This window comes from Thunnus maccoyii, chromosome 13 (genome assembly GCF_910596095.1).
Source record: "Thunnus maccoyii chromosome 13, fThuMac1.1, whole genome shotgun sequence".
Lineage (NCBI taxonomy): Eukaryota > Metazoa > Chordata > Actinopteri > Scombriformes > Scombridae > Thunnus > Thunnus maccoyii.
Genome location: NC_056545.1, coordinates 16,147,951 through 16,292,129, shown reverse-complemented (window position 1 = coordinate 16,292,129; position 144,179 = coordinate 16,147,951). Strand labels below are relative to the sequence as shown.

The window sequence follows — 144,179 nt, the reverse complement described above, 5'->3', positions numbered from 1 at the left end:
TTTTCTCCCTCTTGGGAACTTTATCAAGTCATATTGCAGCATATTATCTGTAGGGCTTTTATCATTCATGATAACAAATCTGTTACAGAAATGACTCCTCTCTCTTATGTTATTGGCAAAGAGAAAAATTTATTTCGGGCACCCTTGGTTCCAGAAGTAAAAATCCCATTCATTTTTCCAATAGATTATGTTACGTTACCCATGGTTGATGCATGTCTACGGCTTGAATTGGCATGAAACCCTCCCAGTTAAGTCATCGGTTCAAAAAATAAAATGACTGCGTTAGAAAACAGCTGGTTCTTTGATAAACAGTTGAAGATACAAGACTGTGTACATAAACACTTGGGGGTAGAAGTTTGCTACTATTCCCTAGGTGCATGTTGGCAAGAATTAGCTAATCACCAAGCTTAAAATTCAATTATGTGTGCCTCTAACAGCGGGCGGAAGCTAAAAATTACGGTGTTGAGAAAACTAATTTTACAATCTACAGAGTAAATCAGTTCACTTATAATGTCTGGGTCACTTTTGAGTAAATTCAGCAACAATGGTGCGAAGTCTTGTTTACAGGTGCAACAATGAAGCATATTGAAATCATTATGCTCTGATTTGCACCTCTAAGTGGCTACCTCATAGCAACAGTGGCCAAGGCTCATGGTTACTGTAGTATTTTTAGCCATCAGCCATGCCAACATGACCGATAAAACATGATCTCTCAGAAACAAAGTTCAAATAATTGAAACTGGTGGTCACAACATAACCGTATAGGACCGTCACATTATGCTGGAGAGTCCTGTGTTTCTATGTTCAATAATATTAAAGAAATTTTGAAATGGAAATACAGGATGGAGAAAAACATTTCCAGAACCAGCAGCCCCTACCACTTCACAGCTCTATTGCAGTTGTAACCACACCTATACTAGTGATAATGTCACAGTGTATTGACACACCCTGGAGTACACTAATACGTCACTGCAATAAGGTTAGTTAAACTACTTTTCAACTTGTGGTAAGTTGCTCTTTAAATGTACAGACGGGAGAGAAATGAAAAGGAAAAACTGGAATAAATGACTGGAGAAACATAATAAATGCAAACCAGGCACAAGAGGTCACTGAATGGTTTGAACGGCTATGTGAGATTTTGGTCTGACGTGTCATAACCACCACAATAACACCAAATGAAGCCATGTGTTTTGACAGAATGACGTTTATTCCTCCTGTAGACTTCAGTGACTTGTAGAACGCTGAGCAGCATTGAAGCCGTTCTGGTGGTTGAGTGTTAGTTTTTTCTTCTGTATGTTCATGCATAAATTACTTGGTAAAACTACAAAATTGGCACAGAACAAAACCATATGTTGTGCCATTTACCTTCGGTGTGTGGTGGGTGGGTGGCATAAGCATAAATACCTTTTAATGCAGTAATACATGGTATCCAAATTGCCTTGCTACTGCCACAGAGATTCATCCACCTCTCCCTACTTAATGTACAGTCAGTAACTCAACAAAATATCAGTGGGAGGGAAAACAACCTGTGAACGAAATGTCACTTTACTGGCTCAAAGTACACTGTCTTCTCTTTGATGGATGTTTCCCTCTTTAACTGTTGAAAGTATACATGCAGAATGGCAATTCCTCAAAGCTGCTCCTCACTCTTTTGATTCAGAGGAAGTGAAACCAAAATGCGCTGTTTACATTGTTTCTGGGGACAAATGTTGGTCTTTAATTTTTTTAATGTATTTTTTTCAAAGCTATGAGCTCCACAAATAATAATAATAACCTCTATTTAATCAAGTATGTCACATTGAGATTTAGATCTATTTATAAGGGTGACCTGAGTACATGTAAACAAGAATAAACCATTAACAGCTCTGTGATGCTGTATTTAGGCACAGGGTGGTGCTTTGAGCCAATTGCTAACATCAGCATGGTATTTCTCACAATGACAACACCAACATGCTGCTGTTAATAGCAGGTATAATGTTTACCATGTTCACCATCTTAGTAAGTATGCTAACATTAGCCAATAAGCCTGATGATGGCACTAGATGAAAAGTTAAGGGTTCACTAAAGTTTTTACAATTTATCCTCAGGAGGACATTGATGAAAAAATTCATGGCAATCTCTCCAATAGTTGTTGAAACATTTCGCTTAAAACCACAATGGTGTTGCTACAGAGAGAGTCAGGATAATCAAAGTCATTAGGATCGATCTTTGTGGGATGATGAAAGTCTGGACAAAACTTCATGTCAATCCATCAAACAGTTGTTTAGATATTATATACATTATAATACTGAAATAATAAACAAAAAATAAAGAAAAATAGACATCACACAGATTTAAAAAAACACATTTAAAGACTAAGAATTCAAAGCATGTTCCTAAAATGTCCTACCAGGTCAAGCTTTAGATGAATTTGTGTCAATGTTGCAGCTGAATTTGTGATAGATTATATCCTCATAGTCTACTACAGAAAGTAAGAAAGTGACAATCCATTCACCTTCACTGTATTCAAGTGGAGGAAAAAATCTAAGAGATCTCAAAACCAAACAGACAACAGCTATCTGCATGGCTAGATACTATTAGAGTAAATGAGAAGATATGGATTGTTTTTCCAATTATTTATGGGAAACATCACTGACTGAAGGTCAGTGTCATTCCTCACCTATCCACCAGGCTCCCTCAGCGTGTTCCCACCTCTGCACACCTGTCGCGGATTCCCTCATCAGCCCTTGTGACCTGCTGCCTGCCTCACCACCTGCAACTCATTTCCCTATTACTGTCTCTGTATATATATATATATATATATATGTAGCTGAGATTTTGCCTGCTGGCTTTTGTCAGATTGTCTGTCTTTTGGCCACCTATCTGGCCATCTGTCACAACTAATCTACCTACCTGACTCCTGCATATACAGTATGTCTCTACTTTCTGTTTTCCTGTTGTGCTGAAGGCTGCTATGGTACCTCAGTCTCCAACCTGGTTACTGCATTTGGGTCCTACTAGCCTAATCCAAAATGTAAAAAAAACACACACAATCCTCAGAGTGGTGGGATCATGACAACTGTGCAAATGTTGATATGAAGGAATATTTAAAAATGTAATTTGAGGATTTTTATTAATTCTTCATGCTGTACAACTTCAGTTATTCAATGTTTTTTTTTTTTTTTTTCAGTCAGTCCATGTGATGTCATCTCTGTGTGCACCTGTAGTGTCTTCAGTATGAACCAATAGATAACTATCTTAAGCTTCTATCTTCATAACCTCTAATCTGATCACAGAGAGATGGCTGTGATAATTCCCCCTTGTTTGTTTTGCTTATCTGCAGGATTAGATACACCTACTGGGATGATTTCACTTATTCTACTTTCCCATTACCACGTAGAGAGAGGAAGAGAGATCTGCACTATTCAATAAAGTCTGTACAGATGGGAAATTTCATTCTATAGCTCACTCTTTATCTATTCATACATACATTCATGAGTTAACTGGCTTGTTTCCACCTTCATATTGCCTTCCAAGTTGAGATTTAAACTCATCCAGTCCTCATTTGATGTTACAGTCACATGTTGCATGTGCAGCTTGCAAAAACAAAATGAAATATAAAGACATAGTTTTTCTGCACTTTTTTTGCTTTTTTAAAAAGCGTAATGTAATTTAATATCTGCTTGACATCTGTATCATTCAAGTCAGGAACAAAGTAACATAAAATATAAATCATACACAACAGCAGCAGTGTGCAATCCAAAGCAACATTCCCTAAAAATCTCCCAAAAATATGGAACAAGGATCAGACAATGGTAACGACAAAGCTAAAACAGGGATTAACAATATTTCCAAAATCATAAATACTTAATTAAAACCATCTTAATGACTCTCAGAGCAGCCCAAGGCCATTTGTTCTTATTAGAAATAATAAATACTGAGACACTGCCTTAAGTGTAACTTACTTATTTTCCATGTATGTTAGGGTTTTAAAATCATTTACAAAATCAATCATAAAGTAAATGGATTCGGTGTGACAGGTCTTTATATATCTTTGGAAAAAGAGCCACTTTCAACCCTTCCTCACAGTCTCAACTCTTAGTCAGCGGACAGAGTTTTCTACCGTGAGATGCAATTGAAAGCTCGATGTGTGATTATGTTTCAGTATTTGTCTGTAATTCTGATCCGATTACCAAATCAGATAAATTAGATGAAAGATTGTCCAAAAAGAACCTAATATGGGAGAATTCAGTGTGCAGACACATAATCACTGTGTAGTTCAGTTGTTTTCTCATTGAGGGGGCTTCAGCAGGGAAGGGGTAAACATAAAAGGGAATACTGATGGTGACTGTGTATGCAGCATATGGTTAATTTCTCATTTTGCTAGCATGTGTTTTGTAATGATTTGTGTAGGAATTGTACTAGCCTGCTATGGAATCAAAGTCAGCAGATGTGGTGATGTTTCTGTCTGCTGCCTCACTCGCTCCTCTCCATGTTTCCAGCTGAGAGCTAAGTGGAGACACGGCTAATTACCCAGTTTACACCACAAACGTAATTACACCCCTATGGGAAGTTACACGTTGAGTGTGCAGTACATACTGAATGTGAGGAAGTGAGGGCGGAGGGTGTAGAGGAGCTCCCCTTTGTGTATGCGTGTGCACGTGCAGATTCATCACAGGTACATCGGTAAAATATTAATGGTAGGCTCTTCTTTCTTGAAGCTTACAGGGCAGTTTAATATTTAATCGAGCATTCAAACACCCTTTAAATGTTATGTTCGAGCAGGATTAGTAGAAGAAAATAAAAAAGGCTAACATAATAGAACATGTATGTCTTGCTATTGAGCTTTCAATACCTGGTATCTGACTTAGAATAAAAGGATGCAGCTTGAAGCTCATAAATCTCTCTCCCAGAGGGACGTGGCTAATCACAGACAAACCACATGTCTGAAGCTCAGTTATTTAGCCAGATTATCAGTGCAGGAGGTAGCAAGCAACAATGCTGCAAACCACATTCCTAAACACACAACCTTGGGAGGCGGTGATTGCTGAAAATGTTGCCACTTTGTATTAAATTCAATTTTAAAGAGGAAAAAAAGGAGAGAACTTATATTAAATGGGGGATTGGAGAGTAAAGGCTGTCAGTGTGGAGTTAATGTGTAAAAATGGTCTTTTCTTCCTTGTGCTATTATATCAACTCACTCAGATGTTCTTTGTCATGACTTTTACCCACATTCGCATGGAGCATATGGAGATCACATATTTAATCACACACACAAAACCATCCACCAATCAATCACACTCTCAAAATGCTGCAGTTAGTTTCAGCTCAATTATTCTTTTTTCGCTTTTAACAGTCATAGCCTCAAGTCTCCTTTTTTTCCTGCTGGATTGCTCATGAATTTCACACACAGGAAAAACACAGAAATAGAAACAGGAACAACAATAATAGCCCAAATCAAAAACCTATCACCATTGCACATAACGTGTAAAATCATCCCTTTGTGTTTGAGAGTGCTGAACTGCAGCGGCACCTTTTTTAAATCACGTTAGAGAGGAATGGAGAGTGATATTGAATTGTCCCTATAGGGAAATTTGCCTTGGGCTCCATGTCGCTGCATCCCTTCAAAAACAGTTACAGCACTCATGTGACAGAAGTAACCAACACAACAGTTTACACTAACACTAGCACAGTAGGGAGAGAAAGCAAAAGACAGATGGGGTATGTCATGTCACAGTACAAATGTCTGCACTACCTTCCTCTTTTCTTTGTTACCAAAAAAATTGATGTTTGCCCCTCCATCCTGCTGCCTGTTCTAGTGTTGTCAGAGATGAAAAAGGCAGCTTTTTTAGAGGACACACTAAATATTCTTTTAGAAAGTAATTTTGCTAAATGGCAACCACATATGGTTCAGTGTAAAGGCACTTTAAAGGTAGGTAGTATCAAGGCTAAGTAACCTGTGTATGTTTTTCACCAATAATGGTGTTCAGCAATGATTTTATGAGCAGTTTCACTGCATTGTTATCTCACATTCAACCTTCACATATGAGGATGCAAAAGCATGTCTTGCCATAATATGCATTTCTGCAGACTGCACAAGGTGGAAATGCATGTTGGTGGCTTTAATACATTTGTTTTTGGAGAGGTATGTACATGTTGAAAACCATGTGACCCCAAAATTCCCAGAACTGTCAAAAAAATGTCATTACAAATCTTTCAATTGTACCTTTCTAATCCCCTTCAAAGTACTTACCTTGAGATGTAAGACACTTGTTTCAGCACTTCTTCCACTGCTAGAAACATTTCCTGTAGTAATTTTTTGTCACTGTGCCCAGAGCCTCCTGCGTTTCTTCCTGGATTTCTTCCATGGTGGTGAATCTTCTCCCTTTCAGTCCTAATATCAGTTTCAAGCTATAGGCACATGCTACCTAGCTGCAAATCCAATAACTATACCCTACTGCCATGCTATCAATGGTCTTTGGGAATTTTTGGGTCCCCCCTTGTACAATGAACTCCACACAGCAATTTACCTGTCTGATTCCAAAAAGGAGATGTTTTAGCGGTAAGTTTCACCTCTGTGTGATTGTAGCTATTTTGAAAAATACTGATCAAATAGAAGTTAAGTTTTGTGTCCTACTTTGCATGCTAGACTGATGTCTCAGGCTTTGACACTCAGCCATGGTGGTTGCTGATTCTTTAGCAAACTTTGCCATGCAAACATTGATTTTTCTGGCTTATTAGAAGGCAATGAGCAGTAAAGCCAAACCATAAACTTCAATATGCCCATTTGGAAACCAGATGAGTTCACCAGCCTGCCTGCAGACTTCTCCATCAAACTCCATTTTAAGATGACATCAGCAACAATGAGAGAGATTGGGGTTATATGCTTACATATATGTAATTTGGTATTACTGATTACAGAATACACAATATATCTGATACATTTTAGGGATGTGGCTTTAAAACAGTACATACTTGTAGGCTTCCTAAACTCCATGACATTTATGTAGCCTGTAGAGTAGATTATACCTAAAAAATCCTTATGTTGAATGCATATTTAGTGATAGCACATTAATTAATTGTAATAACACAATGAAACAGTAGGCTCTTTAATCTATCTATGATTCTATTCTGTGGCTAATAAACAGTCCTCCATCCTTGCCACATAAGCTTAATGGCAGTGAGTTGAAGACTACTTGCTGGTTAAATGCACTTGTGATTTTTTTTATTTAAAAGCATCTTTTGTGAGCATCATGGTTGCCAGTGCCTCTAAGTGGCACTGGTTGCCAGGGCCACTTAAAGGTGAAGGAAGAACATGACCGTTGGTGAGTGAGTTGTGTGAGTACGGGAGGACTAACAGTATACTTCCCGTCTGAAGTTATGTTTTTACTGCAACATTTTCAGTCACCACTTTACCTCCATTAAACTCTGAGCACTCTGCAGCTCTTCTCTTCTTCCATGGATCACAGTGTGCTGAAATAAAAATAAAAAATACAGCATGTCTCATATACTGTATTTATCCCTAAACTGCAGTGTGACAAGCTTGTATCTAACAAGTTTTCAGTCTTTTGGGCTTCTTGTAAAATCTAAATGCACCCTGACTCCCGTGTTTAGCCCAAGAGCAAGACACCTCCACAGTTTGGAGACATATTGAAATCTGTATCAGTTTTCTCACATACAGTGATGGTTGTGAGGCTAAACTCAAGCAAAAAAAAAGGTTTGACAGAGACAGAAATGCAACCTTTGTTGGAAAGTGAATCAATTTAAACACAATTTGGGAGTTTTTTTTTAATGAACAAATTTATGTGAAGCGCTATTTATGGCACATGTTTAAAGAAGAGCTTGAAAATGTGGCTGAACAGACTGGCGCGTATATAAACAAGCTGTGTGACTGTGATATCCCCTCTAAGAAAAAACAGCTTTGCTTTCTGTACTTCTCAGCTGCACCCTTCACTGAAACACACTTGAAGTGCAGTGGTAATGAGCTTTTCCCACAGAATCATCTATGTTAATGATTTCTCAGATATCTTAATGCGTGAAATCTTACAAAGATGTCATATCATAAAGGCTCAAATATGTCCAAAATTTGCAAATTCTGAGAAGCATACTGTAAACATGACCAGAGAGAAAGGTATGTCGAAGTAAACGTATGCACCGCTCGCACACTGCAGGGCCCCAATGTCCACTTATGATTTATTGCACCAAGGTGACGTTTTGAGCAATACTGCTCTTCATCAGACTCAAGTGACAAAGCACAACGCCATCTTATATATATATATATATATATATATATATATATATATATATATATATATATATATATATATACACACACACATGATACAACACAGAAGGCAAACACAGAACACAGATGACAAGTCTACAGAGGATATAACTGACAGACGGTGGGTTTCAGGAGTCACAGAAGGGGCAAATGTCCATTACCTCATTGAGGCCTTTGGGTGATATAGTGTCTAGAATTTAAATCCAGAATAGTTTGTGTTTCAGAAGAAGAGTGTTGATGTCTCCCCCCTCCGTGGGAGTTGGACATGTTCAATTCCAATGTAACTGAGAGGGGCAACAGTATGGTTCATTACATTGAAGTGATTGGCCACAGGGCTTTTATGGTCATGGTTTCTGACAGCACTTTTATGTTCTGAGGTTCTGTTTTTGAGAGGTCTAGACTTTTTTCCTATGTATGCCACAGGGACATTTTAGCATATATATCAAATTGTTGTTTTTTGCATGAGATGATTCCTTTAATAGCGAACACTTTCCCTGTGTGTGGGTGGTAGAATGTCTTGGTTTTGCGAGTGAAATTACACTGACAGTTCCCACATTTGTAATTGCCAGGTGCCACAGGACTCAAAAAGGTGGGTGGGGTTGGTGGGGGGTCAAATGGATAATCCGCCCTCACCAACATGTTTCTAAGGTTTGGGGGTCTTTTAAAAAGGATCTGCGGTGGGTTGTCCAGATGTCCTTTGAGGGCAAGGTCAGTAGCTACGATATGCCAATGTTTCCTGGTGACAGTGGACATTTCTTTGGCCAGAGGTAAGTATTGAATAGCCCAGGTTGTTCTGTTGTCTTTGGTTTTAGTCCTGGTAGTATTCAAGCACTGCGATTGTGTTAAGTTGGAGAAACGGTTGGAGGCTTGTGTCACCCATTCACTTTTGTACCTTCTTTGTAGGAATCTGTGTTTTAAGTCTGTCATTTGTTTTTTAAAATCAGTGTCCGAGCTGCATATGCGGCATATGTCGTTAAACTGAGAAATAGGGAGGCTTTTCTTTAAAGATGTAGGGTGATATGACTGTGTAAATTAGTTTGTCAGTCTGTATAGGCTTGTGCTAAGGTTGTCTTTGTTATTCATAATCATTATGTCCAGAAAGTTCATTTTAAAAGGGTCATAGGCCAAAGTGAATCTCAGATGTGCATTCTGTATGTTATTGAAGTTGTGGAAGTCTCTGTGGAGGTCCATATGAAAACGATGTCATCTATGTACCTTCTGTGTACAGAAATGTATTGCAGGAATGGGTTCTTAGAAGGTTTCAGTACGATCTCCTGCTCGAAGAGTCCAACATACAATGAAGTGAAACTGGGGGACATCTTGGAGCCCATGCTGACTCTGGACACCTGCAGAAAGAAATCCTTGTCAAACATGAAGTAGTTTGTAGTTGGCACAGTCTCAATAAGCTCTAAAATAGCTGATGTGCTCGGTGAACATTGCTCAGCAAAGTTTTGTTGTTGCATGTTGAGAAAAAATTCTGCTGCCCTCAGCCCCCCTGAACATTGGTGTATAAAGACTCACTATCCATAGTTACCAGCAGAGTATGGTAGCTGCTGGGTTGGACAGCTTGTATAGTTTTAATGAAATCCATAGAGTCTTTTGAGATGCAATGAAGGGCTCTGGCTAGAATTGAGCCAGGGATATTATGGTGACATGGTATGCACCTTAACCACTAGGCTACCAGGTGCCCAACACACAAATTTCTTATTTTCTGTTTCATAAAATATTTACAGACACCCAACATTCCCCCATGAGCATGAACTTGGCGACAATGGCAGGGAAAAACTCCCTTTAATGGGAAGAAACCTCTAACAGAACCAGGCTCTGGGTGGGCGGCCATCTGCCTTGATCGGTTGGGTTGTGAGAGAAAGAGAGAGGGGGAGAGGGGACAGAGAAAGAATGTGTGTGTGATAGAGAGAGAGAGAGAGATGGGGGTGGGAGAGACAGAGAGCAGGAAGAAATAACAATAATTGTAGCAGTGGGTGTTGAGCAGGATCACGGGGGCAGTGGGTGGCTTGCAATCTCAGATCCAGATTCTACAGCTCCGGAGGCAGAAATACCTGCAGAAAAGTAAGGAGAGAGGAGAGAGATGAGAAAGCACAAAACTATGGGAGGGAGAAGATGCAGGGTTAGTAACATGCATGGATGGGACATGAATACATACAGATGGAGAGGTAGAGGAGGAGAGAGGAACTCAGTGCATCATGGGAAGTCCCCCGGCAGTCTAGGCACAGAACTAGGTGCTGGTCCAAGGCGAGCCTGAGCCGGCCCTAACTGTAAGCTTTATCAAAAAGGAAAGTTTTAAGCCTACTCTTAAACATAGAGAGGATGTCTGCCTCCTGAACCCAAACTGGAAGATGGTTCCACAGGAGAGGAGCCTGATAGCTGAAGGCTCTGCCTCCCATTCTACTTTTTGAGACTCTAACGGCCAAAATACATTGGGCATTGATACGGCGCGACACATCTGTTGCAGCATGGCCGCAGTAGAGCACATCCATTATCATCAGCTGAAGCTGCACTGACCACAGAAGCTTTGCACACCCTTGTGGGCTTCGTGCGGCTCATCTTTATTTTTGCGTGACTGGTCTATTTTTTTCCCCAAGCCCTCCAACAGGTAAAAACTACATAGAACTGTGTACAAACTCTTAAATTATTAAAATAAATACCTCATTGTACCAGAAGCACTGTGAGGCATTAGTGCAACTTTATGGTTTTTTTTTTTTACATTGCACATTAAAATAAATCAATATGTATACATGATCCTGTAGTTCAAACAATCTACTTAATTAATTCAGTACCAGTTAATATAGCCTATGCTTCCAAACCCTGCATAACCAACTGCATTATCACTTGACAAAACTCAATATGAATGCACTGACAGAGACGGAGTTGGTGTAGCAGGTAGAAAACTCCAATACGCCTCACCTACATGACGTGTCGCATCTGTCCCTGGTGTATTTCAAGGGTAGGAACCACAAGTAAGCCTACATTCTGGGAGCACACTGTTGTAGTGGGGTAATAGGGTACTATGAGGTATTAAAGTAGGTTTTTAAAAACATCTGAGTTTAGATTTGGATGTGCTTTAATAGGGGCATTTACCCTTTAACTGTAGCAGCCTTCTTACTCTTCTGAAGTGAGCATCTTTTTTTCTTTATTTAAATTCAGTTTTTTTTGTAATATCATAACAGAGATTCTCTCTGGTCGTTTTGTCTTCAGCCTAATTAGAATCACTCTCTCCTCAGCTCTTTGCCTTCCCATTTATCCTGCACCTTCTGCTAATGAGTTGGGCTTAATCAGGCATTCCATTTCACTTAGAAACTAATGAAATGTTGAGATCATTCATGAGGAGTTTTCATTTAAAAAAAATTTCTTGCTCCATGTCTTCTTTTAAATACAGCCGTTCTCTTTGCGCCCGTTCAAGAGTCACAGTAGATTACTTTAACACAAAGAACTCTCTTCTCGCAGCGTGTTTCTGGAGCAGCGGCATAATTGGAGGAAAGGTTATCACACTGTGGAAAGCAAGTTGAAAGAAGTGTTTCTCAGGGGAATAATAGCATATTTCATTACCAATGGTCTTATAGTGAGGGTGTTCGGGGGAATAGTGATGTATTGTTTTTGTCTTAAGACTTTGGGGGGATATTGTTCATAAATGATATTGTTTTTTCCTCCAGTCCCTTAGACCACGATTCTTAGGACAAGAGAGCTAAAGCAGAGGAAAAACATGCTGTATGTGGTGTGGTGCATTCAGGGGGCAGGCTCATAAGTGTAAGGTAATAATTGATCAGTGTGGCTGCGAACTGATGGGCTAATTTATGGTTCTGCTATATTTTCAAATGCACTGACTCAGGCGATAACATGTTGTGAGTAGGCTGCTCTGATCAGTGACACACCACCTTCTGCTAAGTGTGTATTTGTAAGATATAGAGAGGTAAGGAATGAGAAACACACAGCAGTAGCTTATACTGTGTTAGCAGTCAGAGGCAGAAGTACAATACTGCACAGGTTGGATGATGATTGGTTCATGATTGCAAAGACATATACGTTGTACAGTTACCTTTTTTATCTATTTTCAGAATATGTTAAACTTCCACTGGAATGATAATTTAAGTCTAAAATTGGACCGATTTTTGATCTTAACAGCAGTCAGAAATTGAATGTGAATCCTCTGTAGAATTGGAAGTTGGAAAGCATTTGGGCATTTTTGGAGAGTCCAGTGCTGATACTCCACTTAACATCGTGTGATTATGGTAAGTCCACTGAGCTGCAGGTGAAAAGCAGACAAGATTTTATGTGTCTGAGTTACAATAGATCTTAAGGTTGAGTGTGCCATTAGAGTATGTGTTAAGACTACAATAAAAAGTGAAGTCAGGTTCATAGTTTTATATCTATAAATGTGCTGTGTGTTAATATTTGATTATCTAAATAAAACACTAAGGAGAGGGGACTGACTGAAGGAGCCACAGCTTCCCATGGTATCACTGATGGAGAAGAATGTTCTTAAATAAGACTATATATATTACAATATGCCGTAATACTGTATGCTTTCAAGTTACCTTAGCATGTAGTTTAACTGTAGTGGGTATATATATATTTATGTAAGTGTGGTCTGTCTCTGGTTTGTTATTGTAGAACTTATTGTGAACTCCACAGTAAAAACTCATAAGATATAGTTAAGCAATCGTAAGATAATCAAGAAATAAAAAGAGAATAGTTAGTAACCACTCAGTATGTTGCACCACTTTACTTGAGGGTGCACAAAAGAGAGTACCTAGTGTTTAAGTAATTAGTAATGAATGAGTTGTTACTGTTTTGTGCCACTAAATCAGATCGACTGCTGCAGCAGTTTGATGAGCTCAGAGAAACTTTCCCTCCTCAGCAAATGAATGTAAAAACAGTCCTCTTGTGTCAAACTGCACATACCTACATCATTCTGCACAGTGAAGCTCAAACATCCAACTGAAGTAACAATATGTAAAACAAATTTTTGAGTGCATGGAGATTTTACAGCTTTAATACATTTCATAACTTATTACATAATATTAATTCTTGATATATTCTTAAGGTCATAGCAGGCTGTTTTAATTGTCGTAATGTGGAGTCCAACAGAGTGAGTTGTTTTTCATCTGTGAAATGTGATGCTACATTGTGTGTGTGTGTGTGTGTGTGTGTGTATCTGTTCACATTCATGAGATAGTAGGGTTAGGCAGATCACCAGGCAGAACTAGGACGCACATACAATCTAGGTTAGCATTTATAAGGAAGCAGAGCTATCTGTCTGGGACAACTCACCAGAGACAAAGTGTGTGTGTGTGTGTGTATGTGTGTACGAGCATGTGTGTATGTGTATATACAGTGTGTGGGCATGTGTGTGTATATCCTTAAGAGTAATACCTGAGAGGCATGTTTGTATGTGTGTGTGTGTTTGTTTGTGTGTGGGTGGGTGCCTACTACCAAGAAGTCCTGTGAGAGAACACGAGCAAAAGTTCTTTGGCCCGTGGAATAAGTTAGTTGTCATCAGTAAATATCTGCCTGTGTGGTACTGGGCCACTGGGCAGGCAGAAATAATGAGGATGGGGCCAGATGGAGCGTCACTTCACACAGTGTGCCCCTGCTCGACTTTCTAATGGACAACGTTTTGGTATGTGAAAGAAAAAATAAGGGCTTGGGTCAGTTGCCTTTTATGCCAGAAATAGAGGAATCTTTATTAGTGCTGAAAATGCTGATCTGGAAATACTGAAGAGGATGTTATAAAACACAGGTCAGCAGTCAGCATATGGGAACAGTCTGGATACTTATCAGATCAGCACTATTTTAATCTCAGCAGCTGAAATAATATTATAGTTAAAATAGTTCATTAAAATCATAAAAGCAAAAAGGCAAAATGACCAATGATCAATTACAACAGACTACAGCTTTCTGTCCTGTACTATTTTAATAGTTATTTACACAAAAAAATATTTTTAAAAAAAAAATATTGTAATTCAATTGAGATATGTTACATAACTGACCATTTTTTGACAGAACACGTTGCTAAGTGAACATCTTCACGCGCATGTGGGCATTTGTGAATGTGCGTGTTTGTTTTTTATGTCTGAGCATTGAAATATGTGTTTACAGAACAAATGGTTTAGTGGAGTGTACAAGCATGGCCAGCTGTATTTGTCTGCTGTAAACCCCAATCTGCATCACCACAACACATTGTCTGAGTCACCCAAGTGTGTGTTTGCATGCGTGTGTATGTGTGTGTGTATATGTGAGTGCTCATTTGTGTGAACTCATTGTGAGTTATAGGAAATTGTATGAAAAGCAAATGCGCTCTGTTTCTCTGAGCTCTCTTTTAAAATTTGAACAGCAGCCACACAGCATCACATAGCATGAAGTAACTGGGGGGAAGCTGGATGTGGCTATTGGATGCTGTAATACGTTGCCTGCAGTGAGGCCCAATATTACATCAGGTTGAAGTGCTTAAACAACAAAGACTGTTAGTGAGAACAACAATGTGACTTGGCTGGGCAGACAAAGCACAGGAAGTTATATTTAAAGCCAGCATTAGTCAGGCATAATGGTTTAAAATTCAGACCGGTTTCTACCTCACAGGGTCTTCATCAGAGTGGAGATAATTATACACACTGATTACACCTGGACAAAACACTACAAGCAAGTATTATTCCATCACATTTTATTTTATTTTATCTTAATATCGTGAAAATAAAATGAAAAAACACCTAAGTCCTAGTCAGCGACTCTTGAAAATAAGGCCACACTGAATATAGGAACACAAATATAGAGCGCAGCAGCATACTCAACATCTGTTCATATGCTCCTGCAGAGGTAATAAATCAAAGGAGTTTTCAAGAGACTCAAGACAAGTTAGAGCACAAACGTGAGCACAAATCATTGAAGACGGCTCCATCCCGGTGTTGACTGTTCTCCCCACTGCAGTTCTGAGACATTTTAAAACACACATTTGTGAAAAGACATAAAAAAGAAGAGAGAATATTAATCTGTGTATACATTGGTCACTTGTACATCAACACACATGATCAATATGATACGCAGTCCCTGTGGGCTTGTATATGTTGGGAAAACCATCAGAAAACTTAAACAAATGGTCAGTGAACGACAAAGCTCAATACATAGAAACGATCAGGATCATCCCATAGCTATGCATTTCAATGACGCTCACCATGACATCTCTTCATTACGTTTCTGTGGTATTGAACAGGTCACCCTACCACCTAGGTATGGTGACTATAACAAACTACTCAAACAGCTAGAGGCCTGCTGGATTTATACTCTTCAAACATTGGCTCCTAAGGGACTGAATGATGAATTACTTCTTAACATCCTCCTGTGATTCCTTATACTGAATATTTTCTGTATAATTTCTGTAGATTGTTTTCTGCAGGCTATACAGTAGTGTCTCCTTTTTTTGTGCTAAGAATTAATTCGAGGGGTTCCTTGTCCAGCTCCAGGCAGTCCTGGATACGTATGAATATGTACATATATTATCAGGTTCATTTACCAATGTGACCTGTTGACTATCTGTCCATTTATATATGTATGCTGAGTGAATTTTTTGTGGCCTTGATGTCTATCGTATGTGTATATATTATTATTATTATTATATATATTATTATTGGTGTTGACTTTTTCTATATGCTATGTTAGGTTCATCCATAAATGTAACCTGCTAAATATGTGTATTTTTTGACTGCAAATTACCTCTTGGGATCTGTAGGATCTATTTATAGGGACGTACTTAATTTAAGTATGCAGTCTTGAAAGAGTAGAGGTAAATTTGATTGTTACTTAACATATATATATATTGATGTAGTGTTTGCCCATTGAACCATTGTGAGGCCTTGTTGTGTCTATTATGGTTTAATTAAGGTTTTATTTATTTATTGATACTGTTTAGTCACACTCTATATAAATGTATCCCTACAGGTTCATCTACAACTGTAATCTGCAATATTTGGGAATGTATCTTTTTGAGAATGCAATTTAGCCTTTGATGCTTTAAGCATTTATTTTATGGTAATCAATCCATTTAATGTAAGCATTTTTTAGGTACATTTATGATTGTTACTGTACAGAGTGTTTTACCCTTCTAGCTTCCTGTATGATATTAGAGACTGTCATGTAATAAATTGATAGTTAGTATCTATGCCTTCCTATTGCACATGGGTAATGTAATTGGTTGCAGGCTTACAGCCACTCCCTATTTTAGGCTTCTCATTGTCACAAACTATTTGCCTGATGAAGGTCTAGCACTGAAATGCTGCAAATAAACGTGTCATTGCAAGTTAGACAGTGTGTGAGAGTTTGCAATTTTTGATCCGCTCATCCCTCTCCTACGCACCTGTCTCATGAAATAGATGTGTGAAGTGTTCTCCTGCTTTAACATGTTCTGAAAATAGATTAATGGCAACTGTATATGCCTTTGGCATTATGAGCCAATCATCATCCATCGCCCTCAATTGGAACTCTTTGGGGCCAACTGGGAGCATGTCACCCAAATACAATGGTGTGGCCCATTGACGTGGACAACAATGAAGGTCTACGGTTTTGGATACATACACAATACCTGTAAGTGGGATCAGTTCATTGTTGGTTTGTCACTGCATGTGAGATTGTTGACAATAAGAAAAATATAGAAAATGATCATTCTACTTTATGTTTATTATTGAGGTTGTAGTGGGTGGTGGTGGTGTACTGGGGTACATTATGTTGAATGGTGTTTCTAATATTTTGTCCACTCTATTAACATACATGACAGGGGCAAATTATTAGGAACACTTCAACATAATGCACTCCAGTACACCATCACTACCCACTACGATGATCTCAATAATAAACATGAAGTAGAATTAGCACCTTTCTGACAATGTCAACAAAAACTAAAAATGTATAAGCTTCATAAATGTAGAATCTATGGCAGAGCTGTTGTATTGGATTGCACAGGTGTACCTAATGAAGCGGCTGGTGAGTGTATATGTATTATGTAGCTCTACAGAAACAATTTGAGTGCCTTCAGTTGAGGCAATCATGAGAAGACGTTGAAGCAACTTTGTCACAGTGCAACATAGAAAAAGTCTCTGAGCAAGAAGGAAGGGAGGAGGTGATTTACTTGACAAGGATGGAGTAAGTGATGGATCTCAGAGAGCCGGAGAAAACATGGGAGGAATCCACAAAGAGGGATGAAGAGGGAGTGACAGAGTGACATGGATGGGTGTTGCACCCTCCTCCGTTCTTATTGGTCTTATAGTGATGAAAGTGGCAGCAGTGAAGACAGTTATCTAAGAGGCACAGAAGGTGGGAGAAAAACAGTAGGAGAAGAAGAAGAAGAAGAAGAAGAAGAAATCAGGAGGGGAATGCAATGAGGGAAAGATGGAAAAGAACAGAACTGAAAGAGAAGGAGAAACTGTGAGGATGAGGTAAGAGTGTGAGGGTGGGAGGAAAGAAGGGGAGCAGCAGGAGGTATAAACACTTCAAATGTGAATCATAGGCATCTGGCAGGAACAGAGAGGGAGGGGACTGAGATGTGAGACATAAGGAGAGGTGACAGAGTTAGAGAGTGGGTGAGTGAGACAAAAGTAGACAGAATGATGGAAAAAATGAGAAGCAGAGAGAGTTTGATAGAGGGAACAAAACAACAGCGAGTAAGTCAGGGACTATGATCAGACAAAAAGTGGCAAATAGAGTGTAATACATGTAAATCATCATGTTTATCTTCATGTCTTTCTTCATGGCTTTCTTATTTATTTGGTTAGAGCTTGTATGGGTGATGGGCCTCTCTTTACTCAGATGTGTCTGAGTGAGTGTGTGTGTGTGTGTGTGTGTGTGTGTGTGTGTGTGTGTGTGTGTGTGTGTGTGTGAGAGAGAGAGAGAGAGAGCAGGAGGGAGGGAGGATGAGAATGAAAACTGACAAATCTTGTCAACTCGCTGTCCTCCTACATAATCTGCTGACAGCTTTTCTGTCCAGTAAAAAAAAAGAAAGAAAGATTTCAATTGCATCGCTTTTCTTCAGATATTATTGGGTTCTTAGATGGGAAGCTGGGAAAGGCTTTACAGAAAAACAATGAGTGACAATGAGTGTAGAATCACTTTTTTGGGGGGAGTTTTTAGCAGAGAGTATAAGCAATTCATCGCTTCCTTGTGTTTGTCATGAACCAGTAAGTTATGGATAGATTCCATCCGTTTCTGGAGAATTCATTCTTTATAATTCAATTAGTCTTTTGCGTGCAATAAAGAAAGCTGAGGCATGTCATAACAGTTGTGTGTGAGTCACTTTCAAACTCATATAAACACTATTGCCTATATGGAGCAATAAGACAAGGAGTTCCTTGCAGGGTCTGCCTGTATGAGCCTTTTTGAATTCAATATGAAATACTAGTAGGAAATGGGATGTTAGCAGTGGCCACATGTCAAAGTTAAGCACTTTGTTGACGAGATTTTGCAGCAGTGTAACACTGCTGCGCTGCTCCAGCCTTTTCTCCTGATAGACGAGTTTCATAATTTGCACATCCATAAGGTGTTCTCAGGCAAAAGTAAACACACATCATTTTAGGCATTTGAACATACAGTTTTTAAGGCTGGACAAATCCTTTTCCACACTGTCTGACAATATCACATAGTCCATACTGTAAGTGTTTTGACAGTTACACACTTTTTGTTAATCAGGCTCTGTGCTTCATCACATTCAATATGAAATAATGTAATGGATACTATATTAAAGTACCAAGTCTCAGATTTAATTTGAGGAGGTTTACATCAATGCTGGACACTTGGTTACTAAATGTTTCTTGGGCAGCTGTGTGTCGTTTAATCGTCACTTCATGCACAAAAGAGCTCACACATGGCTCAGAGTTGATTGAGAGTTGCCGTTTTTTTTTAAACAATGTGAGATTTCAATCATAATACCAAAAGAAACACATCAGTATACAAACATGTGCCCCTCCATACACAATCACACATTCACACAGACATTTCACAAGTCAATAATAATGATAATAATAATAATAATAATAACAAATAAAACATAATTAAAAATTAATTATATGATAAAATACATATTAAAATAAAAGGCAGAATCCATACCCCCATACATTACATGCATTTTCTTTTCAGTCCATAATACATGTTTCATTTTCCAAGAAGGACATACATGAGTACCAAATATAAACAAACTCTTTCTGCTTACCTGTAACAATATACATCAACTTCTCCGGCCCAAGACATGTCCCCATTTCCACATTTGGAGTGATGGTTCTATTTTCCAATATAATCCAATCATTAAATATAATATTCAATATATCCAATACAATGCAGTCCAAAGTTGATCATTTTTGCTTGTTTTCTTGTTCTTACAAAGTCTTTGGGGTATATTCCAAGTACAAATAATTTTGCCCTTAATTGGTTATTACTTTTAATTATCTGTGATAAATATTTAACAACATTTTCCCAAACTATTTGTATCTTTGGGCACTCCCATAAGCACTGAAACAACGTTTCTTTCTCATTCAGGCACTTAACACAGATATCTGGAATGTTAGGGGAAATAATTAACAGAGGTTATATACATTCTCATTAGCCACTTATATTAAAGTAATTTTAAGCTTGTAATAGTTGTATTAATTAAACTGTTTTTGTGCCTTTTAAACAGGCCATTTCCTCAGCCCTCCCCAGTAATATCTTCTTGTGTGTCTGTTCTCCAAACATTTAATCTATCTGGTGATGACTCTGAATGCATTGCCAACAGGTTATGAAATCTAGATATCTGTGCCTTACCATCCAAATTATTAAGTGTAATTTCCTCAGTAACTGGTGGTGGGGGTATGGCCATCATTTTCTTATATTTTGATGTTATGAAACTTCTTAATTTCTGGGAATTTGATAACTCTGACACACCTGATCGAATGAAAGAAAGTTGCCCTCCAAATAAAGATCTGAAATCATCTTTCTTCTGCCCATTATTTGAATCCCCTAATTACTTTACCAGGTTGAAATGGACCATTTCCCCAGATAGGAGTAAATTGTGACAAAGTTACAGTTTCACCGGCATGTTTATGCACTGTATACCATACTGATATTGTGTTTTTTACAAAACACTGCTTTTTCAGCATCCTAATATCTGAGGAATATAAAAATAGGTCTATCAGTAGATCTGAAACTGATTTTTCTTCAATGTTTACCCAGGCCGGTGTTGTGGATGAAGTTAAGCTGGAGTCTGGCTTTTCTGTTACTCCCAAATAAACTTGGTAGTGGAAATGGGTGTGACTGAAAAAGATATATGAATTTGGGTAAAATAGACATTTTAATAAATGTATGCGTCCAATCATTGATATGATAACAACAACAACAACAACAATAATAATAATAATAATAATAATTTTAATAATAAATACATTAATAACTTTATTTTATAGCACCTTTCAAAAACAAAGTTACAAAGTGTTTTAAAATAAAAACAGATAATGCAAGTAAACAAGACCCAAAACAAAGATATAGACAAGATACAGTGAATCAAACAGTACAATTACCATCCGTTAAGAAAAAGCCATATGATAAAAGTGAGTCTTAAGAAGAGATTTAAAAAATGACACTGACTTTGCCTGCCTGAGATCTCCAGGCAGGTAGTTCCATAGCTGAGGGGCCCGAACAGTAAAGGCCTGGTCCCCTCTAGTGACAAGTCAAGATTTTGGAAATATTAGTAGGGCCCTGCTGGAGGATCTCAAGCAGCGATCAGACTCATAAGGAGTTAGCAGATCACAGATATAGGCAGGAGCCTTCAAGGCTTTAAAAACAAGCAGTAAAATCTTAAAATCAATTCTAAAACTCACAGGTAACAAGTGAAGGGCAGCAAGGATTGGTGCAAAGTGGTCGCTTCTCTTATTACATGTAAAAAGCCTGGCAGCAGCATTTTTTACCAACTGCAGTCTTTGGATGTTATGCCTGCTGATACCAGAATAAAGTGCATTGCAATAATCAAGTCTGGAGGAGATAAAAGCATGGATGACCTTTTCTAAGTCTGCAGACGAAAGTAATGACCTGATTTTGGTTAGCTGTCTCAATGGGGCAAAGCAGGATTACAGCACTTTGGTCACCTGAGCATCAAAAGACAAATCAGAGTCAAAAATAACCCTTATGTTGCAGGCCTCTTTTCAAACATTAGATAAGGCACCCAGACCAGAGGAGGAGAGATGGTTAATGCTGCTAGTGCTGGGGCCAGAGGTTTTAATTATAATGACTTCTGTTTTGGAGTCATTCAACTGCAGGAAGTTTTTGGACATCTAGTTTTTAATTTCAGTGAGGCAGGACATAATACACGAAACATCAGCAGTACCAGGCTTTAACGGGACATACAACTGGGTGTCAACTGCGTAGCAATGGAAATCGATGCTATGTCTATGCATGATTTGCCCCAGGGGCAATATGTAAATGGTGAATAAGAGGGGACCCAAAATAGAACCCTGGGGGACCCCACAGAAGAGAGGCGCACAGGAGGAGACATCTCCAAGCATTACAGAGAAGGACCTGTTCAACAGACAGGAGATGAACCAATCCAGTGCCAAATCACTGACGCCAACATAATATATCAGACAATTGATTAAGACATTATGGTCCACTGTGTCAAATGCTGAGCTGAGGTCAAGGAGAATTAAAATGGAATAAAGGCCATTGCTCAAAATTCTCGGTGCATCTGTGGGGCTATTCTTCAAGTTTGGGTTCGGTTGTGTGGAGCTTTTAGGTTAAGCTGCCATCTTGGCCAAGGTCAGTTGTGACCAAGTAAATGGCCACAAGATGGAGAGTTGCCATTTACTGTAGAATGAGATGTAGTTTTCTGTCAATATGAAGAGTAAAGAGGTGACCATGCAAGTGAAGAAGATAATAATGGGCTAAGAAAAAAGCAAAAATCTATCAGAGAGATATCAGAGGTAGTTGGTTTGCCAAAATCAACAATTGGGTGCACACTAAAAAAAGCAGAATGTCTAGAAAATGGTGAACGACCTGGCAAGTCTTGTGGATGAGTGGAAAATCATTTGCATGATGAAGAAAAACCCCTTTATGACTGTGTAGCAAGTCAAGAATTCTCTCTGGGATGTAGGCGTACATACTTCCTTGTCAATGACCAAGACTTCATGACTACCACCTCAGAGAATAACAGAACTGAAGAGAATCACAAAAAATATATACCTGTCCAAATACTTATGGTCTGAACTGTATATATTCTGTATCAGCTCGTTCCAGCTCTTCATTGAGGCTCTATAATGTTTTTTACCTCAAATGGCTGCACCATCTAGAATATTCCTATCAAATGTAAATGACCTAGATGTGCAGCTTGTCATGCAAATTTCCCCCATATTTATATTTGGATCTCTAGTAGCATTTGAAATAAAACTCTGTGCAGATCAGTGAGGTTTAAGGGGTTAAATACAAACCAGGAACAGAGCATTGAGGGACCTGAAATTGTCAGAGGTGATTACTCCTGATGAATCCAAGTCCGTTTTTCTTTAATTCGCCCAATGGTCTCAGTCAAAGCTTTTAGTTTCTAACTCACTTGGATGGTCACTTGAAAATTCAAATACTGTATCTACACCTGAACTGTTTATTTTGTCTGCATTGTATATGTTGTAACACTCATAGCTTAAATATCAGTTAAACCTTTACCTACTTCAAGAAGACGAAGAAGAGGAGAAACATCACTGATTAATTCTGTTATGCTTGCTTACAGTACATCCACCATCTCTAAACCACTTTTTGCTGGTCTACAAGTAAGCAGTCCATCAAACAAAATTATTATCTGTAAGGATGATAAATACCGTGGCAACCATCCCTTCAAAGGCTTTGTCAATAAATACCATGGCAACATGTTGTCAGTAGTATTCTTGCCTTGAGGATTTACATGAATGCTACATCCACCGCAGTCTCTAAGGACAGTCTGGGTAGTCTTGTGACTCTGAATTGACGATAACTAAATAAACACTGAATTCTTTATTGAAACCAGCCCCCCTGCTACACACACACAGACACACACACCAACAGACATGCACAGTTTAAGGTGTTTGGGATACACACGGCTTAGGGAGGCTCATAAAAACAGATTAAACCATGATGGAGCAGGGAATCTGCAGAAGTCAGATAAACAGGGTGAGGTTATGAAGAGTAGAGGAAGATAAGGACGAGAATGACAAGAAGCTCTTTTGTTTCTCCTTTATTTTCTGAGTCCTGCTCCCACCCTGCTTTCTCCCTCCTCCTGACTGTTTTGCCTGCTATTATGTGAACACTAAAAACGTGCACTCTCACACACAAAAAAGCTCAAGGCGTAAGCCACCTACACTTAAGTCATTGTTCTCTCCCTCTCTCTCTCCTGCGCTCTTCTCTCTCTCTATCCCTCTCTGTGGTTTTAATTTTCCAAATGTTAAGGCTTTAATTAATAAGGGAAACAGAGAAGCACTTAATTGAAAGCATTCCTGAGAATATCAACTACTACTCCTGAGGACTGCTCCATTTTCTCCTTCTCAGCAACACAATGCCCAACCAAAGCCTCACACTCCTCGTGCTACAACACCACACTCCATTTTATACCAGAGTTAAATTGCACAGGATAATGTTGGAAATCCTAAAAAACTATTTCTTAATATTTCTAAAATAATGCATCTTTGGGACTTAAATTGTTGAATGATTTCATTTAAAATGAACACTCGCTCAGATGTATGTGCATGCACACAGGTATTGAAGTTGTCACTTATGTTTGAAAGGACTGTGGTTATTGAGCTCTCCTAATGGCCTCAGACTGTCCTCTGACACTCTATGGACTGACATGTTATTTAATCTATTTTCAATCTGTCATACACTAGATTACAGACTACAAATGATAGGATGAAATCTCTACATTAAAAGCTTTGAAATGTTGGCTCAGAAAAGACACTGAAGAAAAAATGATGCATGAAGATATGATTTTGCCCAGAATTCCCTCTTGACCACAGGTGATTTGTGTAAGGCACAATAAGTAGTTGATCAAGAGGAGAGAAGCTATGTAAGTAACTCACATCCACTTTCTCAGGCAGCCGATCAAAATGGAGCGGTGCAGTGCTGAAACCTGCACTCCAAGCTAAGAGGATTACAGCTGAACATCATCCAGCGTCCGCGGCCAGACGAAAGTCATTCTTGACTTTAAGAAGGACAGTCTCATTATTGTGTGCTCCGAGGCCTGATTGGCCCTATTGTACATTGGCCTACTGCACTTTGAGATACTCACAATTCTCCAATGTTAACAGCTGTGCCAGAGCTGCGACACTGGAGCATTTCACTTGTATTGTGATTCTGTTTATTCCACTAACATGCAATTTATTTTCTATGCAAATTTCTGTTACCATGTGTAGATTTAATTTATGTATCAAATGTGAAATATTAGTGAGATCTGCCAAGTTCAAGACAGAGTTGATCACCGTGGTTTGGTACAGTATTGAACCTTGTGCTAAGGACTAAGAGGATTAAAACTGAGCATCTGCTGACTCAAGATTCACAGTTATTCATAACTTTTGGAGGAGCAGTGCTATGTTCTCTTGTTGGCCATATGATGCATTTGCCTTCTGCTACTAGATGATCACAACCCCCCTGTCCACCATTCTCAATGAAGCTGCTGCACTTGCACACACATTGCTTGAAATAGAGTGAAGTCTGCCTGCTAGTTTATGTAAGACTGAACAGTTCTGGGGAAAAATAAATGTGATTTACCTGACCCACATTGCAATGACGATTTAAACTGCAGCTGTTTTCCATAAAATGAAAGGGGAAACATTGTATTTTACATACATTTGTCCTAAGCATAAAATGAAAATAATCCATATAATGCAGTTGCATGTTGTTAAGTAAAGTCAACTTCTGAGAAATGTTAGCTAGTTTTCTATTGAAAAAAAGATTAGCCAATTTAGCTCATATTTAGTGAGATATTAAATTTAAATGGTTACGTGTAACTAAATACATTTACTCAGGTGCTGTACCTAAGCACAATTTTGTGATACTTGTACTTGAGTATTTCTATTTTCTGCTACTTTATACTTACAGAAATTTTCTATTTTTCTTTTTACTCCATTTTATCTAACAGTTATAGTTGCTATTTACATTGCACATGGAAAACTATGAGGAGTATATCAAATATAATCTTATTGTTTTTGTAGTTAAATACTGCTTACATGGTAATGCATCACTAATCATATCCAGTAATATAGGGCCTGCATATATGATAATGCAACACTGAAAGGGGGAATTTTACTGAATGAGTGTGTTTAGTTTTGATACTTCACGTACATTTGGTTGCTGATACTTTTACGAAATATTCTTAGATTTTCTAAAAATGGAACCCTAATTCTTATTTCATAATGGAGTATTTTTAACCACAGTAACTTGCAGTAACTGATTTTACCACTTGGAGGCGCAGCGTAAATGAGTTGTGAACACCGCATTGAGATGTCATCACTTTTAAAATTGACATGGCTTGTTGGCATACAGTTGTTTATTTACATATCCAGTCGTTATGCAGCAACATTATTATTCATTTGCAGTCGTGTTTTTGTGCACTTGGTGAATGTAAGTCCAATATTCACTCTCTTTTACCAATTCCCCGGGGGAAATATCCTAAGTAGTTTAGTTTTAAGTCTTCTTCAATACAGCATGATGTTCATTTGGTAAATTATGGTCCCATTTACTTTAAATTTGACGATAAAGCAGGGTATGCTTTAGGGCGCGACGTTGGTCAGGGAACGTAAACATGGCGTAACCCCAGGTTCACAGAGTACAGGCGTAGCTGTTGCTATTTTACAGTGTGTTTTCAGTTCATGAAAGTTAATTGTAACATTTTGGTCACCTTAAAAAAGTCTTGTTCAGCATTTGGTTGTACGAAAAGACCCTTTAAAGTGTTGGATGTTCATTTTTTCCGGTAAACACATTTTCATGGTTTAAGTCCGTTTTTTGCTATTTAAAATTAGTATTAGTATCATCACAGTGAATCATAGTCTGTACATCAGTGGAGGCTGATCCATAGAGGCAGAGGAGGCTGCTCCTCCTCTATTTTTTAAGAGGCAAGAGGGAGATCAAAATATAAAAAAAGAATATTTGGTCGAAATAAAACATTACCAAATCTCAGTATTATTTATAAAATATTTTTTCTCTCTTCTTTGGAAAAATCCATTATTGAAATTCTGCTTCAACAGCGACAACTGCAGGGCAGGAGGAGGAAGAGCAATATAGACATTGCGTTGGTCCAATGACAGTTTCCAGATTTCATCTTCAGTTCTTTCCACTGTAAGGCAGAGTAGCAGCAGTACTGCTCTTTATAGGCCTACATCTGATTCAGAATCGATTCAGAAATTCCAAGAATCGATTCACATTTTTCAGTTATGCCACGACGCAGTTTTCCATTTTTTCCTGACATGAATTAGCTCGCTAAATCCCATCGATGGCGCAATGACGCCGCCCCGGACCCAAATCCGGGGGCAAGAAGCAGGTGAAGTGTGTGTCATGGAGAGGCAGCGAGCAATGGAGTACCTGCCAGAAAAACAAATTCAACCTGGTCCATCGGTTATGAAGGCGATCATTTGGATATATTTTGGATTTTCTTATCTCGAAAGAAATAAGGAACGCACTTCCGCAGGTTTGTGCCATTGTGGGCTTATTTATTTGTAACCACTGTGAAACAGTCAGAAAATAAGTTTTATTGATCTCATTCACCAGCTGCCTCACTAGCGTTACCAGCGCTCCCTCTCCTCATTCACTCTCTAGCTCGCTCGACCAGTGCTTCTCTCTCTCGTCTTTTTGAAATGAGTCAGGAAGCCGTCATCAAAGCCTAACTTTACTTTTAACGTTATCAAACGAAGAGAAATGTCCTCCCCTCTTCCTAGCAATGTTTTTGTCATATGGCAGGGTTGTACAGCGTTACAGGTTGCGTTTCTCCAAAAGTTGACTCTGGTTCAACTTTCTCGCTGCGGACCCTGCACCCCCATAGCATAAACGCACAACGCACAGCAAGTCTGCTGCCGGCGGGCAAAACGTCTCCTTGAAGCTTATGACAAACCGCCAAAAACGAGCCAACAAGATGCAGCAGCGAAACAAGCGTTTAAACAGCTGTTCTGTATTTTGAAACAGTCAATAAAATTCAGTAAATAGCGAAACTGCCCGATTCATTACTTTATATTCATGTTGTAAATATACAAATATCAATTGGATGTCAATCTGCATGAGAAATTAACAAAATTGGTTAGCCTGTAATAATCACTTGCTAATAGTGATTAATTTTCTTGTATGCACTTTGCAGCTAAATGTAGCAGGCAGCTACTGTTTGTTTGATTTTGTGAATTGAAGGAGGAATTTAAGTTATTTGAGGTTTTACACTTAGCAGTTTATCTTAGCAATCATTTTTATTTTTGTATTAAGTATTCATTTGACCCTTTGTCTCAGGGTTGCTTTGGTTTCCTATTGACTAAAGGAACATAAATCTTACTCAGGTTGACATTGAGTAGCAAATGTTTACATTTGATTCAGTGTGATCTTTTTTATTTGAGACCTATAAAAGTGTCTACTGCAGTCAAATGGAAAGAGTAACTCAAAACATCAATCTAGAATCAAATCTATGAATGTATTGAATCGAGAACTGATTTCGAATCGCAAATCGAATCGTTTTGAATCACGAATCGATTGTGAATCAAATCGTGACCCCAAGAAATCGAATCGAATCGTGAGATTTCCTGAATCGGCCACCCCAAGGAAACACATGTAAGTCATGTGATATGTTGTCTGCTTTTTGATGAGAACATAAATCTGTTGTATAGAACAATAGAACAATACAATAAATTTGAATTTCACTTTGTTGGTAAAATGACACATCCTGAACCAGTCCATGGCTAAAATGAGCACTTCTATGTTTAGAAACAATATGTATATGCTAAATGTATTTAAAGAAGCAGCCTTTTCACCCCTTGGGTTTTTGTTTTTGAAAGCAAATTGTTTTATTGGCATATACAATTGCCCCCCACCCCTCCAATTTCATCAGGTGGGGGACAGTGATATAGTATGATTTGGTTTGTTGTAAGATTCCATGTTGGTTTTCCTCCTGTCCTCCTCAATTTTTTGAGTCACCAGCCGCCACTGCTGTACATGCACCGTGCTAACCAAGCTAGCAGCTAGCGTTAGGGTCAGTATCACTATCTCATCCAAATATGGTCACTTGTCATCACTTCTGGCTCCAAAAATCCAAGATGGCGACGATCAAAATGCCACACTGAAGCTACAAAATGCAAGTTCACAAACCAGTGGGTGGCGTAACGGTGGCCACGTCCATTATTTTATACAGTCTATGCTCTTGGCACTAGTGCTTCAGCCTCAAGATGAAAGTTTCCTGTTCTGCAGTCTGTCTGTCACCAGTTCAGAGATTATTCCCAAAGTGTTTGCTCTCTGCTGAGGTCCTGGGGATCCCTGCTTTAGTTTAAAAAGGTAAATATCTTCTGCTTTATGCTAACATGCAATTCTGTTCAGTACAGTTTGTGTTTGTGTGCTTGACAATATGGTTGCCAACGCTGCTGGCAATTTTATTGTTGTAGCAGAGCTGTGTTTGGGTGATGATATAGAGATACCAAGATTTAATTGAGGTTATTTAGAAACAGTGTTGTCATTACATACTTTGTCCACCAGAGAGTACTGACAAGTTTAATAACAAGTACTCCTTTGTGCTGGTCTTAGTCACAATTCATTAATAAGAAAATTTAAGGGACCCTTTCACAATTGTTCATGACATGTGTTTATGTTAAAAAAAATATCAAATATCAATAGTGGTGTTGATTTGTTGTAGGTGGTAACTTGGTGTCTCTGCTTGCTGCTAGTTTCTGCTCATTCTGCTACCATTCTTGTATTATTTGCATTGGTATTCATTATGGATTACTTTCTTGTTGTGGCTGTACTTATTTTAATTTCAATATTATTAGTGACTGGTGTGTGCACTATGATGCTTTCATGCAGTTCATTTACTAGTCATGAATTTGACATTTGATTATTATGTGTGTTCTGGACTAAATTGGTTTTGCAACATATTTTGCAAAATAGGTAATTGCTGTTGTTTGGCTTACTACAACCTTTACCATATATATGTATGTATTGGCTTAGGGGATGTAAAGATGAATGTTGTCTTGGCTTCATGGGAAACTCTAGATGTTTTTTGGTCACACACTTTTATAACATTTTCTCCACACACTTCATAATCAGCTCTACTACTCTTCATGACATAATTACATCTTCATTGCTCCTGTTTTCCGGCACTCATTCTTAACCTCAAGTTTATTTTGATCTGCTGCTTATCAACAGCACATTTCGTAAGAAAAAAATGATCCTGATGCGAGCTATGTAATGTTTAATATTCTCATGGACTATTAGATATAGGGGGGCTCAGCTATGGAACATATTCAAATTGCATTTCAGTCTACTTCTCTCAAGAATTTCAAACATCTGATGAACCAAACTTAACTATTTGAACTGATCATATCTGACTATAATTAGCCTCCCTCTCTCTTTTGTAAGGACTTGACATAACACAAGTGTTCTTCAGTGCGCATGCGTGCACACTCGTATGCATGCTCTCACTCTCATGTATACACACACACTCACACATACACCAAAACACACATTTATTTTATGTCTTTGCTTGATTTATGCTGCCTACTTCACATTTGCTTTTTGATCCTATGGCTGCTTGTTTGCTTATTTTTGTGGATTACATGACTTTTGTATTTGCTTATAATGTATATTGAGGTGAGATACCTTCCATAAACCTCTAGGGATGTTTTTAAATCTCACCTGTGCAATTTGCCTCTTCTTTTTTGCTGTTGTGTTGTGCTGCTGCTTTGTTTTACTGTGCAAATAAATAAATAAAAAATAAATAAAATAAGTAAGTGAATAATTACTTACTGTATGTGCTGCATAGCGGACGTGTGTTAGCCTGCTGCTGTATGTTACGTGAATTGCTGGGTTTAGATGGTGGTGACAAGGTCAGAGCGTAGACACTAAATATAAACTCAGTACATATTCTGTATTTACATAATGCATCTTTTCTGTGTGAGTTGTCTGAAAGTGTATTGTGTGTTGCATGTATGATACCAATGTGTGTCCATGTCTGTCTAATGTGTTAAGCACCAGTTTGAATAAGATATTGCTCTAATTGTTCTACTGTACCTGTCCACAGTCACACAAACTTATGGATGCCTTTCTGTTTCATTTCATACAGCTTTATGGTAAAATAACATTTCTGTCCATGTGATCAATTAGCTCGTCTCAAAAATACACCTTTTAACTTATCTCCAGATGAATAGCTTTTCTGGCAAAATGTACTCAAAATTTTTATTATCTTGCTACACAGCTGTTCTTTAAGTAAAAAAAAAAAAAGAAATAAGTTTGACAGCTATAATTGTCACCAAAAACTTTAAATGAACAAAATTGCTCTCTCACATAGCACTTCTAAAACAAGTTCAGTTGGAATTTGAATGTGGATTAGTCAAATTTACTGTTTCATATCTGGCTTAAAGGACTGTGCCATGCAACGGGAATTCCTTTTGTGGATAACTTCCCTGTTTTCTGGAGGTGACCTGATCTCTTTGCACGGGATGAACTTCATCCCAACAGAGAAGGTAAACAACTATATGGCCTGCAATATTGAACTCACACTGAAGTCCTGTAAACCGTCAAAAGACTGACATCCACATCATGTAGGAATTAGTCGTACTTCAGTCATTTTGCAATGTCAATACATAAAAATACCCGCCTGTTCTTGCTGTACCCATAACACAAAGAAATACCACAAAAGCTTAGTCTAGCGCATTAAGGTCCCTCCAATCCCTCATTATGGCAGAAACACATACTACCTAGTGAAAATTGAAAATCAGTCAGTGTCAGTGAGGCCCAGACCTGATCCGATAAAGTTAGCACTTTTGAATATTAGATCCCTCTTTAGTAAGGCATTAATGATTTTATTTCTGAACATGGTCTTAGCTTTTTATTTTGAACTGAAGCCTGGCTTACTTCAACTGCTTCAGTTACTTTGTTAGTCTTCTCCTCCTAATTTCCCATTTTTATGCTCCAGTAGACAAAATAAAAGGGGGTGGGATCGCCACCATTTTCTCTGGTAGTTTTACCTGCACTTGATGTTCTTTTGGCAGTTTTCTAAAATTTGAATACTTAGCAATGATTATCAAAGCACATCAGCCTGTACTTACTGTGACTGTCTATCAGTCCCCAAAACATGACAGCAACTTCTTATCTGAGTTTTATGATTTTATCTTCATTGTTCCTACCAGTCATGATAAAATCATTTTACTTGATGATTTTAATTTTCATGTCAACAACTACACTGATTCGAGGGCTTTGGATTTCTTGGATCTTGTTGCTTGTCTCAGTCTTGTTCAGCATGTAAAGATTGCCACCCACGTTCATGGAAATACACTGGACTTGGTTATTACTAGGGCTGATGTTGATGTTGATATTTTATCCATTGCCAAAGTCCCTGTTTCTGATCATTTTTGTGTCTTTTTTAACATCACTCTTTCTACATTGAATGACTTTCCAGAGACTGTTGTTGTGAGGCGTAACATTAAATTTATTATTTACAAATTTTCAAATCTGGTGAATACCTTTCCTCCATCCACCACTGGCTTAGTCGATGACCTTGTTGATGATTTTAATGATAAATTAAGATTCTCATTAGATACAGTTGCTCCTGCACAAATAAAAAAAATCAATTAATTTGCAAATCACCATGGAAAACTGCTGCAATTTGTCAGCTGAAAAGAAATTGTCAAAAAGCTCAGAGACAATGGAGAGAAAGCAAACTACATGTTCAAACTGATATTTTTAAAGATCCAGTTATAATCTACAGTACAATAATGCAGCCAGGAAAGAGAGACAAGCCCATTTCTCAAAGATTATTTCAGACAACCAAAATAATCCCAAAGTGCCTTTTTCCACAATTGACAGTCTTACTCTCTCGTGCTCTCAGTTTTCATAAAAACTCAACTCTTAAATGCAAAGAATTTGCTTCATTTTGTAAAGAAAAAATAGTTCTATTAGAGCCAGCACTGTAAATACGGACACTTCCTGGGATCTCCGTGCCCATGGGCCTCCATCTATTTTATCGTCCTTTGATATGATGTAAGAAGATGCCATCTGTAAAGTGATTAGCAGGATGAAGTCTTCCACTTGTGTTCTAGACCGCATCCCAACCAAGCTGTTTAAATCCTATTTCCAAAGCCTCTCCCAAGTAACGACAAATATAATAAACTCCGCTTTTAATCTAGGCATCTTCCCCACAGCTTTCAAGACTTCAGTGGTGAAACCTCTCCTCAAGAAATCCAATCTAGATTACTCGGAGCTAAACAATTACAGACCCATTTCTAATCTACCTTTCCTTGGTAAACTTTTAGAGAAAATTGTTTTTAATCAACTACTTGTTCATGGTTCTGTCCCAGTCTGGCTCTGTATCCCTCCACCAGATGCCCTCAGACTTTTTCCCTGTTTATTGATCTGGACTGAGTGGGGTTAGGCCCTTGAAGTTGAAATTAAAGTTTGCTCTCACACTAGTTGTAAAATGTGACTGAGGAGTTTGACACACCTAGTTAGATGTCTAAGATGCAGTAATTTATACACCATGCACTTCATTTCACATATCCTCTGTATTTACATTCAGGGCATTTAGCAGACATTCTTATCTAGAGACTGACAGGTGTTTTTGCAATGGCTGGACTCTCTGTAACTCATCCCCAACACATTATGAAAAAACAAGTTTGTTAACATTTGTTTTTGTAGATTTGAATAATTTACATTTACAGCCTCTGTGTGCCATATGAGAAGAACAGCATCATTATGAAGTTGTAAAAAAGAATTTGCAGGTTATAGTGTACTTGTGTATTTAAGTTTATTCATGTAGATTCAAGATCCTTTTATTATCATTCAGCAAAACATCAGTGATGCAAAGCAGATGGGCTTTTTGGATATATAAGCGGATCGTGTTTTTGGTTTTCTGTTTTGTTTCTGTTTTCCCTGAGTTTTTCCTCGTGTCCAGCCTGCTTTTCTCTCCACACTTCCTTCCACACCTGAGGGGTGTAATATGAAGCAAGTTTAATATAACCAGGCTTTCTTTGTGTGAGCTGGCTTGACAAACTCTAAACTTGCAATCAGAGATAAGTGTTGTCACGACGGTGGTTATCAACTTTCTTTGTTAACCCAGGCGTTCTGCTTCGGGCTCTGTGCGTGTTCTCATAAAGGGGGCATTTGGTGCATCATTTGACTTTTCTTCCACACTAAATGGACTGATTGCATGCTGCATACTTCAGTCAGGAGGAACAGGTCATTATAACGGAGAGCTATGAAGAATATATGACATTATCACAGCAAAAATCAACACTGTTGCTGCAAATAAGATGAGAGAGGAATGATGGTAGAAAATTGCTGATTGTGTAAATTTGTAAGTATATATATTTATTTTACCACTCAGTGCTCTCTCAATGCCTCCAACATTTGGAGTTCTTAAACTTTAAACTTAATGCAGCAGATTTAAACATTATAGTCAAGAAGTGCATTTAGGTCTGACTCTGTCCCATAATGAAGGATACATGGAAATCACTTTAGTTTTTGGCCAAATCAATGTGAAATTAAATGTATAGATTGAATATGATCTGTGATAAATACCAATAGACTATCAGCAATGTTAAACGGACTTGGCAGCAAATGAGGTAGTTTGTGAAAGGGCTGCACTTTTAGCTGATTTAAGCCGAAACTGGGAACGTAACCTGCTCTGGACCAGATTAAGTTTGCAGCATCAGTTACCATGGTGATCTAGCCAGGTTAAAAGAGAGCTACCTTTGTGTCATTGAAAAAACCTGGCTTTAGGCGCAACATACCTCGCTAACCCACTAATCTTGCTTCGTAGTACACCCCTCTGCCCTGCATCAGTCTCGTTAGCTCTGCCCTGCTTCCTGTGTCTTCCCCAGCCAATCAGCTCCCAGCCTGCCCTTGTGTCTTGCCACCTGTTCCTTGTTGTTTCATCAGTTCAGTTTGTATTTAAGTCATGGTTTTCAGTTCAGTTTTGTTGGATCCTCTGCTCTGTTTGTTCAGTTCAGTTTTACTTTGCCTACACCTGCTCCACTCCACATATCAACAGCAGCATTTTAGGAAAAACTCCAATCTGGTTATCAAGCAAATAACAGTACAGAGACAGCCCTACTGAAAGTAGTAAATGGCCTGAGAATTATTGTGGATGCAAAGAACATGGCTGTCCTTCTTCTCTTAGACCTCAGCGCAGCATTCGATACAATCGACCACAAAATTTTAATTGACAGACCTGAGAATTGGGTGGGTCTCTCTGACCATGTTTTAGCTTGGTTTCAGTCTTATTTAACTGGTAGACAGTTTTTGTCAGCCTGGGTGCTTATGTATTAGAGACTCATGGTATTGAATATGGTATTCCTCAGGGAAGCATTCTTGGCCCAATTTTGTTTTTGTTATATATGCTCCCACTTGGAAACATTATTAACCATCACCATGTCAATTACCATTTTTATGTTGATGATAGACAATTGTACATCTGTGTATCACCAAATGACACCAATGCACTGCATGCTCTCTCTTGACTGTCTCATTGGAAACTTTTTAAAATTAAATGAGAAAAAAATTAAATTCTTTTAATAGGACCCAAAGCTGCAGAGAGAAAAACAGTCACAAACTTGGGAGTGATTTTGGACTCAGTTTTAAATTTTAATTCTTAATTTTATTTTCATTTTAACATTCTTTTTCATCTACGAAATATTGCCAGTCAGACCTCTTTTTTAAATTCAGAGAGATGCTGAAATGCACAGTCACACTTTTATTACTAGCCGTTTAGACTATTGTAATTCCCTTTTTAGTGGATTACACAAGCGGGTACCACCAGGTCTGAAAGTGAAGCCAATGCATGAAATGCCTTAAACCTCCATTCTCTCTAATGGCCATCAGGGGGCAACTCCACTAGCTCCAAATAGAAGTCCATTTGTATAGAAGTCTATGAGAAAATGACCCTTCTTCTCACTTGATTTATTACCTCAGTAAACTGTTTCCTAATGGGTTTATGATCTCAATCATTAGTTTCAAATTTTCCTCAGTACAGCATGATGTTCATTTTGTAAATTATGGTCCCATTTAGAGTAAAACAGATGATAAAGAAGGGTATGCTTCAGGGTGTGGCTACCTTGTGATTGACAAGTCAGTACCATGGTGGTGTGTGGGGTGCTGTAGTTGGACCCTGGGAAGCTCCTCCCCCCCTCCACACCCTCATCCAAATATGGTCATTTCTCATCACTTCTGGCTCCAAAAAACAAGGTGGTGACAGTCAAAATGCCAAACTTGAGGCTTCAAAATGGGAGTCCACAAACCAATGGGTGACGTCAAGGTGGCTACATTCATTATTTTTATACAGTCTATGGGATAACCTAAAAAGTCTATAAGAAAACTACAGCTAGTTCAGAATACTGCGGCCAAAGTCTTGACTAAAACAAAGATGGATCACATTAGCCCGCTGCTTGAGACACTGCACTGACCTGACCTTCTTTCATTTTATGTTCCCGCCAGATCACTAAGGTCCTCCACCGCTTTTCTTTTAAATATTCCTTATGCGTCCCAAAAAAGTAGAGATGAGGCAGCCTTCTGTTTTTATGCCCCAGTTGAGTTTCATATATTCAATAAATATATAATCTATACAAATATTCACCCCTAAACTTGCCGTTTAACAGTTTTGATGTTGGCATTCATTACCTGTTCTACTTTATTGTTATGTTTGCCTACCTTTGTCTTTGATTGAGCTGTGCAAAGAGGTCTGTGAAGTTTCTTGAACCTTGAAACTTGGATCTTAAATGCTGTGAACTTGAGCATCGTAAAAACTAAAAGAGAATGAATCACTGCCATAGACTGTATATAAAAATGGACGTAGCGAGGTGTCACTCATCTTTTCTGTTTGGAAGCAGGATCTTCCAAATAAGGAGTGTGGGATGTTGCCTTTCAAGCTCTGGAAACACGCCCCACTAACTCAGTCCAAAGCTAATGCTACCTTACTGGGAATACTGGGAAAGAATGATTGAGTTAGTAATTTTAGAGAAAAGTTGACACTTTTTAAACTTGGAGCCAGGGATTTTTTTTTTTCTTTGGAACCAGCATCTAGCAGCATTGTACTTCAAGGTACTTCCGCACTGGCTTGGGAGCCCCAACTTAATTGGGACAACGTCTAGATGACAGGTAGAGAAGTTAAAGTGAGATGCTGTCTCCTCTAGGAATGTTTTAAATCACCCAGCACAGTGGAGCACTCAGAAATAATAGATAGGACCCCATTAGCAGGGGAGCTGTGGGTGATGTTCCCAACTCTCTTTTTGGATAAAAGTAGGAAGAAAAATGAAAAAGTCGTTTTCATGCTTCCCAGGGAAGTTTTTTTTAGTGGGAGGAGCTTGGAGTATATGGCATCACGCTGAGTAGCAAACTAGCACTGTGGTGAGTAGCTCATGTTGATAGGGTGATACTCATTTCACTTTTCACACACCGATATTGAACTGGGTCGTCTACTCAGGTCACTGAAGTTTTACTGGTGTCAGTCAAGCATTTCTGTAGAGCCCTCATCAGCCAGAACAACTGAAAACACCTTTGCTGTGATATTTAACTGGATGTTCACGTGCAGCAGCCTCCATTATATGAGCCAAAAGACGTTCACACAATTTACAACCATTTATACTTTTTTAATGGTATCTTTAGTACATTTTTGGCCAATTCTTTCTTTGTCCATTCTCTACATTATTTATTATTTACCATTACAAATACTTTCCAAACTCCACCTCTGTTTAGCCTTGGTTTGTCAGCAGTATTCAGCTCTCAAATGAGAGCCAGCATGGTGACAGTAAGAATGTCTGAGTGCTGTCACTTCCTTTCAGATGTCTGTGTTTGAATAAATTCAGACATCTGTTTCAAGATTGTTTAGTTGAAGGAACATTAATAATGTAGTTAGAAACACAAATATTGTCTCTAAGACAACGCAGATCTCACTTATTTAAAACATTAATCCAGGATGATGAAACATTTAATAAAGCTGCAGCAAGACTCTATAACTGATGAAAACACGTGTTTGATTCAGCATGCGCACACAACAGATTATGAAGATGTCAGCCGTGCAGTCAAATGTCATTTCTTGGATTTCCTTGTGTAAGACTCGGCTGCTTAAAGGTTGAAAATGTCTCCAACTGTGGCTGACTGTTCTCCGTTGTATGTACATGCACTTTCGTTGCCCTTTTTAAAACTGTGATATTTGGATTTGACAATTGACAATAATTTGTACTGAATAAAGGAACTACTCAGCATGGCCGGTTTAGACGAAGATGGAGTAAGAGGGGCCATTAACAAATGTAAAATTGGGAAGGAATGCGATGAAAGTTTTGACTTGAAATCGAAGGGCTTTAAATTTTTCCGACAGATCAAGTCAGATCTCACTATACGCTTGTGGTTTCATGGCTGCACGTCCCCTTTGGCTCCATTACGGTTCCACACTTTGACCCTTGTCCTAATTAGAATCAGATATCTGCCTATAATGAGTGTAATGCAGCCTGATGAGGTTACGGCAGCAAAAAGGAAGGCTGATGTTTAATGGTGCTTACAGTAAGGCGTGTGAGCTGGTGCGTGATGGATGCCATGCGCTTGGATGGCGATGGGAACGAAAGTCAAATCATGTGTTGGGAATATTCTACTCAAGAAAGTGGATGCGAGACAAAAGTTGCATGTATCAGTTTGGTGGATTTACATTTCACCGAAGGTGTCTCCCATTTCTTAGTTTTCCGCTTGTTTCACAAAATCTCCCAATGTTCTTTCTGGCGCTGCTTTTATTTCTTTCTTTTCACTCTCCTTTGCTCTTTTCAGCTTTTCTTTTGCTGAGTCTCAACTCTTCGGGGATTCACACGGAGAAATCAATTTTGCCTGGCCTCTTTGCCTTTGGAAGGGAACATAGGCATATATAAATATTCACATGCGGCTATTTCAGATCCTCAGCTTAGGGACTGAACTAGTGGATGAGCTGTTCTTCTGTTTGATCATGAAGCCTGTATACACACGTCTCTATGGATGATTTCTTTCTTTCCCTGCGCGTCACTTTCTCCACAACTCTTTCCTCACTACCTTGTTCTCTTTCTTAATTTCCTCTCTCCAAAACTTTGTTAAAATTGTCCTCAACAGCATCTTTATATCTTTTAATTTCCTTTTCTTTTTGCCTTCCATGCAGGGACTGCATCCCTCTTTCCTTCTGTCATTTATCATACTTGTCTTGTTTCTTAGTTCTCTTCATCCTTCCCTCCTGTCTCTCTATTCCCCTTTCTTGTTCCTTAGCTCCTTGAGTACTCTTTTATCTTATTCCTCATATCTGTCACCATCCTATTGTTTTTCTTCCTTCGTTCTAACCTTTCTACCATCTTGCTCCATCTTTTTAACTTTTCCTTTCCTCATTACTTTGCACCTTTTGTTTGTTCCTTTCATTCATTCATCTTTCTCCCTCATCGGTCATTCTTTACTGTTCTTAAATATAAGATAACACTGAGTCCCTGTTTATAATTAATGTGTCTTTACCCATGTGACCTGAGTTTTAGAAGCGGATTCATATTTCATAAACTGCCTTGAACTCATTGAGACAGAGGCTCTGCGCTCTAATTTAAACGCTGCTCTTCATCACGCCTCTACATGGATGAACACTTGTATACAAGCTTCATTTGGGACACATGCAGCGACAAACCAAACACAACTCAGAGCAGTGTATCCATTTGGAGAGATGCTGCAGCCACCCATATTATCCCCACTTCCTCTCCCCTGGCTGCTGGTCTGTTTGGTGCTGATAACTACTTCATGGATTTCTTTCACAGATACCCCTCTGCCTTTAAATCCTTGTGCCTTACTCATCCTCTCTCTCTCTCTCTGTCTCTCTCTCTCTCTGTCTCTCTCTCTCTCTCTCTCTTTCTCCCCCCCAATTGTCAGCTTTGTTTTACAAACAGAGCAGTGATACTTTCTCTCAGAGGCTTACCTCTTCCCCTGCCCTTGCCGGCTGTCAGGCTGGATCTGCCGTGACAGTGGGCATACTTGGAAACACCAGTGGACACGCGCACACACACACACACACACACACACACACACACACACACACACACACACACATAGAGCGATTCAGCACTACACGCAAACACACATGCATAAATATGAACACCATGCAAAACAATCAAAGTAGACGTTGCACATGCTTGTGCTCTATTCAACCTCACCTTGACCTGACACAAGACACCTCGCTCGCTCCCCCATGCTGCTAATGCAGCTCGACAGGTGTGTGTATATGTGTGTATTAGTGAGTTTTTGCATGTGTGTGCATGTGCTTACAGTCATTCTGATGCATATTTCATACCAGGCTGCTGAGTGTGTGAGTGAAACTAGGACATGAAGGAGGCTAAAATGTATCCTGTTTAAAAGTGGTTGGGTTTCTCTTCCCAGCAGCAGATGAATGTGCGTACTTATTACCTTTTTCACTTTTTAACCATTTTTCTTTCCTTTCATTGCCTTATCATTCAGCCTCAGGGCTCATTTTGGAAGTCTGTCTATTAGCCACACACACACGCACAGACGGATGTGCATACGCACTAACAAAAGGGAGGCATACAAACACAGACCACCTCAGCCGTTTGAGGACACTTTCTGTTTAATGTTATTTATAAACAGCTTTTGAGTCTGGCATTGTTTGATAACCACATACAAAACATTTGGGTTGCACAAAGAAAGAGAGGAGAGGAAAAGAATAAGGAGATAGAGGGGAGGGAGGGAGCAACGAGGGTGTAAGAGGAAGGAGTGGAGAAGGTGGAAAGGGAGGACGAGAGAGAGCAGACGGACAGAGAGGGAGGAAGGGAGGGCAAAGACAGAGGAATGAGTAGAAGGATAGAAAAGAAAAGAGGAGCAGTGCAGTGTACCGTTTATCTTGAATGAGTCAGCAAAACAAAAAAACGACAAATGAAGAAAAAAAAAAGAAATAATAATAATAATCATGTTAAATAAAAAATAAAGTTCCAGCCCCTAGCTCCCTTTTAATTTTTTCAGGGAACCTGTGAGACACAACAGAGAGTCAGTTTCTCTTTTTTTCTTTTCTTTTTTTTTTTTTTTCATACAAAAGTCATCCTCATGGGAATAAACAGACACAATTTACATCACCTCTGGGTTCACAGCAGCACAAACAAGTTCACCAGTAGGGGTCTACTAATCCTACATGTCAGGAGAATGACACCAGTGACAGGCCTCTGTTCGTCCCCAACATTTAGATAGATAGACACGGAGAAGGCCGGGCTCAGAGGGAAACACACACAAGCAGGATACAAATGTGGCCCCTGCTCATCCAAATCATGTGTTTTTAAGTTGTCAGCAAACCAAACCTAATCATTTTTTTGTGCTTTTGTCAGCATGTCATGATTTTAGCTGTTTAGCTACCTTTGCATACAAGGGCAGCTCCTTTCTAAAATAGTATTTATATCTCTGTAATGCTATAAGAAATGAAGAGTCTTAGTCTAGCATTACTGGCTAGTAAAGGTACCCGGATGGCCCGTGTGTGTCTGTACAGGTTTCACCTATTGTAATCGAGCACTTTAGACTTTGGGTTAATGACTCTGAAAGGTCTAAAGTCAAAGCCTGGACAGCATCTGTGGTGCCCTGCTCTGGCATTTGAAAGCCCTGGACTGATAGCGGTTAGTACTTTGCAGGAGGACAGGAAGGCTGAGAAGGGGATTGATCGGGCTTTGTTAGGGGTTGTGTGTGTGTGTGTGTGTGTGTGTGTGTGTGCTTCAACCGCTCCAGTTCATACAGGGCGCCGTGTCCCACAGTTCTCTCTGTCCTTTTATTTCCTGAAGAAGAATCCAGAGCCACAGAAAGGGGTTCCAGGAATTGCTCTCCTCAGACGTAGCAGCATTAGTATCCAACTGTCCAATCAGGGCTTCACAGAAGTCCATCTGTTTGGGAAAGCACTGAACACACCAGAGAGGACGAGAGAGGAATTCTGAAGCAGTTTCTTAGTCCTCACATATTCTGAACTGCTTTTGTTTTCCGTCTTCAGCGATTGATAAGACCATTGCCAGGCATGTATTGCAGTGTTGTGGTTGGTCATCACTGATTGAAGGGCTGATTTTTCCAGCATAAGAAAACATCCTTTGACTATTTGGATTGAATCATCTCTGTGTGAAGGATTAATTAACCTCCACAGCATTACAGAGGAAAGTGCATAACAGTTCCTGGGAATCAGAAGTTTTGTGAGCCAGGTTCAGGCCTCAGCCTTTCCTTGGCCTGCTCGTGTTGACCTCTCAGGCTCGTTGAGGCCTCTTGTTTTGTAATCAGTGAGGTTGAAGAGCAAATGAAACCATCTCCTCCCTCCGTAGTTTGTCCTCATTGGCTACTGGCTCTCATTAGGCACTCTTGCTATCTAGCTTCTTTCTACTCGCATGGCTTTAGTGATTTCTTTAGTGGACACGCACTCATACAAACAGTAACACAGTAATCGCTCGCTCACTCACTCACTCACTCACTCACTCACTCACTCACTCACTCATTTAAACTTACTGTGACCAGTTGGCTTTCATAATGATTAGGTTAATTTCGGATGGCTTTCAAGTTGTTGGGATGCAAGAGGAAGGGAAATGGACACCTTTTAACATGGCTAGAAATATTGTCAGTTATATTGATGTTTCACAACTCCAGTGGTGTTGAGTTTAGACTGAAAGCCAAGGATACAGATGTGCATTAAAGTGGCTTCACCCTGCTGTGAGACATGCGAGTAAAACCACTTTAGTAGTCAATATATAGTGATTACAGTTATTACTGCTAAAACTCTTCACAGTGACTCATTTTACTGCCACAGTATTTTGTTTTTGGACCTTACGGTGCTGTAGAGTGAGCAGTATGACAGTAATGAATGACTGTCTTTGTCTCAGCGTGAGTGACAGATGGAGGGTGCGCTGTTGTGTCAAGAGGGCTAAACATAGAGACTGAGCCTTGAACTGTTTTGAACCTTATTGTTCTTCTCGCCATTATTTGAAAGAATCATTGGCTTGTTATTTTATGTGGCTGTACAGTTTTTAAGAGAACATAAATTCCATAAAGCAATTGATGCCACAGAGAAAAAAAAATTCCTGTTGTTCCCCTTGGTGACATCATCAAAGCAATGGGCTAAATTGTTTTCCCTGACTTCCGTGTTTTCAGTATGACTCATAAACATCCCTGCCTTAATACCGAAGGGATAATTGGACAGTAGATATTTGATAATTTTCTTTATACAGTCATGTACACAAACAGTTATGCACACACGCCTCATTTAAAGAGCCAGGGCAGGGTGGTTCAGAAGAATGAATCATAAGGTTGCATCACCAGCACAAAAGTGTCCATTTCCTGGATCAGCGTAGGATCACAGAGATGAGTGACAGCAGCAGAGCTGATACGAAGCAGAAAATAGAATCTGCAAAGCGTGACCCTGCTTTATTATTAGCTCTCTGGACCCCACTCGGTGGGCCGACCGAAGTTCTAGGGATGCACTTGTTCTTCCTTCTTGAAGTCACAGACAGGTCATATTTACCTCCATCTGGAGAATAGTCTTTCTCAACCCCCTCCCGTAGTACCTGCACCTCATTGAGCCCCCCTTTTGCCTTGCGGCCCCGGCGGGTACAGTTTCTACGGCCTCCTTTGGGTGGCCGCGGCAGGGGTGAGGGGGAGGGCAAGTTGTACTGATCCCCGTGGGGCAAGTACGGCCGCTGATGGTGGTTGTGATGGCTTCGGTGGCGATTCAGGTGGTTTAAAGACTCCCCGTGATCCGTCTCCTCACCTGGGGCACCTCGTGCATGACCCTCACCTGATAAGCAACTGGGAAGCTCCTCTTTCTTCACTGCTTTGAGGTCCTTCCCCGCCAGCTCTGGTGGTGAAACACATATAAGTGAAGAGGTGGAGCCTCTGAACCTCCGCAGCCAATCCCAAAGTGACAGGGCCTTGCAGTCACACTCCCAGGGGTTGTCATTAAGTCGAAGGTACTCCAGAGCCGACAGCAGGGTGAGGCTGGCGCCAGATAGCTCAGTCAGGGAGTTATTGAACAGGTACAGGGTGGTGAGGCGCCGCAGGTCATGGAAAGCCTGGCGGTCAATCCACTGGATTCGGTTCTGGTGGAGAAGCAGGCGGTCTAAGACCCCCAGACCACGAAAAGTGTTCTGGCGAAGACTCCACAGTCGGTTGCCATGCAGGAAGAGATGACTGAGGTTCAGCAGGTCAATGAACAGATCGTCCTCCAGGAACTCTAACTGGTTGTCCTGCCAGAATGTAGGGGAAGGAGAAAAGGTAAAATAAGAAGTTTAAAATGTGGTCAATATCTATCATTACTTTGTGTGTAATTTAGTACACATATACTATCATGTCATTGATTAATATCAGGAAAACATTCTTCTTGATTTTGTGACATTGATTTCAACAGTGGCATACCATAGTGTAGCTTTTAGCTAGGTTTCAGCATCACACAGGTAGAGCTGAAGGAATTAGTCGATCAACTAATTGTTTTGATCATCGAATAATTGTTGCTTTTATGAATATCTTTGGGTTTATACTGTTATTCAGATACAATAAGACATCTAAAGATGTAAAATTTGACTCTGGGAAATTATAATGGCCATTTTCACTATTTAGTGACATTCTATAAACAAAACGATTAATTGAGAAAATAATCAGCAGATTAATCGATACTGAAAATCATTAGTTGCAGCCCTACACACAATAAACCAATAACATCATAACAGAAAAAGCACACATATTTTACAACATCAACACAAATCATAGTTTTTTTTTTTTCACAGAAGACATAATCAAAGGACAGTGCAAGTGCAGGATATCGCTGGACTCTGCAGGGAGTTCAAAGTCTGCTTTATTTTTTGATGCAAGACGGTCGGATGGTCAGAGATCTGTACAGCTTCCAGAGTGCAGTGGCTAGAAAAAGTGGTGAGCAGTGTAAGAGGGGAGAGAGAAAATGATTTTTTTTTTTTACCCTTTTGAGTGATACATTTGAGAAGTCGTGACTCTGTTAGAGGAAAAGGAAAGGCTAGTGATTGAGGGTGATCTTCTCACAACTACTGTAGGTGTAGTTTTCTGTATGCTTGACAAGCTGCTGTAACAAACTGTTATAGATGACGTAAGAATGCTGTCAAACATTCAAGCTGTAACCTTTACCCCTCTCACTCACAGTGTCAATATCAATTGATTTCCCATCAATAATATGCATATGAGAACCTTTTCAGAAGCTTAGAAGCTTTTCTTGTCATGAACCACCATGTAATTAAACCGCATCCTCAATCCTGGATCCCTATACTGTTTACCTACAGTGGCTGACCACAGAAGCCATACTGTAGGTTACCTTAGTGCACTATATGTGAGGGAAGCTGCACTCAGGATAACAGCTAGCATTTGATCAGCATCCAATTCATAAACAGTAAGTGCTGAGCCAGGATGATAGACAGATTACACTGTAATGCGATTGTGGCTGCAGATGCAATACACAGAAGAGATAAAAGAAGGCTGTTATCCATTTACCTGTAGGTAGAGATACTGGAGATTATGGAGACCTGCAAAGATCCCTGGAGGCAGGCTGATCAGGCCACAGTGATATAGGTGCAGGGCATGTAGCCGGCCCAGGCCCTGGAAGGTATCTGAAGCGATGGCCTTCAGGTGCTTGTTGTCCCCGAGGTCAAGCTCCTCCAGGCGGTCAAAGCCGTGGAAGGTGGATGGCTGTATGTAGGAGATGTTGTTGGAGTAAAGCCACAACATGGTGGTGGTGGGCGAGAAGTGGCCGCGAAGCAGCCGCTGGATCTTGTTGTTCTGCAGGAAGACGCGCTCGCTCTGGGCGGGGATGCCCTCGGGCACGGCATGGAAGTTGTGGGCTTGGCAGGAGACGGTGCTAGGTGAAGTGTAGCAGATGCAGTGGCGAGGGCAAGGCAGAGAGAGATCCAGGCCACACAGCACCAACAGTAACTCCACCCCACCATAACCTGAGAGACGAGAGGATAGAGGGATGGATATGAAAGGAAGAGATGGAGGGAAAGAAGGATAGACAGAGACAAGCAGAATTAATTGAATTCATACAGCAGAGCTTCTGTTATCAGACTCATCTTGAATGAAACACTCATTGCTCCCAGTTTACAAGGGCAACAATAGGCTTGGTTCAGTGCAGACAAATTACAAGCGCTGTCACAAATCTCTTACACACACGTACGCACACAAACATCCAAGTATTGTTTTGTGAGCCCATCCTTTTTCATATTTTTCAATCAATTCCAAACTGGTTAGCCTTAACCTTAACTTTGCTTATACTCTTCACTGCTGTCTTCATCTAAAACTGTGTCAAACCCCCCCAAATCTAAACTCAGGGGACCATTTTTTCACGTTTTGCAAAAATCTTGAAAATTCTAAATACCAAGAGGCCCCCTCACCACCACACACACACACAAAGACATAAAAAGACTGCTCAGGTATACAACAATTTTTGGATGCAGAGCGTGTGTGGTCTTGTGTTTTTCTTATTGTGCGGTGAGATGATTGTCACAGAGGAATGCACATTTTTATTTATGTGTTCCTTTAGACCAATCTCGATGATACGGCACACACACAGACACACACATACACACACACACAGACACACACAGCATCCTATCACAAACCGCACAGTGTTATATCCTTTGGTTATCCTCTAAAGGCGACAGAAAATCGATGTTTCTCCTGCTTACAAGTGAACACGCACCACACCTGTAATACATTCCCACAATAAGGGAAACAGAGAAAGAGGAATAGAAGGAGAGAGAGAGAGAGAGACGGTGCAGGATGAAGCAGGAATCATCTGCGGCATGCCTGTGAAGTGGATATTACTTTTTGTTTTCAGATTCCCCTCGTCTCATTTATTTATTTGATTTTTTTTTTTTTTTTTCTTGGATCATTGTTTGATGTATTCTGGGGCCGGAGAGAAAAAAAGGGAGTAAAAAGAAAAAGAGATGAGGGTAGAAACATGCTGATCCGGTGAGGATTTTCCAAACGGTGAGAGATAGATACAATACAATATGAACAATATGTGCTTACATGTGTCCAACCTCTGTGTGTGTCAGTGACATGGACAGATGTGACGGACAGATGTCAGGGTTGATCAGGACACTGCTGCTCTGTAAAGAACAGCGTGTTCTGAAATGTCAGCAGAGGACAGAGCAGTATTATCCCATGTGGTACATGTGGTGTCTGTATAGCTGTTGTGTAACCATGTACACACAGGTAATGCAATATGTGTGTGTGTGTGTGTGTGTGTGTCAGGATGTCTCTCTCTATATACGTAACATTTTATCTGAAACATATTGTGAAAGTGGTGTCTGTTATATTTGACAAGGCTGACCTTTTCATAAAAATAAAAAACAAACAAAAAACAACAACAAAAAAACAAGACACGAAACAACCGGTGTTGTCATGGCAGCCCATCTTCTGTCCTGGTGTACCAAATCAATACTCTTCAATCCTCTTAAATATTGTGAACAAATATGAATATAAATGGTTAAGCAACAACTACTCAATAGTTTGTTGATTTTATGCATCTTTTTACTATTTAATGGTAAATAATAATAAATATAATTTATCATTAATTCATGAAATATTCAAATTTTATTCTGTAGTTTAAACAATAAAACACTAAACTAGAGCTGAAACAATTACAGATTAGTCAATCATCAGAAAAATAATCAACAATTATTTAGATAACTGAATAATTGTTTCAATCATTTTTCCAGCAAAAATACCAAAATTTCACCGTCAAATGTGACTATTTGATGCTCTTGTTTGTCATATGTAAATATATGTTTGTAAATAAATTGAAAACTTTTGGGATTGGGACTTTTGGTTGTATGAAACAACACTTTTGAATCCAGGTTTTGGGAAATATTGACAACTTTTTTTCACTTTTATCTGACATTTTATAGACTTTTTATCAATTAATCGAGAAAATAATTGGTAGATTAATCAATGACAAAAATAAGTGTTCATTGCAGCCCTACACTAAACCTGATTATAAACATCAGTGATTATAATGATCGTTCATTATTTTTAAATACTTACTTATCTGGATAATGATGAATTAGTAACAAAAGAAAATCAAAGTAATTTTTAAAAATTATTAGATCATTTATTAATTATTGCAGGTGTATCATACTTATACTGTATCATACTTATACTGCGTGAAATATATTATTTTTATACATTTTAACACATATTTCCTCTTAATTCACCCTCCCCCCAATCCCCCTCCTGTCATCTCTTTCACACTTTCTCTTTTTTTTTTCTCACAGTCTGCCTATCAGTTTTTATTTGGTCAAATGTTGTTGTTATAAGCTGTAACATACAGTGTGTATTCATTCCCTCTGGGAATTTTAAATGATCTTATCTCTCTGTTCTTTCCTCCTCTTCACGACTCCTCTGCATTATCTGTCCATCTGTGTTGCCCTTTGCTTCATGCTTCTCTGCCTCCTTTCTCCACATCGTTTACACTTCCCCCTCATCCACAGCTTTATCTTCATGCACTGCTCTGCCCCGCCTGCTGTGTCTGTTAATTAGGTATAATGCTGCTCTTTTCTACTTTGTGTAGTATGTAGTAGTGACTGTGTGAAAATGTGTACAGTGTACGCATGTCTATATGTAACTTTGGATAATGTATAAACTGTTAACAATGACATCATTTTGAAAATGTGTTGTTCTCAGCACCAGTGAGGGGGAAGCCTCCAATCCTGCATCAACAACAAATTCTTGTTAGCTTGTTTTCAAATGTTAAGAACATGCTTTCAAACATCTTCTCTCCGAGTCAGCACATGCTTGGACTCTACATCTGTGGATTTTCAATCACATTAAGCACTAGTGCAGCCTGGAATACATAAATAGACAAATAATTGCAAATCAGCAATTAGCCAAAGTATCAAGCTGGCATTGAGCCAACCTTCAAACCTCTAACAACTCAAGGTACATAAAAATCTGTTTCACCTGTAATTATTTGTGACGCATTTCCCCATGTACTGTAGTGCAGCTCAATATGAAAATTAATCAGGATGAGTTTCCATGGAAGTGATTTGTAGGTGTGGATCTCTGGTGCAGAGGAGTAATGCTTTGAGGCTCATTTGATACCCAACACCTTTTTATGACTGAAATATTATTAGTGATTTTTAGGAATGTTCCAAGCTGATTATTTCTTCCCTTTCTGTGTTTTGTCTCTTTTTTGCCTGCTAGTGTTGCAACAGTGCTCTACTTTACAACAGCCTGCAGTGCATTTTGCTCTTATATGCGAGTGAAAATTAGTGAATGTGTGTGAATGTAAAAAAGTATGTGTCCACACTGGTAACAAACTCTGACTCTTAACTTTCTTTTCTTATTAGCAAAGAGCAATGTACAAAACATTCAAGTAGCAGCTTTTTAGGCAACATTGACCATCATTTTTGATGATTAAAATGACAAACATTGCCAACAGCAGATTATATCAACTGTCACTAATTAATGCAATTAGCAACAGCATTATTCCAAGATTAACTTGATGACAGGCCCACATTAGACTTGAATGCAGTCTGGTTAAAGTGCTCTCCGCAGCTGGTGTCTGCAACTGGTCAAAGATTGTTGGTGAGGGAAGAAACTCCACTCTGTAACGCCACTGTACAATCACAAGTGGACTGAGCAGCACATCACGTCAAGTTCAGGAGTCGCATTCTCCAGTTAAACTTTTATTCATATTTCATATCAAATCAATGCTCGATTTGAAAGTTTCAAACTCCCTCAAAAGAAAATTTTGTACATTTTGAAGTTAAATGCATCAATCTGGTGAACTTTGAGAGCAAAATTAAGAGGCTAGATCTATGAAGAATATTGTGCTCTTGTAAACAATTTAATCATAAACACATTGGTCATATAGATATGAATGGTGATAACACAGTAAATATAACCAGCTATTATAACCATTTTCTTACATTGTTTTGTGTTCACTACTTATTTCTGCAAAAAATTAGAGCTGCAATGATTAATTTATTAGTCAGTTGACGGAAAATCAATCAGCAACTATTTTGATTTTGTTAGCTTGGAGCCATGATGGTTAGCTAAACATGCCTATAGGTTGTAGCGACTCCTAGTAGCTAAAGCTACCCGTATTTAACCTGCATGCAACTTCAGCGGGGCTCTGGTGTTGGCATTTGAGTAAAAACACACCTGAATCATTTCACATAAACAACTCACCTTCAGATAAACCCAACAACAAAATCGCGAGCACCACAAACTTTAACTTCGCTGAAGTGCAAAACATGTCAGATCTTTTATGCTATTATGAGAAGTGTAAAAATATTTTTGGTTCATTATGAAACTGTGGCGAACTGCCACAGTCTAGGTAATTAATGGGAAACACTGACTTGGATAATGATGAACTTGAAACTTCCCTATTGATTTTGTCAACAAGGTGCTCTGTTGAAAATAGATGGAGAGCATTATGTGGGTGTATTTGACTCATATTTGTTTTGTTTGTTTGCAAATTTGATTACATGGCTATGAGAAAAGGGGAAGAACAAACAACAGAAAAATTAGTTTCTCTACTGCTCATCTAATATAAATAAAATACCTAGACAATAATTAATATTTACAGTAAAGTTCACAGTCTCTACATACATATATACATAAATAATTAAAACCCACACAGTATGTAATATTTGAACAACTCATTCGAAAACCATTGGCAGTAAACTGTTATGGGGCGCCCTTGTAGCTTTGGGGTTAAGACACTGACTATGAACTACGGCAACGTCCCTGCTTCTAGTCTGGCCGAGGACCTTTGGTGCAGCTCACTCTCCCTCATTTCTTAATATCTCTCCGCTGTCTGTAAGAAAGCCTTTCACTGTCCCCAAAAATACAGCGTCCAATTCTCTGGGAAGGTTTTTAACAAGATTTTTGAACCAGGCTGCAGGGATTTGCATTAGTGAGGTTGAACACTGATGTTGGGCAAGAAGGCATGGCTCACAGTCGGCATTCCAGTTCATTGGAGTTGTTGGCTCTTTGGAGGCCAGTCAAGTTCTTCCACCCCAATCTGGGAAAACCATTTCTCTGTGGCCCTTGTTTTGTGCACGGGGGCATTATAATGTTGAAACGGCAATGAGCCATCTCAAATCTGTCACAAATTTGGTAGCACACTTCCTCTACTGTAGGAACCTAGCTTACTGGTTTTCATTTTTCAAGTGATATAGCAGTATATTGCATAAATGAGTACACCCTCTCTTAAACCTAACAAATTTTGAGATTTCCCTTTACATATAAGACATGTTTGGGGTTCCTATATGATGTTATGTTCTTGCAGCTCTCCTTTATTAGTTACCAGTGATATATGTCAATACTAAACAGGAAAATATGATTTTCTTGTCAAAATGGTAAAAGGCTATGTTGCAAAAATGAGTACGTCCTCCTGAAAGTTTAAAATATCACTTGATAAAATGTTTTTTTAGTGCCCTTTAGGGGCAACTGATCACCAGATGAGTTGGTTGAACCAGCCCACTCAAACCGGTGTAATTAGTTGACAATTAAAGTGGTACTTAACTCATTGAATCACACTCAGACTTAATGCTGACAACAATGGCACCACATGGGAGAGAATTGTCTGGAGACTTGAGAAAGAGAATTATTTCATTGCACAGAAAAGGACAAGGGTACAAGAGGATTAGCAAATCATTGTTATTAATTCAGAACACAGTAGCAAAAGTGGTACAGAATTCAAAAAGGATGGAAACATCCAGGTTGTCGCTGTAAGCTTTCCCCTCACGATGAGCAAATTTTGCTGAGAAAAGTGCAGGAGAATCGGCAAGCAAGTGCCTCAGAGCTGGCAAAAGCTGTGAATGTATGGTTATCGTCCACACAGGAAGCCACTGCTGAAGCCGCACAAGAAAGCCTGATTATCCTTTGCTAAGTTCCATATTGACAAAGGTGAAGACTTTGGGATGGGTATGGGAATCCATACTCTGGTCTGATGAGACCAAAGTCAATCTTTTTGGATCTGACGGCATCCAAAATGTATGGCGTCGCAAGAGGGAGGAGCACAATGAGAAGTGCATGGTCCCCACAGTGAAGTATGGTGGTGGTTAAGTTCTTATATGGGGATGTATGAGTGCTGAAGATGTGGGGGAATCATGCTTCATTGATGGCATCATGAATTTGCAGATTTACTGCAAAATCCTGAAAGAGAAGATGCTACCCTCGCTCCACACTCTGGGTCATCGGGCACTTTTCAACATGGCAATGACCCTAAACATTCTTCCAAGGCCACTGATGCATTCTTAAGGAAGAACGGAAGAATGGAAGTGCTGCAGTGGCCGAGTATGTCACCTGACCTCAACCATATTGAGCACCTGTGGGGAATTTTGAAGAAACAAATAGGGCAGCACTCTCCATCAAACATCAAGAGGGGGTGTACTCATTTATGCTGTGTACTGTAGCATAACCAGTGCTATGTGGGCTTGTTGGAAAAAGGGAGAAAAACATCTTTCAGTTCGACTTTAAATATCACTATATCCTGTTGCATCATGATTTCCCTTATTGGACTGTACCTGCTGCACCCAAACCATGAAAAACCTCAGACCATGTGTATATCTTTTGGCCATATTGTGTAATTTCACCCTCAGAAAGAGTACTGTCTGCAACACTGCACAGTCAAAGATGTTCAACTTGATTGGACCGTAATCACATGGATGATGATGTCCTTTTGTCCTCTGGGTTGGCACACAAGCGTGGCTTCCACTTTATACCCGTAATTGTCCATTTTAGCAAGTGCAGCCTTTTAATCAAAACTCTCTCTCTCTCTCTTTTTCTCTCTTGCTCTCTCTCTCTCTCTGGGTCTGTTCCCTGCTGGTTGTTTGTCTAAATTCTCATCTTAGCTTCCCTGGTTAGATATTTGCTGAAAGCTTCATCAAGCACAGCCAGAGTTCAATTACAAGAGCTGTCTCCCTCCTCTGTCTTCCTTTCCCATTCCTCCACACCAGTCGTAATGTGCACACACCACAACACACACACAGAAAAGTTAAAAAAAAAAAAAAAGCACAAGCGCATACACATGCTGCTTGTCAGGCCATCGTCACAACTGCCTCCCAACTAAAGTTTGGCATCTGGAGGAGACACCTGCCACTCATTCTGGCAAACACAAGGAAATAGTAACAGAGTGTGGAATGTAGGAGAGGGAGGGAAAAGGAGAGGAGGGGGGGGGGGGATGGGCAATATCATTCTCAAAGGGAATGAGGAGCTCCTAAAACATGAAAGCGGAGGGAAGGGGAGAGGCACAGCATGGTGGTGTGGGACGGAAAGAGAGCAGAGCGAGTGAGACTGTAGCTAAAAAAAGGATGATGGGGATGACAGGGATCTACTGCGAAGTGTAGACCGTTATATAGGTAGGTGTGTAAATGTCTGTCTGCTCTGCACAGAACACAACTGCGACTTCCAATGAATTGCCAACTAATTTTATGTCCTTCTGTGAGATGAGTCAGATAAACACTTGTAAATTGATTACACACACACACACAAACACGACACACATGCAGACAGTAAAAAGACGTGTTCTCTTCTGCATTCAGGTACACACACACACACACATATGTGTGCATGCAAGCCGCAGGCACATACACCCACATAAAGACACAGACAATCAACCCTAATTAGGTAGCAGCAGTAGCAGGATTTACCCCCCCCCCCCTCTCCTCAACAAGACCAAGAGCAAAATAGAGAGTAAAAAAGGAGAGAAAAAAGATTTGTGTGAGTCAAATTTACAAAAACTAGTGCAGTGCCTGTTCAAAACGTGTCTGTTCAGAACAGGCCGATTGCTTTGGCCTCTGGCTCCAGCACATAGAAAAATTAATACTGTTGTTGCGAGGTGTGAATGAGTTTATACACCAACAACATGAAAGAAACTAACATTCTATTATATACAGATGTTAAGTAGTGTAATAGTGAATCTTTTCACATTTCAAGTATAAAAAAAGTATAAAATAAAATACATAACAGAGAGCTTTTGAAAAAATGTGCATCCTAAAATAAAGTGGATTGATAGTATTGGGTTCTCTTAGACCTTTTATTTTCTGTGGCTTCAGTTCAGATCATTTGAGTGGGTATATTTGCTCAAAAGATTTGTGCTTATATGAGACATACTGGTTACTGGAACTGTACGTTGGAAGTAACCTAAGAGTCTGCCCATTCTTGATTAAAAACTGTGTTTTCATTGTCTACTGTTCTCTTTTTAGAGCACGCCATGTGAAAAACTTTTCTTGAGCTGAGCTGATACTGAAAGGTGACACAAAAACACTGCAGACCACTGATTGGTCAGTCATTTATCTCATTCACGGCCTTTCTGTTTCAGAGAAAGCTTTCCATCCCTCCCTCTCCTCACTCCGTCAAGCTCTCTCTCTCTCTCTCTCTCTCTTTTTTAAAATGAGTCAAGAATCCGACAACAAAGCCTTTAATGTTACCAAACGAAGAGAGATGTCCTCCCCTCGTCTCTCTCATGGCAGGGTTGTACAGTTCTGATCTCCACTTGTGTTCATGACATGCAGTCGCAGAGTCCAGAATCCCTGACCCGCTGCTGCAGAGCGGAGCAGCTCGCTGATCGCTTATTTATGCATGTCCAAATTGCACCAAATTCAACATTGCACTCGCTCGGGTCCTCAGCAATACACCTGTCAAGTGTGAAGTTGATCAGATGAACAGTTGTCGAGATACGCGAAGGACACACATACAGACAGACAGACAGACAAAGATTCTTTCCTTTGTAGTTAGATGGTGAGGAGGCAGAGAGTGAGAAAGGGTGCAGGAGGAACAGCAGTTAGCTAAGACACTCAGTATAGATGCTGCTCCTCTCTTGTTGGTGGTTGATTTAGTTTAGCATAATCCCAAAGATCATTTAGCGTTGCTCATTCAAATGGTGATAAATCTCTGGCAGAGTTAATGAGAGATTTAAATGGCGTCATTGCCTCAAAGACACAGCTGAAATATCTCTGCACTATATAATCCTCCCCTCTCTTGTAATGTGGCACATAACCATTACATCCATCTTCATATCAGAGACAAATCAGGTCAATACTGCCGGCTCTGCACCAGTGATTCTCTGTGGCCCAGGAATTGCTATTTTGTAATCTTGAAACTTTCTTTTATTTGAAATTCCACTTTTGTGACCCCAAACAAAAAAAAATCAAACAAAGCTTGCAAGCAAATCACTGGCTGATTGGTCAGAGTAGGAGTAACAATTAATTTCTAGAGACAGACACGGCAGTAGCTACATTCCTGTCTTGATGCTTGATCCTGTCTCATTTTTTGGTGGACTGTTTACATTGCATCTTAGAAGTTTGGAAGAACTGAAGTCATTGGGACATGGCCTACAGAAAACTAAAAACCTGCATACCCACAACGAGTTTGCATACCAAAATATATCAGAATAAAAAGTATTTTTTCAGTTTTGTGGGAGTAGAACGCACAGATGTTTTGGCTATGTCGTAGGAGTGCAACATGGGACAAGGCTCAGAATTATTATCTTATTCAAATATGAAGTAAAGCAGTTAAAAGAAATAAGATGCTGCTGAGAAGAAATGTTTTATCTCATTTACTACAAATCATATGCAAGAATAATAAGAATAAGAAATATTTTATTAATCCTGAGGGAAATATAAGTGTCACAACAGCACCATCCAGCACCCATCACACAATAGAATAAAATAAAATAGTTACATGGTAAAATTGAAAAGGTTGTTATTATACACTGTGCAGTAATTATATATGTAGCATATAATAAAATGAGAGTAGTGAAATAGACAGTTGACAAATGACAGTTCTCAAAATCATTGCTTGCCAATGTGCAGTGTCAAAAAAGTGGCCATGAAATGTTCACTGTGATGGACAACATCTCAAGCAAGTTGATGTGCTCAGCATGTATGTTAGTAGCTGCCTGGAAAGAATGAATAGCCCTTTTTAATGCACTATAACATGCAAGACCACCACTTTTCAACCTTTTGTGCAATAACGGCTGCCTGTATAATAACTTTCTATAAGGTTTAAATTCAGTCTTTTTATATGTTTTAAAAAATATATATTATATATATATTTTTTATTGATTTTTATATTTTATATTTTGTCTTTTTATATAGATCTTTTTACTGTACAGTATTTACTGAGCCTCCTAGCCAAAGTACTTCACACGATTACACTTGTATAACCAGAGTGACGATGAACATCTTGAATCTTGAACTTACAGTTCTTTTAATTCTTTTGTAATGTATGTTCGAATTGTATATTATAAAAGGAAACTGCAGAGTCTTTAACCTCTGGATCTCCAGCACAGCGGTGCTGTCTGCCTCAGTCCAGCAGGGAAGCAAAGTGCTTAAAGTTGAAAGAAAAATCGATGTTCATTATCATGAAGCACCTTGAGTGGTACCTTGCCTGTTTAACAAATCCAAGAAGGCTGCTTGAAAGCTATTTTTTAAGGTATCTAGGTATCTTATAATTAGTGCCGGTCTTGTGTGGTCTATTTTCCACTGCCTGACCCGCTCAGTGGTCTGAATCTTTGCTGCGCCCCCCTCAGCCCCTGGCCCAGTGCTGTGACATCTGTTCAGCACACAACATACTGGCCCATTAAAAAATACACACACTCTACTCTGATCAGGTCGAGTGCATACGTGTCTGTGTGTGTACGGGATGGAGAAAGAGACAGATAGAGAGAGAGAGATATAAAAAACGCAAAAATAACCTCTACCCTCTTTGCATGCAGTAATTGGGTCATTTGAAAGGCTAAGCTTATCTCAACACTAATCAAGCTCTAATTATACTCAGAAAAACTTTGCCCACCCCTCCCTCTCTTACACACACACACACTCTCCACATGCATAATCAGATGATGCAGGTCACAGCTTTCTCGATTTAACTCCTGCCTATTAGTGAAGGAAAGATGTGAGACAGAGTGCAGTGCTGCTTCTGCAGCTGCTGCTCTCTGACTCGACCGGCATCACTAAGAATGCAATGATAACAGCAGCTAACAGGGTGACATGTGTCAATGGGAAACAGGGGCCATGCTCAGACTTCTATAAGGAGGTGTGGTACCTCCTCCTTAGGCATTAAAGACTAATGCAGTTGGGCACACAAGGACACACAAAGCAAAGACTTTTGCACTCCTTATGCAACACACAGGTGATAATTTTAAATTGAAAAGATATTGCTCACAATTTTCTGTATTTTTCTTGTTGTCAACAAATCTCATGTGCAGAGCCAAACCAACAATGAACTCATACTGCTTACAAGTGTTGTGTGTGTGTGTGTGTATCCAAAGCCTGATATACTGCATTCCTCTGTGCTGTAGACCTCTGCTGTTGTCCAAAATCGATTGAAAACACGTCAATGAGCCACACCGCTGCACTGGGTGACATGTTCCTTTGCCCTGAAGGCAATTGCCACTGTAGTTTGGTTTGGCTCTGCACGTGAGGTTTGTAGACAAAATGAAAAAAAGAAATAAAGAAAAATTCGCCAGCCGAATACCATCCACAGTGCAAAGAACTGCAATTTAACTGCTTATTTTTGATTTACTCATGCGTACTGTGGTGCCAGTTGCTTGCATTATCTCACCATTTTCTCCTCACCCTCTACTAAAGTATTATTTGAGCTGCCAGTATTGAAAGAAGTCCTTGTTTACTGTAAACTGTCTCATAAAGAGGAAAACAGAATGTTTGTGTGTGTGGGGAACATAAAATCTGTCTATATAATAACTTTCTGTAGGGTTTAAATTCAGTCTTTTTATATATATATATATTTAAAAACATATATATTTGTATTGCTTTTTATATTTTTTTATTATGTTTTATATGTCTTTATATATATATATATATATATTTACTGTACAGTATTTACTGAGCCTCCCAGCCAAAGTATTTGACACAATTGTACTTGTATAACTGGAGTGGCAATAAACATCTTGAATCATGAACTTATAGTCCTTTTAATTCTTTTGTATTGTACAGACAGATGACAAATTAAAGGAAAAACCTGAAAAGATGAGTAGAGAAATATAACAAATGCAGATGCTTCTACACAGGTGCAGCTGCATGGTACAATTAAGCAATTAACATCCACTCATGCTCTGTGGCATGTATAAAAATGCTGAGCAGGCCCGGTAGATTCTGATTTTCTATCAAGATGGCAAAAGGAAAAGTCTAAGTGACTTTGAAAGAGGGTTCATTGTTGGGGCACGGATGGCAGGAGCTTCAGTCACAAAGACTGCTTAACTGGCTGGTGTTTCAATAGGAACAGTTACTAAAGTGACATCTACATTTAGATCTATGGGAAAGACATCAGTTATAGGGTCAGAAATTGTGGTTGACAGCTCACATTTGATGACCGTGGTGCTCGTACATTAGTGCGATATGTAAGGATAAACAAGCAAGGAATGAAGCAAAGGCCTACGCACTCTTTATGCAACACACTGGTGATAATTTTGAGGATATGGATTTGGAGGATTATATATATATATATATTTTTTTTTTTTTTTTTTTTTTTTTTTTTTTTTTTTTTGTCAACAAATCTCATGTGCAGAGCCAAACCACCAATGAACTTATCCTACTTACAAGTGTTGTGTGTGTGTGTGTGTGTGTGTGTATCCAAAGCCTGATATACTGTATTCCTCTGTGCTGTAGACATCTGCTGTTGTCCAAAGTCTATTGAAAACATGTCCATGAGCCACACTGCTGCACTGGGTGACATGTTCCTTCGCCCCCAAAGACAACGGCTACTGTAGTTTGGTTTGGCTCTGCATATGAGATTTGTTGACAAAAAGAAAAAAAAAAGTAAATCGCCAGCCAAATCCTTTAAGAATACCATTTGCAGTGCAAAGATATGCAATTTAACTGCTTATTTTTGATTTATTCAGGCGTACTCTTGTGTCTGTTGCTCATTTGCTTTATCTCGCCATTTTCTCCTCCCTCTCTACTAAAGTATTATTTGAGCTGTCAGTATCGAAAAAGGACCTTGTTTACTGTAAACTGTCTCATAGAGAAAACAGAATGTCTGTGTGTGTGGAGAACATAAAATCGGGGTTAAATCGTTTTTTAAGTGGTCTGCTCCTTTTACAAAAATTTGCAAATGTTTTATTGAAAAGCGGCAAAGAAAAGCTACAACAATGAATCTACTGAAAACAATGCAACATACATCACTCCATGCAGTAGTGCACAAGCTTGCAGGCATGAATGCAGATGCGATGTGACACACATCCGCACACTAACACAGAGATGTATACACCCAATGGATCAAATACACACCAATCACAGGAATTTCACAGCTGACTGACCCTTATCTGGCAGAAGGCATCTGTGTCTGCTGAGATAGTATGTATGAATGTGTGTGTGTGTGTGTGTGTGTGCAGTTTTAACATCTGTGTGTGTGCACAGTATATGTACACACACACTCCACAGCAGTTGTGGTTGAGATGCTGGTTGCCCTCTGTGTCTTGCCATCACTGGATCTGGAACGCTCTTTGGCAGATATCCTCACTGGAGAGCAGAAAGAAATGAGCCTGTCCAACAAGCCAATGAAAAGAGGAGGAAAAAGTGCAGTATGGGGGCAAGCTGGTTCTTCTCTTAATAGCTGTTTGTCCAATTCCCCCAGCAAGAGGAAAATCTCTCTTCCTCTTGTGACTAAATCATTCCCTGCTCTCTACATTGCAGGTATGAATCACCCTTTGTCACCCTCCTCCGCTCTCCTCCCTGTTGTTCGCTTAGTTCCCATCTGTCTCTATTACAAAGACTGTTAAAAGTACATCAGGACTTATTATTGCATAAATCTTTCATAGCAACGACTGTCTGCGCTCTTGCACCTTGTTTCCACAGTATTTGTTTTTGAGGCTCTCGGAGCGAGAAATTTCCGTCATGCTCGGGGATTACACTTGTAAATCAGACACGCACAGATTCAAGAAAAAAAAAAAAAAGAAAGAAGAAAAGAAATAGGAGGCAGAATGCGAACGAGATGAAGGCTTACGAATCCAAATATCCAGAATGACAAGTGAAGTGAGTGATTTCAGTGCAATGACATGTCCGAGGGATGATCTGTCACTGGGCTGTTTTATCGGATAACACGCTGTTACTGCACACTCGCCTTTGACTGAGCCAATCACAGGCAGGCGTTGGCCATTTTTCAGCCTGATTGGCCAAAACAAGAAGCGGAGATCGGCATCAGTCCTCTCATTAAACAGGCTCCCCATGGAGAATGATTTTAAGCACTATAGAACTGTCATCGCTTGATGCGATCAGTTTCCTTCTAAAATGAGTTATCCAGCAGCTGATAAATGTGAGACCTACAGCAACAAAATGATTAATGACTTGAGAGCACAACTACATATACTGCACCAGAATGAAATGGCTGGATCAGCCCCCTCTATCTAAATCCAGAGTGTCAAACTGAACTGTTTCTATTAGCTTTCAACTGACAGCAATTCAGCCATTCACACAACACCATTAGCATGATATTAGCGTAGCAAAGTGCTACACTCCCCCTTCGGCCTGCTTTTTCTTGTTGACATTTTTCACACCGTGCCGCTGGAGGAAAATACATTCAGATGGAATGATAGAGAAATAGCAGAGAGGAGACATCAGTCAGGAAATATGAGAAGGGCCGTGGAAGGCAGGGGAAGGATGTATGAGGGGGGAAACAGGAGGTGGTGTCACAGCTTTTCTCCATCAGCTAAAGAGAGATGGATGAAGCGAGAAGAGCATGTCGGTTAAACTCCCTCAATCAGTCATTGGATCTGGCTAATCTGAAGGTTGCTGGTTAAACTCCGCCATCAGTCATGGTGCTTGGCTTTTGTGAAGGTTAGAATCATCTGGAGACGTCTTGTCCTGTTCTTCTGCTGTCATTTTTTAAGCGGATCCTTCGGCTTCACCTGAGAGGTTCCTGCGTGGTTGTGTTATTCTGTATCTTTCCAGTCTTATAGGCTAAACCTGTTTGCCCTCCTGCTTTATATTTAAAGGGATACTCCAGGGAAAATCTATCTTGAGTATCAAATACTTACCTCCTGAAGGCTTGAAAGGTAGCTGAAATGTTTGTAGCATGCTCCTTCGTGGAGAATGGCAGCAGTTTTACAATGGACTCCAGTGATGACTCAGTCACAGCGTGAGATTGTCTCGAAACATACCAAAACATTCACAGAAACCTTTCAAAAAACTCCTGCAGCACAGTCTTCTTCTCTGCTGTTGATCCGACTGCTGACTATGCTCCAGATAGTTCTCCCATTGACATTGAATCACTAAATATACTTCTTCATTTGGAGCTATGAGGAGGGAACGCAGAGGTAGCATTTTAGTCGTAACGAAACGATGAGTTCTACTTTAAGAATGTGATAATGAAAGATTCAAATATATTGCAAATATATCACAATAACTGAAAATCAATACATCTTGTGTAGCCTATTTCTGCAGTAAAGGATTATTTTTGACTGATGTAACCAATCAGTGGTGGTTTATGTATGTGCAGTAAAGGTGTCTGCTTCAACCAAAGTCCCTGCTGCATCATATGCACTCTATTTAGGAAGGTTTCCTCACCGCTAAGTGACTTGAATTTTACACCCTAATAGAAGACAGATAAAAATAGCCAAAGGTACATTGACATAGATATGTTTGGAAAGCTAATATTTCTAAAAATAAACAAACTCAAGTCTGGATCAACAGTATGAGAGGGATTTTTAAAAAAAAAACACTGCAGTAGTGCTTTATATACAGTACATCAGGTACTTGTTTGTGGTATGAAGATGGATTTACATAATACATAAATTGCATGGAGAGGTTTGAAAGTGGACATTATTGTTGAGGTTGCAATGATCAATTTTCTCAATGTAATTTATTGTTAAATGTCTAAAATGTCAAGTATAATGTCTATGAAGGCAATAGGATAAGAGCTGATGAAGTGGTGAAATGTGTTCAAGTCTAAAACAGTAAATCCAGTTTTTGATGTCTAGATATCAAATACACAGTAATGATGCAGTTTAGTGACTTAAACTTGGGCTTTTACTCTCTCTATACTTCTGTCATACTAGTACACATACATCACATATATACAGTACCAGTCAAAAGTTTGGACACACCTTCCCATCCACTTGAATGAGAAAGCGTGTCCAAAGCTTTGACAGGTACTGTATATAAGTTTGATTTCAGAGAAATACCAGAAGTTGTTTGAAAGGTTTGAACGTGATAAGTTTTTGATTTGTTTAACTCATTTGAATTGGACAAGAAGCAGTTGAGTTGAAAGTTTTTGGCTGCATTGATGAAGTGTCTAAATGGGTGCACACCAGACTTGATGAAGCGTGGTATCAGTTTGCATAATTCTGGCTATGCTTGAGATTTCTTGACAGTAAATATTCCCACACACCCAGCCACCATAATTTGATCATTCACATCAGTTCTGTCATCCTCTTCTCATTTACGTTGCTCTAAAAAGCCCCATTTCGACCAACAGTTCCAGGTGCTTTGGAACCAGAGGACCTAATCTCAGGAACTAAACTTGGAACGAAAAGTCCCTGTTGTGCGATCCTGTTTGTTTCTCCCACATCTGAGGAACCAGGGAGATCGTGAAAACTAGACCCATGATGAATTAAAAAAAAGTGCCTGAAGCGCAGTATTAAGACATGAGGAAAAAACAACACAGAGATGTCCTATTGTTCTTTGTATTTACTGTTGCAGGGGTTGTATTTAATGAATGGATGAAAAAGGAGAAATTAAACTGAAAGTAAGAACAGTAAATCATCTGCTGAGTGTTTGATGGTTATTTATTTCTGCTTTAGAACGTAACCGCCATGAAACAATTAGAAAACGTTTTATTTCTCTCATTCACTTACATTGTTCTTGATACTGCCACTCTCTCTCTTAATTCACTCTCTAGCTCGCTCGACCACTGCAGCTCTCTCTCTCTCTCGTTTGCTCTTGCTCTCTCTTTTTCTCTCCATCCATCCATCCATCCATCCATCCATCCATTTTCTTTACTGCCTATCCTCTAGAGGGTCGCTGGAGGGGGAACTGGAGCCAATCTCAGCTGACATTGGACGAGAAGCGGGGTACACCCTGGACAGGTTGCCAGTCAATCACAGGGCTCTTTTTCTCTCGCCCTTTTTTAAAATGAGGCTCAAGCCGACAGCAAAGCCTAACTTTACTTTTAACGTTAACAAAGAAAAATGTTCTCCCCTTGTCCTAAATCGATACTAGAGTACTTCCCTGTTTTATGAACGAAGTGGCATACAAGTTGAAGCAGCTGTGGTGTCTGTGTTTGACAGCGATGGTTATCCCTGCAACCCGCCCCTAAGGTTCCTGTACTAGGGACTTTTTGGGGGGTTAAACAATCTCCCCTGGAACATCAGTTAGACCCTGGTCCCTCCAGTGGAAATGCAGGTAGAGGAACTCAAAGGCTTTTTAGTCCCTGGGGAAAGTTCCTGCAGTGGAAATGTGGCTCTAAACTCTAAACTAGTTTTTCTCTTTTCAGGTTTTATTTTATTCTCAAAGTCTTACCTTTTCTGTCCTTGTGTTCACATGTTTATGCTCCTTACTTTATCTTGAATACTGTAGCTCTCAGTTCAATACCATTATTTCTATGGCAGGAAGTAGTTTCAGGGAAAAGAATTCACAGAAAGGTGTTGAAAGAATGAAAGAATTGTTTAAGAGAAAGGTCATGACTGTGTTTGGGTCTACCAGGTTGAATTTGTCAACATCTTGCGAGGAAATGCTGCCCAAGATGCTAAACTCCAGGCGAGAAATTTTCCTTGAGCCTCTTTATTTTTTTTTGCTTCTCTTTATTCTACAAGTAATTCCATCTCTTTTAACAGTCACACATGCACACACACAAAGGGACAAGGTTGTCCTTCGTGATTCAGAACTTTGAATTAAACACTTTATTCGAGGCAATGTGACTCCACTCTCTCCTTCACCTGAGGCGAGTTACAAAGAGAGGCATACCCATAGTGCCGTGAGTCCCTGATCTTTTTTCCCACACAGGGTCAACGGCACTCATCAAAACTCCATAAATGTTCTGATTTTCCTCCTCAAGGTCACACACATCGTCGACAAATACACTCCCATTCACAAACACACGAGTGAGCACCCACTGAAAAACACAAAAACATGCATTCACAGGCACACGTGAAAACACAGAAGTGCCCAAGTCATGACACACACTGGGGCATGACATCTGCAAACACACACATCACCTTCTGCCCACATTTATATGTTAAAAAGCTTCCATGAGCTAGCATAGTTTCACAAATACATGCCACCCCACGCATACACACACACACACACACACACACACACACACACACACACACACACACACACACACACACACACACCAGCTGGAAATGAATTATGAATGCATATCTCCAACTCCATCCTCCTCTCCAACTCACTATGTCCGTCCACTCAATCCAGCTTCACCCTGGCTGCATAATCCTTTCAGTTTCTCACCCGTTTTGTACCACCTTCCTCTGACCCCTCTTTTCCTCTATTCCTCCTTCTCCTCCTCCTCCTCCTTCACTCTTCCACCTCTCAAATGCGTCTTTGTGTTTGAAACAGGGTTGAACTCTGCAGTGTGGCTCTGAATTCTGCATTTAAGGATTTATTTTCCTTTAACTGGGCGGTGTGATGTGTGTGTGAGAGAGAGAGTGTTAGTTAAAATTGATAGAGTGTGTGTGAGAGGAAGAGACGGGGAGGTTTTTCTGTGTTTCTAAGACTACATTAACACCGAGCCAGCTAAATTTGAACAGGCTATTTATGTGTGTCACACTAGAGTATTCAGATCTTCTGTCTCTGTTCACCCTACACACCTGAACAACAGGAAAACTGCTCAATATCCTCGTTAGTCATGCTTTTTCAGTCAACAAATGACAAAATTGCTCATCCTCCTGCTCTCCATGATCACTACAATCAATACAGCTGAACTCACAATTTATAAATACTATGTGTTAAACAGGCAGCCAGTACAGTATTTACTGCACTGCGGCACTAACACGTCGATCAAATCACTATTTTATGATTGCAAATGAGTGACAACAGCTGCTCTGTGTAATCAGCTATATTGACATTTGAAATGAGCGATCACAGAGAAAGTTAGAGACGACAGAAAGTTTTCTTTTTTTCTTTACTGTCACACAGTCACCAACCGGGCATCATCGTCCTCCTTTTCCAAACTGAAACGAGAGACTGGAGTTTTTAGATTTTTACACTCCGGAGACCATTTTCTCTCTCAAAATCTCTGATTTTGAATGAGAAAATGGTCAGTTTAGTGTGGATTAGGGTTGCAACTTATGATTATTTTAATTATCAATTAATCTGCCCATTGTTTTCTCGATCAATTGATTAGTTGTTCGGTCAAAAAATGTCATAAAATTGTCAAAAATGATGATCAATGTTTCCCAAAGCCCAAGGAGTCATCCTCAAATGTCTCCTTTTTTCTGAACCAACAGTTTACAACCTAAAGATATTCAGTTTACTATCATAGTGAACCAAATAAACCAGAAAATATTCACATTTTCTTAAAAAACGACTCAAAATTATTAATTGCTTATCAAAATAGTTGCTGATTAATATTCTGTCGATCGACTAATGATTGCAGCTCTAGTGTGGAGAAGGAGAAAAATGGCAACAAAAAAAGCACTTTTAAATTTAGTCAGTGTATCTAAAATGTTTATTTAGGCAAAGTTATTGTACGGCTGCTGCTTTGTGTTAAATAAAAAAAACATGTTCATACTTCTCAAAGTAAAAAATCGGAAAAAAGTTTACTTTTGACATTTCAGTACACCGAAACTCGTGTATTGTAGTGGCACAGATACAGAGCATCTTCAAACCATGCCCAGTCGTACTGTGGGGAAAAAGATCAAATGTGTGTGTGTGTGTCTGTGTGTGTTTGTGTGTGTGTGTGTGAGAGAGAGAGAGAAAGAGCTGGTTGACATTTTCCCTCCAACTAGAAGAGGACTGATGGGCAATGCCAGTAAACATAAGTCTGTGTGTGTTTATGTGTGTGCTTATGCATTTTACAAATGCCACTTTCTAGTGCCAGCTTATGGCAGCCCTCAAGACAAACACACGCACACACGAACGTGCGCACGCACACACAGATACAGGATTGTTGCAATTGTTCTCTGCTCCAGGGTTTTGCATGATGCTGAAGTGTCTCACTGCACTGAGGTAAACTGTATGCCAGCACCTCCCCCACCCCTTATGCACACACAAACAAACAAACACACACACTCAATCAACCCCAAATTTCTTTCTCTCTCTTTATCTCCCCGTTTGTCTGTCTCTCCTTCAATTACAGTCCATATGGTAGAAGGCCCCCAGCTCTTCATGTGCTCCTTTGAAGTGAAGTAGATTAAAAAAACAAACGTTTGGAAAACCATAAATGAGCACTTGCAGAGCTGAGAATAGGGCGAAAACACACACACACACAAATTCACAGAAATACATTCATTAACATCCATACACTTATAGTATCACATGTGTATGCACAGAAGCAGACATGTATAAATTCATCAGAGTGCATCTGAATACATAAATACATACACAAACACACAGTCAACATATTAATATTTGATTCAATATTCAATCTGACCTCTGCCTGTTTCATAAATGTAGCCTACAGCATGACACATGTGCTGAGAGAAAAAATACTAAAAGTCAGTGGCCTCCCAAATGTCCTCTAAAGAAAATCTAACTCATGAAGCATTCAGGAAAAAGCATTCCTGACTGAATGTAAAGCAGGTTTGAGAAATTGGATTTTGAAGCCATTTTGTCCACTTCTTTAACTCCATAGATTTCTCTCCTCCATATATTCACTGCACAGGGATTTGTTACCTGTAGTGCAGTACATTATCTGTCCCTCTCTGGCTTGCCCCCAACAAAACATACACAGCGATTACACCCTAACTTTCCGAAATGCGCATAACACTGAGGACACACTTGCACACACACACACACACAGTGCCGCACAAGCAAACACACACACACACACACACAAGCTTCCTGCTGTGTTCAGCTGGTATTTACATCCCATCCCATAAGGCCTTGGGATTGCCCTCACAACATTCAGCAACTAAGTAATTAACAACAATGCCTCTCAACTGGGAGGGTGAGACGAACCATACACACAAGTACACACATGAACCGACAAAAATATGTTTTAGCAGATAGGCCCAGACAAAAAGCACTGAGAAAATGAAACGTTACAAAAACATACAGTCAATGTGACCTCATGTTAAAGGATAATTCTGGTTTATTGTAACTTTTTGTAGTCTTAGTTAATTGCTGAGATCTGAGAATGCAGCGCCATCGCTGTCTGTCAGAAAATCTTGCAGGTTTTAAAGGGACAAATACACATTTCCACGTTCATTCCATTTTTTTATTCTGGGGCTCTACTAGAATATCTTTGCATGATCTACAGTTCAAAAAACTCCTTACTTATCTTATAGCTTACTTATCTTACTTATCTGTAGCTGTTAACTGGCTTTTTATGCAGCCCCTCAGTTCAGCCTCTGTCTGAAACAGGGCGTTTTAGCTCCTCCTCCTGACCCACTCTGTTCTGATTAGCTGTCCCCAGAGGCTATGATACAAACATTAGTAGGATTTTACTTCTTTTTCTTTCTTTACTCAAAATGTCAACTTCTTTAATACATATGTAAATGTTTGAGCCAAAATCTGATTCTAAAGTGGACATCACAAACAACTCGTGGAACAACCTTCACAACAGAAATTACGGAACATTTATGCCGTTTATGGCCATGCGTGATGAGAACGAAGCATTCAGAGCAGGCTGAAACCCTGATTATTATCTGGCAGGGAGCACTTTTACATATGTTCACCTCAAGTTTTGGAACTTTTTTCCCATGTTTAAGGTAGACATATGACATCATAACAGTATATAAAAAAAACAAACATCCCAAAAAGCATGGTATGTCCCCATTAAGCAAAGTCAGATTAGTCAAACTAACGAAAATGAATGATAAAATTATAACCACACTATCTGTTGCAAACATCTATAATTACCGGTATTTTGGGTTCAGTTCAGTTTAACCTGAAACTAAAGTGGTTTATATAATCTGGCTAAACTGCTGTCTTGTTTACAAACCTGTTTGATTTCGTTGTGGTGATGTTGCCATTATATTGTATTGCTATTGTGTTATGTATAACATCATCATACCTGATAGAATTGAGGGCCAAGAACAAAACTAAAAAGAAGAAGAAGATATGTAATAAACTGGAATTGTCCTTTAAACTCCTGCAGGAAACAGAAACAAAGATGACGATGAGCAGACCTGAAAATGTTAGACTAAACTGCCATAAAGCAAACCTTTGCTTCTGTAAAGAGCAACCAGTCGACACCCCTGCAACTCTACATTCGAAACCAACTTTCCTGCAACATCTCCAGTGATAAGACCAAGTCTGACAAGAATTCAGGAGCAGAGAGTGTTTTCTGTTGTTTCTCCTGAGGTTAAACTATTTGTTTGTTGGGTTGGGTAGCTGCATCCAGTCATACAGCCATTATGTAACAACTTCAACAGTGACAATGAGGTGATAAGGAAGCAGAGAGAAATCCTCAGAGTATGTGTGGGCAAAGTGTGTCTGCATGCATGTGTCATGTGTATAAGTATATGCAGGCATGTCAGTGATCCTCAAATCCAGTTCTGTTTTCTGTCCTTCCATGTAATTAACTGCACTCACCTGTCGGCTCAGGTGTAAATCAGACCCCAATTAGACTCCTAGAATGAAAACTACCTGACAGAGTTGAAATCCAGAATGAGAGGATTTGGGAAACTGTTGCATCCTGTATATTCAAACTGACACTGTAGAGCTCTGAATCAATGTTGACAGGACAGACTTCTCGTCACTCACTACATTTACATGCACACAAGACACCAGATTACTGAGAGAAGTCAGTCTAATGCAAGAAATCAGACAATCAGACAAAATGTTTACATGCATTGAAGTAGTGTCTTTACTGCAAAAAACAAAATTGAGCTAAACTTGGTAATTTAATCAGTAATCAGATTTCTTCCCTACCAACTGTTCCTGTGCAGAGTCTTTCCCATGTAAATGGACAAAAAAAACTTCCTTTCCTGTTTTCATCACCATGGAATCAGTTTTCTGGAAAATAAATCAGGTTTAATCCAGTTTCTAAAGATCATTTAACCTTATAAAGAAAACTTTACATGATTTTTCATATTTTAATTATAAAACAACTCATCTTCATTTGATATTTTAGCTGTTTCTGCTTTGGTTGTACTGGAAAGTGTTTCCTTACTTACTTCAAGATGCCGTTTTGATGCTGTTTAAATGTCATGTATTTAAACGGCCTTGACTCAATCAAGCTTGCATGTTTTCTTTAGGGGATTTTGGCTGGGCATGTAAATGTATTTTAATTATGAAAAAGAAGCTTTCAATGCCGTATTGTCCTCTAATGCATTAACACGGAAACACTGAAAAAAAAGGTAGCGTAGGTGAGATGCAGACATCCTTTACATCCTTTGCCAACGCAGTGTTATTTTATATTTAAATGTCTTCCATTCAACCCACACTGCATATGTCTGTGCTTGTGTTTAAGGTTATAAATCTGTAAAATTTAAACTCCAGCCATAATTTAAGAGATTCGGTCAGACCTTACAGGTCCACAGCTGACATTATGTTGGTATTGCACATTCTTGCTCTCTAAGGAAATGGTGGAAAACTCAGTCGCTGTTCATTTAAAACCACGTATCACCGAATGTAGTGACTTTTCTATGCAGAAATCTCTGTGTGTATACATGTATATATTTGTGTTTAAAATAAATAAATGCATAAAAAAGATCAAATAGTTACTTCAAAAGGATGGCTTTTGTGCGCCTGGAGACATAAATGTGCATTTGGTCATATGCAGAGGACAACAATCCAGTCTCTGTTCCAGTGCTTCATTTTCTCATCAAAATCAACAGAAGAAAAGAGAAAGAAAAGGTAAAAAGATCAGATGTGATTCTTTGCAGTAATTAGTGATTTATAAGTTATTGTTGCTCTCCAGAATGTGCATCACATTTGACTTACCAGCAGTTTGTGTCATATATATTTAGCCTATAATATCATGCAAGTTCAGAGTCACACAGTACCAACTTATTCTACTAATGAGTGGATTTAAATGAAACATATTGACTGTGGCTATTTACAGTTTGGAACATTAATATGATCAGCTCATGAATGCAGCATGTGTTATTCATTCCTTGGGCAATCTGAACACAAACACTTTGTCCATTTTTCAACAGTTAACCAACTTGTTATGGAAACAATTACAGCTTTATCAGCAACTATTTTCATAATCAGTTAATTGAAAAAAAAGCCAAAAATTCACCCTGTCAAATGTGAATATTAAGTGGTTTTCTTATTCCTCTATAACATTAAACTGTATATGTTTGTATTTTTAATGGTTAATTGGACAAAACAGGACATTCGAGGACGTCACCTTGGACTCTGGGAAACTGTGATGGACATATTTTACATATCATCTAACATATCATCTAACTAAATCTGTAAAATATTCGGTGCATTAATCAATAATGAAAGTATAAATAGTTGCAGCCTGACAGCTGTGATCGACAAAGTGGTGAGCCACAGTGTGACTGATAGCTGTCACATTTCGGAGTGCTTTAATTAACCTCTTAAACATCACTTAGTCAATGATGGCTCAGTCATTACTCACTCATTATAGTTTCAAGCTCTTTTGAAACTCACAGAACTTAAGTCAAGTCAAGATCTCAGAGTTTCCAAAGATACTGCAAATTATGTCAGGCTAAAGTTTGTTGAAATTGCTTATGAAATGATACTCAGAAGATGAATATTTCCATTTGGTGTAATGTCTGTAGCCATAAAAACACTAAACTCTGTGTAGCATATAGCTGCAGTGAAGCGAAAGAAGAGAAACAGTGCACTGATGTGGTTAATCAGGGTCCATGGGGATAAAATAATGATGAGAATAAAAACGCAGTTAGTACTTTGAATAAGACAAATTCGAAGTCACTAAAAAGCTATTTTTAAAAAGACTGCTGTCGAGTCATTTCAAAGTCTAGGTGTCCTGACAGCAAAGTCTCTCACTGTTAACTTTCAATGATTTCTCAATTTCTTTTGTTTTTAGTCAGAATGGCTAAACATCTCAGTCCTTGTCATCAGCATCATCTCATATGCAGTATGATGATCTTATTGTTCAGACAAATCTACTGTGGGAACAGTACAGCTTTTTTCTACAGTTCATCGCATGTTCAGTTGGTATGTTTGTTCTTTTGTTGTGTGCTGTGTCTCCTTTGAGATTGTAGTCTAATGTATTCATGATGTGTGTGTGTGTGTGTGTGTGTGTGTTGTAGTAAGTGCAACGTGCTACACTTTACTGTATGAGGCAGAGCTGCCCTTATGGAGCTCCTAAAATACTGCTTGGTGGGTTTTCTGCCTAGAGACAGATACAGACACACAGAAAGCTTGAGTAAGAGAGTAAAGATGAAAGAGAGAGAACAGCATGGCACAAGGCGGGATGGGCCTGAATGAATAATAGGCAATCTATAATGGATGACAAGTTGACCAAGTTCTTTCTCTCTCTGTCTTTCTCTATCTCTTTCCCTTTCTCTTTATCCCTCCTTTGCTTTTTTTCACTTTCTCCTCTTTTGCTCTGTACTCCTCTCTCACTGTGACACCATGTCACTGCTTTGAGGCACATGTTCTGGAAGAAGACGGCGACAGCCATCCTCCCCTGAGCCTCTTAGCTGCCTTTGGAAGAGAGCCGCTTTACTTTATGGGCTTCTCAAATCTCCTGGAGACGTTCTCTCTTCTCTCCACTTTTCAAAAAAAGTCCGATTAGAGGACAAGGGATATAAAACTGCGAGAGAGGAAAGAGGAAGGAGTGGGGGTTGAGAAAGGGGGGAAAAAATGTCTGGAATAATCAAGTAAACAGTCATAGATTTTCACAAGAATGTAAAACGGGAAACTGTGTAAATGGAGAGAGACACTCTGGGGTGCAATATCTGGCACCTATTTATGCTCTCTTGCACTTTGTGCTCTGCAGTTTGGAGAGCAATGTCATTATCCTCGCCAAAATTGGATAAATCGAAGTATCTATAACACACAGTGAATGAGAGCTTTAAAGGATATGTTCTTCTTGGCAGATGCTATTAAAACCCAGGTGTCAGTATAACCAACAATTCTACTTGCACCTGGGCACACATTAGATACTGTATGTGTATATGAACTGTATGTATATTTTAGAAACAGCATCAGAGTCCTGATCTGCTGCACCGTGTAAAGGATAAAGTTGTTTCCATGAGGCTGAACCAAGACAGTCTCTGCCAGACAGTAGCGGGCATCAGGGACCGCCACATGGACTCACATTAACATTAACTAATTTATCTTATTTAATTTTATTTATTTTTTAAAACAATGAGATAACTAAAATTAAAAAAACAGACAGACTAACAAATCAATTCTGTTATTGTGCCCCAATCAGCTGATTTAGGATGTACCCCCCGAGGCTCTCCATGTGCTCCTGCTGGAACATGACAGGAAAGGGTGTCATCACAACGAGGTCTCTTGGCTCGAATAATCAGATTGATAATATTTACTTAAAACACTGGGTGTTTTTTATGCAGGAATGCAGGGACAGATATTTAGTTTTCTGGGTCTAAACTGTTGTTACGCAATGTGATGTAAGTTACATTCATTCATAATAGATTATTTCTGTTCTGAAAAGTGAAGTTTCTTTGTCTCTTTGGTCTTCCTCGTCTGTTTTTCACCAGTGTGATTTCGAGAGTCATCTCCATGTCATCAGCATCATTCAAAAAAAGAAAGGACCTCCTGCATCCTCGGCTCACTTTCTATCCTGGTGCATTCATTCGCCACCATCATGACATCATCATCAACTATATGTGCAGCATCTCTGTCGGACTCCAACCTCTCCAGGCTGGTTTTTTCAGACATTTGGTCAATTTCAAGTAATACCACCTTCCTGTGCAGCAGTTCTTTCAGAATGTGGGACATTTCCTCATATTCTTAACCCCCTGAGTTTGCTATCAGAGTTGCTACCTCCATAGCCACAGGACTGATTGCAATAAATCGGTCATTCCCACTGAGCTTCCCACCATGTTCAGGTGGCTTCAGTGTGGTTTGATGGGATTCTGAGAGGTGATTTCCAAACTCCACTTCAGGTTGGCTGCCAACTCTTTGCCATCTCGGGTGAAAAAATGGGTCATTAAGGGACACATTTTCATATTTCCGGCAAGAGATAATGTGGCCACATGGAAGACCAAATGACACTGACAGTTTACAAGAGCGTCCTTCAATGTCTTTGTCCACAGTGTATGTCTTATGTCTACCCTGACCTCTTTGTCATTCTTTCCAATGCTGATTTAACCACTGTCTGATTTTTTTTTACATCTTTAGCCTCTATTTTTAAACTTTTGTCAGGAAGGATAGAGGATAAATCCATTGCCATCTGGCTGTCACAGCGACTGTCCAAAAACTGATACATGGATATTGTTGAATCCTGGAAACTCTTCTCACATTCTTGCCTGTCTACGAATCTGATCAGTTAATAAGGCCTTTGGACATTGAAAGATTTGGTTCAAGAGACATTTTTCAGCTTTTGGAAATGGCTTTCGATCCTGTTATTTGTGTTATTTCCTATAGTGGGCAAGTCCTTTCTAAAGACTTGAGCCCACATTTCTCTTTGGGCATCCCAGTTGGTGAGAAAATATTCCACACATTTCCTGTCTGGGCATTGCTCTTCCAGCATCTGCATGCCTGAGTCATATCTTGGTAGTGTTTCAATGGTGATCAGAGGAAACTCTGCAACTTTCTTTTTCCAATGTTTAATGACATGAAATGAGCATAAAAGTAAACTCAATACTAACAAGTGGGATATGAATTAAAGAAGTTCCTTAGACACTCGATGTAATAAAAATTAAAGTTACATACTTACCACTGATTGTTTTTGAAGTATTGTTTTTTTTTTTTATCAGAAACACAAGATTGCACCATACTTTATTTTTTGGTTATTTTACAAAATTAATAGAGCTATATGGCAATACAGAAGAGTATTTCAACCAACTGTAAGAGATGTAAAAGTTTCACATTCACAAGAATGTTCAACTGTAGCCAGTTAGCTAGCTAGTGCTAACACTAGTTAGCAAGATTACTGTGTGCCTTCGGCTAGCTAACTATTGCTAAATTAAGTAGCATATTCAGCTTGGCTAACTGACATCTAGCTAGTGTTATCTAAATGATCTGCATTAGCTAACCATAGAACAAGTCTGCGCATTGTACCATTTTAATTTGAATTACACACAAAAAAAATATTGTATTCCTCTGTGCCCTCGAGCCCCGTTGTTGTCCAAAAACTATTTAAAACATGTCAATGTTTGCTGCACTGGGTGACATTTTCATTTGTCCCTGAAGAGAATGGTTATCATAGTTTGTTTAGAAACAGCTCCAAAGAGTAATAACAGCAATAAGATTGTAACTCTCAGGAGAGAAGTTCCTTGTATGGCAGATGACATTGCGCATGTGCAGGAACGTTCTGTTTACAGAGCTTCGCTAGCTTATTGTGCTACATATCAGAACCTTTTGACTTCTACTAAATTTCTCAAAGAACTTCAATAAAACAACAATCAGAAGCCCAAATGAACATTGAAACAGGGTTTACTACTCTTCATCCTGGCCATTAAAAATTCCTTCCAAATGTGCTTACAATGTAAGTGATGGGGGCAAAGTCCGTAGTCCTCGTTTTCAACAAAAAATCTATTTAAAAGTTTATCTGAAGATAATATGAGGCTTCAGCCATCTGAATTAGTCAAATAAAGTGGATATCTTCCACAGTTAGTCTTTTTTGTAGTAATTTCCCTCCTTCCCTCAACAGTGTTTTCCTGTTCAGCTGCAGTGAAAGGATCATCACAAAAAGCAGAAATTTGGCACTAAAAAGACAGTAGCTTAAGCCTCATATTAGCTTCAAATAAACATTTAAATACATTTTTTGCACAGGAGGAGGGCTGTGGATATTTGTCCCCCATTAATTAAATTGAAAGTGTATTATGAAAGGGATCCCTTTATGGCCAGTATGAACAAGAGGAACGTGTCAGTGTTCATTTGGGCACCAGACTATTGTTTTAGGACAGACTTGAAAAATTGTGAACCTATCCTTTAACACAGTTGTAAAAAATATTTAATATTGCCTTTACTCTTTGCAGTGGTAAAAGAACTCCAGTATCACTGCAGGAACAGACACTGAGATCTGTGAAGTTTTAACTCTGTCACATATTGTGTGTTTATTCATTGTCAGTCATGACAATTTGCACCTGTTATGAGAGGTAGCGCTGCATGATTTGCCATGCTTGGCAGCAAGCAGGATGTAGAATGGTGCAGCTCCATGTTGTTTTGTCTATAGCAGCTGTGCTGGCTGTCCATAAGCTCCTAAGCTGCCTTCCCTACTGAGCCACTCCCAGTGTTGCACAGACCTCCTGCAGTTTTCCTTTGGTAAGTTTATTGTACACATCAAAACAGAGCGCTGAGCGTATTACGACATGGAGAGAGCTGGAAATAATAGCCGGGCAAACATCTCCAGCCTCTCTGCTGTGTGTGCTGGTATTTGAGACCGAATCCACCTTGTTGTCGAGGCAGAGACAGGAAAGAGGCAGGCAGAGGTGGAAAAGACGCTTTCTTCACAGATCAGATTTGTGCTTGTTATTGGATTTAAATCCCGGAGTTGAACAAACATACATATTCTGGTAGGGGCCAGTTCAGTGACAGAGACGGTGAGAATAAACAGTATAGAAAAAGAAAGATTAGATAAAGGAAATAATAAGAAAAACATGCCAGAGAGGAGGTTTTAAAAAGAAAAAAAAGGCGGAGGTGATTTCTTTTTCCACATGGACTCTTCCTTGTTGGTGCAACTGTTGTGCAGCAGTCAGCTGGGATCCAAATCACACAGCACTCTGGGAGCCGCTCAGTTTTTCCATCACTCCATCTCAGCCCAAAACATTTTTAGGTTTTGCAGCTCACAATTTCACTTTCAATGAAACAACACTCAGTAAATTTACAGAGAAGACTAGAAACTGTTATGGCCTTATTGTTATTGCTATTTTGCTTTAGTTTAATCTTTCCTCATCCATCTTTTAGCTGTTAACCACATCAGTAGTCTCTTTCTCTTAGTACAGCAAACGCCTGTGAGGACATCAGCTGAAATATTTAACAGCTCTTCCTGAATCCACAGTACAGCGAACAAGCTGTACTATGTTCGCAGCATTAGCCGCACTCCACACAACGTTGATGTTGCCTCCACTGTATTGCTCTCACTACCCATCACTACCCATCACTAATTGGCATCATTCAAGGTTTATGAGGTCAAAACTGGATTTAAAATGAATTTGGCTTTGTTTTCCATTTACTGTGTAGTGACTGGATAAGCTGAGACTGGGACACCGCAACAAACACCTAATAATATCCATTTGACACATGAAGCACATTCAAGCTAAATATATTCCAGTGAATGCATTTTTTTGTGAAATCTAAATGAAGAAAAATTGAAACACTTGTCACAGCTGGGGACTGTTGCAGGATGAAAATATAATTGGTTATCGTTTGACATTGTGTTTTTCATACCAAACAACACGGGAATTGTATTTAACAATAACACCTTGCACGATAGATGTTTCTGATGACTGACAGGGTATTTTCCCAGTCTGTTTAGTGTTTTTATTGTATATTTCTCCATTTACTGTTGCCATACCCCAAAGATGTCTCTGTGTAAAATTTTGCACACCATTAAGTTAATACCAAATCCCTAGCCTACAGATATTTTGTTTCGTACTGTGGTACGCCCACCGCTATTCCTGCACAGCCTTATAGTAAAATCCTTTAAAAAATATCAGCTATACCCCCTCATTAGCTCAGTATTTTTATGATGTCTGAAGGTTTCCTCAAGGGATGCCCTCATGTGCAGAATGAGAGTCTAAAAAGATGACCTCCGGTAACCCAAAAGAATCAGTACAGACAAAACTGCCCCAGAGTGATGTTAGCATTGTCATAAAAACAAAAAAAGCAGATACATGCACGTACACAAACAGGAACAAAAATATTATGTTTATGTGTGTGTGGGTGCATGCACATGTGTGGTCGCACTGCTGTTTGACTGACAGGTGAGGTAATTATACTTCCACAGTGGCAGTAACCCCCGCGCAACCTCACAGGCTGAGTCCTCACACCCTGGCACTGATGAACCCCAGCACAGAGGCTAATGCCAAAATGTACGCCTTCTCTGCTGAAAATACACCTACTAAGTGTCCTGGGGAAGGGAGATGGACGGAGCGAGGAGGAAGGCGAAAGAAAGAGAAGATTAAGGTGCACAAATTGGCCGAGACTGAAATGACTAACCAGGGGGGAATCAGTGATCAAAAAAGAAAGGAGGAGATGAAGATTACCAGGAGGAAAATAATTTAGGCCAGAGAAAACAGGAGGGAGGGGAAGAGCGAGGGGGTGGGCAGCAAGGTGGTGGTGGATAAGGGTGACAACCACCGTGCGCTGCTGTGCTAACAGGCACACGACCAAAATAAACCTGCAAGACCGAGGAGAGGTGAGAAGAGGCAAACATTTTTAATAGAGAGTGACGAGGAAAAAAGAAGTGAGGAGGTAAAGAGAGGGCAAGGCTGAGGGGAAGAAGAAAATAGTAAATGATTGTGTAAGCAGAGGGAAAGCCAGTGTTGTAGAAAACAAGGAATGGAGAAGAGAGTGAAAGCAGAAAGTGCACATGACAGGGTTACGCCAGCTATTTGTTAATTCATTACTAAGTTCATTCATTTCCTAAGTTCTTTGTAGCTACAAGCTAGTTTCAAACTAATGATTTACTACATTAGGTTGCACTATTAAACCTTAAAGCTGCTCTAATGCATATTTTCTGTTTACAACAGATGAAATGACTATGTATAATATGAAAGGGGTGTTTGTAGTGATGAACCCACAGAGAATTATCATCTGACTCAGCAGTTCCTCTCAAATATTAAAACAGTTCTTTGTTTTGTTTTTTCTGACCTGTAACTTCACTGTTTTGGTTCACTCTAAGCAACTACTACAGCTTGAGGTTAAAGCCAATGCGGAAGTCCTTTAAAGCGCAATGCCACCAACGGCTGCTAGATGTTGATAGATGCTGACGGCTGCTAGATGCTGGCTCCAAAAGGTCTCTGGCTCCCATTGACTCCCATTCAAAAAGCGTCAACTTCTCTCTAGAAATACTACGTCAATCATTTTTTTCAACAAGTCATTATAGTCTCAATCGCTAAATTGGTGGTAATTTTGGAAATTATTCCTCTGTTAGTAAGATTTAAAGACTTATAGTAGGCTTTGATGTCTGGTGTGTGGGCACTGATTGACAGTTCTCGACTTGCACCGTGCCGGAGTATTGTCACAATTTCTGCTCTTTAAGTTTAATGTTACTTGATTACAACAGCTGCCCCGTTAGCAAAATTTAGCCTATGGTTCACTCTCGCCACTCTCATCAGTCATGTTTCCAGCAGCACCAAGCAGGTGTTAAAAAGCTCTGATAAACCAACCTGCCAAGCTCTAGGGCTGGATAAAAAAAGCAGATTTTCTGATTAATTGTGATTTCTTTTTGAATGATCTGATATCGATTCTTAAAATTCTGAGACAGATCTTTTTTCAGCATTTTTACCTTTTCTCAGTAAACATGTGCACACCTGTGCTAAATGTTGTGTGTAAGAATTGGTTACTGGGACCTTAGTCGGTACCGATGTTTGGCCCAGGTTATCTGGTAATGTGAGGGCTTTACAGATCCAATTTTAAACCTGCAGAACTGCTCACAGACTCATCGGGACCGTCCCGGTAATTTCAAACATGTTTGATATTTAGGATTTAAAATCTGGATGATTCACACATCAATACTTTCTGAGCGGGACCACGATAGCCAATGAGAGAGACAAGTCTACAAGGAGATGGAAGTGAATGAGAGGACTTTTGGAATGGCAACTGAGAATAAACAACAACAAGCTGTTGTTCGGGTGTGTTGGAAAGCTGAGATGGAGGCAAGAACACGACTGACTATATAACGTGTCCTCCGAGACATATTATAACCATACGGACAAAGAGAAGATATTTATTTAAGCAAGTTGTTGCACCATGTCAGTCTTTGTTTACATCTGCTTCCCCATGAGATCACAAGAGCTGGTGCATTGCTCCCTCTGTAACGATAATCTTAATAACATCCTGTAGTGTGATGTGTGTGATGTGCCATTATTTTCAAATCTTATAGTATGTGCATATTTGAGATTAGAGAGAAGAACATCTGTGAAGTTTCTCCTTATGTGCATGACGCACCCACATAAGAAGAAATCAGTTAGGATTTTAAAACTCCTGTAGTCTGAGCCCGGCTTTAGGTTGCATCTTGGGCTTGAAAAACTTGGTTTTTGTGGTGAAATAACTCTCCACTGAGTATAGGCACTATCACTAGGCTTAATTTTTAAGCTGGTGATGTCCCTCTGCTTTTCTCTTTCTCCCTTTTTCCCACTCACTCTCCCCACCTCGCCTCTCTCTCTTTTCCAGGTTCTCACGAGTTTGATGAAATATTCATCCTCTCCTGACGTAGCCTTGCTCTCTTTCCCTCCCCTCTCTCCTCCTCTTTCTCTCTGACTCGTCTGTCATGAAAATCCAAATCACAGTCATCTTCTCCTTCCTCATCCATCTGTGCACTCCTCCTCTTCTATCATTCTTTCAATCATCTCTTTCCACTTCTCTCTGATCTCTCTTGTCCTTCTGCTGTCATCTTTTTTTCAAACTATGCTAAAATAATCGGTAATCTCTGGGTTTATTCCGTAGTCCGCTGCACTGGAAGTGTTTAATGTAAAGCATCACAGAGCAGGGGATTATATAAGTTAATGTGATGTACAGCAACAGAGCAGCTCAGAGGAGTTCTGTTAGTTGGCTATCTGATATACAGCAGAGTGAAACATGCTCTGCTGAGCCTGATAGGACTCTAGTGATAGATGGTAAGTAGGAAACAATTCAATAGAGCAACTTATCTGGGGGGTAGAAATAATTTATCATTTTTCACATTTCATATATTTCTCTTTCCCCGTCGCTGATCTACAGTATATACACTTTAAAATGAATAAGTCACGATTCAGCTGAAATGAGGCACATGCATCTCATCATAACGTTTGACATATCAAGGTCAAATTTTGATTATGTTTTGGGTTTTGTGAGCAGCTGAATTCTGTGTGCTTTGGTTCCTGCTCAGTTTTTCAGCTATTTTATGCTGCGTCTGTAACTTTTGCGAAGCAGGGTGGCCTTATTACAGTTATAAACTAGTGCCAAATGTTTTTTAATCCACAGTGGAAAGCACTCAGAGAATGCATAGCTCTGCCAAGGCTGTACAATCCTGTAAAAGTGTTGTTTTAAAAACGGTCAATATCTATAATTTTTAATATGCAGACACGTACACTAGTTCTAGAAAGACAGGGGATATATGTGTTTGAGTAGTTTCATTCAAATGAATGTGGTAGAGAAAAAATGTCTTAGACGCTCCAAAGCAGCTGGTTCCAGATCTGAACCAAAATCTCTTGCTCTGGGCTGAGCAATGATCACTATTGTTTGTTAATTGATTTTCAGTGGTGGTGATGATTGTGATGTTTTAGAGCTGCAACGGTTAGTCATGACAGAAAATTAATTAGTTAAACTATTTTGATCATCAATTAATCTTTTTTTTTTCCTTTTTTCCTTCTTTTTAAGGAAAAACAATTTTCCTTTTCCCAATTTTCTGGTTCCAGCTTCTGAAATGTGAATATTTTCTGGTTTCTTTAGTCTTCTATGATAGTAAACTGAATAGTTTTGGGTTGTAGACTGTTGTTCAGGTCTAAACAACATCTTAGGTAGCATCTTTGGGAAAATGGTGATTGATATATATTTTCTGACACTGTAATGACTAATCAATATTGTGATCACATTGTGTTATCGTTTGACAAATGTTTTGTTCACATTAATGTTTCCAAGCAAATTGTTTTTAAAGCAAAATTAATTATCGAAGGTTTTGTTTAAACACATTTTAGGACTTTTGCCTGATGTAACACATTACAGTGGAACATAATTCATTGCACTGAATATCAATATGATTATTTTACCTACATTTGCCATATCGGCACATACATCAGAAACATATTCTTAACAAAAAGTAATATCCTGAAATATTCTCTACTAAGGCATCACCTTAGAGTGGTGTGGCATCTCCAGTAGTAACATCTACCACACTGTGCTCAACACGACTGCAGACACTGTTTCAAAATGAACAATAATACGGCAAGAGGAGCAGAGATTGACTGTGCTCCGACAGAGATTTTTAGGGATCACTGATCATTTCTTTAAAAAGAAATGTCACGCCTCTGTGTGCTTTGAGTCGACTTTGCTTTCTTCCTCACCAATGTAATTCCACCAAAAGAATCACAACATTATTGTGAAATGATCTGAGTGACTAAATAATGTCTTGACTCCGATATTTGCTGTGCTGAGGGATAGCATCGAATGTGAAATATTATGAGTTGTAGGAAACGAAATGAAAAAACAAGACGGCTGACATGATGGCATGATGGACCTGACGTGCAAAGTCTTCATCGCTGCTTCACATAATTAGTTTGGGGAATAGAGTGCAGGTATGACTCAATTTCAATTATTTAGATTGAATATCACAACATTGGAGTGTTTGGGCGAAATGAGGAGGAAAATTAGCCTCTGTGTGTGTGTATGTGTGTGTGTGTGTGTGTGTGTGTGTAGGTGTCTCATTTGTATTCCTAAATGCAAAAAAAAAAAAAAGTGCACCTTTGCGTATCTCCACAAGTGTCTGTGAAATATAGACAACACAACCTTGTCTCCGCATGACACAGAAACTGCATCGACAATGCACTATGAGCCTCTGAGCCAATCAAAATCTTCAGCGAGGGAGCTCGTCCAATCAAGGAGGAGGTGGGATATGAGGCGGAGGGAAAAAAAAGAACTTGAGGGATGCAATGAGAGGAGACAAGAAAGACAGGAGACAGAAGGCTTTAAGCTAAAATATTCTGTTTCAAAGTAATAAATACAAAAAATACAAAAACAGTACTCACAATATCTCCAATAACTGGTTGATACTGGTAATAATCTTAACTCTGTCTTGTAATTGACTATTTCCATGTGGATTGCATTCTCCATGCTGCAGGAGTTTTTGGTGTGTGTGAATGTGCAATATTATGTGTAAATAAAACATTAACACCACAGAAAACTGTAAACTTTTCTCATTCACATTCGCAGCAGAGAACGTAAAACATTCCACGTACTCCCTGATAAATAAATGCATTGATTTGTTGATAGGAAGTCAGCTTTTCATCCGCACAGCAGAGCACAGAGTGTTCAGGTGTCACAAGAGAGGGGATGTTTGTCTCCCCAGCTGACAGTCCACAAAAGAAACACCATACATGTATGACTTTAAATAACACCACATGCAGGTCTCTCTCTCTCTCTCTCGCTGTCACACACACACACACACACACACACACACACACACACACACATACACACACACACGCACACACACACACACAGTGAGGCAGAACTGCTGACAACAGTCTCTGGATTATCTCTGAGCTTCTCCAGCCTTCTTTACGATTCACACTACCATCTCTCGGTCCATTTTCTCCATTCTCTTTGTCTCCCTCTTGTATTTTGCATTTGGCCTTCCACATTCATGTTTTTATTTATTTTTTTAATGTTGTGTGTGTGTGTGTGTTGGGAGGAGGGGGGAGGGTACAGTATGTGTGATATAAGATGGTTTTTGGTTTTCACTCAGCTAGTATCTACCTTTAAAATACACATCACTCCTTCTGATTGATTTTAACCTCCTCACCTGTACATACACATGAAGAAATGTATATATGTGCTTTCATTTAAGTATTTTTGAGCATGAAAAAAACAAACAAAGAAGCAAAGAAAAGACGTTTATCTGTTTTTGATGACTTGAGCTGAGCGAGTCCAAGTGTAATGAGGATATTGTCACCCATGCAGTGGCAGCAGGGCTGAAATATGTGTGTCATTGCCATGACTGTCAGGTGCGTTAGTCATACTCTTGACTATGGGCTGGGGGTGCACTAGAAAAGTCAAACCACTGCAACCAGTGGTTAATGAGGTGTGTTCAGCACACTGGCAACTCTAACCATTATCTAGCATGCAGGGGAACAAAGCCACGGGAGGCTATTGATTATCTATTTGACATGCTGCTGAAGCCAGGAGGGCAGGGGAAAAGGGGGGACAAGGACAAAAAAAAAAAAAAAAAGGCAGTCAGGCTGAGAAACAGATGGAGGAGGTCTGAAGAAAGACTGAGAGACAAACAAGGAGTCAAAGACCTCAGGGATGAGCTTTGATCAAATTATACATCAGTGTTTGTGTTTGTGTAAGAAAATCAGACACAGGAGAGTCATGAAAAATGGACACTCTTGCAAGATTACTGTAATTTCTGTCTGTCATAATGATTAGTTTGAAGCAGGGTTTACTTTTATTGTGGCAAGATTATCACAGTTCCCAGATGGTTACAACGTCAAGGTAATATTGAAAGGGATTGTGTCGGATGAGGAGCAGTTCAGAATGAATAGGCAGCCAATTTGTCCAGCCATGTTCATACACTGTTAACACTGTCAACATGCTGTACTGTATGTACTGAATAATATCCAGATTGATTCCAACAGTGTTAAAGTATAATGCTGCAAAGAAAACATTTTTTTTTTATAAGAGGTGTGTAACGTTTTCCTCAGCTGTGTTTTTCTCTTTTGCCATCGGTGGTGAATTGCCGCCACACATGGAGCCTTGTGGTGGAACAGAAATCATTTGATAGTAACGTATCCTATATAACAACTAAACCTGTATGACAGTCATCTATTTCTAACAGTGGGCAGCCTCTACAAACATGTGGCACAAAGGCTGAGCACTCTGTCCTTGTTGCCACACCGGCTTGGGGACAGTCTGTGTCAAGCTTGGCCAGATTCTTTCCAGAGCAGCACATGAGCAGAGCATCAGGATCTGGTTTATTGCCAAGTAGGTTTGCACATACAAGGAGTTTATGTTGATGTTGTGGTGCACAACAATCAGAATATACAAGTTAAGAGAGGGGACAAGTACCAAAAGTCAAGCTACACCCCCAAATTAAAATACACATTGTCTTGCCTTTGTCACAGCAGACATTTTGACTTGTCATAATGTCAAGTGTCACAGTGAGTCATGACAGTGTGACAGTGAGTCAGCATGTACAATAGGATGCTGAAACTGAAGCAGCAAAGTGCAATTCAGCCATCATTCATGTTATTATTTACAACTGTGCTTTTCCTTCTACAATGTCAAAATGTACTTTTTATGTACTACCTGTTCTGTAATTACATCACATTTACCACGCTCTGTTACTTTTTCAGGGTCAGCTTGTTTAGACCAGAAGATGGATGTGACGGTTGTTATCAATTTAGTCTACATGCGTTCACAGATTGGTCCAGGACGTGTTAGCTTGGTGCAGAGGCTAGAGGAGGGAAAAGAGGAAGGAATATGGTTTCTGGTAACTCTAAAGTTGTCTTATTTACATGTTGTGTCTTCTTTGCTGCTAGCTAGTGACTGGTAAGTCTAACTTCAGGATTTCTTTTTCTTTTTCTGAACAGTGTTTGATCCCGGCAGCTTCACTGTGAGAGCAGGTCTTCTGCAGAGCTTTGCGCAGTAACTGCAGCTAAGTTAGCTGTTGAAGGCCAGTAAATACTGACAAACTGTAGTCTGGTTGCTTGTTATACTATGTGTTTAAAACGGTGGGTAACATGTGGGTGTGGAGACTTTAGAGTTTTTTAAAGAGTAACTAATGTTGCATGGAGGGGAAGGATTGCAAAGATTTTTATGTTACACACTTGCAAGCGTTCACGTCAGCTGACAACTCTGGAAGGTTGTATAATAACTGAGTTGGTCGTATGAGGGTTTAAACTACTGTGTGTTAACAAAATTACATTATATTCATTCAATTTGGGTTTAATTACGTTGAACGACGGATTTTGACTGATGTGAGGCGTCTATGTTTGCTTGGTTTTCAGGCACTTCCATATTATTAAGTGCCAAATCAGATGCATCAGAGCTTTCAGAAAAATCTCAGTTTCCTAGTCGTAATTAAGACTTGGAGGTTGACGTGAACGCTATTTACATGGCAGGAACTCATAATTGCAGTAACTCTTTTATGAAACAAACGTGACATTAACCCCCCCTGAAAATCTTGTCTTTGCTGAATTCCAGTGGTTTAACTTCTCATCTTGCCGCAGTGATGTACAGGTGTACTCCAGCACTCCACACATTAAGTTACTCTTAAAAGATACTGCCGATGGTACTGGGCTGAGTAACAGAAAATAATGTAACTACTTACTGCTGCTGTTACCTAATTAGTTATGTAAGTACTTTTTCAATTATTTTTATGTATCTAGTAATGTGAAACACAACGGTTTATCCTAAATTTAAGTCATGTACTGTATACTCACAAAGCTGCTCAAAAGGTCCAAAATTGAATGGTGCTCCTTGATGTGAATATGTGGGGGCTGAATATATTTGTATCCTCTCACTGCTGACTGATGACGCTAAATACAGATGCAAAATGAATATTTGAGGCTGCAGTAAAAATGTTATTTCTAAGCATTTTTATCCTCAAATTCCTGTCGATATTGTTACCTTCACAGTCCTCCCTCAAAGATGATTATAATACAGCAGTGTTCAGTTTGCTTTCTATTGGCAGAAATCAAGGCAGTTCATAAAATGGTAATGATCAAAGCAGACCTCAGTATGGGTGTGAGAATACACTCCAAAGTCTACATAAGTATAATGATCACACAGATGTGTCATTTCAAGGCTAACGGTAACTAGGACACCACCATTAGCTCTTGTGAGTGTGCGTATCTCTCTCCCACAGCTGGAAACCAGAAAATCAAGACTTACGACTGTGATGTTATGCTGATTTACATCCCAGTGCTGCTCAGTTCACAGTTTATCAAGGACTAAATTTGAGGATTCGTGATTGTTTGAATATCAAATAATCTAAAATGCATTATTAAAAACTGGTTCTGAACCATTAACCATTAGCTCTGAAAATTGACACTTCTTACACAGATGCCATTCAAGACAGTCTGAACATGTGACTGAGGGGTGAGAAAATTATGTTTTCCCACCAACACTGAATATATGAATGAGAGACATAATTACAAACAGGTGGCTAGTTGACTTTTAAATGACTTTTAAGTTTTAAAAACTTTTAAATTTTAGTGGTTGTTATTCAAAGGTACCCTGTGGAGTTTTTGACCGGCGGCACCATGGAGCAACCTTTTGGTGAGCAGATCCCAGTTTTGTTTGGATCACTTGCTCTACTAGCACATGCAGGACACTGTGATGTGATACATATTTCTGCCAACTGCACAGGATATAAATGACTCAAGTAGTGCATGCAAGCTATTTGGCGTTTAATAATATTTTACTGCTCAAGATTGGTATGAGAAACTTTTTCAGCACTGGCACATTGGCAATAGTCAAACTCCTATTAAATCATGATCAAACATGTTTAATATTTTTGGTGGTGAGCAGTTGCATGACTAGTTGATTTGTCACTCCGTACAAAAATCATCGGGGTGAGGAGGGGGGAAGAATATATTTCTTGTTGTAAAAAAGGATAAAAACACTCCTCAGTGTAATTAAGTCCTCCCAATATCTCAAAATAATATATTTATGGCAAACATAATAAAATGGAAAAAAATGCAGAATATAGTAAAGGTGGGAGCTGCAAAAATGATGCACTCTGAAAAAGGGGGGAAGGAAAATGTTTAATTACCAATAACTATAAAGATCTGTGTCTATTCTGTTTCTCAAAACTGACACATTGTTCCTGCAATCTGATTTCAATGAGGGATAATAAAGCGCCCATGCTGAAACAGGAATGCTGTCCTCTGCAAACATGTAAACATATTTAAAGGTCCAGTGTGTAAGATTTAGTGGCATCTAGCAGCGAGGTTGCAGATCGCAGCCAAATGAATACACCTCCCCCTCACCCTCCCCTTTCAAGCCAGTAGCAGTCTGGCTAGATGCCACTAAATCTTACACACTGGTCCTTTAAATCTCACAGGGTAAGAATGAAATAAAACACAATTCTGGCATGAGAAAAAAGTTGAAAAAAACTCCCTTGCTCGCCCCAGAAATGTTAGAGTACCCTCCCTTAAGGAAAAGGAAAGATAGATAACACACCCCTAATAACTTTCGTACAGTCCCTTGCTTATATGTGACCTTTAGCACTTGTAAACTCTCAGTACCTGTGCTGTGAACATACTCTTAGTTATTTTGTTTCACAAGGTTGCACTTACAAAAAATAAAAAAAACTAAATGTGTCACTTAAATGGAAGGGATAGACATTTGCATCTCAGCGTTCTTTAATTTCTGCATTTCTTTCAATTCTGGCAGACTGTGCTGTTTCGGAGGTGCTGGATGCAGCGATTCTGTGAAGGGAGGGCTGCCGAGGCATGAGTGGAAAGGTCAGCGGGGTGCCATTACTAAAACTGTTGTGTTTCTGCCCAACACAGCACAATGTGACACACCATCCATACCTTCTCAGAGTAACTGCTCCCTCAGGGATCAAGTTCCCCCCAAAGTGTTCTCCAAACAGGCCTTCCATTACCGAAGTCATCAGCTAAAGACCGACATCAATACATATGATTGACCGGTGATCAAAGAGTAAAGGTGTTACAGTACTTCAGGGTCACAGATTCATCTTCGTGTTAAATGGTCAGTCTTACAGTTACTCAGGTGTAGAGGTTGCTACCTATATCCGTGTGTGTATGCGTGGCTCTGTGTGTGTGTGTGTGTGTGTGTGTGTGTGTGTGTGTGTGTGTGTGTGTGTGTGTGTGTGTGTGTGTGTGTGTGTGTGTGTGTCTCTAGGCCCCTATGAATGTTTGTGTGCAGGGAGCTGTAAAAAGGCATCAAATAACTGGCTTCATGTTTCCTTTCCCAGAAGGCTTTTCTCTGGCTTAGTCAAAGTCAGAGGTTATCGAGGATAGAGAAAATAGATTTAGTATGGGATGTTTTTTCTACCTTTAGCAAGGTAGAGACAGAAATTAGGGCAGGATTAAGATGTAGAAAGTGGTGAGAGCATTCCTCAGAAATGTAGATTTCAGCACACACCGCAAAAATTATAAAACCAAATGTAGCCTCATGAAAGAAGAGACATTATAAGAGAATTATTGTAATAAAAGGTAAAATAGTCAATATTTTGTTCAGATTCATTTCGTTTGCTGTGTTACTCATTTTCACACGCATACACACACCTGTAAACATCTTGCTGTTGTTACAGCAACCTCCGATAGGCCTTTCATTTAACCGTGTGGAAGACATTTTCTCGCAACGGAATCAAAAGCTCGTCACATCATGAGAGTGCAGCACGTTACCTGAGCTCTGATCTGGACTAGCTGCAGGCCCAGCACAAAGTAACATGTAAATACTGTAGCTGCTATTTGGAATCAAAGACAAGCTCAACGCTGTGCATGTTGCTGTTTGGTTTCTGTTCAGCTGAGAGAATAAAAGTGAAAAAAGAATGAAAAAAAAAAGCTTTGATAAAGCCATAAGCCTTAAATACACTGGGATATAATAGTTGACGCATGCGGGTATTAGTGGAGTAAGATTAACTGGTATGATAAAATATTAGATAATGCTTAATAAATAAGCCCGCCAGCCTGCCAACATGGAAAGCCACCCATCACGATGAAGAAGAGCGATGCAGTTGACGCACAACATGCACTGTTAAATGTGCAGCTTCTTCTGTCTGCAGAGACTACTGATTAAGAGAAAATGTCATAAAAATCGCAGATTTGTTCCTGGAAAGAACGCAGGGCAAATCTCTTCTGTATTCAGTTTTCCTTACATGGTCTATTTGTGACTTTAAAAAATCATTACTTTACCCCCACAGGGACACTGAGAGCATTAGAGAGTATTTGGAAATACTGAGCTTTAGCTGCAGCATTTCATATGTAAAAAATCATATTGTTATAAAATCTGTTTCTCACTGTGAGCTCATGGGATTAAAACTGTGGTGAATGTTAGAGACAGTAGAGGTCAAAACTAACGACGCCTGGAAGAACAGGAGATGTTTCTCCACACACTCACATGATCACTTAATGAGGCGTGGCATTGGTTATTGGATGGTCATGCAGCAAGGGGGTGAGAGGTGAAGGGAGACAAGAGGAGGTTGAGAACGAAAAAGCGGGAGAGGTAAAAGCAAAGGAAGGAGGAGCTCAAGTATGAATAATGACCCAGTGGTGGGAAAAGGAGAAGAGAAAGGACAGAGAGAATATGGGAAAGGGAGTTACTGAATGATGTCAAATAGGTCAGTTCAAGAGTGTCCAACCAAATAAACACAGCCTGTTAAGATATGACTCCCCATGTAGATGTTGGTGGCATTTTGCCTTGAGATAACGTACCAGAATAAGCATTCAAGTCATTGCATATGATGCACTGAGCTGTAAAATGAACATACAGTACAGTACCAGCATAATCAACGTTTCAACCGACATCCAGTGACATGGAAAGAGAATATGATAATTGTGCATCGCTGTGGGGATTTAAGAAACATGTGTTCTATAATGTTACTGCTCAACTCTCAGCTCAGCCCCACAGTAAAGACCCAAATGTTCAGGTCACACGGTACAAACTGTATCCACATACCAGATGTTGGTACATGAAACAACAGACGTTATACTGAAGATATGTGTGTAACAAACAAATAACAGGAAGGAATAGTAATAATAAGCATTCTCACATGCTCACGATGACAGTGTTGATAGAAAGCCAATCACATCCAGATTAGCCTCTGTTCCACTTGCTTCTATTAAATCAGTGTAATCTTTTATTGAGCATTTCTTTCATTGGTCTTTTTGGAAAAATAAATTGTGTTCCTGTGGTTTACTCTTCATATTCTAAGGCAAATTGTTATCCACTACAGCACTTGCACAAATTGAAACCTCCATGATAACAAAGTTTAACAATTATTCATTTGCTGGCATACAAGGCCGCTATTTCGTAGTAACTTTTTGTTTTTACTATATCTATAATATCCACCAACACTCCATTAAGTATTCAACTTTTTAGCTATAAATGCAGCTGTCTAAAAACGAATACATTGTTTGCATGCCTGTCTAAACTGGACTTACCTCTATTGTTGAGCAGGTGACGTTTTATTAGATTGTTTTTGTTTTTTATCTACCAATTGTCTGTTGACTAAAGTTATGTTCCAAGGAGAAGTAGTTATTTGCATTATTACAAAAATCAACATGATTTTGAATGAGGTTCATATTTTTTGTCATTATTTTTTTATTTATTTATTTTTTTACTTTTTGCAGGAAAAAACAGCGGAGCAATATAAAACTGTGGGCCTGACGCGGTTTAGGAACTGTTTTCCGGCAGGTTTCCTGCTGTCCCACACTGAGGACAAAAGTAATAAAAATATAAAACAAGACAGAAGCGTATAATAAGAGTTAACAAGTTAGACAGAGAATATTCTTCATATATATATATATATATATATATATATATATATATATATAGAGAGAGAGAGAGAGAGAGAGAGAGAGAGAGAGAGAGAGAGAGAGAGAGAGAGAGATTATCATATAAGATAGGTCTGAGGGTTTGTGATGGGAAAGCAAAAAAAAATAAAGATTATTGAGGGAACCTGCATTAGTACACAAGTTAAGGGCACAAGTGTGCAGCGGCTCAGATGAAGAAGCTAACAATGACAGACAGGAACCAGCAGTGATATGACTCATCCATACCGACCATCAAACCCCACTGCTGAACTATGACTGGTCCTGACTGTGCATCATAAAAATGTACAACAGGAACAAACACAGATATATGCATACTGACTGTTGTGGGTCATCATGTGTGATGCATATGGACCAAAGCAGTGGAGCATAAATATAGCACATATATAAACCATCACGCCTATATACACAAATATGTACATATTATTAAGTCATCATTTTCACACAACCGTCCTCTACTATACTTAAAGTACTTAGTGTAGTACTGCAGTGCTGCAGGCAGATGCCAGTGGCATGAATATTGACAAGGAAAAATGCTGCTGCACAAGTCATAATTATGGAAACATGAGAATAAGAGTGGATATGAATATGTAAATAATCAAGAGAAACAATGCAAATATGTCATTGTATAAGAGTAAAGTTAAAGCATTGCTGCACTCAGGCTTGACACAGGTTTCAGGGAAAATTAATTCAAGTACAAGTGCAGAATGAAGGCAGGCTTGAACCAGAATAAGCATGTTTTTATGCAGGAAAAAAAGCACCTAATTCCCAGAAGAACATTTGCATACTGGTTTAAGCTGAAAGACAGCATCTGTACAGCTGGAAGTTAAGGCATACTGGCAGTTGGAAGAATCAAAGCGTGGACTCTTGCATTATGCAACAGTGCATGTTCTGAACAATAATAATTCTATAATATCCCTTTCTTACCAATTCCCTGCTCTGTCTCACACTTCAGCTGCACATACTCCAGCTTAAGTCTGCTCATGTCACTTTATTGTCAAATCAGGGGCACATTCTTTATAAAAATGTTTTGATTTTTTTGTGGAGTGCATGATCACTACAAAAATCTGCCAGAAACCGATTTTGTCTGTTTTTTTGATATGGCCTTTTGGTTTGAATCCCCTCACAGAGAATATCTGGGCTGGGAAAGTGAGTGGGTAATTTGAATGAATGAGTAATGCTTTATCCTCCCTTTTTATGCATTCATCTGTTTTTTGTCCTGCAGAAATCTCGCCTTTTGCTGCACATTGGCACCATATAAGTGAACTATATCAACCTATAGCTGCCAGACCATTGTTTGTTTTTTCCAATGTGAGTTTTTCCAACCCACACTTTCAGGAATGGAACAAAGTGCAGCAGCAGCTCAGCAGGCAACCATTTAAAAGAAAGAACTTTTGACATTTGGAGAAAAATAAAGTCAGAGAAATTGGTTGAATTTTCAGTTCAGTAGTAAACAGTATGAATTGCAGTTTTGATTTGGGTTGTTTGGAAGCACCTAAATGTGTGTGAGAGAATCTCAAATGAGGCCTCTGGATCTTTTGAGGGTTTTTCTCTCTACATTGAAGAGTATATTGTATGTAGTACCACTATTCCCAAACTGGGGTAAGTGTACCTCCAGGAGTTTTGGAGCTCTCCAGAGGGGTACACGAGGAGATTCTAAATTCAGCATCAAATTATTAACGATGAACCTCATTAACTTTGAGAGCCTTCTGCTTATCATCGCCTCCCTTAAATGTGAGCACTTGTTACTAGAATCCTTAAAATATGTTTCGTTAATAAAAAATAAGTTGAGTGCAATTTTGTGTTGAAACAGATTTTCTCTTTCTTGGTGGTCGAAGAATCTTTAGGACTTTTAAATTATATATTTTAACAGGTTTATTTTTACTTTTGTGTGGTATGTCTGCTCTATTTTTATCCTGCAACTAATAGCTGTCTTTCAGTATATGAGCCTGCTCAGACTTCTTGTGCAGACATTGTACTTTGAGGATAAATGCATCTCTGGCTGTGGCTCTGTCATAAGATGATGCTATTTTATCAAGGAGTCCAAATGAGAAGTCGAGAACAATCTTGTTGAAAATCTTGTTGCAACATTAAACATTAGCTTACTCTTTGATCTGCACTGTTTCTGCGTATGCCCAAGGCAACAGGAGGATGCAATGCAGCAGGCAAACAGTAGATCAGTCAGGCACAGCCAAGACATTTGAATTTCATCTGCGACTAGTCCAGCAAGTGACAGTGTAGAGTTATTCTCTTATCGTCACGCAGCTTGTCCGTTCCATCTCCTCTCACATGGACATACTGGACGTTGTCTGGTTCCAGGCCAGACTCTGAAACTTAAGGTTCATCACATTAGTTCCTACAACTGCCAAACTTGTTTCCAAACCACAGTGTGTCCTGTCAAAGCAAGACTAAACCCCCTAGATGAAAGTGTGACTATTCAATAAGGGTCAGCTGATTATAATTGTAAATCACTAGGACACAAGACATGTCATTTAATCTGGAAACAGCTGAGAAGAACTCTTTGATGAACTGTAAATATATTGATCAGCAATCACATTACTGGAACTCATCCAGTTTCAGTCAAATCAATCATGGTCAATCCTCAGCTTCCTGTCACACCTATTAGTGTCATTCCTGTCAATCACATTTTAGGTGACATTGATTTTTTGACTGTTAGGATTTCAAATCAAGTCTCTCCATCTGATGGTGTCATATGTAGTTATGGCTGAAAAGCTGTAATTGCTTAATAAAAATGTGTTCATTGGTTTCCATTTCTCCAACGTCACCCTCTAGTTCATCCTGTAATCACTGTCATCTTTTGAATGCTGGGATAGTTTGATAGTCCAAACATAAATGTAATACTTAAAAAGAAAGAAAAGAGAGATCTCCAAATTTGAAGCACCGAATTAACAGAATATAGCCGACCTTAATTAAAAACACAACAACCATGAGCTTGATACATGAAACATACTATGAACATACTGGATTCCATAGCTCAACCATCAAAAAGGCCAAATAAAATAAAACTTGTATCTTTCTAAAACCATATAGAAAATTCAGTTAACTGATTTCATTTAAATTGTTGTACTTAGAATGAGTCTCCTCAGCAGTACATTGTTTCCAGATCACAAAATTTAATCAACTGGTTTTTCCTCTCAAGGTTTATCAGTCTACCGGGTTTGATAGGAATCCAATTAAAAGTCTTTGAGAAAACCATGTAAAATGTGCATGTAAACTGACAAAATAAAAAACACAGTGCTACTACTACTACTAGTACGACTACTGCTACTCTTCCTCATATAATATGAATACTGTTTGTTTATGAAGCCCTTTTTACAACAACTGGAAGTTGAAACTTAATAAATTGTGAGGTTAGATGTAGTTACAGTTGAAATCAATAAATTCAAAAAATGACAACTCTGAAGCCCTATAAATGCAAATGTCTGTGACTGACTGACTGACAGAGTGATGGTGGCCAACCAATGGTGTAACTTCATCACTCTCCTAGGTTTATATACTAAGTTTTGACCTGGTCTTGTTTTTAACTCCCTTTAGTTCTTCAGACTCTCCAGGACTCTGAGTGCAAAAACCTGGTCACCTTTTGTCTTTGACGTTAGAAGTCCCAGACCTGTCCTCCCTGTGGATTCGAAGCTGCATACTGGCTCACGAGGGATTTAAATGTCTGATATGCAGCGAAGGTTAAACCACGCAGCTACATGTTATCAGTACGAAAGTACCAGTACAGAAAAACAGTTTTTAAACTTACTGGAAACACGTTTGTAGAGGCTGATACATCTTATTCATAAGTTAATCAACTCTATACACTATTTCAAATGGCCTTCACTCATTAAATATTTGGTCACATTGTACAAGTTAATTATATATTGTGTATCTCCTACAAATTGTGTCCATACGCAACTGTTCTGACTAAGCAAATTACATTTTGGGGAAACATTTTATGTTTTTCTTTGCACAGAATTTTTACACAGAATAATCAAAGTGAACAAATTACACTGTAGATAGTGGATTGTAGTGTGGTGGAGAAATAACAAATGCGGATGCTCCAATTCAGGGTGTGGGGGCTTGCTGAATGGTTTGATGAGAATGAAAATGAAGTGAATCATATGTAACGGCCTTTACACTCACCAGATCTCAACCCACTTGAACGCCAACGTGTTAGACTGAATCTATGCCAAGGACCATTGAGGCTGTTCTGACAGCTCATGGTGACCCAAAATCTTCGTATGACACTTTAATTTGTCAACCGTACAGTATGTACCTGAAAAAAGATTCACAGCCGCTTTTTTATTCAAAGAAAATTCACAACATTGACAACCATCAGACAGGACAGGACACCAGGGGCCAGATGTATAAAACTCTGAGTAGATTCATGACTTTAACTGTGTTTATGCACAAAGACAGATAGATTAGATTTACAAAGCTTTGCGATTCTGTTATAAATCTCAATCATTTTCCAGATTTCCCCTTCGATAATTATGTATAAATGGATATAAACATGGTCTTAATCGACTTTTTGCATATTGATACTCGTTAGAAATCTTATCAAAGAAAAGAACAGCAATGAAGAAGTGCAGAGCAGCTGTCATTATGTGCAACCATTACACACGTTATAGCACCCGCATCATTAATTCATCACATGTACCTGTGAACTATCGTCCCAATCATCATTATTAACCATCGGAAAGATAGTCAATGATTAATTTATAGCACTCATATTGACATAGACGTCATAAAGTGCTTCACGACAGAGGATAACATGAAACATTATCATTAACACGGGGAACGATGCCTCCAAAGTCACACAAGCTTAAGTAATTTATTAAAATGAAGTCTATAAATGTCCTCTGATTGGAATTTCACAAATTGCTAAATCAGTGACATTGGCCCACGACCTAAACAAACATTGTTTTACGCTCACATTACGTCTCCGTCTATCATATCACCTGTAAATAACCCTAATTTATGTTTTAGTTCTAAAGAAGAGATAGTCATTTCTGTTGCTTTTATTTTGTATTTTTATCTGTTTAAGCTTTTAGTGTCTTATTTCCTGTTTTTGATTAGAGGGGCTTTTATCTACTCTCTAGTAATTATCTGGTTCCTACTGTGTGCAACAGAAAAGAGGCAAAATAGTAAAATGAAAGCACATACAGTGAAACGTTTAATGTATTAACACCCCCCGAAGAGGCACAAGGTTAGTATTCGTTGTAACACTGTAATATTAACATGTGGTTTGAGTCTTAAACTAGTTTTTAACTATATTAACTCTTTCTTACTGTTTGTCTGATTGAGTTAGCATTAGCCTTATTTGAGCTAGTGTTAGGCTAAGGTAGCTAATATATTTGTTGTTTTGTGTTTTGTAACCAGCTCTTACGTTGGTTTACAATAAATCTAAAATCATCAGTTCAATGTCAGACTCATCTTTCGGTGGGATATGCGACATCACCCATTTATAAATACCAGTTTATGTGCGGGAAATGGTGTATGCATGTTTTTTGTGCGTACACATGGTTTACACATCTGGCACCACGTTTGTTGAAGGCAAAAACACAACTAATCCCTCTCCACCAGCCTCCATACTGTCTTGATGTATACACTATATCGACGTCACACTATTTCCTGCACTGGAACCAAATGCTCTTGCTGTATTGTGTTTGAGCATAATTCACAGGAATTACTGAAAAAAAAACAAAAAAAACAACAACAATACATCACAGTCAGTCTACATGATTAAGGGATTAGGCCACAGCAGAAAGTTCAAATAAAGCCAGGGAGGAGTATTAAACATCTATACCTTTTCAAGAATCTATCGCAAAGACCTCAATACCAAATACATTTACGTTTGATTTTCCATCCAGCTGTACATTTCAAAGGTATTGAGGCTATTTTATTTGCCTAAGGTACGGATCTGCAGCTTTTGTGAGCTGCTTCATGCACTATTATTAAATAAAATGGAGTCTGGGGTTAGAATATCAAAGGTTCAGTTTTCTTTTGATTTTCTTTGTGAGAAATCTGTCTGCGTGATGGAAATCGATCAAATACACCCTCCATTAATCTTACTTTCACTAGTGTGAGAATTTTTTTTTTTTTTTTTTTAATAAAAACCGTGTTTCTCCCCGCTCGCTACCTCTCTGGGCTCCCAGGAGTGGTGCTCAGCGGGCAGCCTGTGCTAACACACGCATACGCACTGACCGTATACGCCTGCAAACACACATACACACCCTGATGCGCACTCGCACTTAAACACAGAGAGTCACACATACACACAGAGCGGGTAATCTGTCTGATTGAAAGAGCTTTCAGACGGGTAATTAAATTTCCCAATGATCCGCTGCGGTGGCTACACACGAATCCGGCTTTCAAAGGTGAGCAGACGACCGAGACCCACAGCAATAACACACATCTATTGCCAGAGAGAGAGAGAGAGAGAGAGAAACAGAGAGAGAGAGAGAGAGGTTATATTTCATGTTGACAAGGACAAGATAAACACTGGGGCCTTTAACGACCATTAGCTCAACCCTAACCTTCATCTTCAGCACTTCTGCCATCCCAATATAATCCAAAAACAAGCACACGTATCCAAAAACACACACACACACACATGCACACATACTCTTATCAATACGACCTGCCACCAGTAATGACAGTAATGCCAAATACAGCCTTAACCATAAATAAAACATTTTATAATACCATTTTTGAAGATAAAACATACACACATGAGGACACACCTCCTTCTTTAACACACACGGTAATCCAGGTACAGCTTCAAATATATAAGGATCATCAATTTTTTAGATTTTCATAGAAAAATATACAGGTTATTATAAAATTAGCATAATGCTTTAAAGGAATAGTTCAACATTTTGAAAAGTAAGCTTATTTAAGATGAGAAGATTAAGTATTAAGTACGGGCCTGGAGTCAAGATGTGGTTAGCCTAGCTTAGCATAAAGACTGGAGGCAGGGCGAAAAGCTTTGAAATGAGTCCATACATGAACAGAAACATGTTTGTGGTTTCATATGGAGTTATATGCTGTAACTATCTCTTAGTTAAACAACATGGAATCGTCATAGTGAGGTTGCCATGTTTTTGTAGCACTGTAGTCTTCACAGAGACCAAAATGAAAACCTGTCCTCACCGACTGTATCTGGCAGCCCACACCGAAGCCGTATAAATGTTCCCCATTGTTCAAAAATGTGTTGAGTTTTCTGCTGTAAGAGGACACTGATCACCACTGTTTACAGTAAATTGGATCCTCTTCACAGCTCACAACATGCTTAAAAATAAAAATGCACAAAAACAGAGCAAAAAAAAAGCTGCTGATTGTGTGCTAGAATGCTTCAAGGTAACTAAAAAATAATAATAATAATTAAACAGTTAAAATCCTATCTGATTCCCCAACTGATTTTTTTTTTTGAAAAATAAAAAGCAAAAATAATGAACCCAGGAATAGTTCATCAATGATCACAACTCTCAGGAAAAAAAAAAACATTTGTTTTCATCTTGCTTGTTCCTTCATAGCAGGTGGCTGGTTTCGCTCACAGCGCTCATCCTTCCAGGTGAAAACAAATGAGCGGCGTTATTAGGAGAACATGTTGTCTGTTCTTAGCAAATAGAGGCCAAGAAACACAATAACAGCCGCCCGTCGGGCTAAATGTAGCGTATCGGCAGCAATGAGAAGAACAGAGGTTACAAAAGCACCGGCGTGATTTGATCACCAATTGGCATGGCAACCAGCCCTGGCCAAGCAGCCTAAATTAATTGAGGTCTCCCATGTGAGACAAAGGCCAAGCTAATCGAGCTACTCAGGCTTAGTCTGTTAAGCTCAAAAGGCAATAACAGCAGGTTTGACACACACACACACACACACGCCCTAACACACATCTGGATCTGTCATCAAACATGTAACAGCCGAATACTACACTGGCTCTTCAGTAACTCATGCTGTTTTAACTGAGTTTGTTCATTCCTGTAGTGAAATTCTTTTCACTTTTCAGTGTCTCCTCCAACAGGAAGGTCAGAGTGGAGAGTCTGGAAGAGAACAGCTTCCCCGCAGCTGGTAGAGATACAGTGTGTTGCTCAAGGACACTTCAGTAGGTGTATATATGTGTGTGCGTGGGAGAAGGAAAGAGCTTGTATCTTTTCGATTTTGCTGTATTTTCTAAGTCGTCAGTGTACCTGAATTTTACAAAATGTAAGTGACTTAAGACCACACACACACACACACACACACACACACACACACACACACACACACATAGACAAACGACTCACTGCTTCTTTTTTCTTTTTTACACACAGTTACTCAAATCTGCTGATGACAACAGCTCACGTCCTCAGCTTCCTCGCCCATCTGGACAATATGTGCACAGTGTACAACTCAAAATGTGTTTGCATTTGTCTATATATGTGTGTGTGTGTGTATGTGTTTGTGAGGAAGAAAGATATAGAGAGAAAAACAGAAAATAAAATGAAAGAAAGCACAACAAGAAAAAAGAGGCTTAGAGGAGTGGAGAGAAGGATGCGTCTTGTTCTTTCTTGTTCCGTCTTCTTTTTTCTTTTTTTTTCTTCCTTTTTTTCCCCCGCTGTAATTAGACAGGTCTGTGTGAGCGGCATAGCAAGCAGAATGATAGAGGAGCCACAGGGAGGTAGGGGGGAAGGAATTAGTCAAGGGAGACAAGATGAAGCCAAATACTAGAACAGTGCGGGGCGATTAGATTAGATCAGATCGAAAAGAAAGGTGGCAGGACAGCAAATAAACAGTGTCGAGTGGCTCAGACAAATGAGAACGTGATGTGATACGATACAGTGGATGTGATGAAAATTCCCTCCCCTCTTTTTAATTGTGGACGCACAAAGGTAGTGTGATAATCGAACAATCAAAAGAGGTGGTGAGGTGCTGAGGCTCATCCACTACAGCTCCTGCTTCTGCAGTGTTTATCTGATATCTGATTTCAGCCGTAATGTGAAATTGGGACACGAGAGAGAGAGAGAAAGAGAGAGGGAGACTGGGACAAGAGAAAGACGGTAGCTGAAGGGGGGGGGGGGGGGGGGGGGGGGGGGGGGAGAGGTGAAGAGGGGTGGGACTGGGAGCAATTCACAAGCTTGTTAAAATACCGCTAATTACCAGCTGGCCTTGCAATATAATGAGTCTACCTGAGTGCTAAGAGCTGAGGGGCAACAGTGAGGGAGATATAATAGCAGGAGAGGAGGAGAGCCAACGGAGAAAAGGAATGATAGGAGAGAAAGATAAAAAAAAAAGGAAAGACGTGACAAATGGGGGTCAATGAGGTGTAGTGTTCATGTAAACAGAGACACTGTCACATAAACAAGAAGGAGAGTCTGTAATTGTGAGTATGTGATAGACACGCTCACTGCGAGGGAGAAAAGAAGACAGACTAGAGACTACAACAGCAAGGAAAACTGATCAAGTTGTTCATCGCCTACATTTGGACCACACATTCTTTTTTTTTGATTCATCAATTATTCATTCTATCATTTAGTCTATAAAATACAAAAAATACAAATACAAAATACTGAAAAATGCCCATCACGACTTCCCAGAGCCCAAGATAGCAACAGTCCAAAATTGAAAGCTAAGTTAAGTTTCCAAACATCGAAAACTAAAATTCTCACATTTAAGAATCTGAAATTAGCAAATAAAGGACTTAAACTATTACCATTACAACATATTATCAAAAATGTTGTGTATTAACTTTCTGTCTATCAGCTAACTGAATAATTGACTAACCGTTTTCAGCACTATCCCTAAAGATTTGACCAGGTGCTTTGATGATAAATCTATAGAGCACCAAAATGAATATAAATCATCTGAAATGTTCAAGTAGTCCTGACCAGAGATTGGAAAGTGCACACAGTAAACACGGGCATGAGTTGACTGCTGTGTCATTTTTTCTACTTTATTGGGGAATAGAGTTTCTGCTTCACGAGGCGTGTGCACTACCCACCGAAGATACAGATCCACGGGATGGAAATAGACATAAAAAGGTCAGCGCTTACAGCAGTACTGACAGTACTAAATGCAGTGTCCTTGTGGAGCATGACAGCAGTAGAGTGGAGCACAGAAAAGTCTGCCGCACCTTGTTGAACACACAATGGTTCAAATTGCGAGTTAAGCAAGTCCTGCATGATAACTGTGGCATTGGAGGAACGTTTTGGTTTGGATTATCTTTAAAGCAAAATGTCATTTTTTTCCATTTCGTGGCCAGTTTACAGTAGAGGGAGACAGGAAAATTTGGAAAGTGGGGCTTGGGGGTTAACGTGATGACAGACCAGAAATTAAACCAGAACATCATTGGTAATGCTGACCCAACTGAACCACTGGGGTGCCCTGGTGGCTCAGTTGTGCCCTGACCTGATGCATTTTATTAAAGGGGACACATCATGCATATTTCCAGTTCTACATTTATATTCTGGGGCTCATCATTGCGTAATATACAGTTAAAAACACCAGTCCTTTATGCAGGCCCTCAGTTCAGCCTCTGTCTGAAACAGGCTGATTTAACTCCTGTCTCTTTAAGGCCCCCCTCCCAACGAGCCCACTCTGTTCTGATTGGCCAGCTTCAGGAAGCTGCTCCTCGGGAAACCTCTGGCAGCTATGTAAACAGACAGTAGTAGTAGGATTTCACTTCTTTTTTTCATTCTGTACTCCAAAATGAAAACTTCTCAAATACATCTGTACATGTTCGAACCCAAAGTCAATCCGAAATATGAGAGTAGACAACGCGAACAACACATGAAACAACCTTAGCAATGGCTGTTTGTATGCATGTGAACGATCTGACGTCAGTTCGATGGGAAAGTAGAGGTAACTTTGCAAAGTAAATGTGTGACTTTCAGGCAGCATTTTTACATTAAGTTTTGAAACTCTGACCATGTTGAACATAGACATCTGACATTATAATAGTATATAAATAACAGAAAATCACAAAAACCATGATATATCCCCTTTAAAACACAGAAACCCTTGGAGATTTTGTGTCTAGCTCAAGGATATGTTCACTTGATGCTTCCATGATGGAGTTACAATTTGTTGAAAGATACATTGAGCCAAAATCCATTAATCCAGTATCACATTAGCAAAGCTGCAGAGCAGTTCTGAGCCCTGTCTTATGATTCTCATTTTGCAGCAGTTAATTTTAGCATTTCTACATGTGTGTATGTTACATTGCTCAAATGAGGTAATGACTGCATGTACTGTAGAGAACACCACACACACATACTTAAAAATAGATTAAACAATAAATTACACAATGTACCATTTACAAATGCATGTTGACAAAGTATGTAGGTGTGTGAGAGGAAGGACGGGCTTTGAAAATCCTCCCTTAGAAAGTAACATCAAGGCGAACAACAGCAGAGGGCTGCGGTTGCATCGCACACGTCGCTGAACTGAATGTATATGAAGCAGGATTGTTTGTTGTCTCATCAAAACCCCAAGAATCTAATCAGGGGTTTTGGAGCTACAAAAAAAGAGGTCACGATATATTTTAATGACTGGCTTGACAAAAAGAAACTGTTACAAAACACACATGATTCATAAACAGCATTCTGCTGCCACGCTGATGAGTAATTATGGTTCTGCTTTCATAAGTGGAGTATGCGTAATGAGGTCTGGATTATGTCGGTGCATGCAGTCAGTGTTGTGCCAAAACACAATGTTGGGTAAGCTATTTACACCTGTAGCAAAGTACTGTTGACAACGGACAAGCCACACATTTAAGGGAGCAGAAAAAATGTGTAACTCTTACACAGATAAATCATTATTGCATCAGATTCACTGAAAAGACTGATTCAGACTGAACAAATTAGTGATGAATCATCATTTCTTAGAGGAGAGGCATCCAAATACAAATGTTATCATGTGAATGTTTTAAAATTGTATCACAAGCCTTTACTGTGTGCATGTTGGTGGCTGGTAACCTCTACTTTAAATATTAAGCAGCATGCCTGATTTCAAAAGCCCATCAGGATGTGCAGACCACTCCTGCATCTCTTTTCAATCATTCGACTCTGCAGGAGACGCCGTAAACAGAATGGAACAGCGTTTTTGTACTTTGTAATCATCTCCGTCACAAAGGGTTTGTATTCAACGAGGATTTTGCCACACTGGGAAGCAGATCAACACTTTAGGGTTAAGTAGAATCCATAGGATGCTCTGCACCTGTTTGGCATGCTGCGCCATGAACACAGGATCAAGGGAGCTCATGCGTCTGACAGCAGCGCACATCAGAGCAGCTCTCTCAATCAACTTTTCACTGATGGTGGCAGTAGGGGAGAAGCACTCTGTCTTCGTATACTTTAAGTTCTGCTGTGTTTCCTGGTGATTTTATGATGCTGTATCTATAGCTCCCTTTTATGCAAAGATACTGTTTTATCATTACACTTTTGTCAAGGTGATCCAACATCAACATTTTGAGGAGTTTTTTTTTGTTTTTTTTTTTGTCTAGAGGATTTGTGGGATGCCCCCTCCACATGTGCCAGTTTCTTTAACTAAAAGGCGACCACTGGGGAATCTATCTGAAATTTTAGAAATGTTTCAGCTGCTCTTGCAACAAAGGAAAAACACTGTGGCTCTGCCTCAAAGGGGTGTGCACTTGGGGAGGGGGGCCTGCTGTCATGCCATTCATGTGCATAAGCAGCAGAGGCCTTTTCCAGAGTACTGTAGGATACTGATGAGGTGCCTGGATGAGGGCACTTTGACATTTCCTGCTTTGGAAGTTTGGCTGTGAATGTATTCCTGCATGCTCCCCAACTGTTAAATTTTTCAGCCATCCACTGACACAAAACTTTGAAGGAAATTTGAAAGGAAATAGTGATGTGTAAAAACATCTAGTGGCATATTAGGGAGAAGTTGCCAAGTGGCTCTCCGGGCTCTCAGTGTCTCTGGTTGTGTGAACGGTCTTAAAATGTTGCTCTCACCCGTCTGAGCTGATTTACATCTCGAGTCCTAATGCAACCCCTCTGTGCAGTGGCATGCACAGACTGCATTTCAAAAACAGTGATACCATCTGGTAGGGCAACCTAATAACGCATTTTGTCTGTTTATTTGGAATCTGGTCTGTGCAGGGTGCAGTCTGGTTGTACACGGGCCTTTTTGAAATTCATGATGTTGTGACCGGTATGCGGTTTCCTCCCGTGTGTTGGATGAGTCGAGTTCCAAGTAAATACAGATAAATGGCAGCAACAGCTTGAGCACATTTGGGCATTGTGTCTTTCAGATTCCAATTTTGGTCTCTTTCCACTGTTGATGAAAACTGTCATACGCTGTGGACCAGAGCTGCCAGGATTGATCAACTCTGACATGTTTGGCTCTTCAGGACTTTTAAAGTATCTTTAAAAACTTCCAGGTACAGATTAGAACATTTGAAAAAAGACATTTTAGAAATTTTTCAAAACTAGCAAAATTTTATGACAAATCTAAAGTTTTTAAAATCCAGGAAAAGCACAACAACCTTTCCCTCTTTAACACCCCAGCATTGCAAAACCGTCTTTTGAGCCTGCGTCACTTTTGTTTTATAACCTTCTTCAAAAAGATATGACGTCGCTGTTTGACATCCTTGTATAGCTGAGTGGCTATCCTCTGAAGTATTATGACAGACCAAAACATGAAAGGGAAGCTGTTTTTGTTGCACAACATGAATATAACTTTGCAAGCTCCAATGTCTGGAAACATTTTCTCATCAATGTCAGTTAAGTCTGCGCATGAGTTGAATAGAGTTGAATAAGAAGTTTGATATAACAATGTTGATGACCCAGAGAATCTCTGCTTCATGCACCACTTGGTCTGGGAATAAAACCCTTAAACCTGCATTACTGTGCAGCAGCTTCAGAGTAGATACTTCCTCCATTTGCTTGGCAGATATATTATGATAGTTGTCCTTCTTTTGTCTACAATGGCTGCATTAAATAATGAGCTTTCCTTAGATACAGTTACTTCACTGACATCCATTTTTTACAGCAGCTTAAACTCTTTGTGTGATGTAAAGGTCATTTTGAAATTGTCTGAGACCATGAGGGTTTGGCCTTGTGCACAACCCTCAAGTACTGAAAGATCTATCATCATCATTATCAACATCAAAGCATTTTCTCTACAATGTTGGCAATATGCTCTTTTTGTACCTTGAAACCGTCATCTGTCCACATTCCACACTGAAAATCTTTGTTCCACTATTTGAATGCAGAATAATGTTAATGCATCTTCACAAAGCTATAAGAATCTGGTTCTCCTCTTAACCAGGAGCAACAAGCCGCCATATAATAAAGCTGTAGGTTGATAGTATCAACAGCAGTATTTTAGAGGACAAACTTTTGTCGACACTGCACAGTGAGTTTACATCTTTTTCATCTAATATCATCTGGTTGAGCGTGTGGAAGTGGAGTAAAATTGCCTGTCGCCTCAGTTAAAGGTTTGAAGAACCAGTGTAGGGAATTTAACTAAACTATTTATGAGATCTGAATGTTTTAGTGTTTTGCAGTCTTAACTGTGAGAAAGTTTAGCCAGAGATTTAACACCTCCCACACTTTGACCAACCACTGCCAGCTCTATTGTTTGTGTCTGGAACTTATTTTTCTTTCTTAGCAGACAAAGAATCATACATTTGTGTTTTTTTTTTTACCATGACAATTCTCCAGTTTGAAAGAAATTTGACTCATTGATTATGTAATTTCCTATCACTGAACTATCAGTGAACATGTAAAAAACAGCAGTCATTTGTGACAAGATGAACTGCTACTCAGAAAGTAGACTAGCTGAATCTGTAAAAATGTGTAGAGGTGGATGTAGTCAAGGTGAGTTTTCTACTGATATGGAGCAACATGTTCAGTAGCTTTTGGAAATGGGTCTGTGTTTACTCTGGATGCAGATTGCTCGAGGCTATGCGTGACAGCAAAAGTTTGGGATGGACTTGGCCAGTCATATCATGGCTGAATTTGCAATTTCTTGCAATTTCTTTGCCGTTTCCTCTGAAGGGGTGCTGGGCGGCTGTGGCTCAGGTGGCTGAGGTCACGACTGTATTGGGCGTCTTCTCACGTTCGCTGTGACCACTCTGCCGTGGTCAGTGGCTGAGATCTCACAGATTTGAGAACAGGAGCGGGTTGTCACAGAGGTGAAATCTGACAGGGGTGGAGAAGATGAAGGGAAGGAGAAAAGCTGTTTGGCTGCAGGAACTGTGTCTGTTTTGGTGTGGAGGAAATCTTGACAGGAGTTACATTTGTCAGTGGTAATAGAGAGGATTTCCAGAGTGTGATTCGGTGATGTACAAAAATGGACAGAGCTGCCACAGCTGACGGGACCCTGGTATATTTCTCCAGTCACAGTGGGTATGCAGCTGTGCAACTGAACGTGCAAGACATTAAGGATGGCAGCAGTTTTCATCAAGTACACTGATGAGGTGGATCCAGGCAAGAGCCATTATCTCTTATGGAGTTCCCTTATTAAACATCAATCACAAAGTTAAACAGAACATGCAAACATACAGATAAACAGAAGCAAGATGAGTTAAAAAAAAAAAGTTTAAGATAATTAAATTGTGACTGCAATTCAAAATCAGCAAGATGTCCCCAATGTTTTGGACGTTCATCAGTGTTGCTGTCACTCGGTGGGACAAACTGTAATTGTGAGAATCATTTAAAATTGAAATTTCTGACACTGAAATTAACTCTGATTGTACTCGACAGCATACTGTCACCTCTGCTTCTAATTGCATTGTTTCCACCCTGGAAAGGATCATATTGCTGCAGACCTTCTCAGCCTTTTGTAATAAATTTTAATCTACGAATGTTTGTCTCCTTTCATGTCACACAACACACCTGTGTACATGCATAGTCTATACCCGTGCAGACTTCACACATCTTCTCTTGTCTCTGCAGGCTACTTACAAATGAACGTTCCGCGTGGTGCTTCTGATGCGCTGCCACAGCTGTCTTATCATTTCCAGTTTGGACAGATTTTATTGCCGCTACCTCTCATAGTTTGTCATTGTTGAGGCGCTGGTGTGCTTGAGTGTGTCTGATTGTGGTGAGGGCATAAGTATGTGACAAAAATAGGAAGAGGTAGAGGTTTCTTTTTTTTTTTTTTTTTTTTTGGGAAAGTGTTTCATTTCAAACAACTTTGAAATTTGAATCTGGTGATACCAATTAAATCTCCTGTAAAACTGCTGTAATAATTGGCACCTTTTCATCTGGGACACAAGTGGGGGAAAGAGCTTATGCACATGTATGCCTGTGCCTGTGTGTGTGTGTGTGTGTGTGTGTGTGCGTGTGTGTACTAGTTGTTAATATATGTGTGAATGTGTCTCCATATTAGTGCACTGGGCCTGTTTTGCATAAATGCCGTTCTCCTGCGGCCCTGTGAAAGAAGATGTGGATTGGGACAATAAAGGATTAGATTGTGTCTGAGCGTGTGTGCATGTGTGTGTGTGTGTGTGTGTGTGTGCGTGTGTGTTTTGGCTGTTGTCCGAGGCATATGGAAAAGCGATTTAATGTGAACCTCCAGGCAATGGAGACTAAAAGATGAGGAGAAAGCAACTAGCACAAAAGTATTAAATAGTCACAATTACAGTATTGGAAAAATGTTGTTTTTCATTATGGCTGGGACATTAACGTGAAATAAAATGTGAGTCCATTGTATTCTATTACAAGAATACATACAATTTAAACACTTGTGTTCGTAAACAGAGAGAGATTATTGTGAGATTATGTTCCTGGGGTGTTGATCCCCGCGAATGCGATCAGACTCTGATGAATATGACAGCTGAACAATATTCACTGAGGGTTTGAATGTTACGCCTCTTCGTGCTAGTGTCTTTATAGGATTATAGACATGATGTCACATCACTGACTGAACTTTTTCACTTAAAACGCCTAAAGCCCTGGCACAAATCACTTTTGCAAATAAATATTTGCATTTGGTTTAACCTCACCAGATGTGCCGGGTTTAAACTGCCAGGTCAAATCAGGTAAGGTGTCAGTCATGGAAAAGTATGCTGAAGTGGCTTTCAGATACTTCCTCTCAGTCATGAAATCTCTAAATTTGGCATCCCAAAAAGTCATGGCAAACTATGAAAACTTTTGTAAATGCTGTTTTGACCCGGGTCTGTGTGTGCACCTGAGTATTTCACTTCAGCCCACTCCCATGTCTGCTGTCTGTCTCTGCTCCTTTCACCCTCTTTCTCTCTTTCCTCCTCTCCTTTCTTTTCTCAACATGTCGGATTTTTCTTCTTCTTCTGTCTACGAAGCTTCTAAAGTCAGGCAGAGCGGCTGAAATAGAAGACTATAAAATATGAAACAGAGTTACATAAGGAGTATTCAGTCAGCTGCGCGAAAGTTGAGCTGAGTTTAACATCTGTGTACAAGAAAACACTCTCACAAACACACAAATGCACAAACATTACAGCCTACACCAACCTGCAACTATCTTCCACTGGTGCTGCAACGACTACCTATCCTCTCTAGAAACAGATTTGGCAAAAAAGACTGATTGTTCATTTATTTCTCACAACAGTATTACCCAGTTTTTTAGAATTGTCCTCTTGAAATTGGAGCAATTCAGCAGAAGCTGTGCAGAAAGCAAAATGTTAATGCAAACGTATGATTTCATCAACCATATTCAACAATTGGAGAGAGTTTTTGGAGTCAGCGTGTCTTTTATGAATATCATACTGATATTGTTGTTACAGTTAATCTACTGAATTAAAAAAATCCTCATTATCCAAGCAAGGCATTGTCAATATGGATAAATTATCATGGTATATGTCGATTTATATTGTGATATCAACATACAGCATATTTTGATACAGCGTATTTTCAGGAAATTCAGTTGAGAAACAATTTATGGATAAAATAACCACATAAACAATTTTTGTTTTTGGTTAATCCGCTGAATTAAATGCCTGACAAATTAAAGGTGCCCTGTGGAGTTTTCATGTAAACAAAGTTTCTGTTTACATTCAGCGCGTCTCACTAAAACGCATTTTATCATATCCTTGAGGTCTATCAAATGTGTTTAATGCATTTCCTTCCTCATAAAACATTTGCAAAGCCAATTTCTGGCATCTTCCCTGTAGCTTAGTGGAATAATGTAAAAGCATTGGCAGGAACGGGTATCATGTCACCTTCATGCACAAGACATATAAACCAGGGACCCTCTTAAATATACACAAATATGTTGTGGCCAAAAACTCCACAGGTTTCATAGACAACCATGCAAACCCAACCTTTGACCCTTAGATATTTATAGTAGAATACAGTCACATTTGTATCAAAATACTTGTTTTCTATACACAGAACAAAACCGGAGAATTTGTTCTCTATTTATCCTGCTCGTCACTCTTTTTTTAAAGAACATAAGCCCCAGAGATTCTGTGTCTCATTCTGTAGACTCTGGCACTGGACAGTGTTATGAAACCTCCTCCTGTAATCAGCAGCATTTACATACTCATTGACCTCCGTAGGTCTGTTTCACACCTCTGTCTACCTGTTCTCTGCAACACATGCACAGATCCATGTGTGTGTTTGAGCTGCAAGTGAGAGATTGTCCGATTAAAGGGGGGGGGCTGTGTGGCTGTTAACAATTTCGTCCTCTTTTACCTCGTGTTTCCCAAATCTACACATAATCATGTGATTTGCTGTACTTGAAAGTAACAAAAGCCATTTACCGGGTATTTAAATTTTGATATACGTAAGCTTTGCTGTAGTTGAAACTACCCACCTGTGGCGGTATATGAAGTAGACAAATCTCTCTTGTGACCACTTATAATTCAACTCTCTGAAAAGGAAGGTGAATATTGTTGCTTTTAATACTTGAGTACTGCCAATACATATTTCCTTACTTAAAGTTTTGAAATAAATATAAGTATTTTTGCTGTTACTTAACACCTAAATTAAGAATAAGAATATTTTCCTTCCTTTTCTGCAAGAAATCAGCAGTAGGTAAAAAAGGAAGGGTGCAGGGTGACAGGGTTAAGGAAGTAGAGTAAAATAAAATGTCAATAGAATAAAATGCAGTACCGTAGGTAGGCGAAGAATGTTGTTTCTTAGTTACAGTATGTGTTGGGAGCCAACTGCCTGTTGAAATTATGTAGACAGCTATTGAAACGTTGATTCTATAGCCACTCCAATCACATTCTCACAATAGAAAGCCCTAGACACAACAAAAGCTCTTTTACATGGACAAGTTATTTTCCTCTGTGTTAACTAGCTAGACTCTCCACATTCATACACATTCATAGCTTAAATAATGGGAAAATTTCTTAGTCCCATTGCAGCATGGCTGTCAGGGATGCTGTGCGAAAACATCAAAGCCACCGCAGCCCCATTTTCTTTTTACACCTCATCAATTCTGCTCCAAATTCCTCTTTTCTCTCTTCTCTCGCTCTGGTTTTTAATTCGCCTTCTACTTAGCCTCTGTGACAAAGATTACTAGACTTGAATTTGATCACTGCACTCACAGTATAAGTATTATGATGTGCACAATGGTAAAATAGCTAACTTATAGCAAACACAATACAATCAGTAATGTAGTGTAGTACAATAATGTAGTAATATAGTACAATCAATATACTACATTACTCTTACTGTATTTTAAACAAAATAAACATAACAAATATTAGTCAAAACTGCTTTAAAGGTGCAGTGTGTAGAATTTAGTGGTGTCTAGCAGAATGGACTTGGCAGAAATGGAATATAATAATCATAAGTATATTTTAATTAGTGTGTAATCACCTGAAAATAAGAATCGTCGTGTTTTCGTTAACTTAGAGTGAGCCCTTTATATCTACATAAGGAGTGGGTCCTCTTCCAAGGAGCCAACCATGTTGCACCATGTTTCTACAGTAGCCCAGAAAGGACAAACCAAACAGTAGCTCTAGCGAGGGCCTTTCGCGTTTTCTGCGAGTTATCACAGCCACCTTAGGTTCTCCTACACACTTGGAAGGGGGGGTGGTGTATTCGTTTCAACCTCACTGGTAGATTGCTAGATGCCACTAAATCTTACACACAGGTCCTTTAAATTACAAAAATAGTCTTTCTGAAACGCATTCTCACAATTTTCCTTATTCATTTGGTGCAAATAGCAAATCAATCAGAGTTCAGTTGTCTTCAATCCCAGAAATACGAAGGTGCCAAATTTCCATTGGAACTGCAGAACATTTGTAACAGTGACCTCACTTTACCATTGACCCCTCAAAATAAAATAAAAAAAATGCAAATCTCATTCAGCCAATCACACAAACTTTTAGTGAGTGAGTTGTCTGATTGACCCGAGCATCTATGGTTTGATACAAGTGTAGTCTGTATGTGTGAAATAGAGATGCACTGATTGATCAGCCACCAATCGAAAACCAGTTTTCTGCTGAACGGCCATGACCGGTGACCGGTCCCAATCAGTGGCATATATCTGATTTTTTTACTGGTCAAATTTACACACATGTGCTGCACATAGCTGATGGTTTATGTTGTGCATACAGCGGCACAGACACTAACATCACAGCGACACACGCTAAAACTAAATGATATGAACTGCAGCAGAAAAGCAGCAGCTCTGTCAACTGGTAACGTTACAGCAAGTCTGCTGTAGTTTTTAACTTGTTTAAACATTAATTTAATCATTCTATTGACCAGCAACATAAATGAAGAAGGGTCATGAACTGCCTCCCAGCTCAAACATCACAATCAGTGGTAAAAAGAACTGCTGCAGAACCAAATATTTTCTGCCTGCGTTGCTGGACCGACAGCCTGTCCAGTTTGTATCTTTGCCTCCTGCAAAGTGCATGCCAGGATGGCTACCCCTGACATTCATCACTATGTATCTCAAAAATTACAGATTTTTTTTTAACTTGCTCTTTCTATTCTTGGTCCCTAGAAGATCGATCTTGATGTTATTGGTGGCCCACCCTCCTCTAATGCCAGCATCAGGCAAACTTGTACAAAAGAGACACAAAAACCTAGTTGACAGAGGGGAAGAGCAAGGGGACATTCATGGTTCTCAGAGGATGAATTCTTACATCAGGCCATATATCAATAGAGGTTCTCGATAAATTTTGGCTCACCTAGTTGTAGCCGTGGTCTGCACAGCAATGGGCACCCAGTGCACACACCAAACAAAACAGACAGGCACACCTCCACTGCACCTGCAAGCTAGCAAACTAGCTAACACAGAATGGAACAACAAAGGGAAGTTGATGCAGAAGACAGACGATTTCAAGAGAGGTGGGAGATTGAGTACTTCCTTACCTAGTGTAAAGAGGAGCCAGTATGTCTTATTTGCCATGAGACTATCTCCCTTTTCAAAATATATAATTACATCGTCAGTTTGAAACCACACACCAGCAGAGATATGGAGCCATGGACGGGGAACAGAGGCTTCAGAAAGTTGCCGAACTGAAAAGAGGCAACTACAGCAAAATGTGTTTCTTCAAGCCAAATCTCAAAGTGATGGATCTGTAAAGGCAAGTTTCATCATAGCAGAGGAAACAGCATGCCAGAAGGCTAGGCTGTGTGGGACATGTAAACTACATGATCAAAGATCTTTTACTTTTATTTTTTTATTAAACGTCCCACACAAGCATTGAGTTGTCATATTCACGCCTGCGAAACAGGCTATTTGAGACTTGCAGAAATATGGGCAAGAACAAAATTAAAGATTCATTATTTTTGCTTTTACATCAGGGTGTGTTTTGTTTTATTAAATGCTCCACTGAGTTGTCATATTCAGGCCTGTAAAATAGGTTGTTGTGAGTTGGCTGTATGGTAGCATACTTGTAAAAATGTAATCAGAATGCATTATTTTGCTTCACTAAATGTTGTGATGGCTAAGCAGCTTCTTTTGTTGATTTTTTTAGGGCTTTATGTGGAAATAAAAGCATGTCAATAAAGAATATATGTCTGGCCCTTGATGTGATTCTCATTTCCCAATGTGGCCCTTGGTGAAATTGAGTTTGACACCCCTGCTCTAGTGTGACCCTCAGGCCAGAATATCCATAGTCTGATTGACAGATTACTGGAATCCATTTTAGATTTTAATCACCCCTTAGCCTCCTTTTCAAGCCCCACTCTCTGGAAGAAAATGAACAAATTTAGCCTCCCTGCTGTTAAGGCTCTAAAACAGGGGTTGGCAGTCTTTTGAATGTCCCCTGCCACTTTGCAGTGTTTAAAAAAAAGAATCACAAACCCAAGTGCCAGTTCATTTTCATCATGAGCATTTATCTATTTATTTATTTATTTATTTACTGCTGCTGCTTGGCTCCCCGTCTATTTATGTGTGCAAATGTATGAAAATTACTCTGGCACAAAAGAAAATTAATTCAATTACCGATTTAGTGCAACCCTTGTCCCTGCTTTTCTTTGCTGAGCTTGCATGATCTCTAGTCCATATTTGGAGACGTTATGTTGGACACATGCCTCTGAATGGTCCACAGTCATTCAGCTGTGCGTGGGACTCAAAATTGACTTCATATGTCAGAATATCTGTTTGCAGATATATGTGGATCCAAATGCTGAAATCAATGCGAACGCCACTTTCTTCAGACAGTCAAACTTCTCTGGCAAGTTTTCCTGTTGGGAAAACTTGCCAGAGAAGTCCATGGAGGCCCCTTGATCGATGTCGGCAGTTTCCAGTGTTTTGCGCAGCTGTGTGAATTTAGATGCCCGTGGTGAGGATGTGTTGAGTTCTATCTGCTGCATTTCAAACTCCTCAATCCCCATCCACTGAAACAGGGACATGCTGTTCTGCCTCAAGTGTTCTGGGTTTATCAAAAAAGAAAACAACGGGCCGTGTTACTGGAAGTCCTGAAGTCTGGCACAGAACTCCCGACTCCAGCTCTCGCATGTACATGCTGACATCATCATGGTTGACGGTTTGATACCCTGACAGCTCCTACAGGTGCTTGAAGTAACGAAAGGTTCCACTTTGAATGTCCCGTGAGTAGACTCCAACCTTCGCAACGAATGCCATCCATGCATCAAAGAGAAGCAGCACTTTCTGGCCCGCGCCTTGCAGCCGTAGGTTGAACTTGTTGAGGTGGCCTGTGATATCCGTTAAGAACATGAGTTTCACAAGCCATTTCTCATCCTCCAGCTCAGGGTAGTCTTGCTGCTTCTCGATCAGAAAGGCCTTGATCGTATCAAAGCACTCTGCAAACCGTTCCAAAACCTTAATGCCACTCAGCCACTAACACCGCAGTGGAGTAGCAAATCCTTGTGAATACTGTTCATCTCCTCCACCAGAGATTTGAACTGATGATGTGTCAAAGAGGAGGTGCCTTACGTTTTCAGCCATGTTGGTAATGCGCCTCTCTAAAGTTCTCGCAGAAACGGGCATTTCTTTGATCCTGTTGATGATTGCGTCTTTGTTTAGTAACCCAACAAATATGACCTTCGAACTGCTGAGGAAAGCCTCCTTTATATACTCTCCTTCAGAGAATGACTTCCTGTGTTTAGCAACGCACTGCGCGACTTTATAGCTGCCGTCTGTAGCTTGGTTTGTGGTGGCACATAAGGTTGTAAACACACTGCTTTGCTTCCCGTACTAGGCCACTGCCCTCTTGATTGATTCAGCTTTATCAGCCTTAACTTTGAGGTTTTTCTCATGCCTTGTTTCAAAATGATACACTTGAAGTTTGACACACAACATTTTTACAGCAGAGAGTGAACACAGCTCGATCCTTTTGTGAAATAAACCATATTTGTTTATCCAAGATGGCTGAAAGAGGCGAATATTAGACTACCTACTTTTTTTTGTTTCTGCCATCGTCAGTTGTTAAAATAAAGCAAAAAGAAAGCTAGTTAGCTATCCTGCATTTATGCTACCGCTGTAATGCTCCACTTGTCTTATCATATCAGAAGGAGGGAGGAGGTAGGGTATGACCATGTCAATTGTGTGCTCTCTCTTGCTATCAAAAACAATGGTGTATTTTGAGACTAATTAATTATTTCAGTATTATTTTAAATCAAAATGTTTTATTTAGTTAACCATTAGGCTATATTTTATATACTGTATACTGTGTATTTAAAAAAATGTTTTTATCGAATTGCTTGCATGCCCATGTTAATGGCCTCTGTGGGCACGGGTCCATAGGTTGCCGACCCCTGCTCTAAAACATCTAAAATCATCAGTAGTAGTTCAAACACTTTGGTATCCTGGAGTGTCATGACTGTTTTTAGACTTTCTATTTTCACTGTGGCATTCAAAGAGGCCATTATATATGATAACTTTTTAAAATTATTCATGTAAAATAAATTTATTATTCGAAACATAACCATGATTAATACATGAAATTATTTTCTCTGGATCCCTTGTGCTTTTCCACACACTTAAAAGGTTTTGTTCAGCCAGGGCTACATGAATGGCTCCGCACATATGTGAGCCCATTAACTTTGTATTCCTTGCATTTCTTTGATGTCATCCTCTCACAGTCTTTGCAGAAACTAGCCTTCACTCTGACTTCAATCCCTGCTGTTCTTCAAGCTTCCTCTTTGCTCCCTCTTGATCCCCCTTCTCACGGTAACGTTGCCTTGTCCTACCCAAACAAGCTCCTAATGAGGCCAAACCTCCGTTTTCACACGCAGACGCACGTGCACACATCCGCGTGCAGTGCTCATGCATGCACGCTCAAACCCGATCAGTTCTCAGGGTGGTGTTACGGACCCTCGTGGCTTTAGTGCAAAAATCTCTTCTCCATCTGTCAAATTTTTTACACATCTCCGTCGCACCCCTTTCTTGTGTCTCCTGCTCTCTTAATTTCCAGCCCCTCCGTCTCTGGGGAGACGGGCCTCGATGTGCCTGTGGAGTTTAAAGCCTCTAGAAAGTGGGACAACGACACAGATCACAAGTAAAGGTGACACAGATAGGATGGACATTGTGACATAGTGTAAAGGACCCCTGCCCTGCACCTGCCTTTGTTTTTAATTCCTTTCTCTCTCTACGGTATTTTCCAGCAGTCTGCTCTCCACGGCCTAGAAGCAGCAGATGTTACGGAGTTAAGCTGTAATCGTTCTGCTTTAGCTGTAGGCGACAGCTGTGCTGATATATTCTAAAACAGCGGCATCTCCTCCACTGTACCACCTCTCTCCCTGTTGGAAGAGTGATAGTTATTGGACCGAGCTTCACTGCAAAAATCCACTCCCTGCTCCAATACACCCTCGACTTTAATGCTGTTCATTTGCATCGATCTCTTTCTGTTCGCCTGATGAGTCACTTTCTTTTTCATCTGTTCACATCATTCTTTTTCTATCTCTTCTTTGTTCAACACCATCAGACTGACTTTATGCATCATCTCTCTGCATAGTCCTCCCACATTTCAGTTTCTCATCCCCATGCAGAGTTCTGTCTCCGTTTCCTAATTGGTCTGTCCATAACACATAATGCCACTCTGTAGACAGGCTTAGTGCCTCTCCAGCTTCCTAGTAGATGAGGGAGAATGTATTGGTTTATCCAGGATAACCATGGTGACCAGAGTGGCACAGTCAATGAACATACTCAGTAGAATGAACTCCATTAAATATGGTCAATACGCTGTCTTGTGTCTGTGTGAGTGTGTGAGAAAGACCGTGACACCCGGCAGACAGAGTATCTGCAGAGGAGTTTGAAAGACTAAAAATAATGCAGTACGTTTTTTGGTTCCAGCCTGCTCCATAATAGAAAGCAGCACAGTGAAGTGCTCTTTCCTAAGAATGCCTCAGTGCATTTAATATTTACTATGATGATGCTCGTACACTGAGTACTTAGCAATTAGCACTACGGTAGACTAAGCTTCTATTTATATATCACCAGCCATACAAAAAGCCGAAGATGCCATAGTTTCAATTTGTTTATTGTAATACATATATGGGTCATCAAAAATATCAACTCAATGGTTTCTGTAGAGGAACAGTGACTTCCCACTCCAGTCAGGACAACAGTGACCTTTTCTAACTTTTGTGATAACCAACAAACTCTTCAGGAAACACATTCAAGTCTTCATCTCAATTAAAACTAACATGGAACATTCTCACAACTGTAGTTGTATAATGTTGCTGACAATGTAGGAATTTAGGCTTATTGAATATTTGTAGTTCTGCAACTAATAATTAGTTTCATTATCGAGTAATCTGTCGATTATATTCATTTTATTAGTTGTTTGGTCTATAAAATATCAGAAAATGGTGAAACATATTGATCACTGTTTACCAAAGTCTAAGATGACTTCCTCAAATGTCTAATTTTGTCTCAATCAACAGTCTACAACCACAAGATATTCAGTTTACTATCATAGAGGTCTAAAATATTCACATTTGAGAAGGTGGAATCAGAGAATTTGGACAATGTTTTCAAAAAAAAATTACTCTAAACGATTAATCGGTTATCAAAATAGTTTAATTAATTTAATAGTTGACAACAAATCGATTAATCAACTAATCATTGCAGCTCTAAACATTTGCATCATTGTACTTTTAATTGTTAGAACAGCCTGAGAAACAGGTCAAAACATTGGTAGAAAATGAAATCAAATAGCTATTTGGTATTCATAAATAAATGGACTATATTACTCAGTATCCTGTTGAAACTTCTATTATCCACACCATTATTGTGGCATTTTGTGAAAACGAGCAGAATTTTATACAGTTCTGACCCTGTAGGCTGGTGTCAGACATCCACTGAGCACTGATGGCTGACCACATATAAGCAAGCTGTGGCTGCATTATGTTACAGCATGGTCTGTTGATGCTACTATTATTGGAAAAATTAGCTTCTCTGCCTCTTCTACAACACATTTTTTCCCCTGTGTAATTGCTGAATGCTGGTCAAAAACAGCTCTTGGTTAAAGCCAAAAACATTTAATTGAAGTTTTTTTGGGGAGTTTAAACTTTTTTTCTGGTATTTAGCTGTACTGGAAGCATTACTTCATCTATATTTTTCCATTTATCTGTGAAAGTTATTGCCATTGGTGATGCAAAAGCACATCATCAATACCTGTGCTCATCTATTTATAGTAAGAAATATTCAAATACATGCCCATACTGTAACTTGTGATTCTATGACAGCTGAAGTGGAAAAACCCAGAAGTTCACTATGAGGATACACAGGCGCTACAGTATGCTTGTATGATGACAATGATTACAGTCAGCGTATTGTGAATGTATGTGATTAAATGTGTAAGTATGAGACAATCCTTTTTTCCCAAGAACTCATCTCCTTGTCTCTTTGCAGATTGTTTATGTCGACATTTCTGCAAAATTGTCGGCACTGGCAGTAAACATTTTGCAGATAGTTGCAAAAAGAATGCTTTGTTGATATGTTAATACAATAAAAGCAATCAGCATCAAGCTAGTGCTAAGTATTTGCATATAATCGTATGAGAAATGGTTGCATTATAGTGCTGGTTATGACTGCGTGTGTCCGTGTACGCTTATGTGAGCATGCACACATCTTTGTTGGCACGGACATGTGCGTTTGCAGTTTGGATATCAGTGGCTCATTTAGAAATAAACTGATGCTCACATTCAGATAAGAGGCTTATCGTATAGTGAGACCATCTCATAATTAAAACTGAATATGAATAATCTCTAGAGGATATGTTTCATTAATGGAATGTAACTGCTGTGTTTACTCCGAAATTTATGTACGACATGTAACAAAGCCTATGTCACCCTGCAATAATGTCTCTGTCAGGCTATAAAAACAACAGCAATGAGCACGCGATCTGATAATCCGCCCATACAACATCACGAGTGAATCTAAAAGTCACTGTGCTGATGTGTTTGCCAAACACGCCAGTACAATACAATGACACAGCTAATATCCCAGAAAAGAGAAACAAGCTGCAACACAACTTTGTACCCCAAAATGAATTGATTAATTGATTTTTTTTTTTCCCTCTGCCCCCCCCTTGAGAAGCATCCAATTAAAAATGCAGGTCTGAGTGGAAGGCAACGGCAGCACATGAATCAGCTCGTACGAGGCAGGATTGATAAACAATAAGCTGTCAGGATGATAAAATATACCTTTAAAGTAAAGAAAGGTAAAGCTGGCACAAATGGGCGAAGCCTCGCAAACACGACTGCACATACACACACACACCTTGGGAAGTGATGAGACAGCCTTTACTTTTGAATTGAAGCTGCCAATCTTTGGTCAGCCCATAAAATTCCCCTCAGAATCACAGGTCTGAACCGTAAAGTTCCCCACGATAAAGGGAATATATGGCAGCCCCCGCCCTCTCTGCCCCCCCCCCCCTCCCCAAACTCCATCCCCTCCCTCTCTCTCTCTCCCTCTCTCTCACAGGGAGATTGCTGTGGATGGCCCGTCCCCTTTGATGTGAGTAGAGCGAGGGCTTAACTCTGCTCTGGCCTGGCTGTCTGGCTCCGATTGCAGGAGGTATTACCATGCTAACTCTTTAAGGTAAGCCAGTGCTCCGTCACCTCTGGACCACAGGGGGCTCCTGGGTTAACACGGAGAGATTGTGGCAGGAAGGAGAAATTGGGGTGTAGGAGTAAAGGGGAGTTTGTGTATGTTTACACAGTATCGAATCTAATTTATCTACCGTCGCTGAAGTGTCCTTGTCATTATTAAAACAACAAACGAGCGTCCAAACAAACTGCCAGCAGTGGGAGGGGATTGAAGAAGTGGATTACATGTTATTACCCTCTTTTCCGGTGACATCTCAGGATGATTAAGGAGGAATTAAGTTGCTTCATCTCTGACTTCACCATTTTTATAGCACAATACTTTATTTACCCCGCATCCTACTTCTCTCCTGGAAACATCTGTATGCGCACAAGACATGATTGGTTATTACTCCAGTTGATCCAGAAAAAAAAATATATAGAGTCTGCTTCTAAATATCTTTAGAAGCAGACTCAACTCCCATACGGCCAGCAGCACACGCACGCACATGTGATGACATGAAAAACCTCTTCTATGAATGTGTCTGGGGAAATGCTTGTGAAATGACATTTGGAGACGATGTAGCTGTCTTGATCTGTTGCCGAACAGAGCGTGTAAGGTCTCTCAGACTGGCGGAAGAGACGGAGGAGGTAGTAGCAGGCGGAGGGAAATGCAGACCAAAACACATCCTGAGAGGTATGCAGGAACCCTGGCACTCGGTGATAACGGTTTAACATTTTTTTTTTACATGTGTGGTTGGATACAAAAATCTATAATTCAGTTTTATTTACTGTTTCATGTTTAATGTTATTCCATTGCTCTCGTTCCTTCATATAAACCAACTTTCCTTCCTCATAATAGTGAATAAAAACGGATTAGTCTTCTGTTTTCCCGCACAAAAAAATAAGTTTGGGTTTATTTTGTTCCCTATTATTTACCACAGAAATCAATATTTCTTTTCTTGCAGCCCACATAGCCCCAGGTAACTTTCCATATACGTAAATTATACTGGACTTTCCAGCACTACAGCAGTTCCTGGGAGTTGTCCATATCAATTAGTTTGTGCAAGTTCCTAGTCAATGAATGTGAGTGTTGCTGATTCTGTTCAATACAAACCTGAAGCTTTCCAGGATTGCATGAGCTCAGATCAATGGTGGCTGACTGATTAGGTTAGGCAAAAGACTCATTTTACTCACTCTAACTTATGCGACATATTCATCTTGGCAATAAGCTAGGTTTATGTTAATAGCGATCTTTAATATTTATGTATCAGCGATCCTCCCTTCAGCCAAGATTCATCATCAGTCAGTGTGAGGATGAAGCATAACCTGTCTTTACAATATAGACAAATATACTCATCTCGGTTGCCCTAAATCTTGAGTGGTGCAGCACAAATCTGCCCCGGGGACGGATGATTTGCTCTGAGAATCGTTGCCTGACATGGTGTTAGTCACACACATTCAGAGAGAGAGAGAGAGAGAGAGAGAGAGAGGAGAGACAGAAAGACATTAGAGTGTGATAGATAGTTAGACAGGTGGGTCGTTAAGTAGCAGAAAGACAGAAATCATGTTTGTCTTATTTAAAAGGCCAACTGATTCATCCTTACTTTAATGTTTACTGTGGCATTTGGTCTAGTTCATTAAGAGATGTTTACCTCAGCCAGACCTCTAGGCTGAGTGTTCGAACCTAAGCAGGTGCTGAAAGTCTGTCAGAGGTCACCATCTGCTGCTTCTTGTGTGGTTGCATACGGCTCTTGCTATAACAAGACTGATTGCAGCGGTATTGATCTGGCCGGCTGAGAAATCGACCTAAAACATGTTTGACAATATCTTCTCCTCCTTCCCGCTCCGTCTCTTTCACACTATGCCCTCCGTCCTTTTCATCATTCTACAGTGTGGGCCGTTTTCCTTCACCTCAGCTCCCTGCCTCCTTTTACAAATCACTCTCTCACCTCTCCCCTCCTCATGCTATCGCTTTCGCCGCCATCACTCTTTTTCCCAGCACTCACCTTCGACCCCACCCTTGTCTGTCTGGATTTTTCCTCGGTTCACTTCTTGCCCCACTTTTTCTTGCGTTTCAGACCTCTGTGTTTTTCTCCTTCCTCGTTCTTGGCATGCCTTGCTTCTCCTATCCATCACATTTTCCTTCCTGCTCAAGCATCTGCATCTCCCACCATCCCCCCCGCCCCCCAAAACACCCCCTCCTTCACCCAACATTTCTGCCTCCTCCATTGTTCCCCTCACCTTTTCTGCTTTTCTGCATTTTTCCTTCAACTCTCTTCTTTCGACTCCAACTTCCTCGCCCTCACCACTTGCTCTTTCTTTTTTTAACCTTGTACCTCATCCTTTCTCCCCCTCCCTCCCTCCTTCCCTCCCAGGGTGATTAAGTGATGGTTGGGCTGGCACAGCTGGTGTAGTTGGGCAGGCAGCCCATCTTCATGACAGCTGTGCTGCAGTGTGGCTGCCAGATCCTTATTGGGGCAGTAGCACTGTAGTAATCATAACAACAACACAGGTCATACAGGCTTTTTGGGGGACTCACTGTATTATTAGGTAGGCATCTGCTTTGATGTGATTATCTCTTAGGCCATTATATCACTAAATAACAGGTGCAAGCAAAGGCGTGAAAATTCTGTCCTGCAAAACTCGTGAGCATGAAGATTTCTTTTCTCTCATTTTCCTTTTCTCGCTCTTTCACACATCCTCACATTGTTACAGCATTTACTTCACACTGCCTCTGCATGCACCTTTCATTAACTCACACCTGCATAACCAAATGAATGTCTTGTGCCGTATGGGGTGAGCTAACATTAGCTTATGAGCCAGTGGTGCCATCTGTTAAAATTGGACATTGGGGGGGGGGACGGTCTCAAAAGTCAGGGTTCTCTCACCCTCCCTGGTTTACGGGGAGGTCACACACACCAGGTGGAGAGTTGGACTGACTCATGAGTGAGCAGAAAGATCCGAGGTAAGCACCTTTTCTCGAAGCAGTAATTGAATTGTGCCAAGATGGAGCAGCAACTCGGTTATGAGCTTGGTGAGCTGTGCTAAACTTACTATTAGTCACAAGCCGTTGTCTACTTGGCGGGAGTTTTTCCTCTTCTCTGCACACTTGTGCATCGTCAGTTTTAGGTCATGTTGACAGCTTAGGAAGATTAATGCAGTCTTGGTTAAAGGGGGAGAGGGAGTTCAGAGGGTGCACTGTGGATGTCTTCACCCTTCCTCCCGCTCACTGCTGTTTGTTCAACTGCATGCCAAGCAACACTGGTCTTCATGTTTTAGTAGTCATCCTCTAATAGACCCTAACCCTCAACATTAACCGTGCTGACGCCTCCCAGCACAGATGCTGCAGGGACCAGTCTCCCATAAACACCACTTACATGGAACAGCAGCACACCCATAAACCAGCTCTATCAACAATGGCTATACCATCTCGACACTTTTATTTAAAGCTCACTATATTTAACGTTGTGTCTCTCAGCACATACTGCAGCTCTGAGTAGCCATTCTGGTCCATTCATATGATATCAACCTGCAATAATCTTTCCATAATTCAAAGGCAAATGTACCATACAACATGCCATAAATGATTCATTCTCAGCCACGATTCACTATTTGAATGATTACCGACATAAATCCAAGCTCGCTACAGAAAAGGAAAACTCACAATGGATTATTATAGAGCTACCTTGAGCCCATCATGTACAAATCATTTCTAATTTCCTGAACAAGAGGCAGTCACTATCAGGATTGGTTTAGGGTATGAAGAATGTATTCCCTTGGTATGTTAAAGATAACCAACATATTTGTTCCATTTTAATGAGTTTATGGTTTCATTTAAAGTCTTTGTAATTGTAAATAATGAGTATAATATAGCAATTCCAGGCTTGAATTCAATATGGCAAGGAAAAAAAATAGCTAAAACAAAATATGTAAAAGCCCATCCGAAGTATTGTGACTCACTCACTGTAAAAGAGGATCAGTGATGCCTAAAATATAAATGTAATGTCATGAAAATGACTGCTGGTTTGTGCAACGATGTAAAATATGATGCTGATTTACTTTAATATTAGAGCAAGTACACATTTCCAGCTCTGTAAAAGTTTGTCTCTGATAACTTTTTCAGTTGTGCTCCAGAAAACCTCCAAACTAGATCCAATAAAAAGGCGTCCTCTGGGATTCATCTGTACAGTGTCCCCAGCTGAGCAACTGATTGTTATGTAAGACTAAGTGTGACACACACACACACACACACACACGTGAATACACAAATGCCAACGTGTTATAATGAGACTCAAAGTGGAGACACAAACGAGCTGTGGCAGCAGACAAACAACACTTTCTCACATGTCCCTCATCTCCTGTTCTCTTACATCACTCCATCTTTACTTCCTCTCATCACTCTGAAGCGTGCATCAAACACAAACACCGGCTCCTACCAAATACAGGCTTCTTCTAATTTCAGCCATTTCATGCGTCAGTGTCTTTGTGGTGCACCTATGCGTGGGCTTTTGGGAAGCCAAGTCATTTTTGGCTTTTCCGTTTTTATTCAAGGGCTAATTTAGGAATTTAGTCAGGACTTGGATTTAGCATCAGTGAAAATTTTTCAGGATGCGCTTCATTAAACCCACTGGTGGGTCCTGTCTGATGTCCAGGCAGTCCATTTTTAATTTCCTCTCAATCGACTAATTGATTAATCAACTGACTGTGAACTAGACAGAGGCGCAGAAAAGAAGCAATGCAAAGATAAGACAGGATAAAAGATATATGCGAATATTCTATATGTGAATAGCTTTTTGCCTTTATTGCAACTTTAAAGTACAAATTTGCACTACTACTAAGCAGATGCATTAATGTTTAATTCATATGAAATAAATCTCCTTTTAAATAGAAAAATGCCCAAACAATGGCAAAGTCGCACAGCTTCAGTCCATTTTCACCTGGTTGTTCTGCTTATAAGGACAGTTCAGGTGGTCTTACATTGTGTGTGCTTGTATTAAAAGTGTATCATTTCAAATGGAGCGCTAACTTTAAGTGTAAGAACCAGTCAGAGGCAGATGGTCTCGTTAATGCAGTGATGTAGTTATGTAAGACCTGCTACTGCTGCCGCTCCTGTCTGTCTATACTGCGGTACAGAGAGAGAGAGGCGGAAAATGTAAAAGAGAGCTTGTGAGTAAGTCGGCGTGTGTCTGAATGTGTTTCTGTTTGAGCGATTATGTATGTGCGGACACACACGTTTTGGCATGTGTATAGGAATACTGTGGGACAGATGGGGATTGATGTGGTAAATCAGGAGGAATTGACTTGTTGTCCTGGGTTTGATGAACTCTTCTCCCTCTTTAACCCATCTCCTTCAATTCCCCACATGCTGGGTAACAGCTAATACAGACTCTAAACACTTTACTGCGCAGAGGTAGCGGAAAAGGAGAGACAGAAAAGAGCCTTAGAAGTCAAGTGATCAAAAAAAAGAGAGATTGTAAGGCAGTTTCGGTACATGCATTAATACACCAATACATTTTGGGATAGTCAAGAGCTCCATTTGAAATTTGTAATGCGGTGTAGACAAAACAACATAAATAATAAATGAAAAATGACTTAACTATGAGGTAACTGAATAACAAGTACAAACACTAGATTGTATGAGGTTGAATGTCAATGTGCAGCTTTTGTTAACTACAAAAGAGGTTCAGGGATCAGAATTTTGATATGAGTCCATTGAGGAAAAATGATCTGTGGTCCAAATTGCAGCTTCATTGGTCAAAAAATAACACTGATAAATTATTTGATATATCAATGTAAAGCCAATACAGACGTCGTAACAACATTAGGCCAACACAGACACCAACAAGTCCTCCGAACTTATCAGATGCCAAAACACTGCACAGCAGTTCATACTCTGGAGAGTTATCATGTGTCGATTCTTTTATTTTTCATCGCAATGAATACTACTGAAAAAACAGTAGAAATAGTGTTATAGTGATCTACCAGCAAGTGTGAGCTTTCATTTGTTTGATTGGCCAGTGTTGGACAACTCTGTGGTTTCTTGTCAGAGGCCTCTGCATTGGCACCAACCGGCAACTACCACGGCTTGAGGGTGAAGCAAATGTGGAAGTACTTTAAAATGCAATGCCACCGACGGATGCTAGCTACTGGCTCCAAAAAAATCCCTGGCTCCAAGTGTCAACTTTTTTATAGAAATACAAAATCAATAATTCTTTTCAACAAGTCATTATGGTCTCAATCACTAAATTTGGGCCCTCTAACAAGTGTGCTGGTGGTAATTTTGGAAATTATTGCGGCATTAATAAGATTTGAAGACTTGTAGTAGCTTTGATGTCTGCCGTGAGGACATTGATTGACAGCTGTGATTGACAGTTCGCTCGCCTGCGAGTCAGACTATTGTTGTAATATTTCAGTTTCAAGTTTAATGTTAATTGATTATGATACATGCCATGTTTGCACAATTTAACTAAAGTAGCTAATGTTAGCCCAAGTGTGCACCACTCTGTGTTGCCAGTAAGCTAGCATTTGCTTTGGTCTGAGGTAGCAGGTTGTGCTTCCTGATTGTGAAAGGCAACACCCTGCACTCCTTCTTTGGAAGGTCCTGGCTCCAAACGGAAAAGATAGCGCCGACCATAAGCAGCAACTCTGGACTTCAAACCGGCTCTAAAGCAAACCAATGGGGAACATCACACCTCACTACGTCCATCTTTATTCTTTATGCACAGTCTATGGTTGGCACCCCTGCTGTGTTGAAGGAGTGATCCTATTCAAAGGCTATGGACAGGGCGTTGGGGAACATGGCCTAAGGCATATGAACAAACAGCTAAGATTTCTGAAGGATTCTAATCATTATATTTCATGGTGAAGTGAAGTGTTAGAGAGTGGAGAAGGGCTAAAATCCTATTTTTTTCAGTGTTCTAGGCAGTTTTATTGAGGTTTTACATGATGTATCTTCAAATTGCAATTAGGACAAAGTGCATGACACTTGCTGCTTGACAATATAGTGTATCATACAGATACTTTTCATGCATATTTATGCATCTAATGTCCTGGGGACAGAAAAGGCACAGATTCGGCAGAATGGTCCTGTTGTCTGTCTTATGAGGACAGTCTCAGGACAGTCTCAGCGCACTGCACAGGGCATTCACACGTTGAAACTAACCAACACGGATATGATAGACAGCTCACAGGGAGTTTGTAAATGCTGCTAATTGGCATGCTGCCCATTTGACCCTTCCTAGAAGTGTTTGCAGTGGTTACTCAGCCACTTCAAAGGTGAAATCCTCTCGCATGAAGTGTTTACATTATTTGTCGACTCCTTGTAGAAACCGGTGGGGGGGGTGGGAGTGCGGGGGGCATTATGAGCCAGTATGGAGACATGTGTAAAATCCTATTTACTTATTTTTCTGTCTCTGCAAGTTCTGTTTCCATGGTAATATCCAGCATATTCCATTTATTTATGTTTGCAGGGTTGTTTATAATCAGGAGAAGAAGATGGATATCGAGAGCTTATCTAGAATAAAACCTGGAATGGGAGCTGTTGGCTACAGTATTGTACATGCATGCAAACACGCTTACAGAGAATGTGAGTGGCGCATATCAGGATAACTAGCATGTGATAGTAGAGGACGAGATTAAAAAAAAAAAGGAGGGAGGCAGGGTGAAGAAGGGGAAGAAAAAGAGAGTGAAAGGATGGACTGAGCCGTGTGATCTGCCGCGAGGAAAGCAGCAAGCCCATACTGCTGAGAGCTGCGGACCCCAAACGCCTTATCAGAAACCAAAACAGCTATCAATTATTCAACAGGTACAGAGCGAACCAGCTACAGAGGAGAAGACATGGGAGGAGAGGAGATTTGAGGGAAGAGGGGTGATAAAGGAGATATATCCTGCATGGGAGTTAGACACAAAGGATTTGAATTTTATTTTGTGTGTGTGTTTGGAAACGTGGTATGTGGTGCTTGTTCATCGACAGTGCAGCCATCACTTCAACAACTAATGCATCAGCAAGAGTGAACAAATATGGGACTTTTAGAGTATTAGATGAAAATATCAGTATCAATCTGATGTTTGATGCATTAAGTGCACATCTAGCCTGAAAAAAAAAAAGAAAAAAGTAGCCTACCCACAATTTAAAAGCTCACTAATTAATGTGTTGTAGCTCCTTTCTTAAACCCATTCATGACCAGAAATGCTAAACTGAAAACTTGTGCTTTTAGGGGGAGTTAAATGTTGGATTTATTTCTTGGCAAACAACATCTGGGTGCAGTAACTTCCCAAAGTCTTGTCAGTGTGCATGTACTGGAACTAAAACCAGCGCTCACCAACCTGTGACCACAGTCGCAAATTGTCATTTTTACATTTTTGCTTATTTACAAGTTAAACAAACAAGACACACTAGGTAAATAGGGCAACTTTCAAGGTGTTCCTAGGTGTATTTTTTTTTAACTTTGGACAGAGCCAGGCTAGCTCTTTCCCCTGCCTCCAGTCTTTATGCTAAGCTAAGCTAAACATGAGAACATGAATATTCATCTCCTCATCTTACTCCCAGAATGAAAGCAAATAAGCCTATTTATAAATTGTTAAACTAAATCTCTAAGTTTATGGCTTATAAGATAAGACATGCCAACATTAACATGAATAATAGCGGCTCATTCAATTGAGTCAGCAAAAGAGGAAGCTGCTGCATGTGACTGGTTCGTCCAACTGTCTCTCCATCTGGAGATAGAAAAATACTGAAGTTCCTGGGCCAGAGAGGGAGAAACTGACAAATCAGTCTGAGACACACACACACACACACACATACACACATACAAACACTCAATCAGCTCCTGTCAGCTCAGTTTTCACTCGCCACTGGCTTTGTCTCTCTGTGCATTCCTTTATCCTCCAGGTGAAGTATGTTTCCAAATAATCGCTCTTTTCTTCCTGTGTCCATCTCTTCTTCTCTGTCTCTACCTTGGTATACAGTATGTCTCCGACCTCCAGCTCTGACATTTACACTAACGATTCCTGAGGCTCACGCACACACACACACAGACACATACACACAAAATCCTTATGATCACCGCGCTATGTGCTCTTGCTATGTGATCACACACATTTGCGTCCCTTTCACTCAAAACCTTTCTCACACTCATACATACAGACGCACCTATGTCTCATACATACACACACACACGCACAAACGCATACGGTACATGCATAACTAGCCCTAGCTGTTGCTACATGAACCTGCAATCAGAGGTCTCCACAGGGCTCCTGATAGGGAGTAATGTCTCATTTGATTGAGCACTTTATTCACACAGGACCTTCCTGCTGTGTGTGCAGCCGGCTCTCAAGGTGAACTGCGGAGATTCATAAGCAAATTAGTGCACCATATTTACCAACAATTCAGCAACAACTTTACTGCCACAGCAACTAAACAAACATAGTATGAGTCTAATTAGAGGGAATTGAGGCATAAACATTTTCTGTTATGGCTTTTAACACTTTTTTTTTTGGCTTGAACAATGTAAAAATAGCACAGAGGAATGTTTCTTTTGCTTTAACTGATTCCATTGGCTTGCATATAACCTAGAAGCAATGATTGAAAATGCAAAACAGTGTGTTGGTACACAAAGATAAATATATGATAGAGCTTTTTTTTAAAGCAGGAAAGTTGGGATAAAACATACCACAGGGCCATTGTGAAATGCCATTTCATGCTCTGTGCAGCATAATTTGTAGCACTTGGTGTTTGTTTATTTAGCATCAAACCAATTGCTGCTCATTAAGTGTTTCATATTATCATTATTATTTTTTTTTTTTGCATAGTGTTTGTTCACCGGTTTATAAGCTCGGAGCTGTAAAACATCATTCCCTGTAATTATTTTGACACATTTATACACAGTGTATTGCGTTGTAAATGCTGCACACGTTCAGGAAAACTGTTGTACAACTTGATGATAAAATAGAATTCAGCGAGCAGACCACACTGAGCTCAGGATACAGCGGAAGAAAGAAGGAGTCTGTGAGTGACCTTGAGATCAGGCGGGAGGAGCGGTTACAAAGGTCATTGATATGCACAGCCATTGCACGGACGCTCACTGTGTGTGGCGATGCGTTTCATCCGATTCTCCACTGTGACTTGCATTACAGATGTTATTGATTATCATATGAATTCCATTCCAGTCATTAAATCCCAAGGTGATTTAGTTCTCTAACATAATATAACCACAGAATTCACAAAGTACCACATTCCCTGTATTGTCTTCCGAGTCTGTAAAATCTGCCCACTGCCTCAGGATGTCAGTACTGCAAGAACAAATTTGGATCAATCTCAGCACTCAATTACCCCACCATTTGGTGCTTCACGACCCGAATAAACATTTTGTCACTAATCCATATGTTATTATCATCCACAGAGGCTATCATAGATGCTAGTAGACACACACACACACACACACACATATACGGAGCAACACAAAAGAGCAACAGCAGCTTCTAATTGTTTGTAGACTTGACAATGACCTGCAGGCAAAATGTATGTGTGCCAACGCAACTGTCAGCTCAGAGAGAGAAAGTAAGGATGTGACATTACTCTTTGTCACAAAGTGTATATATTTATGACAGCAACTCTAAAAATAGATCAAATGAAATTCAAGATGTGAGAAAGCTCGTTTAAAGATCTCTCATTATTACTTGAAATACAGGTCAACATATAGTGTGCACTGCAATATTTCACTTGAATACTGCTGGAAGGTTTTATAATCCAGCCAGACTTTTATTCACTTTTGGGCTCAGAGAAAGCTATTGGCCCTCAGGCGAGGTTGAGGCTATAGTCTGAATGAACAGTGACTTGCAATTTTTACCATCATATATTGATATTGATCAGCGAATTTCAGCACAGAGCTAAAGTTAGTTATAGATTATCATGGCTGAAGGTAATATCACAGAACATTTCACTACCTAAGATATTGCAATTTTTTTTTTTTGCGGATTACAGTACAGTCATCGGAGAAACCAGGAGCGAAAGCGAGAGGATAAAATCATATTAAGAAGTAATGATAGGAAGAGAAGAAGAAGAGACCTAAGTCAGGCTTTTTACAAGTTCACAACTCAAAAACTGTTTTCACACATTTCCTGACATCTTTCCCCAAAAAATGTCAAGCAATGTGTCAAACTCACACATACAAACTCTATCTTCTTCCATATAAACTGACTTCATATGACACACAAACACCATCAAATCCACATACCTTACATACTGTTATGCAGGTATTGCAGTCTTCATAAACGATGTGTGTGCAGTAGAACAACACTTTATATGATTATGTTTAAATGTATTACAAACTGCATCAGCAAACAAGTTTAATTTAAGTACAAATAATAGTTTTGAACACTTTCTAACAACTGTTTTGCAAGTCTAAGTTCCCTTTTAAAAAAAATCTTGACAAGTGGTTCAAACCGTAGATTATATTGTCATCACTTTAACTCAAAATGCATTCAGCCAACAGTGTTTTCCAAATCGCTGTATTTGTTTCTCGCTCCATTTCTGCAGGCCATTTTGCAAATGCACTCATATCTCCAGAGTTTTCAGAAATATCTGCAAATTGAAAAACCTAAAGTTAAATTCCATAGCAGTGTGCTGCTTAACAGTCTCTTTCAGAAGTCTGCCCAGAATTCCTCAAAATGAGACAATTTGACTGCATATTTTCGACAATTTTAAAATTGTATGCCATAATGGTTTGAGATTATGCAGCAGCCCAGTTTGGAAGCAGAATGACAGAGCTGTTGCAGAGCCATTTTCCAATTCATGCTTTCAAAAACCTTAAGAAAGTTATTTGCGTTCATCTGTTTATCTGATCTACCACTGTCAGGACTCTAAAGCTTTGCCCATCAATATGTTTATTCTTAAATTTATCCTCTGCTGAGCTCAGCTGATCAGTGTAGGATTGTGTATCTGAATGAAATAATGGGCTTTCCTGTGCTTTATGAGTGTAATTGTGTATTTGATGCGGCAAAAAGCTTAACCACATCTGCAATTTTGTAAAAGGAAAAAGAAACTTTAGATGAATAGTGCTTCAATTTAGCAAAAATCAGTATGAGCTTGTGCTTTGTTGCCCAAGGACATCACCATATTCCTAGCACTTAGTCACATTGAAAAACATAAATTTATAATTAATACATCCGAACAAATTAACAGGTGTTAACTATAACACGATAGAATGTGCTGGAGAAATAACAGATTTAGCTAATCTAATTTTAAGGCTTGAGACGTTTTGTTCACACAGTGCCAGTGTGTACGTGACTGAGGAACTGTAGATAAAATAAGGAGACAACTGAGAAGTTGGAGACAGAGGCAAAGTCAAGTAAGGGAAAAAATCCAGCTTCAAACTGGCAGGGAAACAAAGCTTCGGCAGCCACCCAAACCAGCCAGCTAGTAGCCAATCAGCCTGCCAGGCCTCTCTCCTCTCTCAGACTGTGGCTGGCAGCAGGAACTGGCCAAGCAGAGAGGAAGAGAAAGAACGAGAGACAGACAAAGAGAGAAAGAGAGAGAGAGGGAGTTTCCATTACACAAAAACACTTATCCTCCTTCTCCTCACTCCCCCTCTTGTTTTATCCAAACGCTGAGAGATACAGTGGGTAAAGGTGACAGACATAGATAACTGTATCTCAGGCAGACTGCACAATTACTCTGAATTTTATTATTGTTACTGACAGCCACATATTTGTAGGAGGAGATACAAAGCAACGTGTCAGCCATCACCACCATATATGTGTGTGTATGTGTGGATGTGTGTGTGTGTGGGTGCTATCCATCTGAAATTACAGGAAGATTAAAATTAAAGCTTGTCTCCCTCTAGCCAGCAAGCTCCCTCTGTCTTTTGCACTGTCACACACACACGCACATGCACACGCACACGCACACACACACAATGACAGTACTAATCAGCCCTCTGTCAAGCCCATTAGGTCCCACCCTTAATGAGGAGATCGCCCAGCTTGTGCCCTGAATCGAGCCAACCAAGTGAGCTAATAGATAATGATGTGCATGGATGTATGCGTGTTGCTTCCCTCTTCGGTGTTGGGCAGCATTGAAATGACAAATGACAGACATCCAGCGTCTCTATTAAAGAGTGTTTTTCTATTATGTTTTCAGGGTTCAGCCAGCCGTGCACTACACTCATCACAAAACAGCATCCTGACAATCTGCCTTTCACTACAGCCCCACTGTATTTTTTTTTTTTTTTTTTTTTGGGGGGGGGGGTTGGCAGATTGGCAGATGAGTCACCACTTCACAAATGCTTCTCTTTAAAATGTGTGTTTGTGTGTGTGTGTGTGTGTGTGTGTGTGTGTGTGTGTGTGTGTGTGTGTGTGTGTGTGTATATGTGTGTGTGTGTGTGTGTGTGTGTGTGTATGTGTGTGCGTGTGTGTGTGTGCAAGCGCTTTCATATTTTGCTTCATATTTTCAGTTATGACTCAATGAGTTGAATATTTAACATGGAGCATCAATTTGTAAAATGGCTTTTTGAATTTTTGACAAAGAGTGATGTTAATTGAAGCTCCTCTTTGTCACACGCGCGCACGCTCGTGTATGCAGGCACAGAAGGATGCTGTTAAAGGGATTGGAGATTTCCTGTCAACACACACACACACACACACACACACAGGCAAGGTCATTGTGGTAAAACTTAATACCTTTTCTGACCACAAAAGAGCCACATGTCACTGTGACACAGCAAGGTGTTGGGCACGTGCTGTTTTTCTGTTGTTTACTCCTCCACTGGTTTTTATCCTCTGTGGGCCCTCGGACCTGGTGGGAGAGCCACTCTCTCCCCTGGTGCAGACACAAGTCAAAATATCCTGCTATTGGTAGGCTGTGCGCCTCAATCTGTCAGGCCAAATTTAACCACACACGCGCACACAAGCGCCCGCGCACACACACAAAAAAAGCCATGGGTGCGCGCACGTACAAAGTGTCAAATGTGTAAAACTTACAAAGTAGTAACAAAAAGCACAAATATGAACTTTTTCCTCATGATTTCTTTCTCTCGCGCGCTGCCTTTTCTATTTCCCCCCCCCCCCCCCCCCCCAGCAACAGCGCCAGCCATCCTCGTGCAAGTCCTACAAACTGCAGTGCGGCAGCGGTTCGCTATTTTAAGAATAATTTTTACATGAAGTGGATAAATATTTAATTCCCTCTCCAGTCCCGGCCGCCAGCGGATAAAGGACGGCTGGCAAGTTGTTCAGGCAGCACCGAGAAGCTCCCCCGCGACTGCCTTCAGCCAAAAAAATTGAAAAAACACTCCAAGAATTTGTACCAACTCACAGGAACACACACATCAACACTAATGAACCACACAGCCACACACGCTGCGCATCGCCAGTCATAAAAACAAGTGCATCCCAGTTTCTCTTACCTCGCCTGAACATATTGGCAGCGGCTGTTTGGACCGTCTAGTAGTGTCTGTGCTGAAGTAGCATCCTTGTGAGCGTCCAGTCCTGTGCTGCTGTTGCTGACTAAATTGCTATTTTGATTCCCTTTGACCGCTTGCAGGCAGGCAGGCAGGCAGGCAGGCTGTAGTCTGGTCTCCTCGGTGGCTGTTGTGTGAAGTGAAGACGGTTGGAGGAAGAGGAGGAGGTGGTGGTGGAGGAGGAAGAGGAGAAGGAGGGGGGGGGAGAGTCGGACGATGTTTTAAAAATTAAGGATGAAAATAGAAGCTCCTCCACCGGTAGAAACGAAGTTGTCCGCAGTTGCAATAAAAGAGGTGAGAAAAAAACACTTTGTCCCGTCCTGAGATGTGATTAAGTGATATTTCAACTCACCGCCATCTGGTGTTTATGAATAAATAACATGCATTCTTTGCTTTATTTGATGCCCCAAATGTAAACGAAATATGCTGTCAAAGTCAAGAGCAGCTTAAAAAAAAACAGGGGAAACTTATGTCCTCATCATCATCTTCCTCCTGTCGGCTTGTCAGATTGCAGGTCAGGTAGAGTCTAAAATGTGTGTGTGAGTGTGGATAGTCGGTGTGAGTCAGTGCCGTCTACTGTCTCTGTTACCAGAGAGCTCCGAGGCATGCAGCCGCTTCAATCCCCCTCCCACAGCGAGATGTGACTGATGAAAGCCAGCACAGCTCACTCTCTCTCTCTCTCTGTCTCTCTGTTTCTCCCACTCTCCCTTTCTCTCTCTCTCTCTCTCTCTCTCTCTCTCTCTCTCTCTCTGTCTCCCACTCTCCCTCTCTTCAAATTTAAAATGCTTTATTGGCATGACAGGGAAGAAGCCTATATGTTGATGAGGCAGTTAGAAGTTGTTCACTGACTCTTCCACGTCTGACCGTGTCTCTACAGCTCCTCTATCTCCCTCAGTTCAATTCAATTTCATTTCAACAATTCAGCATGCTTTATGGCCGTGAATGTTGCACAAACAATACTACCAAAGCTTCAATTACAATTCAATTATTCCCTTTCTCTTGATCCCTGAACCCTCTTCCTCCGCTTCTTGCGTTTACCCACTCACTCTCCCGCTGTCTCTCAAAATTCAAATTCACAACTGCCTTAATGGCATGGCCATAATTAAATTAAGTACTGTACTGCTAAAGCATGTTGTACAAGGTTTACAATGTTAGAATAATGATCCAGAATGTTAGAAAAAAACTTAACAAATGGTTTGTATGTTGCACACCACAATGAAAATAAATTGTTGCAAAGAAATCATTACCAAAAAAGAGTATGTAATGGTGATGGTTTGAGCTGGAAGGAAAGAGATGTAAAAATCAAAAAGAAGAGGCAGGTTTAGAAAGAGATCAGTATATTGATGTGCTTTATTCAGCTCATTGGAGGACAGTAAGGTCTGTACTGAATGGCAATTTTGAGGTACTTGTACTTTATCTACCATTTTATGCTACTTTATACTTCTACTACACCAAATTTCACAGAGAAATGTTGTATTTTTCACTCCTCTTAATTTTATTGTGTCGATATAAGGGCTGCAACTACTGATTCTTCTTGATTAATCAATTAATCGTTCAGTCTATGAAATGTTAAAAAATGGTTTCTTCAGTTTGTTTGTTTGTCTGACTAACAATCCAAAACCTTCAGATATTCATTTCATTGTCATATATGACAAACAAAAACAGCGAATTGTTGCAGAAAATATTTGGCATTTTTGCTTGAAAAGTGATTAAAATGATTATTTGATTGTCAAAAGTTCATCATCATTCATCTTGAAACATCATCATACTGCAATATAATATACATTATAATACATCTCTTTTAAAGGGGCCATTCTTTACAATGGGTACTTTTACTTTTGATACCTAAAAGTATATTCTATTGATAATCATTTTGTACTTTTATTTGAACAACAACATACAACTGTGTATGCAGGATTTTTACTTGTATTTTTACATTGCTGTATTACTAACTTGTACTTATGTAATGGATCTGACTTCTTCAACCACTGGTGTTCCCTCAGGCTGTGACATGCTCCGACATATGTTCCTGCTTGTTGGCCTATGGCAGTTTTTACCCAATTAAATGCTGAATTTTGTTTTGGTCTTAAGAGTGTGTCAAATATGTTTAAGTTGTATTTTGGTTTTAAAAAACTTGGTTCTTACATCTTTATACAGGCTGCAGTGTCACAGGAAGAGTTCTTCTGTCTTTCATTCTTATTTCTATATAATCCAATATCACAAATCACAAATTTGCTTCAGGGGGCGTTTCAACCTTTATAGCATTTCCTCTATCCCTTGATTCAAATAAGGAACCCTCCCCCACCCCCCCAAAAATAGAAGAAACCTCAGGAAGAGCAACAGTTAGATGTTGTCTGTAAAGAATAAACCAAAATAGCAAAATTACAGTATGGAAAAACAGGATGACAACATCATAAATAAACTGATAACATATATGATAAATATGATCGGGAGGGCTTCAAGGAACTTCCAGGTGCTGCCAAACAACAGTATTGTCTATTCAGTTCTAACCAGCACTGAAGTTTACTTTGAGTTTTTGTATTAGATGTCTAAAGGCTGATATACTTTTCATTTTCTTCGGCTATAATTTAATGACTGTCTCATTCAATAACTCAGTATCGCAGAAACCTTGGTGTCATTTTGGATCACCCTAGATTAATATGTTAATTCAATGGTTCAATCCTGGTTTTATCATCTCAGAAACATTTCAAGGATTAGACCATTTCTTTCTGCCAAAAAATCTGGAAACTGTCATTCATGCTTTCATAACCAGTCGATTGGACTATTGTAATTCCCTGCTCTCTGACATCAGCAAAAAAATCCTTCTCCCTGCCTCCAGCTTATCCAAAACTCTGCTGCCAGGATTTTAACTCGGTCTAGGAAACATGATTACGTTTCACCGATCCTGGCTTCCCTTCACTGGCTACCTGTCGCTTTTAGAATAGATTTTAAGATTTTATTGATTACTTACAAAGACCTGAGAGGCCTTGCCTTAACCGATCTATCAGATCCCTTATGGCCCTATGTCCCTTCCTGCTTCCTGAGATCATCGGAGGCATCGCTTCTTGTTGTTCCAAGGTCCAGATTGACACATAAAGGGGACAGAGCCTTTGCAATCAGGGCTCCTAGACTTTGGAATGACCTGCCTGAGGAGATCAGGGTCGCCAACTCTGTCTCGTCACTGTTAAAAACCCACTTGTTTAAAATAGCTTTTTGATGATATTATATTTTATGTCATTTTAGTTTACTTTACTGTGTTTGTTGTGTGTGTTTCTATAATGTGCTTGGTTTTTATGGCTATGACTTTGTAACTGTGTTTTGAGAAGTCCTAGATAAATAAAGTTATTGTTATTATTATAATTTGTTTGGTCCAGACTGCTTGAGACTTGTGCTATCTCTCACATCCAGTATCTTTCTCATTTTTTCATCTCCAGTTTTTTTTTAGTGAACTTAACTTTGATACTGCCAAAGTAATTACCAACAGCTGACTCTAATCTGAGTGACATTGACACCTTTTGTCAGTGAAAGTTTCTGATTGTGTATTTGAATGTGTATCAGAACAGTATAATACAATCATTACAATCATGTGGGGAGTCATGAAAATGGAAACAAATGGGCAGGCAAGTGTTGATGAGAATAATTACTGTTTTCATGAGTTTCTCAAATAGTTTATATTTATACGCTGTTATATTTAGCTGTCTCTGGGTAGTTTTTTTCTCCTAGGAGGCACTTTGATTTGACCAGAGGAGGTTTCAGTCTCTTAAAAATTATACTTTATTTTCGTAAGGAGTTTGGTACCTTTTTTTATCATATTTGCCACAGTGGAGCAGAAAATGTTTGTCTGTCACCTCATTTAGGGCAGAATTGACATCTCCTACCTTCTTTGCTGCCAGGTTTGTCTTTGTTTCATCCAGTCTTTATGCCCCTCCACCTGCTCTCTCTCACTTTGTGTTTGTATCTGCTGTTGCTGAGTGCTTTTATTGAGTCTAAATTGTGACAGTAAAGATTTTACAATCCAAAGTCTATTCTCTCTCCCTCTGTTTACCCTGTTTTTCCTCACACACACAATTTTCCTTTTCTCTGTGTCTTAAGAATCTTAAAACTGTTTTCCTATTAGCATTAATATTTTAACTGATGCTACAAATCATTCAACATAGCCTGAACAACGGGAAAGTGGATTGTAACTGTGGAACACAAAACAGGGAATGCAAATAGGCTTGTAAATGAAATATATGTGTGTGTGTGTGTGATGAGATGATGAGTTGGGTGTGTTGGTGCTGGAGTCCATCTTGCAGTTTCTGTCCATCTTCTCAATAATTGACACTCTATCATGGTGTTGATTCTGCCAGGCAAAGTGAATTACCTAATAAAAAAGCACAAAAAAAAAACAAGAAAAATTATGAAAAACAGTCAGAGATAATTCATATTGTTGTAGGACAGTGCACCTTCTTGTTCGTCCATACAAGGGCTGAGAGAAAATCTCACTGGTGGCGATCAAGTACAATGAAACTCTCCTCTCAACTGACAGCATCCGTCTTTCAGACGCCAAAAAGCCATCCCCCGAAAGACAAATCTCTCCTTTTTTGTCATACACACACGAAACAAGCTTTTAGACAATGTATAATTCAACTGAAATCAAATGCAAGATTCATCATAGCTTAGTGTTAGTGTCAGTGTTACAAACAAGGAAGGCATTGTGTAAAAAGCTCTGCCTCAGCATCGAGTCTAGAGAAAGAGACAACTGCTTGTAACTGCCTGTATCTAAATCATTTAGACAAGTAAAACATGGAGAATAAATGTTGTATTTTAATTTGATTATGGACCCTGGGTGTATTTCGAGAGATTTATATCAACAAAAATCTGCTTAATTTTTATTTTTTTATTTTTGGCCACATGAGTAGTGCAACCAGCTGAAAACATTCACCTTATAAAGTTGTTATGATGAACATGTTAGCAAATATTTGCATTTTTACATATCTAAAAGATGTTAGCATTCATTTCGAGTTGTTTCCAGTCACCTGACAAATGTATATCCCATATTTAGTCTCCTTTTAGCTCCATTTTGGTCACTACCGAATAATTCATGAGAAAAATATCTGGAGCTTTAGCTGCTAAATGCTACACTTTGTTCCCCAGCTAGCTGCTAATTCTGTCTGTCAGCTGGTCAGTCAAGTCACCAATTTGGTCCAGACTGAAATAGCTCAACAATTATTGGATGGACTGCCATGAAATTTGGTGCAGACATTCATGGTCCCCAGATGAGGAATCCTAATGATTTTGGTGATCCCCTTATTTTTCCTCTGGCATCACCATGCGGTTCACATTTATGGCTTTGGTTAAATATCTCAACAACTATTTGACTGCCTTGAAATTTGGTTCACACATTTATGTCCTACTTGTGATCCCTTACATTTTCACCTACCTCAAGTCAAAGTTCCACTTTGTCCAATCATTAGGTATTATGACTAAATACCTGAAGAACTAAAGACATCCCCATCAGCCTCAGCTGTAGTCTGTGTTTAGTGGTAATTAGAGAATCTTAGCATGTTAAATTAAGATAGTGAACATGCTAAACAATATACCTGATAAACATGTTAGCATGATGATATTAGCATACAAGGCCTCACAGGGCCACTAGCAGCTGTAGGCTGTAGCATCTTGTTACTGGATATCTGTAAAAATATCTAACTGTAAATCAATTTTAAAAGGACTGTTTTCACTGTTATGTTAAAATATTAATGGCGACAATATAACCCACAAGTTCTTTCCCACAAGTTGAGGTTATGCCACACACTCTCATTTCTTCTTCTCTCTTGATCCATTTCCTCTCTTTCCCAATGTTTCTTGCTATCTTTAACCATTTCTTTCCATATCTCTTTAGCTTGCCTGTTTCCCTTCATCTTTCCAAGCAATTTCTCTTTCCATTTCACACTGATTCAGAAATCACTTTTGTATGCGTGGAAAGAATTGAGCAACCTTGGTAACAACAGCCGGGTTCCTTATTCAGTCGTTAAAACAGAGTTGTAACATTTGTTGGATAGAATTGGATCACTGGAGTTATATGGCCACGATGATCATGAAATTTCCCTATTTTGATATAGGACTAATACAGTATGGAGATGCTATAGCAGATTTCAAAAATACCTTTAAGTATGAGGATGTCTTCTATAATTCAATAGCACAGGAACACTATCAGTTCCTAAATGCAAATCATCAGTGTTCATTTCACTCTAAGATGTGAAAATGAACACTTCAGCAGTGCTCATATTAGTCCGTGCCATTAGTGTTAATTTAACTTGTACATAGTTTTGAAAAGCTGCCCCAGAGCTAAATCAGGTCGGTGTGGACAAACAACTCTCCAATCAACAAAAAATAATTGTTACAGAAAAAATAATAATGCTGAGAAATTTGCTGTTTTGGAGCAGAATAATGTTTTTGTTTTGTTATTGCTTGGGCATGCTGCAGAAAGAATTGATTGAGTTTAATGAAACAACCATAACATGTTGAGGGGGAATTAATCTGAAGTCTAGGTCAAGAGACCCTCTGCTTTTCATATTTTGAGCTTGAAACATCACATAAGCAAGTATTTATTAGTGCACACGAAGAGGAATATATATAATTTCTGTCTAATGTTGCAGTCAATTCTCCAGTGCTCCAGTCAATTCTCAAATCTCATTAAGCCTAGGGCTCTGTTTATTTTATAGCTCTCATGATTTGTTGCTTCTTTGAACATTTAAAATTTAAATCTATTGTAAATGCAAGGTCAAGGCATCTGATTAATGTATTACCAGTATTATAACCACTCTTGTATAAAACAGACCTATGTTAAGCAAAGATCTGCATAATACATTTATTTTGATTATGCTACAGTAAGACAAATAGGTATGTCGATTGTATAAGTGGCCTAATAAAATATATTCTGTATGCCTCTATAATTATAATACATCTCTGGAATGATTTTTTAGCATCATAAGGCCATAAAAAAGACAGACTGTGTGTAAAATCCAACTCTCATGTGTCTAGGTTATAATGTTATACAAGTTCAGCAGCTCATCATGAGCAAACGGGGAAGGAAAAGTGATTTGTATGGGTACCGGATACTTGGCTTAATACCTCAATTTTATACTTGAAAGTAATGTGCTTTTGGGCCCTATTAGAATAAATCTGCATATTTTCATGAAATTAAGATGATGACAGATTTGAAGATTGACTTGAGTAATGCAATATCTAATGTCTAATATTCAGTCTTGGGGAGTCACACTTTATTTAGTCCAGTATTGATACTAAGTATTAAATGTCTGTAATATGTTATTTAAAAGTTAGTTATCCTGCATTACTCTTAATTGTGTGAAAAGGTGTCCATACTGTACATATTTTAGATCTGGGTAAGCTGAGGGTTGGACTTGTACGTCAGTGTTAGAGTTGTACATTTGGGATGATTAAATATTGAAAAGAATAAAAACAGGTATATGTATACACTCTATACCTGATGAAGGTCGGACAGAGTCTAATAAATGTTTCAGCAGTGAGCGAGACAGTTTTTCTTACTGTTTTCAAGTTGCATTTTTCTCCGATGCACCTGTCACACACTCAGGTGTGCAGAGATATTTTCAGGATGATTAAATATTAAAATTAAATATGATCTAAGAACTGTAGTATTTTACCCTTAATGTTGAACCTGGAAAGACCTACAGTGATTTAGAAATATCTATTGCATATATTGTTTAGCATGGACAATGTACTGTATATAGACTGGGTTGGCTATTCAAATATAACACAATGAAGATGTTCCTTTACTTTGAGAAAGTCTGGCAGGTGGTAAAAGGCCCTTTATCAGTATAAAACACATCATATAGTGTAGAAATGTTATTAGTGATGTCTATCTTTTGGTTTTGTATATGTGTTACCAGAGGCTGTCTTTAACATATAGATGTGTCTTCTAATTCCATGTTGGATGGGCCAAAAGATTAGCATGACACAAAAATAAAACATAACTGACTAACTTACAGACTGACTGACGGATATGCACCAAATAGGCATGTTACGTGACTAGGATGTTTGACTTCAGAAGGCTGTTTCCACATTCATCAGCTGTGCTCGCCTTACAGGTATACTATACAAGATTTGTCGGTTGCTGTTTGTAAACACAGCATTCAAAGTTGGTCCCCCCTCCCCGGCTTGACCAGAGTGAGATGAGAGCAGAGTGAGAGAGAGAGACAGAGAAAGAGAGAGAGGGAGCGAAATAGAGCAGCATATAAATAGCAAATAAACATACCCACACCGCTGCACAACCCTGCAGGAAGGTGTCACATTGCCGGATTTTGTGTGAATGCAGAGCTTCATCTTGTCTGCTCTGGCCTCTCTGCTCTGTGTGTGTGTGTGTGTGTGTGTTGGTAAAACAGACACACGGACAGCAGAGGAGCAGCACACAGCAGTAGTCTGAACACAGCAGAGAAGACAGAGAAGCAGGAGAAACACTGATGCGATGTAACCTGGTCACTACACTATGAGTCCACCCTCACACTTGCATGCTGTTATTGACTGGGGGCTACACACCCACTACCCAAAGGTTGATGTCCAGAACAGCCCTAATACAGCAAAACAAAAAGAAAACAAGAAAATACAGTTAGCGGGCAGGGCACCGCCACAAACTTCTAGCAGGTCATAAGTGATGATTGAGAGGGATTGTATTGTTTTTTTTAGGAAAATAGTATACCTTCATAGATCCCTTCCAGACATCAAAACATATAAAATATACTCTGCTTGAAATAATAATTTGTATTTGACATGGGTTTTCCACAGAAAAAAACCTTCAATTACTTCATTAAAAGCCTTAAAATGACATCTACTCCTTCTTCCTCACTGAAAAACCCATAATCTCTGAATATGCAAATGTTTTTCATTTCAAAAGTTTAACTGCTGGACACAAGATGTCTCCTTCTTTGCTATGAAGTCCATTCTCAGTATATGTGCACTGGAGGCCTCAAGTTTCCACATCACAATTGTGTGTTGCATTCTGGACCATGATTGGCACTGGCAATAAATGTAGTTTGCCGGCCATCTACTGAAATCAGGGACTAATGACACATTACACCCGTATGGTAACTCTAGTATGAATATGGTGTTTGAAAGTATTAATTAGCTAGCTAGTGTCCTACTGGCTAGATAGAGAATTAGCTGGTGGTGGCTAGTGGCATTTTATCTGGTCATGCTATGAGTGGATGAAACGCTGCTGATTAACCAGACAATTCTAACAACATTATTTGTAAATATGAATAAAGCAACTGGGAATTGTCCAATAAGTTCTCTAATGGCAACTTGTGAGAAAGTTATTTGAATGGTCAATCACTCAAGCTATGAAGCTGCAGTTGTCAAAAAGAACTTTGTTATAATTTGATTTGTTGTAACTTTGTTATAATTTCTATCACAGTTCACATCAGGTAGACGAACCAACAGGTAGTCGGGGAAGAGGGAGAGCTGCAGACCAAGGCAGAGGCAGAGGCGAACCAGGACATGGTCATGGTAGAGGGAGAGGCAGAGGTGCTGGCGTTTGTGCAGGAACTTCAAACAGCCAGGGTTGCAATCAATATGTATCAGTATGTATTGATTATACTTTGCTGAGACAGTCAATGAACACGCAATGTCCTGTTTCTTAGTTTATTTTCATTTGTGTACTTCTAGTTTAGAAGTCATTGTCTGTCAGTGTATGCTTATAAGCATATACAGTATACTTTATAAAATATACTGTCATTTGACCATAACAAAGCTTTATATGACTACTAATATTTCAGAACTATCCTTTCAGGAAGCACTAAGCACACTGAGTCGGGAGGAGCTGTTGGAAATGTCCATGTTCTGCCGGGACCCTAGCCTGATCTTCTTTGAACTACATTGCATTCCTTTCCCTGGACAGCCACATTGGTGCATTTGTCAGAAGTGTCTGGAGATGCCATCAGATGCCGAGAATTTATGCTGTGGTCAGCAGCCACCCTGGTGCATATCCATGCTGCCTCAAATAGATGTGTACATCCTTCAAGAAAGGGTCTTGAAGCTGGCTGTGGGAATCTGGAATGACATCCATGCACAGTCTGATGCCCAACACCCGAGTGACCACAACCATCAGTTCCGCCATGCTGTCTACAGACAACATGTTATGTAGCAGCATGGAGTGTTGGGACTAGGAAACAGGGTTGTGATCCCCAGTTGCTGCGTTCTGAAGATTCAGGAGCGTTTTCCAGATCCTCACGGCCGATATGTAAGACTTTCGCCTAAGTAGAGTGTAGACCTGACACTTTATACCTGCATTCACACTTTGTTTATTGTATTTTTTAAACTTTGTTTTATTGTAATTGTGTATATTGTAATATTTCAACATGTACGTAATATATAAAAGATTTTTTTACATTCACCCCATTCTCAGTTTGGTTGGCTTTATGATACAGGAATAACAAGGTTGACAGTATTATAATGCTTTATTTTAGTCCAATATAAAATATGTTTTTTAAAAATCACAATATTTACATAATATACAGAATATAAACATATTTTGCTGGGGCCTGAAAGACAAAGCAGGAGCTCAGCATTGCTGCTGTTGCAGGGATTGTCCTTTTAAAACACAATAGGGAGCAGTCATTTGAAGTGCATCACAGGTCAGGATCAGTTCTTTCATCACTACTGATAAAAAAAAAACATACTGAGTAATTATTTCAGGTGATAGGGCTTTTGTCAGTAAATCATGGAGCTCTTTTGGACAATATTGGACAACTCACTAAATACAAGTTTTAGAGACTGTTTTTGTATATTTGGGCACATCAAGATAGTGCCTTATCAAGTTCCCCATTTGCTTAAATAAAAGAAATTCTCTCCATTTTATTTAGGAACATCTACAATATTAATATTATAATATTATATCCGAACCATTTTCTCTTATGTTTGGGGGTAAAAACATGTTCCACTACACATTTCACATATTGAGTTTCACCCAAGGCAGATTGTATGATTCACCTATTCCTCTGCTGGCTTGTGTCTGCAACAACTTTTCTGTGGGTGGTGCTGGAATATTGCACAGAACTCCTAGAGGCCTCCTTGACCTCACTGATGGCATACCAACACCGGTTGACAGCCTTTTCTGCAGGACAGCTCTTTGAAGTGCTGGCATGTAGCTGTAGTTCTTCACTTCCTTCACTGTCTGCAGTGTCCACCTCCTTGATTTCTTTTTGTAAAGCTTATGCCACCTTATCGGATGGTAAGAGTGGTTACGTTTA

The 144,179-nt window shown here is 39.5% G+C and overlaps 1 protein-coding gene across 1 annotated transcript; it reads right to left on the bottom strand.

The window, feature by feature from the left end:
• Nucleotides 1-40,210: 40,210 nt before the first annotated feature.
• On the bottom strand, nt 40,211-133,024 carry LOC121910743 (reticulon-4 receptor-like 1). Its single transcript, XM_042432046.1, has 3 exons — nt 132,862-133,024; nt 44,924-45,378; nt 40,211-43,656 (listed from the first exon to the last, which is right to left on the bottom strand). Exons 1-3 carry the CDS (start codon nt 132,872-132,874, stop codon nt 42,757-42,759), a joined length of 1,368 nt encoding a protein of 455 aa, XP_042287980.1. The 5' UTR covers nt 132,875-133,024; the 3' UTR covers nt 40,211-42,756.
• Nucleotides 133,025-144,179: the final 11,155 nt, after the last annotated feature.

Coding starts and splice junctions, on each gene's coding strand:
- LOC121910743 (XM_042432046.1), bottom strand. Junction 43,657..44,923: donor TCCAGTATCTCTACCTACAG/GTAAATGGATAA, acceptor ACATTCTGGCAG/GACAACCAGTTAGAGTTCCT.